We start from the raw sequence: 144,179 nt of genomic DNA on the forward strand, positions 1-144,179 counted from the left end.
AGAGAAACATACAAATCTGGGCAGTGGTAACACTTGAATAATTTATTATTACACAAAATGCAGATATGACAACTTAAAATATATAATCATTAAAAGACAATAGTAATTAGGATATAACCAATATGTTACAATAACTATAGTACATTAAATCTAAAATTGTGGTTGAGGTAGTAATAATGTAGACGACATAAATAAAATCACCATTCAAATATATAACATTATAGGTCTTCTTAATAGAATGTAACGTCAATATTGGATAGGAATGGTGATCTTATCTTCTATGGCATGTGATATTACCAATTTGATTATTTAATATCGATATGTTGGTAATGAACAATTAGAAAAAGCTTTCGCCGATTAAAGTTCCCAGTGAATATTCAAAATGGCGATCTTAACTAAAGTCACATGTATTGATCTCAGTTCGATTGTATGTATATTATAGAAAGTTCGGCATACATTCGCTGACTGAGATGCTGTGATTACACCTCCTAATGTGGAATAGTTCAATTGCCGTACGTCTTGCGCACACAGTGGCGTCCCACGTGGTTGCAAATTGTCAGCTGGAACGGCTCGGATGATTCTACGGTCCCTTGTATTCACGGTCTCCAGTTACCTTCCGGACTGTCTCCAACCGTGGAGAGTATTCAGGTGGAATCTCACGATTAACGGGACCGAATGTTTAAATCGGGACGTTCATTATATGCCAGGTGAAGATCGAACTTCTATAATCGAGGACTCTACATAAATGAGGGTCCAATTCCAAAGTGAATGGATAGATATTTGTCCATCAGCTGATGTGCGAGTCTTAAAACAACCAGACGCGTTTTGGGGTCTTTTCCTGGCCCCTTCCTCCATGGTGACCCGCTAAAGAAATCTATCCCTTTTTATACCCAGCGTTCTTTGAAATTCAGTGGAACATAAATTACGGATTGGATTCAAGTAGAATGTAAAATCAGGCATGGAATATTCGAAATTTAGGACATGTAGAAGAAAACATTAAAAATATATATAATTGTATAGCAGTCTGCACCAGTATTCTTATGATTATTTTAATTTCGACATATACTGTTGAATTTTATCATTAATCTGGCTCCTCAATATTCCGGGGAGCCAATTTAGACGGTTAAAGAGGAATTGCACTGATAATGACACCTTTGAACAAGAAGCAGAAGCTTTAAAATCATAGTTCATGGAGAAAAAATATCCTATAAAATGTGTTGAAGACTCCCTAAATAGGATAAAACAGTTGGATAGATCCTATTCTCTCCCTGAAATCACAAGTCCAGCAGCATCCTCTCCCTACACTTGTAACAGCAGAGTGACGTGCAGCGCTACGTGACTCAAGCTTATATAGGGCCTGGGTCACATGCTGCTCTGGCCAATCACAGCCATGCCATTAGTAGGCATGGGTGTGATGGCCTCTTGGGGCAAGTAGTATGACGCTTGTTGATTGGCTGCTGTGCAGCCTTTCAAAAAGCGCCAAGAAAGTGCCGAATACCGAGTCCGGGGTCCAAAAATCCTAAAGTTCGGTGCGAACCCGAACTTTACAGCTTGGGTTCGCTCAACCCTAGTCCTGAGTTTCATATATTCCATAGAAACTGAGCTAAAATCTGGAGCTGTCATTCACTCAAGTCCTCGCTCACTCACACATAAACTTAAGCTGTAAGGGCTCATGCACACGAACGTATGTTCTTTCCGTGTCCATTCTGTTTTTTTTTTGCGGACCGTATATGGTACCATTAATTTTAATGGGTCCACAAAAAAAACGGAAGGTACTCTCCGTGTGCATTCCATATGTCCGTATTTCCGTTCCGCCAAAAAAATAGAACATGTCTTATTATTGTCCGCATTCTGAACAAGGATAGTACTGTTCCATTAGGGGCCAGCTGTTCCGTTCCACAAAATACGGAGTTCACACGGACGTCATGCGTATTTTTGGTGGATCCGTTTTTTGCGGACCTCAAAATACATACGGTCGTGTGCATGAGGGCTAACACTCCAGGCACTCCAGGCACTATAACCTGATGGTAGTTCTCCAGTGAGAAATGTAAGTCCTCATTAGACTAAACAAAATTTTCTCTTCTAAATCAAGCCTTTATGGCCATTCTATGGAATTCGACATCAGGAGGAGAAGTCAAGAGTAGCAGGGAGAAGCGGTTAGGCATGATAGAATTCTAAAAGCTATGTTTCTGGGACATGATTAAGATATTAAAGTCATGTGATAAATGAAGAAAAATGTGCACTTTCTGAAAGATCCGCTTTGCCAGTATACTACTCATATCTTACTAATGATACAGAGAACGTGGGCCAGCAGAAGCCTTGCTTTGGTTTTGGCTTCTTTAATAAGGAACTGAGTTAGGTCCAGGATCCTCCTCCATCTCTTCTTGGATTTGGGGGTCAGATAAACCAAAAATGATTAATGTAGTATAGATGGATTTGTCTATATAAAAATTGCTAACTAATTCTAAATTATATATATATTGTACCATTTGTGAGTAGCGTATGGTATACCAGTTTCACCTTGGCCAGGGTGGTATACATTTTTTAAGCAATTTGTAGTTTTTAATTAAATATTACATTCTTTATTATACCACAAATTTATATTAAACTCAGTAAACAGCTTATTTTCTTGTAGTAGTCGCAATATGTGTTCATCACCATGCAAAGTCTTAAATAACAAGACAAAGTCCGAAATATAAAATAATTTGTAATTTATTGTCACATTTTTATATTACAATTCATTTCTCCCTGCAGCACCACGGTCTTCTCAATATAGAGCAAGCCCATTTCTCTTTTGTATTTGATAAAAACTGTTATTGACCTAAAACATCCACTTAGCTAATAGTCATTATTCTGACCACTCTCCTCCTAACAAAGGTTTGGAAGTACAGTATGCTCACATGAATGTATTTCATATATGTGACATACTTAGCCTATGGTGCAAGAAATGTGACTTTAGTGTGACCTTGGAGTCCTTCAAAAAGTCCACCATTGACTCTTGCCTTCCATTTGTGCCCTAGTTAATCTCATTGTGTTGTAATGAGACAAGTTATAATTGCTAGGAAGCCAGATCGTAATATAACTTTTTGCTGTTAAATAGAAATAATTTAGACAATGGCAGTGAAATCAGGGAATTACATCCCAAATAGACCTTTTAGTAAATTGAAGACTTCCAATTAATAGCACCCCTTTATTGATCTGAATTGTTATGCAATATACAGTAGCTGAGATGTGCCCAAAATACATAATCCATTATTTGACTGATATATTACATTTAAAGGGGTTGTTAACCCCTGGGGATCTTTTCTACATAGCATGGCTGGATCTGCAGTGGTAATCATAGTTACCTGATCCGCGCCTTTGGATTCCAGTGCCATCACTGCCCTGCCAGCTCTGGGGGTGCTGAGTCTCTCAGCATCTATATCTGGTTTGACGCATGCCATGTGATAGCTGCCATCAGTGACTGGCCGCAGCAGTGATACGTCACCCATGCGTTACTTGACCCACTGATATGATGCATGGGTGACATGTCACTGACAGTTTTTTCTCTAAGCCATGTGCTCTGGAAAGGAGAAGGTTAAAACAACATACTAACAAGGATTAACATTACCAATAACAGCTTTATCTGCTGCAGAGTTTGTAACTTTTAACTCATTCAATTCCAGAGAATACAGCTTACAGGGAACAGGGGTCACCATTACGGTCAGTCATTGGCTGCAGCAGTTACGTGACCTATGTCAAACCGGATGTTGACAGGGCCTGAACAGTTGGCGGACAGGGAAGATGGAAGCTGGAGATGGAACCCAGGAGTGGGGATCAGGAAAGTATGATCACCACCAAGGGTCCAGCCACACTGGGGAATCTGTAGAAAAAGGTTCTAAGGGGTGAACAAACCCTTTAAAACTGAAAAGATCTTGTCTGTCCAATGCCTGAGTTCCACCGATGTAAACAAAATTGTCGTATAGCTGACCCTATTAGTTACTATTATTAGCTATTGCTCATGCAGGTTCATTCTTCAAAAAAATATTCTTTTACAGTAGTTAAGGCGGTTGTAAACCACAAAATTGTGAAATAAAACCATTTATCTGTTATGCTTTGCTAAAGCTCAGCCCCCGATAATCCAATTAGGAGGAAAATCGGGGAGGGTCCCGAATGAATTATTCTCCCAGGATATATGCTGAAGTTTCTGGCAGTGGCTTTTTCCCCTCTCCCCATTGACAATACATAAATGTTCAGCCAAACATATGTGTATGGGGGAGTCAGGAGAGATACTGTGGGCCAAACAACAAGTGTATGGCTAGCTAAGCTTTACATGCTGCTGATTAACTATAGGGAATTCGACTGGTGTTTTTTTCTGAGATCACGTTGAACTCATTTGAGATCATGTTCAGTCTCACAGAGTGTCTGGACACAGAGGTGTTTATGTGGCTGATACATATGCCATATATTAGGAAACACTGACAATTGAAATGTCATTTCATTCATGATTATTTATTTTGGGGGCTTTTTTAGTTTACAACCCCTCTAAGTTCTGTAAAAGTACAACATAATATAACTATTGTGCTTTTTGCATTTTCAAACAATTTGATATAGTTGAAAGGTCCAATACAAAATCTGACGGACTCTATTATAAACCAGTAAGACTGTTTAAGTGATTGTACAAGTCCTTATTATATGCCCTTTAGATATACAGTCCTGATCAAAAGTTTAAGACTACTTGAAAAATGGCAAAAAATCATATTTTAAATTGTTGGATCTTAACAAGGTTCCAAGTAGAGCTTCAACATGCAACTTGAAGAAATGAGAGTGAGACAAAACATTTTTTGAGCATTCAATTAATTTAAAATAACGATTAAACTGAAACAGGCTGTTTTTCAGCTGATCTAAATTTTAGGACCACATGCCTTTAAAAGGCCAAATCTGTGCAAAGATGTGGATTCATTGTCATTTTCTATCAGGTAGTCACACGTGTGGCAAAGGCAAATAAACTCTCCCTTTTTGAATGTGGTCGGGTTGTTGAACTGCATAAGCAGGGTCTCTCACAGCGCGCCATCGCTGCTGAGGTGGGACGCAGTAAGACAGTCATTTGGAATTTCTTAAATGATCCTGAGGGTTATGGAACAAAAAAGTCAAGTGGAAGACCCAAAAAAAGTCATCAACACTGAGCCGGAGGATCCAATTGGCTGTCCGTCAAGGCACTGGACGATCCTCGACCCAAATTAAGGCCCTTACTGGTGCTGACTGCAGCCCCATAACCATCAGATGGCATCTGAGACTGAAGGGCTTCAAAAACAAAAAACGTCTTCAAAGACCTCGTCTCCTTGAACGCCACAGAACTGCTCGTTTGGACTTTGCAAGAGAGCACAAAACATGGGACATTCAAAGGTGGAAGAAAGTTTTATTCTCTGATGAGAATTTTTTTTACCTTGATGGTCCTGATGGTTTCCAACGTTACTGGCATGACAAGCCTATCCCACCTGAGGTGTTTTCTACGCGCAATAGTGGACGGGGTGCCATAACGGTCTGGGGTGCTTTTTCCTTCAGTGGAACAATGGAGCTTCAGGAAGTGCAGGTGCGTCAAACGGCCGCTGGCTATGTCCAGATGTTGCAGAGAGCATTCCTCATGACTGAGGGCCCTCGTCTGTGTGGTAACAAATGGGGTTTTTCAACAGGACAACACTACAGTACACAATGCCCGCAGGACAAGGGACTTCTTCCAGGAGAATAACATCACTCTTTTGGCCCATCCTGCGTGTTCCCCTGATCTAAATCCAATTGAGAACCTTTCGGGATGGATGGCAAGGGAAGTTTACAAAAATGGACAACAGTTCCAGACAGTAGATGGCCTTTGTGCGGCCGTCTTCACCATTTGGAGAAGCATGCCAATTTTTTTTTTTAAGTGATAAACAATAACGGCGGAGCTACTCATTACTGAGTTCATGTTTGGAAGTTGGATTTCTGTTTTGGGGGGGTTTAGTTTTTTTTTGGAGGTGTGGTCCTAAACTTTTGATCAGCTGAAAAACAGCCTGTTTCAGTTTATTCGTTGTTTTCATTAATGCTCAAAAAATGTTTTGTCTCACTCCCATTTCTTCTTGTTGCATGTTGAAGCTCTACTCTGAACCTTGTTAAGATCCAGCCATGTTAAATATGATTTTTTACCATTTTTCAAGTGGTCTTAAACTTATGATGCTTGTTTTCTAAAAATGGATATAACTTTTCTGTATCATAATATCTTATTAACTTTACATGCTTCTAGCATATCAGAAAATGTATGGAATAAATACACTCTATCATTTATTACATTTTCCCCTTATGTTAAAATAAGAAATTATGATGAAGATACAAGATATATTTTAAGAATCCAAGCCATTTCTTTTTACCACAATTTCTAGAATTCAGTACCCTATACAATTGAGTATACAGTATATATTATGTCATTAGCAGGGTACATTTCATTTTTTTTAAAGATTTTTTTAATTTTCTCTTAATAAAATTGTATCTAAGCATGGTAATAAAATACTAGTGACATTCTCAATAAGGGATTATATTGTTTGCATCAGCATGCTTACCAAAATGTATATTTAATATCTGGCCATGTCATTGACTAGGGACAGCATCATAGCCATAAAAATAAGCATGCGGTCATGGTCACCAGGTATATTTATGTTTCAATATAGGCATGTGCTCTTATATATGAGAAGAAAGAAATCTTTATAGAACAGGGATCATGTATTATATATTTTTTGGTGAATAACCATATTGAATTGCATTCATTTCCATTGTAAATATGAACATTTAAATATCTCTTTATAAAGACAATAATATTTAAAGACTACATATAATATATTTGTTATAATTATTAAGTGTGTTCTTTTCTGTCCAGCAGTTCACTTGGTATAACTGCCCTGAGAAGATGCTTAATATGTCTTACTTAACAGCCTGTGCTGCTTAAATTGCCCAGAAAACTAGTCAAATCTACCTGTAATTCAACTTTTAAAAAATGTTCACAAGATCTTGGTTGTGCTTCTTACAATACTGGGCTGTTATCATTCTTCCTTTTTAATTCCCCCCCCCCCCCCTCAAAATACTAAAACAACCACGTTCCAAAGCAAATGCAGTTTAAATAGTATGCTAGCTATCTATTTTGCGAAACAAGCACCTGTTGATATACTATATCTCTTCCTAGTAGTGCATTTAAAAAAAATCCAGAAATTAAAATAAAAAATAAAATATAGAAATTAAAAAGATGTGCTTTATACATTTCTATTCGGAATAATTTTACATTCCACATTTGAGATTTGTCAAGCTATGGCATGCCCATATTAATTGTGTTTAAATTACAATTCAGTCCTAGTTAAAACTCTTTTACATATTTTAACAGATAACTGGAAAAAAAACACAACTAAGCAACTGATATGGATTTATGACAATAGTTTTCTTACAGTAAGTAAAAAGGTTTATCACAGTTTTTATAGCTTGCAGGAGTTCATTTTTTTAAATAAATCTTTTTTCACATGTTCTTAACATTTGTAATACTGTTTCGTGTTTTAGGGTGCTATAGTTCTATGCTTTATAACAGTAAACACCATAGAGCTTGTGCTTCTTGTCTGGGTAACCTACAAAGCGGACAGCTGCCTCATTGGGACTGCATCGTCGTCTCGGTTTTGAGATTGGGTAACGGACGCTGGCATCCGCCAACCATCCTCCATCACAGCGATCATAACCCAGGAGTTTCCATGCTGCATACATCTGGCCTACTTTAGCAATCTGAGCTCCATCATTGATACAGGCCTGGACTGCTTCATCATATGTAAGCTTTGTTGGGTGTATTAGGTAGTAGAAGCGACCTATTGAAAAAAAGTGGAGATAAAAAATTACAAATGCAGCTGAATCCAACACATGTTAATGATATAAACATATTCAATACATTAGATGTATACAAGAAACCTTCCTTACTACTGCTTTTTACATAGATCAGTACTATATAACTTTTTTTCATATTTTTTTCCTTCAAACCTTAAAAGGGGTATTCCAGGATTTTTATAGTCATGGCCAATCAATATGCACCCTGCACCCCTGCTGTTTCTGAGTAACCTCAGTGCCGGAAGCCAGAACCTCACAGTTCAGTCCATTGTTCAGCGGACAACGCAACACTTCTACAGATCTCTTCAATAGGAACAATAGTACAGCTCCATCCACTATACAATGGACTTCTAGCACTGCCCAATAAGAAGCCTGTATGACTTTTTTTTTATAGCGTCTGAACACCTGTTTTTATTTAAATATTTCAGTACTGTGCACCGTCACATGTAAAATAGTGCATGCCTTCTTCACTGGAAAGTAAGTCTAAAACCATGAGCTGCATGTCCTTAGTGGATTCAGATTGCCAACCTAAACAATTTGAAAGTGTTATAATTATACATCAGCCAAGTGATTTGGCAAATTTAGTTTCTTCAAATATTGGTTATAGGCCTTGAATAAATAGTGAACTGGGGATAAAAAAAAAGCTCCTATTTTTGGAAAGATGGAACAGCCATAGATATATGTGTTTATTACTGTATGAAGGTATGTAATCCGTCTACCAGTACACCACTGAAATCTCAGCAGTGTATGGATTCCACCGTACAGGGGTTGCAATGAGTGTTGTACTAGCAGAAACATACATCACTGCTCCTGTCTATGCCCACTTCCCTCAGCTGAAACATGGCATAACATAGTGGTGCAGAAGATCCTGTATCAATGTGTAATGCAGAGTTTTTAGCAGAGCAAAGCAGACAAACACAGGAGCTCTGCATAGTATATTGCTGTTCCTGCCTGTGCCCGTTCTACTAAAAGCTCTGCATAGCACATTAGCGCAGGAGACCTGCCCCAATGTGCTATGCAAGGCTTCAGCTTATGGGAACGGGCATAGGTAGGAGCAGTGATGTGTGCTCCTGGCAGTACAGTGCTTACTGCAGCCTCTCTGCTTGTAGTACAGTGGAATCCATACACCCATACACAACTGATAAGTCTCCAGATTTATGCCTCCATGCAATCCTGTCTCCGAGCTCTACAGGCAGTTCTTTTCTCCTCATGGCTTGGTTTTTGCTTTCATATGGGTTGTCAGCTGTGAGACCTTATATAGTCAGGGGTGTGTCTTTCCAAATCATTTCCAATCAACTGCATTTACCAGAGGTGGTCTCCAATCAAGGTGTAGAAACATCTTAAAAGATGATCAAGAGAAATGAGAGGCCCCCAGAGCAAAATTTAAAGTGTCATAGCAAAGGGTCTGAACACTTATGTCCAAGTAAAATAATTTTTTTTAACTTTTTAATAAATTTGTTAAAATTTCTAAAATTCTGTTTTCACTTACTCATTATGGGGTATTGAGTGCAGATTGATGGGAGAAAATGTGAATATATTGAAAAGGGTCTGAAAACTTCCTGAATGCATTGTATCCTTTGGAGTCACAATCAACTTATGACAAAGTGGATAGCCGTAAACTGGGAGAAATCTGGCAAAAAGTGCTCAACTTACCAGTAGTGCCCCCACAGGGGTAATTAAGCATTATATTGTGTCTGGGTGATACGTTGTGATTGCAGGACAACCCCTTTAATAACTTATAGCATTGATATTTGCAGCACATTGATGCATATACAGGTCATTTCCAAAGTCCTTGACTATATAGGGTATGCTACAGATATGCAATGCTTGCCTAGTGTCATACGTCTATTACTCTGTGGAACTAATGTTCAACAGTACGTCACTGACACACATGTACTGTACAAAGCTGGCACCTCTCATGTGCAAAAGTTTTGCAGAGAACTGCCAAGATGATATCCCTTATCTTTTGCACTTCCTTAAGTTTTATGGGAAACATAGTACATTAATCTGTTTAAGTTATTTCATGGGAAGCAACAGGGGTTCGTAGTACTGTAAATGAATAACTATATAAATTAGGTATTACCTTTTTTTATTTGTCCTTTTAACCTATGAGAAATCCCCAGTGCTTTAAACCCTTTCATGACTATCGAGTGTTTTGGGCCTCCATGACCAGAGCAAAATTTTAACTTTTGAAATATTTAACAATTTTTGTGGGATACAAGGAGAACTCATATTATGTCAAATTGGAGTGGGTGTTCATTAATTTTGTAGGTTTTAGTCAGGGACAAATAAAAATAGAAAAATATTTTCTCATTTTTCATTCTCTGTTGTTCAACAAGCAATATTTACCCAAAAAATTGATTATCTAAGGCTACCTTCACATCAGTGTTTTTGCTGGATCCGTCATGGATCAGCAAAAATGCTTCCGTCATGATAATACAACCGTCTGCATGAATGGATCCGGTTGTATTATCTCTAAAATGGCCATGATGGATCCGTCTCTAAAACCACTGTATGTCAACGGGGGACGGATACGTTTTGTTTTTTTTTGTGTCAGAGAAAATGGATCCGTCACCGTTGACTTACATTGTGAGTCTTGACGGATTTATCTTGCTCCGCATCCCCGGACGCACTTAGAAACGCTGCTTGCAGCGCTTTTGTGTGCGTCATGGGAACGCAAAGAAACGGAATGGAATGCATTCTGGAGCACTTTAGTTCAGTTTTGTCCCCATTGACAATGAATGGGGACAAAACGGAAGCGTTTTCCCCCCGCTATTGAGACCCTATGACGAATCTACATAGCGGAAAGGGAAAGCGCAGGTGTGAAAGTAGCCTAATTCTACCCTGAATAGGGATGTCAAATATGTTTACATTGTGTAACTTATCACTATAGGGCAAAAAGCAAAAACTCTATTTTAGCTTTACATGGCTGTTTTTTTTTTACTTTTTATATATATATTTTTTTTTAACATTTTCCAAAAAATGTAAATGATTATATTTATTTATTTAACTACCATTAGTTACAGCAATAACTGTCCATCTGAAGCAGGAACGCCAATCCTCCATAGGAAGGAGAACCTTGAATACTTTGTATGGCAGATATGCAAACTATCTCTCTGAAAGCTACAGAATACAGTATTTTCATTATGCGCTCTAGAAGGGGTTAAGCATTGAGGGTCTATGCCCACATTGGAGATAAAGTATGCCAGTCACATGGATCTGCACACAGAGGTGCTCTAAAAGGAGAAGGGTATAGGAAACTGATACAGAACAGAGGATCACAGGGAAATTTATGGAAAAACCATTTCAATATGAAAATCAAGCATTCTACAAGTGTTATGATTTTTGTAACCAAGCTATGATTTTTGGACTTTTGCTTGTATGGTTTCCAGGCTCATGTATGACCTTATTAAAGTCACCATATCTCCTTCCGCCTTGTCACCAACTTGATAAAATACGGTAGATTGAATTGTTAACGTCCCCAAAGTGTCTGTAAGCTTCTCTTGTAAAGCAGAGTACACACATTTAATGGTAGCTAACTATACAGATATTTTATCTTTCATAATTATTTTCGAACCTTTTCCTAATCTCAGGGAACATAAGTCTGAAGAGGAATGTGAAGAAAATAGTCTCCATGGAAACCAACACTTAAATTCCCATTAGCATCTTCTGGTGCCAGAAATCTGTGTTCTCAGTCAAACACTCCCAGAAATAGAAGCATCTTATCAATTAATTGCGGTATCATATACTTTGTGATAGGCTATACGCTATTAAATGGAATGAATAATAGCAAATAGGTTCTTAGGAATCCACATTTCTATCTGATCATCAAAGAGATAAGGAACTACATGGAACGCTAATTGCCGGATCATTTAGCGAGGTTGTCGAAATTTTGTTTATTATTTTGCCATCGTGTGAAGCTGTTACATGATTGAAGCAGGATAATTGCAACAAAATATCAGAGGCCTAGTAAATGCAAACGAAACGGCAACATTTGAATCTGTTTGAAGTTAAAATAAAAATTTATACATGGCAAGGAAGGGGTTAAAGGAATAAAACAAGCTGCATTTACCAGATCAAAGCACTGCTGCTTCGATCTTCCCGATGTTGCAGTCGTAACATCAGCTTCTTGGCTGCAACGATGATGTGACTATGCTGCACATGGCCACTGTAGCTAATCACAGGCCTCACTGGTATATGGAATGAGACCGCTGAGGTCAGTGATTGGCTGCAGCGGTCACATGTGGCATACAGGCACATCGCTGCTGCCGCCAGCCCAGCAGGGAGGACAGGACTGGTGGTGATGGAAAGGAGGAAGTTTGAGTCAGCAAGTACAGATATAGCCAGCATTATTTTGACACCAGCTGCACCAGGAGGGTCTTTAACACAATTTGCTGAATTACTCTAATGTGTTTTTGTTGTCTTAATGCGTTAATCCAGTAAAAAGAACAGTGGCTACATCTGTATAATTTGTTTTGTTATTTTAATTACCTACCATACAGATTTTTATTTTATTTTTTTAACTTGGACACCCCCCATTAAAGGGTTTCTGTCATTAGAATTTTCACGACTAAACTGGCTGACTATGCTATTCTTGTGATTATCCGTGCCCCCGTTACTGCAGAATTCTTACTTTTAGAATATGCAAATTAGCCTCTAGGAGCAGGGGGGGGGGGGCGGCGTTGCTCCTGCTCCTAGAGGCTCCTTTCTCCCACCTCATTACACGCCCTCCAAGTCTTGATTGACAGGGCCAGGCAGCGTTCGCATCCTCCTGCCGCCCCTGTGCGCTTGGGAAATCTCGCGCCGTCTAGTATTTGGCGCAGTCACGTTGAGGGAAGGACGCTTGCTTGTAATGAGGTGGGAGAACGGAGCCTCTAGGAGCAGGAGCAATGTCTCCCCTGCTCCTAGAGGCTAATGTGCATATTATAAAAGTAAGAATTCTGCAGTAACGGGGCACGGATAATCACAAGAATAGCATAGTTAGGTGCAGCTGACATTAGGACATTGCTAATGTCAGCCAGTTTAATAGTGAAAATTCTAACAGAAACCCTTTAAAACATTAAAATATCTAATATAGTGAAGAATATGCATAACTGACCTCAAGCGGCAGTCTAGACATTAATTCTGGTGGTAGAAAGCCCAATTTAATACATTTGATTTTTATCCATGAACAGAGTCAGATTACAGGAAGACCAACTGGGTCTGTACTACACAGGGCCTGAATGTGCCTACACCAACCCCTGCTTAAAAATCATTCAAACAACATTATAAATCAAAACAGACTCATAATAAAATGCTGCATTCATTTCACTTAAATCACTAGCCACAGCTTGATGGTGAGAACTGGACTGGATCCATCACAACAGCACCAACAGCTACCCAGAAAGGCACCAACTGGGTCGTATTAGTTTGCTCTGATTGAGTGTAAAAGATCAGTGATAAAATATTGTAATGTATATGAGAAATAAGCTATAAGAACACCTAAAAAGAAAGATATCCCTCACAAAATGCTTTGCCCATAAACCTCCAGGTGATTAACATATTTCCATCATGGGGTAAAATATTATCAGAGGTAGGCCTCATGCACACAACCGTGCTGTTTTTTGCGGACCACAAACCGGGGGATCCGCAAAAAAACGGAAGCCGCCCGTGTGCCTTCCGCAATTTGCAGAACGGAACGGGCGGCCTATTGTAGACATGCCTATTCTTGTCCGCAAAACGGAAAAGAATAGGACATGCTATATTTTTTTGGCGGGGGCTCGGAACGGAGCAACGGATGCGGACAGCACACGGAGTGCTGTCCGCATCTTTTGCGGCACCATTGAAGTGAATGGGTCCGCACCCGAGCCGCAAAAACTGCGGCTCGGATGCAGACCCGAAAAACGGTCGTGTGCATGAGGCCGTAGGCATATTTTTTATTGTACCTTAGTGTAACTCTCAGTAAACAAGCCTTTTTTGTTACAATCATGTTTGCATATATGAAAAACAAAGAGTTATAAAGTAGGATTCCACCAAAAACTGGCCCAAAAAATTACCAAAAATTTCTAATGCTCGTGACCCTCATAATTTGGACATTGGAGTGAGACATATGTATACAACAGTGTTACTGCTGGATGATTCCAAAGTCAATCTTTTGCCTTTTTATGAGAATTAGTTGACACTATCACACTCTGAAGCCAAATAACCTGGAGAGATTAGGCAATAAAGGAAATCAGCTGAAAGAAATTCTAATTCTGCGTATAGGGATTGTAGATGGGATGTCGTTGCACAATCCAACACATAGCCCATTACATTTACTGGTCTCCACAGTCTAGGTAAAGTGGCTTCAAAGAGTTTATATAAATGGCTGGTTTTGATCAGTGAATCCAGTTGATGAGACCACAACTGATCAAAATATTTGACATAGTATCATGATGTGAGAAGTTTTGTTGAATAATAGTAACACTTTTAAAGCATTGTCCAGAATTGAACTATTATAGAATTTTTGTGTTTTCATGTTTTATTACCTTTGAAGTTTGATGTGAAACAAAAGACATCATATCGGCCTTTGTCTTTGTCCCTATATCCATAGTTTCGAACTCCAGGAACAGTGTGTTTGCCCCCACAGGGTTCTCTAGGATTGGTAATTGGGTATTGTACTGATCCATCAGTTAGCCACCCTGCATTGCACCAATCAAGTCCTGACCTCCATGCATCATATAGTTGATCAAAAGAGGCAATTATAGAATCCTGGTCTTGACAGGCTTTTTGCGCTTCATGGAAATTGAAACTGTACCGACCCAAACGTGGAAAATATGGATATAGAACACCTGAAATACAAACAAGAAAGTGTATTAGATGATATCAAAATTTAAAAGCAAGCCCATAATTACCAGCATATATGGGAAAGATGATATTTCCAGTGGATCATTTTTATGCTTCCAGGTTTTCCACTGGTTAGTCAATCTTATTTTATACTAAGAGATTATGTACACAGTAGAGTCCATTTCACAGAACCTGTATGGCAGTTCATGGATGCTATAGGCCTTAGTGTAGAGTCAGACATGTGCAATAACGCAGACGGGGGTGTCTGCAAATGTTTTATTATGTATTATGTTATGTTTAGGCTGTGTTTGCCAGCAGAAGAGGTATAGTTGGAAGGAACAGGGCAAACCATACTGTTCCTACTCTCTTGGTAGTATTGGGCTGGTTCTACTTCCTGCCAGGAGGGGGAGTTCGAGTTTAGATAGTGAGGAGATAGGAAGCACATGTTAGAGCTCTTACTCCAAGGGATTTGGAGACAGGGACTTGGAGTTCTCCTGTGAGACCGTTACTCCAAGGAGATTCCAGAATTCAGAAGTCAGGTTTCCCAAAAACTACAGCAGAAACAGAGTGACCAGCAAAACCACTGCTTTACCAACCCTGCTGCCTATGAGGGAAAACAGGTCAGATGCCCATCAACCTTAATAACGACCAGACCATACTATCTTCAAGCTTGTACTGTGTTACACAATGGACATCTATAATCCACAAGTGCCTGCAAGTGTAATTAACTTGCCACATAACCAGCTCCCATACCTCCTCATCTGGTTCCAGGAGCTGCACTTTATACCTAATACTGCTGGATGTGCCATAAGTTATCTTCTGCACTAAGTAAAGAAGACTTTTGTACTTTTACTTCTGGCCTGATTCCTTGAACCACCTTTCCACTTCACCGATCCCCAGGGAACAATGGACTGAAGCAGTACACTATGATACAACACCTCATCAGGGCCACTCCTACTCCCACCCTCTGCACTGGCACCTCAGGGGCTCACTGCAGATAGTCTGCATTCAGTAAAGCTGGGAAGACTCCATCAGATAACTCGAAATAGATCATTTCTCAAGGACATATGTCAATTCAGGTAACACTATCTTCTTCATGGCAGCAATCCTACCCATGAGTGGAGGGGGCTGAGTGTTCCACTTATTAAGCAAACATCTAATCTCTTCATTTCAGGCAAATGATGCATATATGACAAATTATAATATTTTGTTAAAGAGACCCCCAAGGTATCTTAAGGTAGATGTTTGCCAAAGATAAGTATAATTTACTTTGTAGAGATCTAATTGAGGTTGCTCGAGATTTTGCGGAAGGGCTTCCATCTTAGTTGTCTTAAATTTATAGCCTGAGAATATAGCCTGCAGCAGAACATGTAGGTTACAAAGGGAAATATACTGTGACAACATCAATGAAACATTGTCTACAAATGATGACAATTTATACTCCCTATCCATCACAGAACCCCATGGATATTATCACCAAGGTGGATGCCTGCTGCATACAACAAATAATAAAGGAGTGAAGGGGCATCCCTGCCAGGTGCCGTTCAGGTGAGGTTTGGAGGTGGCATTAGGTGATGGCAGTTTTCTGGTGTACAGAGTTTGTAAATTTCTACCTCCGATGGAGCATGCCACAAGTTTTTTGCTGTTGAATTTGTAATCTTAAATAAAATCTTAATTTGTCTGGTTAAATAATGGCAATTCAGAATGTCAGCATACCCATAAAATCACATCACGCACGGGACAGGAAATGCATTCGGATATAATATAACACAGAAACTGTTATATCTCTCAGATGAGTGCACTGAAATGTCACACACAACATGAAAGGTCATCATTTAGAAAGGAGGGCCAAAGCTTCAATATCACATAAAACCTCTGGCCATTTTTATGGTTTGAAAGGTCAGCAATTAATGTCCTCCAGTGACAGATTTACAGTACTGACACTTGTGGACTCAACCCCTTAAGAAAAAGAAGCTGTTATGTCAATATACTGTACACATCACTGACAGGTGTGGGTTGCCACACATTTTCCCAACAGTGGCCACTACAGGAGATATTTAGCATTGCATAGTGTCCACTCAAATCTGCCACAGGAATGAGTCTATTTTAGCAGCGCTCCACTCTGGATTATACTGTATATGAATATGCTGTATAAAAGTGGTTTTCCATGGACGGTGGGTTCGTGATGATACCATAGAAGCATGTCATATATTTGTCCCTAACTAGGGATCCCTACTGCACATTACAGTCTAGGGGTCTGTGAAAACCCCAGACACAACACGGATGCCATCCATGTTTGGTCTGTAATTTTCATGGATCATTGGTAGGAGAAATATTAGGCGTATTTCTAGGGCAGATTGTGGCACAAATATCCTTTGCCCTACAATCTGACTTTTCCCCACTCATGCCAGGTCTAAAAAAGTGGGTGTGGTGTGGGTGGGAAGGGGAGGAGCCTGCCCACCTCATTTACCATTTTCTACGTCTGTTTTAGGTGTAGAAAATGGTCTAACTGTAAGACTGCTCGGAAGCTGCCATACATTTAGAAGCGGCGGTGGATCCACCGAAGTTATGTAGAGGCTTACGCCTCTATATAACTCCAATGGATCCACCGCCAGCTATAGGGGTTATTAAGAATGACATCTAAAACACTGGTATTAATAATGACCCCCTGAGTGCCCTGCTCTTCACCCTCATAGGCCACTAGCTTCTGAGTTAAAGTGGGTTTAGATGTTACAATTATTGGGCAGATTACCTAGAATAACTGTTTTTGCGAATGCTCGTTCCCGACAATCTGCCAGTCTAAATACACCGCCAGTCACCCGATGAACCAGCAAAACACTCATTCATCGGGTGATCCTGTCATTTGTGCATTAGTGATCCTTGGTTCTCATACTGTGGATGAGATCACTGCATGTAAATGCAGCACTTCACCTCCACTGAGCGAGCAGCTGACTGTCGGGAAGGAACGCAGCTCATTGCAAGGTGTAAATGCATCTTTAGTGTACAAACAACAAAAGTTATCATACATTATCATTAGTGTTGATCACGAATATTCGAATTGCGAATTTATATCGCGAATATCGGCACTTAGAGAATTCGCGAATATTTTGAATATAGTGATATATATTCGCAATTTCGAATACTCGAGATTTTTTTTTAATCAGTACACATGATCCCTCCCTGCTTCTAGCTTGTGGGCCAATGAGAAGGCTGCAATATCTTTGACTTTAGGAGTAGTGTTGATTGCGAATTTTCGTAATGCAAATTTTTATTGCAAATTTTTGAATTGCCGATTTCCGCAATCAAGAAGATAATGACTGGAGATAACTAATTCTCAAATTTGCGAATATATGGCGAATATTCGCCCAAATATTCACAAAATATCACAAATTCTAATATTTCCCCTGCCGCTCATCACTAATTATCATCACTCCCTGTCCCCAGTGGTGCTCAGTATGTCTTTGCAATGTGGGAGGAAACTGGAGTAACCTGTCGAAACCCACACAAACCCGGGGAGAATATACAAACTCCATACAGATGTTGTCCTTGGTTATATTCAAACCTAGGACCCCAGTAGCTGAAATGCACCAGTGCTAACCACTGAGCCACCATGCTGACATCAATGCAATAACCTGTGGTGGGTGCAGGCATCTCAGGCAGGATGGAACAGGATTCATTTTAAATTATTTTTTACTTTATAGGAGGCATAAATAGGGACAATATAGAAGCATTTTTATTATTACTGAGTCACAATAGGGGGCTTTTCTAATACTGGGGGCCCTTAATAATAGTGGGCATTTAATAATGGGGACTCTATAAAGGGCTTTACTGGGGGCGCTATGGGTGTATTATTATTACTCGGAGCACAATAGAATAGAATTATTATTGCTGGAGGCACTATAATGGCCATTAGTAATGCTGGGGGCACTATAGGGCCACTTTCATTGTTTTTTTTTTTCAGGGCCACTTTAAGTTCCCAATCTGCCCCTGCATGAAATGATAAAGGTAACATATCTAGCTGTCACAGTGGGCATGTTTACATCCCTCTATGACACATACTCCCCCCATTACCCAGAGGGTTTTTACTTGGCATCTTTTGGACTCCAGTGTATTTGACTATGCACAAGATACGGAGAAACAAATCTATTTAACTGCCAATAGTCGTATTGCATTACCGTAAAACATAATTGCTTAACTATGCTCAGAGAATTGTTTGATAATGTCTAAGCAGGGAGATTAAGCAAGATAAGCATGATACATTTATGAACTGGAGACACGCTTAGCTGCTAGAACGACTGGCAATACAATGATAAACTGTGAACCAGCGAAATTAAAATGCTTTAATCAGAGCGAACATCAGCCTCGCTCTATCATTGCTATCATGGGAATGTTGCATTTTAAGAACTTTTAACCACGCATTAAATAAACCTTTTATCGATGTAACCAATGCTATTTATTTCATCATGGCCTATTGCAACTTTAAGATAATGGCCTTATCCCGTCCTCCTTATTATTTTCTAGTTAACTTATGATAAATTACTACATCCAACAATTAGTTTCAACAGCCCTTCTCTTTCAAGATAATTGACAAGTTGTGAAAGAGACTATTGAGTCATGTGATAAACTATCAGCAGTTTATAAAACGTAAGCACTAGTGTTGGGCGAGCATGCTCGGTCGAACACCAGTTGACTTGAGCATCGCTATGCTCGGCACATCGCGGTGTTCGGCCGAACACCGCGTGTGCTTGAGTGCGATGCTCGAGTCTCCTCCCCGCACATTTGTTGCCTGCTACGCAGCCGTGCAGTTAAGGACTGCCATTCACTGTAATGCCGTAGCCATGCTTGCTACTGCCATTACAGTGATTGGCTGGCCGGAACTCGTCACCAGGTGCTATATAGCACCTGATGACATGTGTTCGGCTCAGTCTTAGTCAGGGAGAGCTGTGCTGAAGAAGGGACAGATTGTGTAGGGAGTGAAGTAGTCATATTTTATTGAAAAAACTTATTAGAGACCCAAAAGTCCATTCAAAGACTATTGTTGTATCTGGCAGCAATATATATTTTTAGCGTCAAACCTGCGCTAAATAGCTTGCAATTGTTTGGCTGCTGCAGACAGCAACATTATCTGCGCTACATCTCCTGTGTAACGTGTGCGCAGCCTTAAAATATCTCTGACATCCAGTGTACTTTTTCTGTACACTGTTTCTGCTGCGGACAGTTACATTACCTGCGCTACATCTCCTGCATAACGTTTGCGTATCTGAAATATCAGTGACATTCAGTGTAATTCTTTTCACCGCTGGTGACAGCGACATTATCTGCGCTACATCTCCTGGGTAACGTGTGCGCAGCCTAAATATCAGTGACATTAATTCAGTGTAATTTTTTATTAGCCGCTGGTGACAGCGACATTACTTGCGCTATACCTCCTGTATAATGTTTGCGCATCCTAAAATTATCTGTGACATTCAGTGTTCTTTTTTCATAGACGCTGCGGACAGCGATATTATCTGTGCTGCATCTCCAGTTTAACATGTGCGCATCCTAAAAATATCTGTGACATTCTGTGTACTTTATTTGCGCATACACTTACCTATGCTACTATACGTGTGACATACTTGCAAGCATATATACCATTTAATATGCGCAAGGCGAGCAGTAAGGGACGGGGAAGTGGCCATGCTGCTAATGGTGCACCAGAGGCCGTGGCCCTGGGCGCGGTGAAACTGTGCCTGCTGCCAGGACACAAGAAACACTTATCCACGATACCTAGCTTCATGTTCCAGTTTGCAGTGCGGCGCAGGACACCACTCTCGAAGTCAGCCCAGTGCGACCAGGTGGTCGTTTGGATTTCAGCAGATAATGCTTCCAGTCGGTTAAGCACCACCCTGTCTTCCACAAAGTCCAGTCTCAGTAGCCAAGAGTCTGTTAAACAGAATCCATACCCACACCTTCCTCCCACCATGGAGAGTCTTGGCAAACAAGTGATCCCACACTCTGATATTCTGAGGAGCTTTTTTCATCGCCATTCCTTGATTTGGCCCTATTGACAAGCCTCCTTGAAGAGGGACATGAGGAGATATTGTGCCCTGATTCCCAAACTCTTGAGCATCCACAGTCACAAGAAGATGACGGTGGGGAACGGAAAGTAGTGTTTCACGAGGTGGATGATGTTGATGAGACACAGTTGTCAATAACTGAGGTTGTTGTTAGGTCAATAAGTCAGGAGGATAACCAGAGTGAGGAAGTGGAAGAGGAGGTGGTGGACAATGAAGTCACTGACCCAACCTGGGAAGGTGGCAAGCCGAGCGAGAACAGCAGTACAGAGGGGGAGGGATACGCAGCACCGCAACAGGCTGGAAGAGTGGGGTGGCAAAAGGGAGAAGACGGGCCACATGAAACAGGCCCTCAACTGTTCCCCGGAGCACCCTCTTGCGGTAATCTCCCTTGTCAAGGGGTAGGTGTGCCGCAGTCTGACGCTTTTTTAAGGAAAGTGCGAACGATAAAAGAATTGTCATTTGCAACCTGTGCTGTACCAAAATGAGCAGGGGCATCAACACTAGCAACCTCACCACCACCAGCATGATCCTCAACATGGCATCAAAGCACCCAAATAGGTGGGCCGAATGCCTGGGTCCACAATCACTGTCTGCGGGTCACACCACTGCCTCCTCTTCCCTTGTGTTACGTGCTGGCCAATCCCCTGTTCAAGACGTAGGCCCAGATGCATCCCGCCATGCACCTTGACCTTCGCAAGCACCATCAGCTAGCACATCCACTTCTGTGTCCCAGCGCAGCGTACAGATGTCTATACCCAGGCCTTTGAGCGAAAACACAAATACCCAGCCGCCCACCAACAGGCCATATCACTAAATGCGTACCTTTTCAAATTGCTGGCACTAGAAATATTTCCATTTAGGCTTGTGGACACTGAGGCTTTCCGCAGATTGATGGCGGTGGCCGTCCCGCTTTACTCTGTCCCCAGCCGCCAATATTTTTCACGGTGTGCAATCCAAGCCTTACGCCAGCATGTGTCCCGTAACATCACCCGTGCCCTGACCAACGCAGTTATTGGGAAGGTCCACTTAATGACTGACACATGGACAAGTGCTTTTGGTCAGGGACGCTACATTTCCCTGACGGCACACTGGGTGCACATTGTGGAGGCCGGAAGTGAGTTATACCCTGGGATGGCACAGGTGCTACCGACGCCAAGGATTGCGGGCCCTACTTCCATCAGGGTTTCCGCCGCCACCTACGTTAGGGGCTGCAACCCCCCTTGTCCTCCTCCGCCTCCTCCTCCACTTCCACCTCTGAATTATCATCTTGCAGAACCAGTCAGACATCAGTCAGTAGCTGGAAGCAGTGTAGCACTGCAGTGGGGAAGTGGCAACAGGCTGTGCTCAAACTGATCTGCTTAGGTGGCAAACAGCACACCGCCGCAGAGCTGTGGCAGGACCAGACTGAGCTGTGGCTCTCACCACTCAACCTACAACCAGGCATGGTTGTGTCTGATAATAGCCGTAACTTGGTGGCGGCTTTGGAGCTCGGCAAGCTCACACACATCCCATGCCTAGCCCACGTGTTCAACCTAGTGGTTCAGCGGTTTCTCAAAACCTACCCCAATTTGCCTAAGTTACTGGTGAAGGTGCGCCGCGTGTGTGCTAAATTTCCGCAAGTCATCAACAGCTTCCGTCGGTCTGGCAGCGCTGCAGCAGCGCTTGCAATTGCAAGCTCACCGACTGTTGTGTGACGTGAGCATGCGCTGGAACTCCACGTTCCATATGTTGGCCAGGCTTTGTGAGCAGCAGAGGGCAGTAGTGGAATACCAGCTGCAACATGGTCGTCGTCTTTCCAGTCAGCTTCTGCTGTTCACAAGCGACGAGTGGGCATTGATGTCTGACCTCTGTGAAGTTTTACGCAACTTTGAGGAATCAACACAGATGGTGAGCGGCGATAACGCTATTATAAGCATAACCATCCCACTTCTGTGTCTACTCAAACGCTTGCTGCTCACAAGTAAGGCAGACGCTTTGCATGTGGAAGAGGTGGAAATGGGGGAAGACAGTACACAGGGAGATAGCCAGACCACCTTCAGTTCATCTTCTCAGCACGAATTGGATGATGAGGAGGAGGAGGAGCAGGAGATGGTTGCCTCCGCTACAGAGGGCAGTACCCATGGAAGTTTTATTCTATCTGTACAGCAAGGATGGGCAGAAGAGGAGGAAGAGGATGAGGAGATTGAGAGTCATCGTCCTGATGAGGACAGTGAAGTTTTGTCTGTTGGGACTCTGACACACATGGCTGACTTTATGTTAGGCTGCCTTTCCTGTGACCCTCGTGTTGTACGCATTTTGGCCAACACTGATTACTGGTTGTTCACCCTTCTTGACCCCCTCTACAAAGAGAACTTCTCATCTCTCATTCCTGTGGTGGAGAGGATGAGCAAAATGGTGCAATACCAGAAGGTCCTTGTGGAAAAATTGCTCCAAAAAATTTCTGCTGAAAATGCAGAGTACGTAGTTCCTTGGCCAATCGAGGAGGGGAGATGAGGGGAAAACACAGCAGTTCCACCATAGGAAGGGCAACACTCTCCAAGGCCTGGGACAGTTTCATGACACCCCGCCAGCACCCTCAACCTGATGTGTGGCCTAGTGTCACAAGGAGGTAAAAATTCTGGAAGATGGTGAAGGAGTACATAGCAGACCGTGCCAGCGTTCTCAGTGATCCCTCTGTGCCTTACTACTATTGGGTGTTCAAACTGGACACGTGGCACGAATTGGCGCTCTACGCCTTACTGGTGCTGGCCTGTCCCGCCGCCAGCGTTTTGTCAGAGAGTGTATTTAGTGCTGCTGGGGGCATAATAACTGATAAGCACATCCGCCTGTCAACTGAAAATGCTGACATATTGACTCTTATAAAAATGAACAAGGCCTGGATTGCCCCTGACTTCTCTACTCAACCAGAGGAAAGCGGCTGAATATAAAGGCACTCTAAATGTGGCTTTTATGGTGTATTCAATACACTGTATTCCCATGCACCCCTTCCACCACTAAAAAGGGTATATGGTTCAGTCTCCCTTTTCTCTTCCTCCTCCTCCATCATATCAACATGCTTATTAGGCTGCCCTCACTCCTAATGTTTTAGAGGATCAGCTCAGCAGCAGGCCCTCACCCATAATGTTTTAGAGGGTCACCAGCAGGCTCTTTCCCATAATGTTTTTGAGGGTCACCAGCAGGTTGTCGCCCATAATGTTTTAGAGGGTCACAAGTAGGCCCTTGCTCCTAATTAAGCAATTTTGAGCGTGGCATGGTTGTTGGTGCCAGACGGGCCGGTCTGAGTATTTCACAATCTGCTCAGTTACTGGGATTTTCACGCACAACCATTTCTAGGGTTTACAAAGAATGGTGTGAAAAAGGAAAAACATCCAGAATGCGGCAGTCCTGTGGGCAAAAATGCCTTGTGGATGCTAGAGGTCAGAGGAGAATGGGCCGACTGATTCAAGCTGATAGGAGAGCAACGTTGACTGAAATAACCACTCGTTACAACCGAGGTATGCAGCAAAGCATTTGTGAAGCCACAACACGCACAACCTTGAGGCGGATGGGCTACAACAGCAGAAGACCCCACCGGGTACCACTCATCTCCACTACAAATAGGAAAAAGAGGCTATAATTTGCACGAGCTCACCAAAATTGGACTGTTGAAGACTGGAAAAATGTTGCCTGGTCTGATGAGTCTCGATTTCTGTTGAGACATTCAAATGGTAGAGTCCGAATTTGGCGTAAACAGAATGAGAACATGTATCCATCCTCTGATGGCTACTTCCAGCAGGATAATGCACCATGTCACAAAGCTCGAATCATTTCAAATTGGCTTCTTGAACATGACAATGAGTTCACTGTACTAAAATGGCCCCCACAGTCACCAGATCTCAACCCAATAGAGCATCTTTGGGATGTGGTGGAATGGGAACTTCGTGCCCTGGATGTGCATCCCTCAAATCTCCATCAACTGCAAGATGCTATCCTATCAATATGGGCCAACATTTGTAAAGAATGCTATCAGCACCTTGTTGAATCAATGCCACGTAGAATTAGGGCAGTTCTGAAGGCAAAAGGGGGTCCAACACCGTATTAGTATGGTGTTCCTAATAATTCTTTAGGTGAGTGTATAATAAAAAATGAATACACAATTAGAAAAAAAAAATTCATAAGCATCGCCATCTCCAAAAAGGCCCTATTAAAATATAATAGTTATCACATACAGTGAATGGCATAACAGAAAAAAATTCAAAATGGCCAGTTCAACATATTTTGAGACTCGCCAAAAAAATGAATAAGAAGTTTTTGAAAAGTCACACAATTCTAAATGGTATCATGCCCCCAAAAAAATTAACCCTGACACAGTTCCATACACATAACTACAAAAAAAGTTATAGGGGTCCGAATATGGCAATGAAAAGAAAAAAAAAAATTTTTCAAGGTTTTTATTTGCATTTCAGTATAAAAATGCAAGAGAAACTATAAAAATGCGTATCTGTAAAGAATAAATCAAGGCAACTGGATGTACTGTAGATTTCTTGAAAACGTTTCATTCGTTCTTCCAACGAGCTTTCTCAAGTCTGAGTGACTGTACAAGAATTCTCTGGGAATAAATATGTAACTGAATCAACATCTGGTAATTATACCCAGCATGGGGTCCGAGGTCATTATACCCAGCATGGGGTCAAAGGTGTTGATTCCATTATCCTAATTGGAGTCAGTAGGTGATAAAGACTTCCCAGAAAAAGGTGTCAAGACAGCATTGTATGTGGCAGACAATAGATGTCTAACCCCCCGCCTCTATTTAAGCTTGGCTTCTCCATTTTTACGTATATGGCCTCCTTCACACCTCGTTTGTACCAATCAACACCTTTGAATCAACACCTTTGACCCCATGCTGGGTATAATGACCTCTGACCCCATGCTGGGTATAATTACCAGATGTTAATTCAGTTACATATTTATTCCCAGAGAATTCTTGTACAGTCACTCAGAATTGAGAAAGCTCGTTGGAAGAACGAGTGAAACGTTTTCAAGAAATCTACAGTACGTCCAGTTGCCTTGATTTATTCTTTACAGATATATCATGACCTGGATAAATGAGAACCTTCACAGATATATACAAATGTGGTATCTCTGTAATCGTACTGACCCAAAGAATGAAAGTAACAGGTCAGTTTTACTGCATAGAGAACGCCATAAAAACATAACTCATAAAACTGGCTGAATTGTGTTTTTTTTCCCCCAATTCCACCTCATTTGTAATTTTTTTACTGCTTCCCACTACATCATATGCAATAGTAAATTGTGCCAAAAATAAAAAAAAAGTTATGGCTCTGGGAAGGCAAGGAGTGAAAAACAAGAACACAAAAACAGAAAATCGCAGGGTCCTCTAGAGGGCTAAACCCCTTGGCAACATTTAAGGTACATTTACAGTACTGTAGTTATAGCCTCTCCTTCACTAGTGGTCCTGGCCATTTACCCATTTGTATGCTGTGGTCCATAGCAACCAAGCGGTTAAAAAAGAGGGAGAGCTCTGTCACTCTATCACCACCCACATTTGCAATCTGGGGGTGTAAATGGGTCTCAGTGCCAGCTAGAGGCCAAATTAAGGGCCCCAGGTCTACCATCTTTGTACTCTTAGACTCTGCCAGAGACCTAACGTCTTTTCAGAAATACCACTGGCTTTATACCTTTGCAGCTATATTTTCCATGACTCCTGTGCTATCTTTTTCCTCCAGAAGTCAATGGGAGCAGCTCAGTAGTGAGTTCCCTACACTAGAATGTTGACGGAGCTGTGTAGCCCACTTCCAGAAATGGATTTACACCAAACAGCTGGTAGGGGAGGTGCGGGGAAGTCGCCCCTGCCAGTCAGCAAGTGATGGCCTATCTTGAAGATAGGTCATCACTTACTAAAGGCTGGGTCTCAATAGAATCTAAGTAACTGTAATCTTGATATGTTACTGTACATTATTTCCCAAATATTTAAGACAGTCCACATAATAAAACCCTCTTTTACCTTCATGATACAGCTCAAGCATTTTCTTGTACATTATCTTTAAACCTTTTGATTTATAAGGACAGATGAGTCATAGGTATTAGGTGACAGTTTTAATATGGACCCTGTAAAAACCACTTGTCACGTGTGAGCTAGCTGAACAAATAAATGTAACATGTAACTGATGCTTTCTCCAAGCTGGGTGGGCTGCTGATATTAAGTTGCACAAGATCATAACCTGGCCATGACTTATATTTTCAGAATGCCGTATATGATTATTTTAGACTTGCCATAGATTTAACGGAGATGTCCAGTCAGCTTTTAGAAAATAAAAAGTTATAGCACTTGCTAAGATGGAAATGGCGCTGTCTGATGGGGTGCACGTAAACAGTTGCAGCAGTAATGAAAGTCTCAGTCAGGTAATGTACGGCTGCATCCATAGCATCTCTTGCTTGTGCTTGTCCATATGCAGTGAGCTCACATGAGAGGTTAGAGCATGCAGGATGGGAGTGGTTGCAGTGACAAAAATGGGAGTAGTCGTACTCACTGTGGCAGTCCCCACCCTCGCACTCACCAGGCCATACAGTGATAGGAGGGGATACCCTTCTTCCCTCATGGGACACCATGGGCTTTTGGGGGGCTTCTTCTGGGGTGCCCTTGATGTTAGGTAGATGGGTGCAAGGCATAAGGGCAGAAAGAGGGGCCAATGAATAATGGAGGCAATGACCAAGCCCATTTAGTTTTAATAAATAAAGTTTCTCTTTACTAAGTAGATGATGGAGGTTGTAGTACATATGCAAGCAACAGACACAGTTTGATTTATATAACATAGCAGGATTCTCTCAAAGGTTGTATATAGCAAGTGGCAATGATGGTAGTAGTCCTCCCTGAGTCTCTCTGTAGATACACTATGCAATCCTTAGAAATGAGCTATCCTCATAAATGCATTATTCTTTCTGCAATGCACAGTCCATAGGGTGAAGAACGTAGATCGATTGGTCACATGAGGCAATCAACCTTTTGCACATGCAGTAAAGTCTATCAACATAAACATGCGTTCACCTGACTGTCTAAGTCCAGCACAACCTGTCCAGTTGCTTTTTTTTTGGGCCAGCTTTCAGTCTCAGGGATGAAGGTTTCCTGGAATAGGCCTACTTGTCAGTAGCTCACACATACAGTCGTGGCCAAAAGTTTTGAGAATGACACAAATATTAGTTTTCACAAAGTTTGCTGCTAAACTGTTTTTAGATCTTTGTTTCAGTTGTTTCTGTGATGTAGTGAAATATAATTACACGCACTTCATAAGTTTCAAAGGCTTTTATCGACAATTACATGACATTTATGCAAAGAGTCAGTATTTGCAATGTTGGCCCTTCTTTTTCAGGACCTCTGCAATTCGACTGGGCATGCTCTCAATCAACTTCTGGGCCAATTCCTGACTGATAGCAACCCATTCTTTCATAATCACTTCTTGGAGTTTGTCAGAATTAGTGGGTTTTTGTTTGTCCACCCGCCTCTTGAGGATTGACCACAAGTTCTCAATGGGATTAAGATCTGGGGAGTTTCCAGGCCATGGACCCAAAATGTCAATGTTTTGGTCGCCGAGCCACACTTAGTTATCACTTTTGCCTTATGGCACGGTGCTCCATCGTGCTGGAAAATGCATTGTTCTTCACCAAACTGTTGTTGGATTGTTGGAAGAAGTTGCTGTTGGAGGGTGTTTTGGTAACATTCTTTATTCATGGCTGTGTTTTTGGGCAAAATTGTGAGTGAGCCCACTCCCTTGGATGAGAAGCAACCTCACACATGAATGGTCTCAGGATGCTTTACTGTTGGCATGACACAGGACTGATGGTAGCGCTCACCTTTTCTTCTCCGGACAAGCCTTTTTCCAGATGCCCCAAACAATCGGAAAGAGGCTTCATCGGAGAATATGACTTTGCCCCAGTCCTCAGCAGTCCATTCACCATACTTTCTGCAGAAGATCAATCTGTCCCTGATTTTTTTTTTGGAGAGAAGTGGCTTCTTTGCTGCCCTTTTCGACACCAGGCCATCTTTCAAAAGTCTTCGCCTCACTGTGCGTGCAGATGCGCTCACACCTGCCTGCTGCCCTTCCTGAGCAAGCTCTGCACTGGTGGCACTCCGATCCCACAGCTGAATTCTCTTTAGGAGACGATCCTGGCGCTTGCTGGACTTTCTTGGACGCCCTGAAGCCTTCTTAACAAGAATTGAACCTCTTTCCTTGAAGTTCTTGATGATCCTATAAATTGTTGATTGAGGTGCAATCTTAGTAGCCACAATATCCTTGCCTGTGAAGCCATTTTTATCCAACGCAATGATGGCTGCATGCGTTTCTTTGCAGGTCACCATGGTTAACAATGGAAGAACACCAAGCATCACCCTCCTTTTAACATGTCAAGTCTGCCATTTTAACCCAATCAGCCTGACATAATGACCTCCAGCCTTGTGCTCGTCAACATTCTCACCTGAGTTAACAAGACGATTACTGAAATGATCTCAGCAGGTCCTTTAATGACAGCAATGAAATGCAGTTGAAAGTTTTTTTTGGGATTAAGTTAATTTTCATGGCAAAGAAATACTATGCAATTCATCTGATCACTCTTCATAACATTCTGGAGTATATGCAAATTGCTATTATAAAAACTTAAGCAGCAACTTTTCCAATTTCCAATATTTATGTAATTCTCAAAACTTTTGGCCACGACTGTACACATTCACTCTTGGCCTGCTCAGCAAAGACTCAACCAGAGGGGGAAGGGGCACACATGTGATGCAGATGAGGGTAGAACAGGACGGAGGGGGACAGGCAGAGAACAGATGGAATCATTGCAAAGCAGGCAGACTGTGTACTTGACAGCAACACAGACAAGACAGACAGACTGTATACTAAACTGAAATACAGACAGAACTGAAATTTAAGGTCAGGAAAACACATGATAGGTATAAGGCTAGAGCAGAGTTAAGCTAAGACTACAGAGGTCAAGGCATACACCATTAAAGGGTTTGCCCAGGATTTTGATATTGATGGCCACAATCCGCTGTTTCACTGTAGCTAAGGTGCCAGAACTACAAGGCAGGAGCAGTACTTCAGGAAACAGTGGGGTGTAGGGTGTCAGACCCCTGCTGATCTGATACATATACATACAGTACATGTACATTTCTTCCCATTTAATAAATTAGTACAGTAAAGTATTTAGGACTACACTGTACTAACAAAATTTATCAGGAAGCATGTCTAAGAAAAAATAATTTTCTAGGCTTCTGTAAAGGCCGTTGCTAGGTTCCAATAACTTTTCTGCTACTATTATGAAGCTATGCACATAATACAGTAGAACGTGATAATTAGCTGCAGAGAACAAGTAGCCGGTAGAGGTTTGCAAACACTTTTAGCAGTCAGCCTGACACAGCAGTCCTTTAGACTTTCACTCAACAAAATATTCAGGTGTAAATGCAAATTAGCTAAATGCATAGGGGGGAATTTATTAAGCTTGTATGCCAGTTGTTAGGTGTACAAAAATCAGAAATTTTTCAAAAGCAAGCAAACATTTTTGATTTTACTCTTATTATTGCCACAACTATCTCTTTTCTTTTTATAAAAGGGAGGGGCTTGCACAGCCTTACAAATTTAACATTAGGTACTGCTGGCATACATTTCAGTTTCTAGTTCATGAACCTTCAAAAATGCACCCAAATTTTTAAGAGGAGTGCGCCTCTTAATTGAGTGCATTTTACACCAATAGAATTTCCCTAATAATTTTTTTGATAAGGCCATAGGCACACATAATAGGTCCAATCCAATCTTGTGGATTTTGATCTTGGTTTGAAGATGGGAATGCAGTGGATTTGCCAGTGAATTCACTTTTTGCATTGCAAAGAATGAAATATGCAGCAAAAATCCACAACATATGTCGTGATTCTTGGGATTTGAGATGTCATGTTATATGCAGGTTTTAGCATGGGAAAATGTCTGCAGTGTGTCAATGAGCTTTTTAAAAAATTTCACCCACTTTACTGCTGCTGTAAATGCAGATAATGAGCACAAAAATCAGCTGCAGAAAATCAGTTACATTTACATTATATGTGATGATATTCTAATAAAGACTTTGTTAGATAAGATGATTATCTGGCCATTTCATTTTAGCATGCAGAGACCTGGAGATTACACTGTGTATAAACCATATCCATATTAGTTAGTACAATCACAAGCATTTGTAATGCACTGTTCTCACAGGGTCTCAAAGCACAGGGATAGTTGTGGCCGGGGCGACTCCCTGAGAAGTTAGTGGCAGCCAACACACTCAATGCCAAAATAGAATCAATTTTCTAGGAAGCCAATTTGCTTATCTGCATATTTTTGGAGTGTGGGGAGGAAACCCACACAAACACACGGAAAACATACAAACTCCATGTACTGCAAAGTACCAGCGCTAACCACTCAGCCACCATACACAGTTTAAGCCCTTGGCATCTTGTGTGTATGTATCGATTCATTGAACCCAGGGCCGGCGCCACCTGTAAGGCGACCTAGGCAGCCGCCTAGGGTGCAATTTAGCAGGGAGCGCCGGCCCCGTGCGGTTTAAAAAAAAAAGCATTGCCGCAAGTTGTTTTTTTTTTAAGTACAGCGGCGGGCCCTCCCCCGCACCGGGCAGCTGCCGCACTGCCCAGAGAGGGGGACTGACAGGAGGGAAGCGCCTCTAATGTAGCGTGGCCGAGCTCTGTTCGGTCCGCGGTACAGAAGCTTTTGTTTCCTGTACCCGGCTGGACTGACAGGAAGTGCTCACTTAGTGTGCACTTCCTTTCAGTCCGGCCGGGTACAGGAAACAAATGCTCATGTACCGCGGACCGAACAGAGCTCGGCCACGCTACACTAGAGGTGGGGGGAAAATGGAATGAGAGTGACAAGGGAGTGGGGGGGAATGAGAGTGACAAGGGAGGGGGAGGAAATGATGAGAGTGACAAGGGAGTGGGGGGGATGAGAGTGACAAGGGAGGTGGGGAGGAAATGATGAGAGTGACAAAAAAAGTGGGGGGGAATGAGAGTGACAAGGGAGGGGGGAGAAAATGATGAGAGTGTCAAGGGAGTGGGGGGGGGAAATGAGAGTGACAAGGGAGGGGGGAGGAAATGATGAGAGTGACAAGGGAGTGGGGGGGGAATGAGAGTGACAAGGGAGGGGGGGAGGAAATGATGAAAGTGACAAGGGAGTGGGGGAATGAGAGTGACAAGGGAGGGGGGAAATGAGAGTGACAAGGGAGGGGGGGGAGGAAATGATGAGAGCGACAAGGGAGTGGGGGGGATGAGAGTGACAAGGGAGTGGGGGGGAATGAGAGTGACAAGAGAGTGGGGGGGATGAGAGTGACGAGGGAAGGAGAGAAGAGAGTGACGAGGGAGGGGGGAGAAGAGAGTGACAAGGGAGGGAGGGGGGAGAAGAGAGTGACGAGGGAGGGGGGGAGAAGAGAGTGACGAGGGAGGGAGAGAAGAGAGTGACGAGGGAGGGGGGAGAAGAGAGTGACAAGGGAGGGAGGGGGGAGAAGAGAGTGACGAGGGAGGGGGGGAGAAGAGAGTGATGAGGGAGGGAGAAGAGAGTGACAAGGGAGGGAGGGGGGAGAAGAGAGTGACAAGGGAGGGGGGAGAAGAGAGTGACAAGGGAGGGGGAGAAGAGAGTGACAAGGGAGGGAGGGGGGAGAATAGAGTGACAAGGGAGGGAGGGGGGAGAAGAGAATGACAAGGGAGGGGGGAGAAGAGAGTGACAAGGGAGGGGGGAGAAGAGAGTGACAAGGGTGGGAGGGGGGAGAACAGAGTGACAAGGGAGGGGGGAGAGAGTGACTAGGGAGGGGGGAGAGAGTGACAAGGGAGGCGGAGAGAAGAGTGTGATAAGGGAGGGGGGAGAAGAGAGTGACAAGGGAGGAGGGGGAGAAGAGAGTGACAAGGGAGGGAGGGGGAGAAGAGAGTGACAAAGGAGGGGGGAATGAGAATGACAAGGGAGGAGGAAATGAGAGTGACAATGGGGGAAATGAGAGTGACAAGGGAGTGGGGGGGTGAGAGTGACAAGGGAGGGGAGGAATGAGAGTGACAAGGGAGGGGGGGAATGAGAGTAACAGGGGAGGGGGGGAAATGAGAGTGACAAGGGAGGGGGGGAGAGAAGAGAGTGACAAGGGAGGGGGAGAAGAGAGTGACAAGGGAGGGAGGGGGGGAGAAGAGAGTGACAAGGGAGGGAGGGGGGGAGAAGAGAGTGACGAGGGAGGGAGGGGGAGAAGAGAGTGATGAGGGAGGGGGGAGAAGAGAGTGACGAGGGAGGGAGAGAAGAGAGTGACAAGGAAGGGGGAGAAGAGAGTGACAAGGGAGGGAGGGGGGAGAAGAGAGTGACGAGGGAGGGGGGGGGAGAAGAGAGTGATGAGGGAGGGAGAAGAGAGTGACAAGGGAGGGAGGGGGGAGAAGAGAGTGACAAGGGAGGGGGGAGAAGAGAGTGACAAGGGAGGGGGAGAATAGAGTGACAAGGGAGGGAGGGGGGAGAAGAGAATGACAAGGGAGGGGGGAGAAGAGAGTGACAAGGGAGGGGGGAGAAGAGAGTGACAAGGGTGGGAGGGGGGAGAAGAGAGTGACAAGGGTGGGAGGGGGGAGAAGAGAGTGACAAGGGAGGGGGGAGAGAGTGACTAGGGAGGGGGGAGAGAGTGTGACAAGGGAGGGGGGAGAAGAGAGTGACAAGGGAGGAGGGGGAGAAGAGAGTGACAAGGGAGGGAGGGGGAGAAGAGAGTGACAAGGGAGGGAGGGGGAGAAGAGAGTGATGAGGGAGGGGGGAGAAGAGAGTGACGAGGGAGGGAGAGAAAAGAGTGACGAGGGAGGGGGGAGAAGAGAGTGACAAGTGAGGGAGGGGGGAGAAGAGAGTGACGAGGGAGGGAGAGAAGAGAGTGACGAGGGAGGGGGGAGAAGAGAGTGACAAGGGAGGGAGGGGGGAGAAGAGAGTGACGAGGGAGGGGGGAGAAGAGAGTGATGAGGGAGGGAGAAGAGAGTGACAAGGGAGGGAGGGGGGAGAAGAGAGTGACAAGGGAGGGGGGAGAAGAGAGTGACAAGGGAGGGGGAGAATAGAGTGACAAGGGAGGGAGGGGGGAGAAGAGAATGACAAGGGAGGGGGGAGAAGAGAGTGACAAGGGAGGGGGGAGAAGAGAGTGACAAGGGTGGGAGGGGGGAGAAGAGAGTGACAAGGGAGGGGGGAGAGAGTGACTAGGGAGGGGGGAGAGAGTGACAAGGGAGGCGGAGAGAAGAGTGTGACAAGGGAGGGGGGAGAAGAGAGTGACAAGGGAGGAGGGGGAGAAGAGAGTGACAAGGGAGGGAGGGGGAGAAGAGAGTGACAATGGAGGGGGGGAAGAGAGTGACAAGGGAGTCCCTAGAGCCAGACCAAGAGCCAGACTGCAGCCAGAGACCAGATCATCTTATTGTCCTGGTGGTAAGTAGACAATGCAATATGTTTATTATTTAATTGTTTAGTTATTAATACTACATTCAAAACTAATTTACCTCACATTAAAAGGACACTATAGTCACAGAACCACTACAGTTTAATGTAGTGGTACTGGTGTCTATAGCCTGTACCTGCAGAGAAAAGACCCTGTGCAATACTGGTGGTAAAGGAGCACTACAGTGCCAGGAAAACAAACTCATTTTCCTGGCACTATATAGTTGTTAGGAGTGGGGCACCCTCGTGCCCCCCCTCCCCCTTCAGCCACTTACCTTTCTCCAGCGCCGGCACTGGTAACTCTTCTCCCCGATCCTCCTCTCTGCTGCGAATGCGCATGCGCACGCATTCAAAACTATGTTCCGCGTCTTCCCACTGTAATTTTCACAGTGAGAATCGCGGAAGCACCTCTACCGGCTTTCAGGGAGACAGCTACAAGAAGCTTAATTAACCATAAGGGAAGCATAGCAGTTCTTTTAATTTAAATGCTGATGTCATGATATGGGCAGATCATCTGATAAAGGGGGGGGGGGGGGGCGGAAATTTTTATCTTGCCTAGGGCAGCAAAAATCCTTGCATCTTCCCTGATTGAACCTTTCCCTGTAGCAGTGCAAGGGTTAATTCCCTTTTTGTTCTCTGTTAGCTGTTTAACTAATGAGCTCGTCAGCCCTCCTATATATGCTAGACTGTTTGTTCCACTCCTTTTCTGGGCAATAGATTCCTTTTGGTTTCTTTTGCTTGCTAGGCCCTGCAAAAACTATAATCCCTTTATTTGTCAGTGTACTGCCTTCTGCTTGTTTTCAGGATCCAGACTTTCCACCACCTGACCTATGCCTGTTCACCTGACACTGTGCCACCTGCCCTGACCTTTGGACTGTTTCACAACAGATTTGCACATTCCTGACTAGGTATGTTGTCTGATCCCTCGATACTTGGCATTATTGTCTCTGACCCCAATGGGTCAGTAACCAACCACACCAGGACTATTCCAATAAGTAATGTCCTGGTGGCTCCACTGCTGTGAAGGCCAGATCCCTGTATAGGAATTTAAGGTTGAAAATCAGGGGATTGCCAGGATAATGCACTAGTCAAACCAGTTGGTTCCCACTCACTGCCTATAACAGAGGTCCAGCAGAACATTGTGGCTTCTCTTATATCCTTATAAAAGATTACTTCTAGACACAATGTGCTCAATCTACCTCATGCCTGGTCTACCTATGAAAAGTATTATAGGAATATTCTGGTTAATAAAGCCCAATTGCTATATAAACTATAAATGATATTAAAGGTGGACTTCATGGCTTAGGTTGATATTCTGGACTTCGGTATTTTAGGCTCACTTGAAAAATATATTTTGAGGGTCTTCTCATGAAATAAACCTATACCATCAATACAGATTAATACATTATTTGTTAAATAACCCAAAATGTGGTAACCCCAGGAGCAAGTGACTTGGGAACTGTCGTCATTGTGTCAGATAATAAATATCTCATGTGTCTCAGAAACATCAAGATGAGAAAATCTATTTGTTATAACTTCATATCATCAGTCTTGTTTATTAGATAAATAAATATACCTTGTAAGTCCAATGACACAACAGCAGTATCGTCCTCCAGTCCTTCAATGACTTCACATTTGTATTTGCCATAGTCTTCCAGTGTTATGTCAGTAATCACAAGTGAAGCATCATTTTCACTTGCTCCTTGTAGGTAAACCCTTCCCTGGTAGCTGCCATAACTCCTCTTGTGATGCCCCATTGAAACGAAGACATCCACTTCCTTGAGGTAATCTGAAGTCAGTTTTGTCCATTTGATACGGATTTTATGAGATGGTGATCCAGAGTTCACTGAGTCATGTAAAAACTTGCATGGCAATGTTGCATTACCACCTCGATGGGAAATTACTTTTGTTTGCTCTACCTCCACATAAAGACGAGGATCATCCTCTGAAACACAGTTAAAGAGGTTTAATTAGAAAAGTCATAAGAATTGAATTTCCTTTCTTTCCTTTTCACTAGAAACTGGAGTGAAAAAAATCACAAATTTTGGTGCACACACAATCTTTGCTCCAAAATTATTGCCTTAGCGGGGATTTTATGCCTCTCTCACCACTTTAGAAAAGTGCGTGGGAAAGAAGGTTAGCTAGGCAAAGAGTTGCAAGCCACAGTTATCAAATGCAACTTTTCAAAGTTACAGAATCTGTTGCTTCACAAGGAGGATGGTGTTAAAACTGGAATAAACTTTCTATGCAAAAGAGTTATTTTTAAAGATACAGCCATAAATACAACATAATCTCATAAAGGGAACCTATCCTGTTGAACATAGTGTTTGAGCTGTAGGCAGCATGTTATAGAGCAGGAGGAGCTGGGCAGATTGATGTATAGTTTTATGGGAAAAGATCCAGTATAACTTGTAACTAATTCATTTAAATTCTTGATCATTCTGGTCATGCACATAGAGGGAAGGCTGTCAATCCCTGACAGGACCGTCTCCTTGACTTCAAAGCCCAGAATGAGCAGTAATATAAATGAATGAAATACATGTTGTGCTGGATCTTTTCCTATAAAACTATATATCAATCTGCTCTGCTCCTCCTGCTCTATAACCTGCTGCTGGCATATTAAACTGCAATTTCCTGGTGACAGGTTGCCTTTAAGGATTAGGCCTAGTTTGAATGCAGATTTTTTTTGGGTCTCCACATTTTCAAAAATCATAACTTTTTTACTTTTCTGTCGATGTAGCAGTATAGTGAGCTGTATTTTCGAATGGCACATAAAAACAGAAGCTGCTACAGTAGCTCCACATACCGGTATTATACATTGCAATAATAAAGTCCAAGGAACACTACCTAATTATCACAACCTAGAAATTAACATGCTGGTACAAAAATAATTGGATAATTAAATAGTTTACACTTTCACAATAAAATCACTTTATTTTTATGTATTTGTATTGCTGCATTCCAAGAGTTATAACATTTTCATTTTTCGATGAACTTACCTTTATGCACACATGTTGCTCACAAAAAGTACATATTTCACTTACACCTCAGACTTATATTGATAAATATGCAAATCTATCTCTCTGTCAAGTGCAGAATCAGAATCCGGGCAGGACATGGCTAACCCTAGCTGAGACAACCCTCCACCACTGAGACAACCCTCACTGTTGTGCTAAGCCCTGCCAATATACCCCATAGCTAAAACAAAAAATAAAAACTCCAACTCACGCTCCTGTCCCTAACCCTCTTATTCTTGCACCCAAATGGAGCTGGTCCAGCAGTATGTCTGACCCTGTATTATGCTCATTGCAATATGTTATGACTGTGTGTTTTTTTCCTGAAATATACTGATAATGAGTCTGATTAAATTGATCTTGATTTTTATGAAGCATGAAAGTCTGAAAAAGCTTATTAATGATTTGTTAGCGAGAGTGGGGTTACATATGGGCTTTTACCTTTCTAAGGGAAAATCACAATGGAAATTGTATTATGTAGAATGTCAATTACTGTTTTCTTCCCAGTAACCTTCCCTATAACATTAAATACTTAATTATCCTTTAATCGATGACTTATACCATGGATGCTGAGCCGAAACATTAAACTAATAAGCAGAACAATCTATAAAGTTGGATTTAAAAAATAAAATGAAACTTAGAACGGAAAGAAAAGATTGTGCAGCCCTTCCAGATAAAGATCTCATTAGAGTGACCTTTTTTCAGGATTCTTAGAGGATACATTGTAAATGGTTAGCAACTATTGGCCTAAGAGGCAAAAAGCCAAGATTACAATAGCACCAGCTACAAAGCTACATATTTTCAATGATAGTAATGTATTGGAGATAATTATTAAACTACCTAAAATAAATACTTTCTTTATTGCCTACATCAACCAATCACAGCTCAGTTTTAATGCTTTACAGTGCTCTTGAAAAATAAAAGCTGTGCTATGATTGGTTGATATGGGTTATAGACAGTTTTTCTGGGTTATAGTCAGTTTTTCTTTTAGACTGTTTTCATAAATCTCCTCCAATTCAATTTATTATAGTTGATCATGCTCAGTGAGCCAAACATACATCAGTGATTTTTTTTTCCATTCTTTATTCTTTTCAGTCATGTTTGGTCAGTGTTTTGCATCAATAATTAGCAGAAAATAAATTGAGAAATGTACATGAAAGCTTATGCTTCTTTTAGGTTTTGGTCCAAATTCTGGTTTTGACTAGCAAATACTGATGCAAAGTACTGCCCAAAATATTGCTATGTAAAAGTGGCTTAAATGGGTATTCCCATCTTGGACTTTGAGGGCATATCACTAGGATATGCCATTAATGTCAGATTGTTGTCCCACATCTGGAACCTGCTCCTGTCTCCAGAACAGGACCCCTGAAGTGAACAAAGAGCAGCCATGCATGTGAAGCCATCCTCCATTCACTATTATAGGAGTCTGAAAAATAGATATATAGACTATTTCTGGCAGTCCATAGCGGTTAATGAAGAGGTGGCCACGCTTGTTCAGTATGCTCTTCATTCACTACTATGGACTTCTGAAAATAGCAGAGTGAACGAGCTTGTCTATTTTCGGAACTCCAATAGTGATGAATGGAGAGCAAACCACACAAGCGCTATGTGGTCTCCTTAACTTTGGGGGCCCTGTTCTTTAGATAGGAGCATGTCCCAGAGGTTGGACCCACACCTACCTGACCTTGATGGTATATCCTAGCAATATGCCATTAATGTCCCAGATGGACCAATCCCTTTAAGGCTTTGGCTATATTGTAATATGAGGTCTTGCACAAAAATTGCAAGCAGCAAACTGTTTTACTCGTGTTGTCATTACAATTGTCTTTCTTATACAATTTTAAATACAAATTTGTGTTGCTAGCTGAGCAGATTGATATACGGATGTAGCAAGGTTAACAGACAAACTCAACTCAAATTTCTTAACTCATCGCGTTATCTTGAAACAAAAGCCATTGAAAAGCAATTGAAGGTGTTTGCTTAAAGCATTTAGTTTAGATAACACGTCTCAGAAAGCATGTATGTTAACTCTACTACATCTGTACAGTGCATTTAGAAAGTCGTCAGACCTTCATCTTTTCATATTTTGTTATGTTAAGGCCTTATGCTAAAATAAAGAAAAAAAATCAAGTTTCCCCCATCAATCTGCACTCCATACCCCATAATGACAACATTAAAACAGAATTTTAGAAATGTTTGCAAATTTATTGAAAATGAAAAACTAGCAAGGACTCAAGTATTCAGACCCTTTAGTATGACACTTGAAACTTAGCTCTGGGGGCCTTCCTTTCCTTATGATAATTTTTGTGATGTTTTTACACCTTGATTGGAATCCACTTGTCGTAAATTTAGTTGATTGGACATGATTTGGAAAGACAGACACCTGCTTATATATAAGGTCTCACAGCTGAATGTCTGAGCAAAAATCAAGCCATGAGGAGGAAAGAACTGCATGTAAAGCCCAGAGACAGGATTGTGTGGAGGCACAGATCTGGAGAAGGGTATAAAGAAATGTCTGATGCACTGAAAGTTCCCAAGAGCACAGTGGCTTCCATAATTCTTAAATGGAAGAAATTTTGAGCAACCAGGACTCTTCCTAGAGCTAGCCACCCGACCAAACTAAATAATCAGGGGAGAAAGGCCTTGGTAAGAGAGTTGACCCCAAAACTCATGGTCATTCTGGCTGAGCTCCAAAGATCCTGTGTGCAGATAGGAGAAACTCCATAAGGTAAACCATCCCTGCAGCACACCATCAATCTTGGCTTTATGATAGAGTGGCCAGAAAGAAGCCTCTCTTCAGTTAAAGTTACATGAAAGTTTGCACACAAAAAAAAGCACCTAAAAGGTTCTCAGTCTGTGAGATCCAAGATTCTCTGGTGTGATGAATCCTCAACTCTAAGCATCATGTTTGCAGGAAACCAGACACTACTCATCACCTGCCGCATACCATCCCTACAATGAAGCATGGTGGGGGCAGCATCATGCTGTGGGGGTGTTTTTCAGTGGCTGGGACAGGGAGACTAGTCAGGGTTGAAGGAAAGATGAATGAAGTAAAGTACAGAGATATTCTTAATGAAAACCTGATCCAGAGTGCTCTGGACCTCAGAGTAGGTGGAAGGTTTACCTTCCAACAAGACAATGTTTCTTGTTTACTTTAATTAAAAGAAAAGGAAACCTTGATACCAGAATGCTAGCTGTAGTGCTTTAAACACACACATAGGGCTAGATTTATCAAACAGGCGTCTTCTATGAAATTTTCAATACCCCAGCAATGCTGAGAGGATGCATGACGAGGGGCACACCGCATCATAAATTGATGCAGTCCATGGACTAGACTGTTTTCAGTCAGCATGTTTGCAAGAAAGATGGCGTAAATTATATGCCGGGGCTGATGGCCCTGACCACGCCCTGCCCTTGCCATTCCCCCCTTTTCGGAAAATGGTGAGGGTGCATAAAAACGGCAATTGACAAAATTTAGTTACAATGGCATTTAAAAATCCCTGGACGCATAATAAATGAGTTTTTTTCATAGTTTAGAATGTCAAAGAACCCCCTCAAAGAACAGATGTCTATTTAAAAAAAAATACTTGTATTCTTCATGAAAAATAAAAAAAAATTGGGGCACCTTTTCTTAAAATTCTGTATTGTGCCATTCCTTTGTGACCAGTTAGGGGTGTGCTCCTTCACAGTCTGGCATTGTCCAATCAGTGTTAACAGTGCCAAACTTTGCAGGGACACACTGGGAAGGGGAATGGTAACATTCAGTGTCAATTTATTCACAAAGTATTCAGGAGGAATTAAAGAGGAACGACACAACACAGAATTGTAAGAAAGGATTATCTACAGTTGATATTGCTTCTATGGGGAACAATCATGTCAAAAGAGGTGCCAGGTCTCCTTTTTTAGTTGAGGGTTATGATCTTACAAAGAATGTAGCATATTTTACGTAAGCACAGCTCCACAAAGTTGGAAATATTTTACAACCTCCACGAATTTCATGCATAACACTGAATCGTTTTGAAACATTTACATTTGTCACTGTTTCTGTACTTTTGCAAATGTCTAAACATCTGTGTCCCCAATTGCTTTGTGCATAAAGCAGAAGTGGGAACAAGTGAGTGGAGTTGATTGAAGAATGATTAGGAGACCTTGGGAAGGTTATAGAGAATGAACACAGTCCTCATAGTGCAATGCTTTACTGGGGACATTGAGGACAAATGTGAAAACACAGACGGTGATAAGAATGCAAGGCAGCACGTAAACCAGCAAAGTAGTACAAGGAAATTTGTAAGTCATTGGCTGTATTCCAAATGAAGTCGATGCATTGTACTAGTATAATGTTGTTATAAATGCGTGCACTTTGTTAGAATCATTACATTTTTTCTCAAGTTCTAACATGTCTATTTATTTTAGCATCTAAGAATCGTAACTAGTTGTTATTAGCATTCACATTATAAAAGAAACTTTTTGCCAGAACAAGCTATTCTTTCCTTAATAAAAGTGGCTTAACTCCCATTTATATTCAGAGGTTATAAATACCATATGAATCATTTGGAATTCCCTCTAAAGAAATAGACAGTATTTGTTCAGAAAGAATCTCGGAAATATACAGTCTCATTAGAGTGTTTCAATGACCTTTCAATGGCTTTGCAAATTGGATTAATAGACAGCTGTAACTTGCTATATTGCCACTCCATTAACTGGGTGCCATAACACTGTACTCCAACATGTTTACTGCATTTAAGTCTAATGAGAGCAACTAACAATTATCCCATGTTATTGTGCTGTCCTTCTTTCTGTAAAACCTAACATGAATCTGTAGAATACAGTGGAAAGCCAATAAAGGCAAACAAAAAGGCTTCAAAAAACAAAAAAAATGATGCCCGCTCACAAGTGTGGCAGGCACCATATCCGCTGGCTGCCTGCTTTAGTGTGACTGGCAGTAATGCCAATTACGAACTTTTAATCCTTCAGATGCCTGAATGAAAAGTCAAAATGGTGGATTTAGCAATTTTTGGTCACTTCACCTCTCGCAAAAAATTAAATAAAAAAGGCATACATGCTCCAAAATGGTATCAATAAAAAGTAAAGATTGCCCGGCAGAAAATGAACCTTCACACAATTACATAAACGTAAATAAAAAAGTTATAGGGGTCAGAATGTCAGAAAGTTTTTTTTTCAGTATTAAAAAGTAAGAAAAACTATACATATGTGGTATCGCTGTAATCATACTGACCTTGAGAATGAAAGTAACAGATCAGTTTTACCATATAAGGAATGCCGTAAAAACAAAACCCATTGTATACAATATTAAATGGTGGAATTAAAAAGTGCAACTTGTCCCACAAAAAAACAAGCCCTCATACGTCTAGGTTAATGGAAAAATAAAAAAGTTATGGCCTTGGAAAGGCAGGGAATTAAAAAACAAAAAAGCAAAAATAAAAAAACCCAATGGGGCTGAAAAGGTTAATTGTGTCTTTACCTGTAAATTACAGAAAAAAACATTAGCAATTTTGCTACTGTTTAATACTTTGTGTACTAAACCCGTGACTATGTTTATACAGTATAGGCCTCATAATAAAATGTCTGGTAAACGGAAGAGTGGAAAATGAAAGATGCAAGCCTCATCATCTGAGAATCAGCATGTGGGTGGCTTTACTAGTGCAAACAGCAGTAGCAGCACCAGCCATTCAACCTCCTTGTGGGGTGCCTTCTTTTTTCCTAAGTCAGAATTTGGCATGCCATGTTCAGGCGGAGGCGGAGGAATGGACAGCTTTGTTGGTGGTAATGGCAGTAGAAGTGACACTTGTAGCCATGGTGGTGGTGGTGGTGATGATAGGGACAAGTGGTAGCCCTGGCGAGAATGGTACTTGAGGGCAAATAGCAGGGAAGGAGTGGGGCCACGGAGCCCCTGAAGACATATTACAGTTAGATTGCCTCAACGGCAATAAAGAGTAGAGGCAATGTAAGGCCAGAACCTCTGACAGAGCCAGATCTGCTTCTATTATGGTCAGCTCTTGAACTGGTGATGTTACTGATATTGTGAGCACAGACCTACACCAAGCTTGGCTGCTGCTAGCAATGTGTGAGCATCTCCCATCTGGCAGTTATTATCTAAAATGCCGGAAGACAAAAGCATTCCTATGTGCAAGATCTGAGGGATTAAATTGATCAGTGGTCATTCAAGAACAAATGTAGGCACCATTGCTCTATTGCAGCACATGAAGCGTCATCACCAGATCCTGTGGGAAATTAGAAGTGGCTGCCACTTAACAGAACATGAGTATCTGCAGCCACATGCAGTGCAGTGTCCTTGTCATTGTCATCATCAGTTGCTGCTTCTCCCATTCAGACTCCTCCTCCTATTCTGCTCCCTGATTAGCCATTGATAACGGATAATCTTGCAATCTCATAATGTGCAAGATTAACTCCCACCTGGCCAAGTTGCTGATGGTGCATTTGCTGCCGCACCACTTAGTGGATTCGGCTGCCTTTAGTCTGCTGATGGTGTACATTCAGCTGTACTGGAAGATACTTAGCCGCTATTATTTTGCCTCTCCAAAAAAGCCATCCCTGACTTGTACTGTCATATGGCAGGGAATGTGGGTTGCTCCTTGCAATTTTCACTGTGTGGCATAGTGGACACCTTGAGCAGCTGTTATCAGCAGAAACAGTACATGTTTGAGTCAATGTTTTGCATGGCAGCGGCAACGCAGCACCACAGCAAGAAGGCCAAGTCCTATTGACACCTCCATGTTTCTGTTGGTCTGGTTTCTACACCAGGCACTTATACACCTCCTCCATGTTCATCTCAATGACATCCTCCTGTCCTCAACAGAGCAGGGAAAAGCATTGCTTCCACTCACCCTCCCACCTATCATATGTGTAAAGTGAAGCATTGCAATGCCATGTTAGAGCTGATTGGCTTGGGTGAAAGTAGCAACACAGCTGATCAGTTGCTAAAGTGCATCAAGCAGCAAACATCCAGCTGGCTGTATTCCCAACAACTACAACTGGGCAAGGTTGTCAATGATAATGGAGGGAACATGGTGGCCACACTGCATTTGGGGAAATAAAACATGCTACGTAATAAATTTAGCAATGCAACCTTTTTTTTCCCTTTTTGTGCCTGCGCTAGTTTCTTGCACCTATACAAGCGCAGATAAAAGCTTCATACTAAGTTGACCAAATACTTTAATCTATGCTTGCAGGAAATTAGCACATGTGCAGTGTGTTTCAATCTAGGTTGCCAATGGACTTGTCTAGATACATGCCCCTCCATCTACTGCCATTTTATTGATGTGATCATCATCCGGTCTTGGAAGAAGGAATTGCTAAAAAGTGAGAAAATGGTGCAGTAAAAGGACAGCAAGGGCAGTTTTCAGCACATGGGACAGATTCACTGTATGCTGTAAAAAGATTTATTTTTTTCCAGAAAATGACAATATTCAGGCTGAGATGGAGCAGAATTTAATAAATTCCATATTTAGCTCTTGACATATTTCACATTGAACATATAATCCCGCCATCTTCCTGGCAGAATGCCAGGATAATTGTAAAATAATTAGCGGTGCTAATTATGATTCTCACCACCCAGTGCATTTACATTTGGGCCGATCTGACAACCGGCCTTTGGGCATCAGTATCTGAGATTGGACAGCGCTGGCATGGATATCTATGTCAACAGGGCCTTTAAAGCTGTGGGAACATCGAATAACACCCTAGCCATTCTGGCAGCAGACAACCGAATCCATTTTATATGACACATTAATGAGATCCCACATTTCACATCAGAAGACCTACAGCTGTCATTTACATATGTCACAGCATTTATGTATCCCTTCTGCAATTTTAAGTTTAACCTTTTCCTGTCACGATTGACCATGAGTCTATATTTTTTTTTTTTTTACATTTTTCCTATCCATGTTTATCTCAATAAATAAATGCAGACCGAATAAATTTGCCTTAGCCCGACAACGTGCAAGCTTTGAATTTTCATGGCATGTTGACTTATAACTACCGATGCCAAATCTGATAAGCTGACATGCACTGCAGATTTTGATCTTGCTGCAGATGCATAGTGGAGAAAAAAACACAGAAATATAAGTCCCATATGTATACGGATGATAGAACACTGAGTGCAATGTTAGTAGCATGCAGTCATATTATACAGTAGGATATTACTATATATCTCCCATCTTTAGACTGAAGGACACTGCAGTAACATTAAATGGCTGTGATCAGAGAGAGAGAGAAATACCATATTGCAGAACTGGAAACTCAGGGTCACTTGAAAATGAGCAGCAAACATTGCAGAGTCAGAATACAAATGCAAACTTAGCAAAAGTAAAAAGAGAGGTTGGATGAGGGTTAAGTCAATGCAGCATAATATGAGCCAGAGAGCCAGGAAGCAAGCAGCCACATATTGTATATCACATATAAGCCTGCAAACAAATCTACTCGTCTACTTTTAACGTAGACTTACCATGGACGTGAATGATCCTGTCATGGTGCAGCGTGGAGTTCCTGGCTTGATGATCAGCCCAACAGAAAGATATTAGCACCAGGAAAAGTACCTTCTTCATCTTCCGATACCAAATGGATCTTCCTCACTGAAAATGCATAAGATAAAAAGAAGCTTGTGAAAACTGCTGCTCCTGCTGCCTAACTTGTGACAGCATTACCATCAGTGGGGGAAATGCCTAACAACATTGCTTGTCCTCCTGTTCTGTCCTACAGAAGTTACTGCATCTGATATTGCATCAGGTAAATGTTGAAACAACCATCTAGAGGTCTTATAGCAGAGCATAATAACCAGGACATAGCTATGGAAGTAGAATGATAGGTTTGCATTTTTAGAAGTTAAGTAACAGATTGTAAATTGCTACTTAATCGTACATAGCAAAATAGATCTAGAAATTCTATATTTTATAGTTGCGCAGGTTGTTTTCATGTCCAATATAACCTGATATGTACCGACGTATGTGAAATCATTCATTTGGACAGCACCGTACGCTACCACTGCAGTTGTTTAGATTGATTCTTAAATCCCTGCTACCTAGAATGCTGACATGTGTATTTAAGGTCTATATGGGCAATCGCTGCAATCAATCTCTGCAGAGAGAACCTTAAGGGTACGGTCAGGTTTACTGATGCAGTTTTAGAAGCCAACATCATAAAAAGAAGCAAAAGTATGAAGGACAGATATGACTTCAACTCTTTTTTTTAATTCACTCCCTTTGACTTCCAAAAGTGCATCAGTAAACCTGTGACCGTACCCTCAAGGTTCTCTCTGCAGGGGCTGATTGCAGCGATTGCCCATAGACCGTAAAATACACGTGGCCCTATCCTAAGACTCTTAGAAATATATAGGGAAAAAAAGGTTAAAAATGACAAAACAAAATTAAGCAACAGAATGTATGACAAGGAGAATGATAAGAATAATATAAAACATTAATAGTGCTAAGGGTTAAAAAGCCCTATATAACAAGATATTTATGTGATGAGCAGAATAGGCAATATTCGTTTTAGCAATATTTTTGGCCTAATATTCGCGATAAATTCGCAAATTCTAGAATTCATGATCTCCAGTCATTATTTTCTTGATTGCGAAAATCGGCAATGTAATATGCGCATATTGCGTGCGCAATACAGGCGTGACTCACTTTTGCTAAATTTTTCAAGCTACTAGAAGCTTCCTGAGACTGGAGAAAATGCACAGTACAGTAATCCCTATCACACTACCTAACAACCTGCACTGGAACCTATCAGCTACACTATATCACTATCTAACCTACACTGACTATCTGCCACTAACTATCTGTATTATATACAGTATATGAGCTAACTAACTATCTAATGTAATTGGATAAGGAATAGGATCCAGATGAAAGCACAGAGCACAGCAATGACACTGCTCTCTCTCTCTCAGAACTGCAAAAAACAGCAGAAAATGGCTGCTGGCGAGTTTCTTATATACAGTAAGGGGTAGGCAACTTTCCTATTGGTTGCTAGGAATGTTGCTAAGCTCAAACAAAGATATTGCAGCCTTCTCATTGGCCCACAAGCAAGAAGCAGGAGGGTACTGATGAAAAAAAATTCTAGAATATTCACAATTATGAAGATATAGCACTACAGTCGTGGCCAAAAGTTTTGAGAATGACATAAATATTAGTTTTCACAAAGTTTGCTGCTAAACTGCTTTTAGATCTTTGTTTCAGTTGTTTCTGTGATGTAGTGAAATATAATTACACGCACTTCATACGTTTCAAAGGCTTTTATCGACAATTACATGACATTTATGCAAAGAGTCAGTATTTGCAGTGTTGGCCCTTCTTTTTCAGGACCTCTGCAATTTGACTGGGCATGCTCTCAATCAACTTCTGGGCCAATTCCTGACTAATAGCAACCCATTCTTTCATAATCACTTCTTGGAGTTTGTCAGAATTAGTGGGTTTTTGTTTGTCCACCAGCCTCTTGAGGATTGACCACAAGTTCTCAATGGGATTAAGATCTGGGGAGTTTCCAGGCCATGGACCCAAAATGTCAATGTTTTGGTCCCCGAGCCACTTAGTTATCAATTTTGCCTTATGGCACGGTGCTCCATCGTGCTGGAAAATGCATTATTCTTCACCAAACCGTTGTTGGATTGTTGGAAGAAGTTGCTGTTGGAGGGTGTTTTAGTACCATTCTTTATTAATGGCTGTGTTTTTGGGCAAAATTGTGAGTGAGCCCACTCCCTTGGATGAGAAGCAACCCCACACATGAATGGTCTCAGGATGCTTTACTGTTGGTATGACACAGGACTTATGGTAGCGCTCACCTTTTCTTCTCCGGACAAGCCTTTTTCCAGATGCCCCAAACAATCGGAAAGAGGCTTCATCGGAGAATATGACTTTGCCCGAGTCCTCAGCAGTCCATTCACCATACTTTCTGCAGAAGATCAATCTGTCCCTGATGTTTTTTTTGGTGAGAAGTGGCTTCTTTGCTGCCCTTCTTGACACCATGCCATCTTCCAAAAGTCTTCGCCTCGCTGTGCGTGCAGATGCACTCACACCTGCCTGCTGCCATTCCTGAGCAAGCTCTGCACTGGTGGCACTGTGATCCCGCAGCTGAATCCTCTTTAGGAGACGATCCTGCCACTTGCTGGACTTTCTTGGATGCCCTGAAGCCTTCTTAACAAGAATTGAACCTCTTTCCTTGAAGTTCTTGATGATCCTATAAATTGTTGATTGAGGTGCAATCTTAGTAGCCACAATATCCTTGCCTGTGAAGCCATTTTTATGCAACGCAATGATGGCTGCACGCGTTTCTTTACAGGTCACCATGGTTAACAATGGAAGAACAATGATTTCAAGCATCACCCTCCTTTTAACATGTCAAGTCTGCCATTTTAACCCAATCAGCCTGACATAATGATCTCCAGCCTTGTGCTCGTCAACATTCTCACCTGAGTTAACAAGACGATTACTGAAATGATCTCAGCAGGTCCTTTAATGACAGCAATGAAATGCAGTGGAAAGGTTTTTTGTGATTAAGTTAATTTTCATGGCAAAGAAGGACTATGCAATTCATCTGATCACTCTTCATAACATTCTGGAGTATATGCAAATTGCTATTATAAAAACTTAAGCAGCAACTTTTCCAATTTCCAATATTTATGTAATTCTCAAAACTTTTGGCCACGACTGTATATCCTACATCTTCACAAATTCTCGAAGTGCCGATATTCGCAATAAAAATTTGCGATTAGAATATTCACGCTCAACACTAGTGATGAAATTAAATGCTATGTAGATAACACACTATAATACACTGCATACATTAAACTCATAAACTAAATACAATTATAAATGATTTTCCTTTTTCACTTAAAGGGAACCTGTCATGTGGATATTTGATTATAATCTAACTAATTATATACAATCATTAACTACTAAAAAGTACCTTAGATATATTCACTTACTGGTGTGACAGATGATTACCTCATAATATACACACAAAGATGCTGCATGCCGCATGCTAATGAGCTGATTTGAGTCCAGCGTGATGTCATTGAGTCCAGCGTATATTTAATTCAGAGCTATAGCCACTCCCCTGCCCATCTGCTGCTGATTCATATGCAAAAAAACTGTCATTCAGCAGCAGGTGGGCGGGGAGAGTCAGGAGCTCATTAATATTCAGGACTCATCATTATCAGCTGGAGCTTTTCAATACAAGATGTTGGCAGATTGACTGGGTCAATTAAAGAAAGTGACCCAGCATTTTGCTAAGAGAATCAGTCACTTATTTATGTTGCCCTTAGTTAGGACACCATAAAACTGGTGACAGGTTCCCTTTAAAGCAAAGAATTGGCTTCCATATCCAGTAATCTAAATGTTCCCCTTATGAACACCTGAGAGGTATGAAATAGAGATGAGCAAATTTCTTGAAACTCGCTTCAGGTACAATTCATACGAATCAGTTGTCAGTATCAATTCAGGGACAAATAAATTTGACCCATATCAAAAGTGTGCGAATTGCCCTGAAAAGGTCTCTTAGGACTGTATCCAACTCCTTACAAGATCTTCAAGGATTGCAGCCACGGCATGCAGTTTTAGAAGCCAATATCAGGAGTGAATTCACAAAAGGGAAGTCGTGTGTGTCCTTGATGATTTCTTTGTTTTTATGATCCACTCCTGATTTTGGCTTCCAACACTACATATAGAAACCTGACCATGTGGCCATACCCTAACACCAAGACAGAGTTAGCAATGTCAAAGTGTCAGTGACTTAAATGTCTATGGGTAAACGGATGGTAGCCAGTGGTAACAATCTGCATTGCACTGAGTTTTTTTTTTTTTTTTTTATTAAAAATGGTCCAAAACTATCTTTTTTTGTGGCAGATGTCTTTAAGGCCTCATGCACACGACAGTTGTTTTATTCCGTGTCCGTTGTGCAGTTTTTCGTGATTTTCTGTGGACCCATTGACTTTCAATGGGTCCGTTGAAAACTCGGCTAATGCACCGTTTGCCATCCGCGTCCGTGATCCGTGGTTCCAGTCCGTCCAAAAAATATAACCTGTCCTATTATTTTCACGGAAAACGGTTCATGGACTTATTCAAGTCAATGGGACCACTAAAAAATGCGGAGGCACACAAGATTATCATCCGCGCATCTGCGTTCGTTTTTTTCCTATCATTTGCATGGCAAACTTGACTTAGACTTTTTTTACTTTCCTTTATGTCTGGTGGTCCTCCAAAAATAAAGGAAGACACACGGAAACAAAAACGGAAACGGATCACAGAACAACGGAACCCCATTTTGCGGAACGGAACACAACAACGGTCGTGTGCATGAGGCCTTACCCTGTCGTCTGAGCTGTAAAATGGCGGCCACTACTTTCAGGGATTCATTAGAAACTAAACGAATTTCAAAAGGTTCGGATTCTCCTCTACCCATCCTTCCTGTAGGTGATCAAGGAATCACAACCATAGTGAAGCACTGACTTCCTCCATACATTAAAAATGTTTTATTATACTCACAAGCAGAAACTTGATCAAAACGTATGTATAAAATCACGGAGGTGCACAATCACAGGTATCGCCTGACCCAGATTTTCGCTTACGCGCTTCTTCAGGAGTGAACAGCTGCACTCCAAATGACCAACCTTATAAACCCCACATAGTCCCACCCCTTATCCACACAATATAATCATACACAATTAGAAATGCAAATCAATAAAACTAAACAATTAAAAACAATTAATATCTGCAGAGAGCCCATGAGGAGCCCAACTTGGATATATAATGTGGGTCCTTTTAATGTGGAGAGGCATTAAGACCAACAAAACACACACAAACTGGCATCAGTCTCTAACCCTTTTGTTAACATCTCTCAGGGGTATCTTTCCTTTTGTTCATCTAATTCAGAGCAAGATAAATTCCCCATCTGTTAGAGCGTCATCATGACTCTCCAAGGTTGATGGCTCAGCGGAGCAGGACTCCTGATCTGTCACTCTGGCTGCTGGAAAAGTGGGACTCTCTGGCTCCAGAGTTGGTGATAACAGAGCAAGCAGGCAGATGTTGGCCCGGTATTCCATCCAGTATTGTTCGTGCTGTTAGGTTGGTTCCAGGGCAAAATGTAAGCAATCCAGGGTCTTGTGTTGATCCTGACCACTGGATTAATGGCCACCACTGTCTCAGGAGCCTCTGTAACTCCCATTGGGGGTTCAGACAATCAAGGAAGTAACTGAGAGAGTGGCATTGGAGTATACTCCACCTGGTCTACTTGGTAGAGGCTGTGGAGGTGTGATGGAAGGTAAGGCCTTTTCACCAAACGACAGCTGACCAGAATTTTGTCTTGCTTCTCATACTCGAGCAAGAATCCAAAACCCCTCTCCACTGAAAACCACTTCACCATTCCCACATAGTTCTCTAACACTGGGTAAGGCCAAAGACGTTACTTCTTCTGAAGCTGGTCTTAGCAAAAAAAGAAAAGAAAAGTGGGATGAGGTGCCTTAGCCCAAACCATGAGTATCTTGTTTCTTGCTTTGGAGCTTCTTGACAGCAAGCTAGCGTGAGTGTTAACACCTGCAAGGAGTCTTTAGAGCACAGTATTGTCGTAGCTTCCAAAATAAAGCATGCTGATAGCACAAAAAAAGTCTCTTTAGGACCCACACACCAATTAGACCACTTCCATAAGGCATGGAGGCTTACTCCTTTTTGTGATGCCAATTTTATATGCAGTGAGGCTATGAGGAACTGGAGCACAGGATGAGGAGTAGTGGTAGCGGTGGTGGCTATGGCTGTCGCAGTCAATCATGGCAGCTGTCCTCATACCCTTGCTCTCTTGGAAATGTGCAGTGAAAAGAAGGAGCACCCAGTCTTTCCTTGGAGCGCACACTGATTCTGAGGCTTCTGCCTAATAGTTGCTGGGGTACCCTTGATGTTAGGTGTCTGGATGGATGCAAGGCAGGGCGTGTAGAGTGCAATGGGAAGATTATTGTGTCAGTCAGAAAACCAAGCCAGAGGTAGAAGAATAAACATCTCTCTTTAGTAGCGCAAAATGGGATTTGTAGTGCATCCAAATAGAGCAAAACACAGTTCCAACTATTTACAGTGCAATTCTTTCCCAGAAAGTGATATATGGATTTAGGTTTAGCAGTAAGGCTACTTTCACACTAGCGGCAGGATGGATCCAACAGGCTGTTCACCCTGTCGGATCCGTCCTGCCGCTATTTCGCCGTGCCACCGGACTGCCGCTTGACTATAATGGGGACGGGGCGGAGCGAAAGGCCTCCGGACTAAAAGTACTGCATGTCCAACTTTTTAGTCCGGCGGCCTCTCACCGCGAACTGCCGTGCTGCGCCGGAGCTCCGCCCCCGTCTCCATTATAGTCAATGGGGACGGAGCGGCGGTCCGGTGGCACGGTGAAATAGCTGCAGGATGGATCCGACAGGATGAACAGCCTGTCGGATCCGTCCTGCCGCTAATGTGAGAGTACCCTAAGGACTGAATGGTCTGAATTACAGAACCTTACTGACTCCTATGCTTGACCATGCAGATTCCAAGTTCTACTTTTCTCTCCTTCTCTCTATGTCTTTTTTTCTGTGTGGATGTTGCAGAGATTTGTTGGTTCTGAGAAGGGGGAGCATAGGTCACTGCTTCCTTCCTCTCTGAACTTTCCCTATAAACTCCCTGGAGCTAGGAATGGAGCCAGCTGCCATGTAGCAACCTGCAAGAGCTGATCCAGGAGAACTATGTCATCCATGCATTGCAATACATGGCATAACAATACTAAGTATTACATCAAATAACATTACATTAAAGAACAAACCATTTGCAGATACCCCCTTCTCCGGGGTACTGCATATCTTTCCTCATAGGGTCCACCTCTAAAAAATGTATACTTTTTTTTCTATATTGAATAGCTTAGCTGACTATAAAGTAAAATAGGTACCCTGTAAAATATGTCAAAAGGACACTCTGTTGGCATATGCTGGGGCAATGGGGCCCTATGAATACATTCCACATATACCAAACTTCTCCAGCACATACATGGAACATAATGTTAAAGCATGATGTGAACAGAGTCTTGCATACAGATTTAGCCTATACTGCCCCTTTATGAAATGGTACAAGCTCTCATTCTGCTAGATTTGCACTGATGTGCAATTTTACAGCAAATTATCGTGGTTTTTAAATTTATTGTTAATGCCCATACAAGTAAAACTTCTGCATAATTGTGACCATTATGTGACATTAACAATTGGCTTTGTTTCCACCAGCATCATTGCCCCATCTCCACTGGCCAGTGGCCACTTTATGTGGCTGTATCCTAAGCCTGTACGCGAAAACAGAGAATCGGCACAGGTTTTGAGCAGATTTTTGCTTGTTTCTAGACCAAATCTGCACCAAAAATTACATGTGTTACTTGCGGATTTTGGTGCGTATTTGATGCAGTTTTGCTAGCCTGGCTATGAGCTGTGCTCTGCGATTGGCCAGCGCTGCAGCAAGGGACACGCCTCATACAAAAAATCAGTCCAGTGAGCGCAGACACCGGAGCCTATACCGGGCGAACGGAGCGGCGCCCAGACATACTAGTAAGTGCAGGGGGACCCCTGGACGCCGCTCTGCCCACTGATATAGATGGTTTTTAGTTTGTATACAAGTGAAAGGTCCTCTTTAAGCTTCAAGAGATTCTTAAGTTGACTAGTCTCTATACTAATAAAACCTATTAATGTGGAAGTAAATATAGATTGTAAACTGTTTAATAATATGGCAAACCTTCAGTGTCACGGGCAGTGGGTGTGGAACCACTATGTCAACCAACCAGTTTGAATTAGGGTTAATCCTAAGGGCGTTATCTTAACAATCTTGGTATTCACTCTTTAACCCCTTTATGGGATCTGGACTTTTCTGCAGGGGAGTCACCTCTTGATTTAGTCCCGGTGTGGTTGACTCAGCTAACTCACGGGACCAAAGACACCAATGCGAAGTACCAAAGAGTCAAGAGGTAGAGAGTCAGAATCGATAAACACGCAGTAGTCGTTACACGGGCAGACAAATAGAATAGCACACCTTAGCAGGAAACTAGTAAACTAGAGTACCTATTGCTCAGGCACCTTCCTATAGGGAAAGGTGCCTTAAGTACCCCAGGTTAGCCAGCCATTAACTGGTGATTATTGGGGTGTACATGCACTGGCTCTTTAAGGGCAGGGAACTATGCACACTCTGGGATAGCAGAAGAGGCCTGACCAACAAGCGCAGGCTGCAGCCTGCAACAGAGAGCGAGCTAGAGGATTCCAGCGGCCAGACCCACTACAGGTGGGCAGAGGAGGACAAGCAGGTCCGGGTTGCTGGGACAGCAGGAGCAGAAGCCGGGTTAGTGTTGCAGCACCCGTACCTGACCCATACACCAGGACAGTGACAGGCATGGAGCGGCACTGTAACACTCAGAAATATGTCTGCCTGAATACGTGACTTATTTATACCTCTTTTGATAGGGGACCATTTATACCACAGCTTAAATGGGGATTGTTCTTTGATCTGTCAATAGGCACCCTTAAACCAGCTTAGAAAGCACAGCTTAACTCCATCAGCACTGTAGGCCACCATTGATTTTAGACATTGACCGTTAAAGGAAAACTGTCGTATATATATATTTTTTGGAGTATTGGATTGTGGTGATTAATATCACCTTGGTGGCCCTATTTCAACTTTTCACTGTGTATTCAATTGCCCCTTAATTCCACATTTTTGTTCCCTGTACTGCCTACTTTTACCTGTGCTTAAAATAGGGTTGCTAGGCATGGTCCGTCTATCTGTTGAAGGACGGAGGACGCAGAAGCAGGCTGCGTGCAAGGTCACATTACTGACAGCCAGGGACTGTAAGTAAATGATTAAAGCCAGGTCCTCCCCAGCAGCTGATAACAGTGCCTGGGCTGTGTGCACTTCTCCCTGTCCCTGCACTTGGCAGACGCTCCCTCACTCAGCAGAGCTGGAGAATGCAGAGTGGAAGCAGCGCAGACCAGGGAAGGGAGATCTGCCATCTGCTCAGTGTATAAATGAAAGCAACATGTGGTAAGAGGACCCCTTTGTGCTGCAGGAGATTAACCCTTTAGGGGGGAGGGCTCTGGTTACTGACACTTTTGGGGGGCTATTGTTACTGGCTAGTGAGGGCAGGCAGGATTAGCCTCAGGGAGAGGGCAGTGGCGGCCATCTTAACTGAATAGTGAAATTGCAGTTTTATGCAGACTGGTTGCTAAGGGCTGAATCTTATTAAATATGGGGTAAGTCAGTCTAATAGTAACTGATTCTGGAATATCAGTTATCTGGAATTAGTAACTACATATATGAAAATTGAAATTAGAGTCTAAATGTGACAGTTATCCTTTAAGCTCTCTAGACCACAAGGAATATCAACAAACCCCAAGCCATCATGAATAGTAAAATTATTCCTCTAAAACAAGGTTTACAAAAAAGATGGTATTACATGGGAATTATGTTATGGTAGAATTATTTGGTAGCTATATTTTAGCACTATTATTTAGTATTATTTGGATACTATGTGGACTATATGTAGCACAGTATGGGAAAACTATTTTCTCACATGGCGCTGCTTTGGCTATGTAGCCATTTGTCTTAAAACTATCCAGATGGACAAACACTTGAGCTTAATGAATTGCATTATACATTGGGACACTGCGAGTGAGGACACATAAAAGTCACTCAATGACATATGAATCATCGGATACGGTTAATTTCTTTGTCAACGTGGAGTGAACTTCTTGGACACATTGCAGATGCCTTTATCACCATTAGCTGATATGTTAAGCAGAGTGGAAATCATAACGAGGAATGGAAATGAAAGTAAAGGTCGGGTTTCGTACCAATACATTTGTATATTGCTATAAATGTATATTGAAGAGAACATGAACCATAGTCAGGGTCAGTTTTAGATAAAGAATGGCACGGGGCAAGATTATAAGCTCGGCTCCAAATGTGAAAATATTGTAATTTGTGCCAACAATAAAATCATATGTAAAAGGCAGAGAGCTGCATTACTAATTTCTAGTGTCATTGTTAGGTTTTTAAAGAGGGTTTCCCATCCATTTACATTGATGACCCATCTTCAGGCTAGGCCCACAATGGCTAACCTCCGGCACTCCAGCTGTGGAAAAACTGCAACTCTGAACATGCACACTTGCTTGGCTGTTCTCAGAACTCCTCAGAAATGAATGGAGCATGCTGGGAGTTGTAGTTTCACCACAGCTGGAGTGCCGAAGGTTAGTCTTCACTGGGCTAGGCCAACAATATCTGATCGGCAGTGGTTTGACAATTAACATCCCCCCTGATCAGCTGCTAGCACTGGAAGTTGGGCTGAAACTGCAGCTCAGTCTATTGTCTGTAGTGGACAATGCTGGTTACTGCAGCTGTGCTCACATCGCAGTGAATGGCAACCAGTCCCATACACTACACACAATGGACAGAGCTGTACTTAGGTGCTGGATCCTCTGCAGAAGAGCTAATAGGCAGTGGTGCTGGTTGTTGGATTACCACCAATCAGATATTAATACCCTATCTTGAGCACAGGCCATCTATATAATAGCACCGGAAAATTTGTTAAAAGATCAGGAGCACACGTCTTAAGGCATATATCCCTCAGCGACACAAAAAAATATACATTCATTGATATTAAATAATATCCCTATTCTAGGAACAAATTTTACTACCCTCCAGTAGCTAAATATTAACTCCATACTGCTATTGAACAGAATGAACCAAAGACCAATATTACCAATGATACCAGGAGAGCTTCATGAAAAATATGGACTAGGTCCATGAATCCAGCAACTACTGCCAGATTGATGGATTATACTAGAGATGAGCAAATTTCTTGAATTACATTTTGCGCCCCATTGGCCAGAATCAGTTGTTGGATTCCTTTTGGGTCCAAATAAATTTTAAAGTGTCCCAGTTGCCCTGAAAATTAATGTATGACACATCTAGGACAGTATCCAATCCCTTTCAAGGTCTTTAACACCAAAACAGCATCAGTAATGTCAAGGTATGGTAGTGGGTGGTAACAAACAGCCTGTTTAATAACTCACTGTAGAGTAGGATTTTTCTTTAAATTAAAAAAAAATCCAAAAATGATCCCTTTTTGGTGGTATATACCTTCTTCCCTGTCTTCTGGCCTGCAGAATGGTGGACACCATTTTGAGCGATTCATTGTTCAAACAAATTCTAAAAGTTTTGAATTCACTAGAATCAAAATTGCCTAGGGAATTCTTAACAAATTTAACTAAACTTAACTAATTTAGAATCGTTTTGCTCATCGCTAGATTATACACTTATGGTGATATATGCACATTATTATGTTAGATCATAGTGTCGGAGACTAATGTTTCTATTGTGGATCCTTTTTTGATAAAGTGGAGAAGAAGGAGTGAGTTAATATGAGTCATAAATTATTTACTAAGAATGATTCATTTCACCTGTTCAGTTCCTAGATAACAAAAGTAGAAATTTTTATAGAGTCTGGGTTGTTATAACTGCTTTGGGATAGAAAGGGGGAAATATTATGAACAATACCCTCTTTCTGCCCCAAACACTACTAATGACCCACTGTGATGGACTGAACCGTCACTGGGGCTGCATGGACTATGGACCCAGAACTATGGAGCCCCCCCCCCCCCCCCCGCCTCATTATTCTGCAAAGGGAAAAATCCCTAGCTCTTGTAAGAGCTGTTCCTGCATCGCCCTCTGAAAGAAGAGAGGGTCACCCACTGGAACCTAGAAACCTTGTCGTAGGTCTAGGGTGGGTAGAAGACGACGAGATCCCAACCAAGCTACGGCGGTTCATGGGGTCGGCAGTGTTTACGGTGTAGAGCGGAGTGCTTGGAGCCCTAGGGAAACACTAGGAGCATCCATCAATGGAGGTATCCAGTCAGGGTGCTAGGAGATCCGTTACACCCATTTTGTTCCCTGATAGTAAAAATGCCCAGCTATGTACTACCTAATGGGTAATAGTGCCACCTCATAGCTAATAGTACCCCCTTTCTTGTGAAGTGTATGATAAAACTTATAATCACCTTGTCCAAATCCCATAGTGATTGAAGCAGATAAGGCTTTTTCTGGCCTTTGGAGGTAGCGGTCCAGCACAGGTGGGGGAAAAATGTGATGCCGGCATCATGTACAAACTACTTCTGTTCCCTAAGTCAAAGTCCTAAAGCAACCAATTAAAAGTGGACTCTCCCGATCGAGATCCCTGGACCAAAAGTTCCGTTTCTGAGATTCCTGGTAGCACATTTGGGGAAGGAGACCCTGAGTAATTGCCCAGTTGGTCCCCCCATCACCAGCCCAGACTACACTTTATACTGTGTAGCAGGAATACCCAAGTACTTTTTGTAAAGACCTGGGTATTTAGGAGTATGCAGATATATTTGAAAGTGGGAAATGCAGGGGCCCGGACAGCTGGCAACCACAGTCTGGATTATGACCACAGTCCACCAGATGAGTGCCCTGGCTGTATGGTAATAAAATAAAAACAACAAGCAGACATGTATAAAAAGCAGTTTCTTATATCAAAAGTATACAGTCTTGTGAAAAAATTAGGACACCCTTTGAAAGCATGTGGTTTTTTGTAACATTTTTAATAAATGGTTATTTCATCTCCGTTTCAACAATACAGAGAGATTAAAGTAATCCGACTAAACAAAGAAAACTGAAGAAAAGTCTTTTCAAGATCTTCTGTAAATGTCATTCTACAAAAATGCCTATTCTAACTGAGGAAAAAGATAGGACACCCTTGCCCCTAATAGCGAGTTTTACCTCCTTTGGCCGAAATAACTGCAGTGAGACGGTTCTTGTAGCCATCTACCAGTCTTCGACATCGGTCTGAGGAAATTTTACCCCACTCCTCAATGCAGAACTTTTTCAGCTGTGAGATGTTTGAGGGGTTTCTTGCACGTACAGCCCTTTTCAAGTCACCCCACAGCATCTCAATGGGATTCAAATCTGGACTTTGACTTGGCCATTCCAGGACTCTCCATTTCTTCTTTTTCAGCCAATCTTTGGTTGATTTACTAGTATGTTTTGGGTCATTGTCATGTTGCATGGTCCAGTTCCGCTTCAGCTTTAATTTTCTAACTGATGGTCTCACATGTTCTTCAAGCACCTTCTGATACACAGTAGAATTCATCGTGGATTCTATGATGGTGAGCTGACCAGGTCCTGCTGCAGCAAAGCAGCCCCAAACCATGACACTTCCACCTCCATGCTTCACAGTTGGTATGAGGTTCTTTTCTTGGAATGCTGTGTTTGGTTTACGCCAAACATGTCCTCTGCTGTTGTGTCCAAATAATTCAATTTTGGACTCATCTGTCCAAAGAACATTATTCCAGAAGTCCTGGTCTTTGTCAACTTTATCGCTGGCAAATGTCAGTCTGGCCTCGATGTTTCTCTTGGAAAGCAAAGGTTTCCTCCTTGCACACCTCCCATGCAAGTTAAACTTGTACAGTCTCTTTCTGATTGTAGAGGCATGTACTTCTACATCAACAGTAGCCAGAGCCTGCTGTAGTTCTCGAGATGACACTTTAGGGTTTTTGGATACCTCTTTTAGCATCTTGCGGTCTGCTCTTGGGGTGAACTTGCTGGGGCGACCAGTCCTGGGCATGTTGGCAGTTGTTTTGAAAGCCCTCCACTTGTAGACTATCTTCCGGACAGTGGAATGGCTGATTTCAAAATCTTTTGAGATCTTTTTAAATCCCTTTCCAGACTCATAGGCTGCTACAATCTTTTTTCTGAAGTCCTCTGACAGCTCTTTTGCTCTCACCATGGTGCTCACTCTCACTTCAACAGTCAGGAGCACACCAAACTAAATGTCTGAGGTTTAAATAGGGCAAGCCTCATTCAACATGCAGAGTAACGATCTACTAATTATGTGCACCTGGTGTGATATACCTGTGTGAGATCTGAGCCAATTTAAGAGGGAATACATGTGAGGGTGTCCTATCTTTTTCCTCAGTTAGAATAGGCGTTTTTGTAGAATGACATTTACAGAAGATCTTGAAAAGACTTTTCTTCAGTTTTCTTTGTTTAGTTGGATTACTTTAATCTCTCTGTATTGTTGAAACGGAGATGAAATAACCATTTATTAAAAATGTTACAAAAAACCACATGCTTTCAAAGGGTGTCCTAATTTTTTCACATGACTGTAGTTGAGCTTTATAATCATTCAAACATGATATTTTCACAGAATAATAATGCACAGAAAGTGCAGAAACCAAGAGGCCCCACATATGGGGATTTATAATAAAGAGCAAAAAAACTGAAGTAAAATAAACACTTCCAACAAGTAAATACACTATGGCTTTTGCATAATAAATAATGCAGTTTACTTATTTATTTATATAAAATTGCACTGGATTTGCAATTTCAGGAAAATTAGAGCAAATAAACAACATGACATAATTAAACCCTTAAAGTTTTTTATCAGTGGGTTACTTGATCAGTACATATTAATTTTGAATGAGAGCTTTATGATCTTCAAAAAGTCTACTTTGGATTTTTGCCAACACTTTATGTTTGGTTTAGACAAAGTCAACATCTAATGCGTACATTGATTTATCTTCATCAAACAAACATGTCATTAAAGAGAATATATCATCAGAAAATAGCCTTTTACAAAAATCAAAGTTTAACTTTTTTCTCCCCATTTTTTATTTTACATGTCCCTAACCTATTGTTGCAGAAATCTCAACAGGACCTGCAGAAATCAATGTGCTAGCTGTCAAAACAACCCCATTCAGATAAATAGAAGAGATTTTCAGTCACAGAAATTAGTTCAACAAATCTGCCATATTTTAATTAATCCTTATTATGCTGGTCTTTTTGTGATCCCCTGAGGAAGCTTAAGGTGAAACATATGTCGGGGTTGGAGCTGTACTGGCAGGTATTTCACTTTCTTATGTGTTTTCCTATAGGCCTATGCTTTGATATTGTATTGCTTAATCTTATTTAGATCTGTATTTAAGGATTATATTCTACCTTATACTAGTTATTAACTTTTCTATCATTATTCCAGACTTGGGATTGCACTAAGCATTTTATTCATAAAGTGAGGTGTTATACTATTATGCACCGAGTCTTATAGGGGCACAAAGTTCTTATTGCCAGATGCCCTGTGCATCTCCTTTTTTTGCTGTATATGTTTGCTGCTGCTATAGGATTGACTTTTATGACTATTTAATATGTATTAATAAAGATTTTTGGAACTAATAGTGATTGGGTTGGAACGTGTTTTTCAATTGGGGTGGTATATTTTGAACAACACACAGGTTTCCATCTTGTGGAGCCACTTAAAGGGGTTGTCCGGGATTGGGGACATTGTTGTAAGGGTACAACAAATGCATAATATTACATACATTCCTGTCCTACCTTTGCCATAATTTTCTGATGCCCTGTATTTATTTCATAAATTCTCAGCCGGAAGTTCAGATTTTCAAAGATTCAGTGATGTACCGGGCTCCTTACTGGTGTGCTAAGCCTCTTCTTCTGCTTAGCAAGGAGCCCGGTGATGTCACCAGCACACAGGAGCGTTCTGGAGCTAGCAAGGAGGCTGTCAGTAGGAGGGAAATGTCGGAGCTGAACCACACCCTTCAGTGACATCACCGGGCATAGAGAGCGTTAGTCTGGGAAGAAGGAGGCAGTATTTGGAGGAGGTAACTCGCCTCACTAAGGAACGCCCCCCTCTGCCGATGACTTCACCGGCCATAGAGGTGTGTTATTAGGAGTAGAAGGAGGTTCTATTCTATTTAGCATAGTGCACGCCCCCCATTGTCATTTGCAATGAGTGGGATATGCTACAGTATGGGTGCTAACCACGCCTCCCATGTCCCTACATGCCAGTCCGATCGCTTCCTGCCACTATTGTCTTTATGCAATGCTAGCAGAGAGCAGATACATGGAAGCAGGGAGGGATTCAGCTTGTAGGCTTAGAAAAAGGTTGTTTTAGGGGAGGAATACTGATGAGGAGTATGAGTGGCAGGAGGCGGAATACTGATTAGGAGGAGTGGTAAGACTTGTGAGGTCCAGCCGCAGAGTCACGCAGCCTTGTGGGACCCATAAGGTAGTGTGGCCAGAAATGACATATCGCAGGAGCTGCTATGTAAACAATACGGACAGCAGTATTAGGGACTCATAGGAGCAAAGGGGATGAAAGAAAAATACACAGAGCATCAGGATGACTTTACTGCGTAATGTCAAGGTGATTATTAACGTTTTTAAAAATTACTTTGATCCTGGTCAACCCCTTTATTGGTTGGAGCATTTCCTATTGGTAAAGTTGACATACCTTCATTCTCCTGGTCAGTAGGCTTCCAAAAATACCACATTGATATAGTTATACTTGCGTTTTAATATAAAAAAAAAAAAAGTTGAAAATTTGAAAAATTTTTCGTTGCATTGCCATATTCTGACACCCATGACATTTTTTTATTTTTACATCTATGGAGCTGTGTCAGGGCTCATTTTTTGGGAGACGTTCTGTCGTTTCCATAACATTTTGGAGTCTTTTTGATCACTTTTTACTCAATTACAGTGTCTGCTGTTCAAAACAGCAGGCATCCGGTGGCTATGGCGTCTGCTGCGCTCACCATATTTAAATACCTGACTTCCGCAGTAAATTTAGGGTGCATTTGTTGCTGCTTTTTTGTCACTTTTTTTGTCGAAAACATCAGCTACAAATGTTACATGGAAATCTATGGGAAACATTATATGCAGTACACACAAGTGTTTTTTCTAGTGACATTTTTTTTCACTCTTGAGGCCTGTAGCCTACCCAATATTTTCATGGTGACAGGTTCCCTTTAATATCCACCATGCTCTTACAGGATTTTTTTTTTAAAGTCACAAGATAAAAGAAACCCACCAAAAAAAACATATAAAAATGCGTTTGAATACACTTGAATTACATGATGTTTTTCAGAAGAGTTTTAAAGGCTGAAAAAAGGTATATGAAACCTAAGGGTGGTTTCGAACATAGCATTTTTAAGAAAAAGGATGCAGTCCTTGCTGAATTAGTATTTTAAGAATTTGTGAATGGACATTAAAAATGTATGAATAAAAAATGCTTGTAAAAAAAGACATAAAATTCATAGTAACTTCACAAGCCAGAAAATGCATTAAAAAACAAAGGAATCCTGAAGGAGCCCTTAAGGTAGTCATACCCAAGATATTTCGGACAGCCAAAAAGGCTTATTTAAGCTTCATTCACACACACTTTTTTGTGATTTTTTTTTTGAGCTTGAAAAAACACCCTGAAAAAAGCATATTTTTTTTTTTACCAGATTGGACCACTACCAATCATAAAGTGGTGGCATATCCTAGTAATATGCCATCACTTTATGAGATAAGAATACCTATTTAAGATGACAAACTCTTTCTACATTGAACTACATATATATAATATTTGAGTTTTTTTGCTTCTTTGCTGCCTCAGTTCCTGCATTTCTTACTGGAATTTGCAAACTTGCATTTTAGGAAAGGGAACATTTTATTGGAAATGAGCAGTGAGACAGAGAGAGAGATAGAGAAAGGGCAATCCTGGCCTGACAATCCGCACAGAAACAACTTCATTTGTAAGATAATGTGAACTCCAGATTTCATTTGGTTGTAAAAGTTCATTTTAACGCAATAAAAAGGTGAAGAAGGTGACTGCTTAGATGTTGCTGTTAAAGTTAATAACTTAGTTTGATGTTACAGATCTGGTAGTCATAGGTCACATCTCTGCATGTTTAATTCAAATCTGTATTCTGCAAAAGTAACACGGTAGATGCAGTCATCCGCTGATAATAGAAAATGCTCCAGAATTTGTCAGAAGTTGGATTTATGTTTGGAATCTTTTCAGATGTTCAGGCCTTGAATCTCTAAGTACACATTTGCTTGCTTTATGAGTGCACTCTATGAGCATAAACATATGTCAAGTTAATATGTTGCCCTATGTAAGGTCAACATATTATAGCTATATCCCAAAAAATGGGCCGTTTTGCTACTAGCAGCGCTGACTGAATACACCAGTCTCAAGGTTTAACTGTCATGAACAGAGTGCTCACTGCACATCCTCCTGCATCCTCAGCCGCTTGGGACATGATTGACAGGTTGCTGTGCATGCACAAGTATACAGCATCCTTCCAATCACCGTCCCAAGGGGCAAGGAGAGAAAAGAGCGTGCATTCCACTCATGAATACAGCTGGACTCAAACTGAAGACCACTGTATACTATCAGCTTTGCGATCAGCAAAATAGTACCTTTTATTATGTTTTAGTTACTAGTACTATGAACTTGTAACTATAAAATTCCCTTATATATGGTAGCATGCTGAGCTGACAGATCTGCTTTAAGGTTTCAGGATGAGGAACCAATTAAATCATGACACCAAGGGTTATGGCCACATGATCATATTTGTTCAAGTAGTTTTTGAAGCCAAAACCAGGAGTGAATTTACAAAAGAGGATACGTTTCATCTGTCTTATCTGTCTCCTTTTGTGATTCACTCCTGATTTTGGCTTTGAAAACTGCATGAAGAAACCTGATCACGTGGCCGTACCCTTAGAGGGCTGGCTTCTACTAGTAAGACAAACCCTCATTATGCTCAACTTGAATGTCTCATCTTCTCAGACTAACCATCCAGAATGCATATATGAAATACAAATGCACAAATATATCAGTGGATAGTACAAACTCTATGGGACATCATCAACTACATTCAGTGGACAGAGGTTTTATACACCATCCTAAACCGAGATTTTTATGGGTACTGAAATACTGGAGATGGGTTGTTGATGCAGAGATTTATTCTGACTGCCATATTTAGAATTGGAATGGATCATTTCCACCTGTGCAGAAATTGACAACCACATCATAGGGTTTTTATTCCTCTAGATCAGGAGTCAGCAACCTCCGGCACTCCAGGTGTTGTGAAACTACATCTCCCATCATGCACACTTGCTTGGCTGTTCTCTAAACTCCCACACAAGTGGAAGGAGCATGCTGGGAGTTGTAGTTTCACAACAGCTGGAGTGCCAAAGGTTGCTGATCCCTGCTCTAGATCAACACTTTGGGATATGAGGTTTAACATGATGGACTTTCCAACTATGAGTAACACAGGCAATCACCAAAAAGGTGAGAAGAAACCAAAGAGGAGCTGCAAAAGACCTACAGAAAACTCCACCCAAAAAAAACAGCTGTTCCTGTGTCCACTATTAGAAAAACACAAAACAAGAATTGTGTTCGTGGTAGGATACCACAGAGGAAGTTTGCCAGAGACCACCTGGATGTTCCACAATGCTTCTGGGAAAAGGTTCTATAGACAGATGAAACAAACACCAACTTCTACTCTGGATGACTCAGTTACCTGAATGAGAGCCATCTAATACCACATTTCTCCTGCAGCAATGCACAGCCACCTGCAGCAACCTTGGGGATTGCAATTAATCTCCTAGTGTTTCAGCTGTCTGACGTTCAGTTGATGGACCTTGGGTCCTACTGTAATTTAGAGAAACGGTTTCTTTAGGTGAAACTATAATTTTAAAGGAAATCTGCCATATCAATCTCCACAGAGCAGCTCCATAGTGAGCAGAGTGCTGAATCCACTCAATAAGGTTCAAAAGATTTCATAACCTTGAAAAGAAAGGGGCACCCAACAATATTGAAGACCTTTTTTCATATATATATAGCAAATAAAAAGCTTTATCCCCTGATCTGCTTTCATCTGAATATACAGGATTACTAATAGGCTAATGTGAGAACCATATATATAATGGATCTTATCATTATCACATATAACATTGCCGAATTCATGTTTTAAGTATGGAATGTGTGAGGTGCTAACCACTTCCCTGGTCTTCATCTGCCAATATACTAACTGCTTGGGACAGCAAATGTCTCCTTAACCACTACTGTATATCCTGAACAACATTTCTATAGCTATCTACCTTTTTCATCCTTTTTTTAAATTCAAATCAGAATTTTACTGCATATCTACTATTTTCTATCATTTTGATTCTAAATCAGTCAGGTTAGTCCAATCTCCCTTTTATAACTACTTACTTAACTTTTCATAAAGCACCTCTCTGCAAAAAATTTATGTGTTGATGTGCATGATTTATTGTGTTTATAGAAAGACATTAATTCACCCATAACCCCGTTTTGAAAAGAATCAAGATTTATTTCACCCTGGGTTCCAGTTCCATCTCTTATAACCGTACTTCTTGGATAGTGAAATACATCCAAGAAGCATTGAATAACTCAAAAGACCTCTGCCACTATAATACACTAGACGCCGGTCTTAATAAGACCCTGTGCTGGCGGTGGATCTTCAAAGTTGTATAGAGGCGCTGGCCTTTACATAACTTTGACGTATCCACCGCTGATTCTAAATGCTGTCTTACATTTAGACCATTTTCTACGCCTAAACCAGGCGTAGAAAAAGATGAATGAGATGAGACTTCCAGCTTGTCCCTTTCCCTGTCCATGACACGTCCTATTTTTTAGACCTGGCATGAGTGGGGAAGAAGTTGCAGATTCAGCTGCAACATGGCGTGTGACTAAATCTGCGCTAGATATACGACACAAAAGTGGAGTATATCTGTTCATAAATGACCCCCACTGTGTATAGGGTATCTTTCTTTACAAATACCGAATTATTTTAATTCCTTAAAGGGGTTTTCTAATATTTTAATACTGATGATGACCTATCCTCTGGATAGGTTATCAATATCTGTGGGGTCCGACACCCAGGACCCCTGCTGATCAGATGTCCAAGAAGGCAGTGGCACTCACTGCAGTGCCGCAGCCTTCTCTCAGCTTCCCCTAGGCCAAGTGACGACATGTTCATTGGTCACCTGACGTAGGTGCAGCTCAGCCTTATAGAAGTGAATGGAGCTGAACTGCGATACCAAGCACAGCCACTATACAATGTACGGCGCTGTGATTGGTGAGCAAGGAGAAGGCAGTGGCACTCACAGGAGCGCTGGTGACTTCTCAAACAGCTGATCGGCAGCCAGGTAAGTAATGATCTGATGCTACCCTCCTGACTTTTGAATTCAACTGTATTGCTATCCTGAGGCAACTCGGTATAGGTGGACAGGACATGGCAGCTGACGCTGGCAACCACAGAGGAGCAGTTACTGGGGAGGTATTTTGCGCTGTTTGGGCATTATCTTGGGATGTACTGCGGTATTCGGTTCTGCTGGTGCAGTGTACCATGCTGCACTGTGGTATTTGGCTCTACTGAGGTGTTATTATGTGTCACAATATGGTAATGCTGGCTCACCTTAGAAGTAGGAAGAAGGGGGAAGGAGACTTATTCTGTCCAGGGCCTGCCCTCCAATAGCACAGATTAGCAGCAACACCAAGGGGCCAATGTGGAAGCAAAATGTCAATTTTTCGTACTTTATGCAATAGTCCTTATGTGTCTCATTGAAATATAATGTTTGAAAGAATGATCCACAAAAATAGTTTCATTGAATAGTTAGACACGGATAAAAAGGAAAGATTCATAAAACATTTTGTTATAGGAAGGTATATTAACATTCTAAGACTGTGTGTTCCATCAAATTTTTGTCACCTTTGTCTCCAAATGTCACAAAGGAGAAATGTTCAACAGAACTGTAATTCTTCCCGGAAAAAGCATTCTGCTCTATAAAAGTGAAATGTTCATGGACTGGAGCATTATATGTGTCATTCAGAAAACAAATGAAAATTGAAAAGTGGTTCCGTCTTAAAATGCATGAATACTACTGTCAGGCAGAAAGACATTTATCTTAAAGGATAATTCCAATGTAATCACAGACAGGCTCCACATACATATGGGGTCAATTTAATAAATTCGTCCAGAAGCAAAATGATATAAAAAATACAGAAATTATATGCACTACTCATTGTAAAAGAAAAGGATTTTAGACAAAGCTGTATTGTGTAAGAGTAGTCAACACTAGTGATGAGCGGGAGGTGCCATATTCGATTTCGCGATATTTCGCGAATATTCGCATGAATATTCGTGTTATATTCGTCGAAATCGAATATTCGCAATTATTCCAATTATCGCGAAATTATTTTTTCGCATATTGCGAAAATTTATCTTGATAGTATAAGGCAACGTTCCTATGCTAATGACTATGGCTAGGCTAATATGTGTATTTTACGAAATTTCGTAATATTGCTCTAACTTCGTCTCTTAGAATATTACGAATATTCTAAAAGACGAAGTTAGAGCAATATTAAGAACATTTGCAAAAGTCGAAATTGCGATGCGAGTAATAGAACACGAAATAGTCGCATGAAGATTTAAACTTAGCACTGCTATATTCCATATTCTAGCCTAATATGGAATATAGCTGTGCTAAGTTGTAATATTCGTAATATTCTAAAAGACGAAGTTAGAGCAATATTACGAAATTTCGTAAAATACACATAGATTGTATTTAAGCTAATATACTGCTATAGTAATAATTTTTAATAGTGTACATATTTTACAAAACTTAGGTTCAGAAGAGGCAAAAAAAAATTACAGGAAAAAAAAGGGATTATAGCACTATATTAGCTAAATTACAATCTATATGTGTATTTTACGAAATTTCTTAATATTGCTCTAACTTCGTCTTTTAGAATATTCGTAATATTCTAAGAGACGAAGTTAGAGCAATATTACGAAATTTCTAAAAGACGAAGTTAGAGCAATATTAAGAACATTTGAAAAAGTCGAAATTGCGATGCGACTAATATAACACGAAATATTCGCATGAAGATTTCAACTTAGCACTGCTATACTCCATATTCTAGCCTAATATGGAATATAGCAGTGCTAACTTAGCACAGCTATATTCCATATTAGGCTAGAATATGGAGTATAGCAGTGCTAAGTTAAAATCTTCATGCGAATATTTTGTGTTATATTACTCGCATCGCAATTGCGACTATTGCGAAATTTCGTAAAATACACATATAGATTAGATTGTAATTTAGCTAATATGGAATATAGCAGTAAGTTGAAAACGCCACTGACTGGAGCAGCCAGGAAGCCAGGAATCCAAAGGACAGGTAAGAACAATTTTAGGGAAGTGGGAAAGAAAAAAATATAATAAAAAAAAAAAGAAAAAAAACGAATATTCGATTTCGCGAATATATAGAACGATATTCTAAATATTCGCGAAATCTCAAAATTGCGATATTCGAGAAAAAAATTTGCAATTCGAATATTCGCGCTCAACACTAGTCAACACTTTACAGACAATTTCCAGAAAATGTTTACTTTTTACTAATGTAATGTGTAAAGTTCAAAGAAACCCTAGTTCCTTATCTGGTCTGTACCAACCAAAAATCTATTCGTAGCATTATGGAAAGAGGTATCACCATAAAGAAGAAAATCATCTCACTATTCTATCTTCTAGCAGTGACTCCCATGAGTCAATGTTCTTAATTTTTAACACGACAAGACAAAATAGCAGATAGCTGTTTCGGGGTGCTGGCCCTTCATTAGTACAGAGTAGAATTCTGCCTGAGTGAGTGAGATGTATTAAATTTAGTTTGGGAGAAGTACTTGCTCTCCTTGTTGAGACCAGCTGTGTAAGGAGACTTAGTGGCAATGCTCCATGGGAAAATAATATGCAAAGAGGTATCTTCAAAAGAAAGGGAGCATCCTACTAGTGCCACCTTGTAGAAATTGCTCCCTATGAGTCAAGATTTGACATTTTAACAAGCCTAGGATCATGGCAAGGGACACAGCCAAGCCAATTCCCATCTGGAATCCTTTGCATTATGGTAAATTCTACCTATCCTCCAGGTAGAATTGTATCCTTCTTCATGTTTGTAAGTATATACTGTTCACTTCTAACTAAGTGTTGAATTGTTACCACTTGACTTCTGCCACACCCCATTGACCATAATATGACCCGGCGGGGATACTGTTAGTTTCTGGTATGTGTGCCATGATTTGACCAGGGAAAAAAAACGATGCATGCACTAGTAAATGGGCTCCAATAGTCAATGGACAGAATCCAGCTATACCAGACACGGTGATCTCCCAAAGGCTGTTTCTCTGCTAGAACAGCTTAGCTAACCTAAGCACTAGATAATGCTCTTCCTGTTTAGTGTATGTGCTGAACCAATACTTATACATCTGTCAAATTTCTCACTGCATAGTCTTACAATGTGCTTGACCACTCTGTACCCATCTCTTCTGTTGCATCTATTGTCACTCAAAGAAATTCCAAGGTGTGGCTTCCTAATTGTTTAAACTACAAATCCCTGTATGATCTGACTGCTACAGGCTATTTAAACTACTGCTTTCATAGGTTGACAGTTTAAGCTTTGACATGGTACAGCAAAATACAGCTGACATCCTGATTTTTGATCAGAGGTATCTCAGGTACTCAGATGCCACTCTCAGTAGCGACTACAATAAATCTTTCTATCATCTCACTAGTGTCCCCAATTTTTGGATGCATATGGCTTGCCAATAGAACTTAAGATAGATCCTGAGAACTACCATGCTTATGTGCCCAATAGGTTAGATCAATGCAGACAAATGAGAGGAACTTCAGTGCTGCTAACTTCCAGACAAGATCCCAATGTATGGATATGTACTTTACGCATTTCATTGCCAAATTGGTATGTTCATCGGATCAGTGGGGTGATCAGGGCTGTATCCTGCCAAACACTTGTGTAACCAGTTGGTTCTAGTTTTTCTTAGAATGAAGGGACATTTTAAATCTTTGTGGTCTGGTTTGCAGGACAAAGTCCCCACTAGTAGTATGTATAATTTTAAGGGGTAGTCAAAAATCATCAAATATCAAATAGATTATATTCTAGACAAGGTTTCTCAATGCAAAGGAACTCCTATACTGAGATGGGAACATCCACATGCAGCACTGGACACAGGATAACAAACTCTTCCTCTTAAGAATTCTACTAATTTTAATTTGGGGAAAGTTTTGTCAGAAAATACATAAAAATTAGATATGAAATTAGGTTGCTCTTTCCACAAATATAAATCTGTGGTTTAGTTTCTATTGCATGTGTTGTTCTAATGTCTAAAGCAAAAAGTCTTCTATAGACATAGTCGGGGCACCAGATCTCTGGGATAACATCAATTTAGAGACCATAAAGCTTTCACACGCCTTTTCTGTAAGATAATTAAGGACTCATTCTCAAGATTAGAGATGAGCGAATCGAATCAGATGAAGTGGAATTCGATCCGAATTTCAGGAAAAATTCGATTAGCAACGAATTTGAATTTCCTCACGCTTCGTGTTAACGAATTCCAATTTTTCCTAAAACAGCGACTACAATGGCGGCTACACGTGTGAGGACATGGGGCAAGGAACTCTGGGAAGGCAGGCTGACCCATAATGCCATGCATGCAGCCAATCAGCAGCCAGCCAGCCCTGTGACGTCACAGCCCTATAAATATGGCGGCCATCTTAGAGTCAGACATTTTCAAGCTTTCTGAGTGCAGGGACAGACGTGAGAAGGCGTTAGGAACAGTGCCATAAAAGCGGTTTACAAGTGCAGGGAAAGGATAGAGAGGAATCATTTCACAGCATCTTAGTGCAGGGAGAGACGTCAGAAGGTGCTAGGGACAGTGCTAGAAAAGTGATTTTCAAGTCCAGGGAAAGATAATTTGGGGATTGAAATAGCCATTATACAGCTCTGTAATTCCAGCAATTTGTTCTTGTGGTGCAAGTGCTATGTTGAAAAGCCTATATTGGCTTTATATCTTTTCAAACAAGAAAAATATATTCTCAGCTCAAGTCGGCGGTTATACGCACTTCAAAAATATACGCACTTCACTGGTGCAGTTATTTGTGGCAAAAGGGTTTAGTGGCCTATTTCAGTACAGAAAGAAAAATATATATGCACTTCATTGGTGCATTTATTTCTGCTAAAAGCGTTTACTGCCCTTTTTCAGTACAAAAAGAAAAATATATTCTCAGTTCACTTCTGCAATTATATGTCTTGAAAGTGTTTACTGGCCTATTTCCGTACAAAAAGAAAAATATATTCTCAGTTCACGTCAGCGGTTATATGTGTTTAAAGCGTACAGAAAGAAAAAAATGTATGCACTTCACTGGTGCACTTATTTGTGGCAAAAGTGTTTAGTGGCTTATTTCATTATTGAAAGAAAAAATTATACGCACTTCACTTATGCACTTATTTGTGGCAAAAGCATTTAGTGGCCTATTACAGTACAGAAAAATATATATATGCACTTCACTGGTGCACTTATTTGTGGCAAAAGTGTTCATTGGCCTATTTCATTACAGAAAGAAAAAAATATCTGCATTTTACTGGTGCAGTTATTTGTGGTAAAAGCGTTCAGTGGCCTATTTAATTACAGAAAGAAAAAAATATACAGAAAGAAAAAGTATATACGCACCTCACTGGTGCTGTTATTTGTGGCAAAAGGGTTTATTGCCCTATTTCATTATAAAACTAAAAAGATATATGCACTTCACTGGTGAAGTGGTAAAAGTGTTTAGTGGTCAATTTCATTATTGAAAGAAAAAAATATACGCACTTCACTGGTGCAGTTATTTGTGGCAAAAGGATTTAGTGGCCTATTTCAGTACAGAAAGAAAAATATATACGCACTTCACTGGTTTATTTATTTCTGCTAAAAGCGTTTACTGGCCTATTTCATTACAAACAGAAAAACATCTTCTCAGCGGTTATCTGTGTTGAAAGCGTACAAAAAGAAAAAAATATATGCACTTCACTTGTGCACTTATTTGTGGCAAAAGCGTTTAGTGGCCTATTACAGTACAGAAAAAAATATATATGCACTTCACTGGTGCACTTATTTGTGGCAAAAGTGCTCAGTGGCCTATTTCATTATAGAAAGAAAAACATATCCGCACTTCACTGGTGCACTTATTTGTGGCAAAAGTGTTCAGTGGCCTATTTCTTTATAGAAAGAAAAAAATATACGCACTTTACTGGTGCAGTTATTTGTGGCAAAAGGGTTTAGTGCCCTATTTCAGTACAGAAAGAAAAATATATACGCAGTTCACTGGTGCATTTATTTCTGCTGAAAGCGTTTACTGGCCTTTTTCAGTACAAAAAGACAAATATATACTCATTCAACTTCTGCTTTTATTATTATTTCAGTACAAAAACTAAATATATTCGGCGTTCATTTTTGCAGTTATATGTGGTAAAACCTTTAGTGACCTATTCCGGTCAAAAAGCTAAATATATTCAGCGTTCAGCACTGTAGTAACATTTGTGGTAAAATCTTTATTGAAGTATTTTGGTGGAAAAACTAATTTTATTAAGCGTCCAGAGCTGTGGTTATGTGCGCTAAAATCTTTATTGAAGTATTTTGGTCGAAAAACTAAATGCATACAGTGGTCAGCGCTGCGGTTATATGCGGTAAAATCTCCATGATGTCTCCTCGATAAAACTGCAGCTTGGGGGCCCCATGTGGCTTCTACACACTATCAAAATAATCCTCCAGTGGGGCGAATAGATGCCGGATGCCCGGGACGCTCCATGACCTTCCCAGGAGCTGCTGTCGGGAGCAGCGGTTCATTTCTGAGACGTCCGTATAGTGCGTGGGGTATCCGAAGACCTTCTCCATCTCCATGCTCCGTTATATGCTGTAAAATCTTTTGTGACTTATTTCGGTGGAAAAACTAATTTTATTTAGCATTTAGCGCTGCAGTTATATGTGGTAAAATCTTTTGTGACGTATTTCGGTTGAAAAACAAATCTTATTCAGCGTTCAGCGCTGTTGTAATATGCGGTAAAATCTTTTGTGATGTATTTCGGTGGTAAAACAAATTTTATTTAGCGTTCAGCGCTGCAGTTATATGCGATAAAATCTTTTGTGACGTATTTTGGTGGAAAAACTAATTGTAATCAGCGTTTAGCGCTGCAGTTATATGTGGTAAAATCTTTTGGGACGTATTTCGGTGGAAAAACAAATTGTAATCAGCCTTCAGCGCTGCACTTTTATGTGGTAAAATCTTTTGTGACGTATTTTGGTGGAAAAACAAATTTTATTCAGCGTTCAGCGCTGCAGTTATATGCAGTAAAATCTTTTGTGATTTATTTTGGTGGAAAAACAAATTGTATTCAATGTTCAGCGCTGCAGTTATATGCGATAAAATCTTTTGTGACTTATTTCGGTTGAAAAACTAATTTTATTCAGCAATCAGCACTGTAGTAATATGTGGTAAAATCTTTATTGAAGTATGTCGGTCGAAAAACAAAATTTATTCTGCGGTCAGCGCTGCAGTTATATGCAGTAAAATCTTTAGTGACGTATCTTGATGAATTTTGCAAATCTTCCGAGCTCAAAGCTATCTTTACGCTTTGTCTTCTCATTGTCTGTAGCTACTAGAGGCCTGTTTGTGCCAGGCAGGTTCCCCCAGAAGTATCTTGGTCGATCGACACTTCCTCATTGTGCCAGTCTGTGGCTTCCTCATGCTGCTGCCACCTCCACACTCTGTGATTGTGCCATTCTGTGGCTTCTTCATGCTGCTGCCACCTCCAGACTCTGTCATTGTGCCATTCTGTGGCTTCCACTTGCTGCTGCCACCTCCAGACTCTGTCATTGTGCCACTCTGTGGCCTACTCATGCTGCTGCCACCTCCAGACTCTGTTGTTGTGCCACTCTGTGGCCTACTCATGCTGCTGCCACCCCCAGACTCTGTCATTGTGCCGCTCTGTGGCCTACTCATGCTGCTGCCACCTCCAGACTCTGTCGTTGTGACACTCTGTGGCCTACTCATGCTGCTTCCACCTCCAGATTCTGTCACTGGGCCACTCTGTGGTCTCCTCATGCTGCTTCCACCTCACCACTATGTCATAGGTCCACTCTGTGGACTTTTCATGCTGTTCCCACCCTTCCCCACTTCATGACTGGTTCACTATTTTGGCTTTTGGCCTGACTGAAATCATCATTTATTTTACACTTCTTCTGATCTGTCAGAAGGAAGGAAAAATGAGACGCACAACGGATCCTGTCTGTGTGTAGCTGCCTTAAGGCCTGTATGGCCCCATCAGAATTAGCTTATGATTTGGTACCCAAAAGCAGGAGTGGGTACAAAACACAGAAGACATTCAAATATTCAGTTCACGTGTCATCTCTGTTTTAGAGCCACTCCTGTTTTTTTTGGCATTAGCAATGCTGATGGATTACTGACCAAATACTGACCGAGTGAAGGCAAATGCTCAACAGACAAGATCCATTTTTTGAGGGATAATTGTTGTGACGGATCAAAGGAAGGGCAAAATAATCAGTGACATCAACATAAACTTACTGCTGACACCCTCTCCACTCTGTCAGGGGGGGCTCCACTTTTATAAGCATTTAATAGAACAGGTTCTGTAGACATCTATGTGGAATTAGCTGACGAGGGTGTAAAAGGAGTGCGCTTCTTCTTGACGCTAACATCTAACTGTAAGGCTGAGTTGATACTTGAGTTATTTGGTCAGTTTTGACCCCGTGACTGCCCTAATAAGTGAAGTGTGCAGTGATTCTAAGAGCGACACCTGTCATGTGCTTATCATACTGACTCACAGTATTATTTCACTACCACAGCAGACTCCCTATGTGTGTTACTGCAAGGCACAGTGTTCTACACCGCTATAAAGGCTCTCTGCAGCCTGGAAATAGCTGTTTTTTTCCACGATTTGCCATGAAAAAAATTGGATCAAAGTACATTTTTGCAAAAAATTCTGTGACCTGTCCAAATCGAATTTTTTAAAAATTCGCTCATCTCTACTCAAGATCTTTCATATGTTGTTCTGTTATTTTTCAAATGTCCATTCATTACCCCACGTCTCTGTTCTTATTGTATATATATTGCTGTTTCTTCATATGTTTTTGTAGTACGCCTGATGAACAGACTGGTGATGTCTCGAAAGCTCGCTATGTAACATCATTACTTCAATTTTGTTAGCCATTAAAAGGTATCAAATAGATATAAAATGTAGATTGGTTGTGCACACCTCATATGGAAGTATATATTTGTATATACATACACACAGGGATTTCTTTGTGTATAGTATTCAGTATTTATTATACATATAAAACAATCTATTCAAATATTATGTATAATCACCAATATTCAAGATATTTTCAATATATAGTGATTACAGTGGAATATGAGTTTTAGTGTGATATATTTCCTAGAATAGTCAGGTAAATATTGTGCCAACAAAATAGATATATGTGAATAAGTGGGTGAATTGATGTATTACATTGATAGGTGCAAGAATATATGAACCTGCAAAGGAAAATGTTTAAAAAGCCATCCACAATAGGACCTTTTGGGTTTGGTATATAAAAAAAAATAAAAAAAAATTTTTTTTTTTACTACAAGTGCATAAATATAACCACGATGGGGTGAACACCACAATAGACAAACATGTTACGTTATAGTTCAGCAGGTCACCGATAATTCCGCTGCAGAAATAAAGAACAATTGGAAATTATATCTCTTCCAGCGATACTATGAACATAATAGTCGAAAAACCACAATAATATATAAAAATATGATATAAGACAATAAGAAAATATGAATATATGGTATAAAATATAAAACCACAATATGTTATATTTCATCCAGCAGTAGTCTCACTGCACTATATTGGACACTCGTATCTTATCCAGCAATGATCAAAAGTTGTATTCCATCCAGCACTTATAAAAGTTATGGTTCCTCCCAGGGTAGCGATATAAAAACCACACTATGGTATATAGATAATATCTGGTTCCTCCAGTTACAATGTCATATAAATGCAGGTTCCGTCATGTAGTTTTATGATTTCAGTCTGTCGGCCGACCTACTATCTATATTTGTTCACTGAAAATGGTTGAGTATTGTATCTGTTACTCACAGTTAGTTGTCTACGAATTTGGATCCTGGTATAAGCAACCTGATGGTGTCGTACCGTTTGTAGTAGCCCGCTGGTGTTGTTATTATCTGTGGCCGCGGCGTCCCACGTGCCTACAGAACTTGTAGTGCTTCCTCAGTGGTCATGTGCAGATGAATATAACATATTGTGGTTTTATATTTTATACCATATATTCATATTTTCTTATTGTCTTATATCATATTTTTATATATTATTGTGGTTTTTCGACTATTATGTCCATAGTATCGCTGGAAGAGTTATAATTTCCAATTGTTCTTTATAGTGTAGCGGAATTATCGGTGACCCGCTGAACTATAACGTAACGTGTTTTGTCTATTGTGGTGTTCACCCCATCGTGGTTATATTTATGCACTTGTAGTAAAAAAAATTATAATTTTTTATTTTTTCTTATATACCAAACCCAGAAGGTCCTATTGTGGATGGCTTTTTAAACATTTTCCTTTGCAGGTTCATATATTCTTGCACCTATGACTGTAATACATCAATTCACCCACTTATTCACATATATCTATTTTGTTGGCACAATATTTACCTGACTATTCTAGGAAATATATCACACTAAAACTCATATTCCACTGTAATCACTATATATTGAAAATATCTTGAATATTGGTGATTATACATCATTTTTGAATAGATTGTTTTATATGTATAATAAATACTGAATACTATACACAAAGAAATCCCTGTGTGTATGTATATACAAATATATACTTCCATATGAGGTGTGCACAACCAATCTACATTTTATATCTATTTCTTACTCTATAGACGGGGTGTGTCTATCAGTTGGAGCACCCGCCCCATATATAACAACGAGGTGAGCCGTCACAACCCAATATACTTTGTTTATTAAAAGGTATCAAACCTGCAATACTCTTATTTTGTTTCTCTTAATGAGAGCACTAAACTAGTTCTAATGCCTGTATTGTTATAGTATTTGTATCATTTATATAGTATATCTATAATGGTGGTTTAGGTATGTCCATATCTTTATGTGTTATCCAGTGTATGGAAATTAACCTCTCTATTCACTCTCAAAGTACATCTGAAACATTTCTATTGATTTATACATCTTTTGTCAAACTTTGGGCAGTCTTTCTTTATGACCTGACTGTGATTAACCTTTTTCCTTTTTATGCAATTAATTCCCTAATGGAAATCGTTCCTCTCATATGCTAACTGGTTTTTCTGCCTCTCAATTTTATCTCCACAGATATTTCAGGATTTTAGTGTTCAAGCTTTATTGTCACTTAGGGCAAAGTCTGATAATTTCATATTTTTATGTTTTAGAATCATTTTCACCTCCTCACTTATTTCTTTTAAATTGCTTTTAATCTTTTACTTTTCATCTGTTTTTAAGTGGATCTAAGTTTTTTTCTCACACTCATTAGCTTGCTATTGTTCATATTTCAATTCTTTTCAGTGAGTCATATAAATAAACCCTTAGCAGCGTCAAGGTGGTCTCAGTCAGGCAGGTAACAAGAGGGGCACACTACATGTGCAGGGTCTGCTCTCTTGAATGTAGAATCCCAACCGCATAGACAGGTTTAGAGTAGGTCCTGCCTGATTGAGACCACCTTGGCGCCGGTAGGCTGGCACAGATGTGTTTTGATCATAAATATATTGGCTAAGAATGTCAGATTTTGTCATATCAGAGTGAGGGCTTAGTCCATATATAATGTTTGTATCTATTGTGTTTATTATTTTCTGTGATTTTTCTTTCATAAATGCAGCCATGAACATCTGCATATTAATTTATTACATTGTGCAGGATGTTTTGTAACTTTTTCTGTGGTTTTCGATAAAACCCTAATTCTAAATATAATTAAGTACATTAAGCAATACTGCTGTTAAGCTTATGACTAGAGATGAGTGAATTGAGGTTGATAAAGTGGAATTCGATCAGAATTTCAGGAATTATTTGATTTGCACCAAATCAGAATTTTATAACGCTTCGTGGTAACGAATCACATTTTTTCCTAAAATGGCTGCTGCACATTATAGGACATGGAGCAAGGAACTCAGGGAACGAGGGATCACCCACAATGCCATGTATGCAGCCAATCAGCAGCCACCCAGCTCTGTGATGTCACATCCTTATAAATAGCCTCTGCCATCTTGGATTCAGCCATTTTCCAGTGTACTTAGTGCAGGGAGAGATGTTAGCAGGCGCTAGGGACAGTGCTAGGAAAGACTTAAAAACTTATATTTTGCTCAATAAAAGTTCAGGGAAAGAGCATTAGAAGTGTAGGGAAAGGATAGGGAGGAATTATTCCACAGTATTGAAGCAGAACAGGGTTCAATAGGGGTGTTTACAGCCTGGGTAATAGGAGCAATCCTATTACACCTTGCTGCACTTACTGCAGATCCAAATTGCCATTATACTGCTGCTCATTTCAGGTTTGCAATACCTCTGTAATTCCAGCAAACCGTTCTTGTTATTGGCCCTTGTGCAGTGCAGTTATATGTTCTAAAGCGTACTAGTGGGAAAAAAAGGGCTTATAAGCTGTTGTGTGGTGAAATGGGAAAATTATAGCCCTTGTTGGCATGTATTAGTGGCAAAAAAAAACTTTATTTTCCGTTCACGGCCACAGTTATATGTTCTATAGCTGTTTTTTGGCATGTAGTAGTGGGGGGAAAAAAAGGGTTTATCAGGGGTTGTGTGGTGAAGTGAAAAAATTAAGCCCTTTTTGGCGTGTATTAGTGGCAAAAAAAAACTTTATTTGCCGTTAACGGCTGCAGTTTTATGTTCTAAAGCATTTTTTTGGTGTGTATTAGTGGGGGAAAAGAAAAAGGGCTTATTAGCCATTGTGTGGTGAAGTGAGAAATTTAAAGCCCTTTATGGTGTGTATTAGTGGCAAAAAAAACAACTTTATTTGCTGTTTACGGCTGCAGTTATATGTTATATATGTTATTTGCCAGTTAGTGGTGAAGTTCAATTGTGCTACAGCCATTTACGGAGTGTATTGATAGGATAGATATCTACATCCTATTAGCCATACTGAGGTGAATTGTAATTGTTATATTTATTTATTTAGCCAATCTGCGGTGAATTTACATTGTCATACAGCCAACAATGACTGTATGACAATGTAAATTCACAATGTAAATTCACTGTGTTTATTATTAATAAAAAAAGGAACTTCTTATTAGCCATTCTGAGGAGAATTTACATTGTCATTCAGTGGTGAATTTTTTTTTGTGATAGAGCCTTTTTTGGGAAAAATTGTTAGATGAATGTAGACTTTCTTCTGTAGGGACTGAGTAATTGCGCCGATTAGCCATTCAGTGGTGAAATCTTTTGTGTGAAACAGCCTTTTTTGGGAAAATTGATGGGTGATTTTAGATTATCTTCCCTAGGGACTAACAATTTTTTGATTAGTCATTCAGTGTTGAAATTTTTTGTGATACAGCCTTTTTTGGGAAAATTGGTCAATGAATGTAGACTTTCTTCTGTAGGGACTGAGTAATTGCGTTGATTAGCAATTCAGCGGTGAATTTTTTTTATGATACAGCCTTTTTTGGGAAAATTGGTTGGTAGCTGTAACTACGGTCAAGAACAATATATGTCCTTTACGGACCACTGGGTAAATGTGGTTCCTGCCCAGCCACACTAGCAACTTGTCCAGGTTACGCCGCTTCCGCCTCCACGTTCTAACGCCGTTGGTCCTGCGAAAATATCCACCTCTGCCTCCTCATCCTCCACCGTGTCCTCAGCCTCCACTGTAGAGAGAATTAACAGTGCTCCTCCAGCATACCACATGGGCAGGGCATGGCGGTATGACGCTGTTCTACACCTCGTTTACCTGGGCGAACGGAGTCACACAGGGAAGGAACTGCTCAGTGTCGTTCATCAAAAAATCAAATCCTGGCTTTCTCTGCGACAACTCAAAATCGGAACCTTGGTGACCAACAACAGGAAGAACATGGTGTCGGTGCTGCATTGCGGAGGGCTGAGCCATGAGCCTTGCATGGTGCACGTGTTTAATCTGGTTGTAAAGCGTTTCCTAAAATTTTCCACCCATCTGCAAGACATCCTAAAAATGGCCAGGAAACTTTGCAGCATGCATTTCAGCCACATGTACACCGCCAAGCACACCCTCCTTGAGCTGCAGCGGCAGAACGGCATCCCCCAACATAGGCTCATATGCAACGTATCTACATGTTGGAATTCCACCCTCCATATGTTGGACCGACTATACAAACAGAGAAAGGCCATAAACGATTTCTTGATGATGCAAGCTGACAGAGGTAATCCCCTGTGTAACTTCGATGTTAGTCAGTGGCAGCTCATGCGTGACACCTGCCGTTTGCTCGTGCCCTTTGAGGAGGCCACATTATTTGTCAGTCGCCAGGACTACAGGATGAACAATGTCATTACAATGATTAATATCCTGGAAAAGATGCTGGTAAATCTGCTGATCAGAGGACTGGAGACGTGGCGCCTACATCTCACAGCCACATGAGCCCTGTGGGGGCTGAACTGGAGGAGGAGGACTTTGGAGTACAAGCAATGTGTAGCGAAATGGGTGGTTTTTCTACACAGTTGACCGGAGAGGAGGAGCAGGAGCAGCCAGAGGATCAAGAGGGAAATGAGGAAGACGAGGCAGATAACCCAAACACACCGTGGCAGTATGCAGTGGAGATGGAGGCAGGGAGTCCCTCGAAATCATGTGCGCAAATGGCTCGATGCATGCTCACTTGCTTGCGTAGTGACAGCCGAATTGTCACCATTCGCCAGAGGGATGACTACGGGCTCTCCACCATGTTAGACCCTCGCTACCGGTCCAAAATGGGGGCCTTTTTTACACTTGCTGAGAGGGAGGACAAACTGAACTACTATAGAGACATCCTATGTAGTCATCTGGCTGCTGCCTATCTGCTCCATTGTCCATCCTCTCGCAGGTCTGACCGGGGGCCCTCTGCGCTTATGTACCACTGCCATGGCTGCTGGGGTGGGGGTGGCAGAAGCAGTACCAGCTCTATCAGCAGCAGCCTGAGTCTAGAGTCGCTGATGAGCAGCTTTCATCACCCGCATACTGTAGTGAAGAAACTACTCACTAGCAGCTAGACATAGAGCAGAACCTGAACCAGCAGGTGGTGGCATACTTGGAGTGCACCCTGCCAGAAAGTTTGCCCTGTAAAAGCTGTCCTTCCCGGCCAGTAGTGTGGCATCAGAGCGGGTGTTTAGTGCGGTGGGGCCATAGTTACCCCAAGGAGAACTCGCCTGTCCACTCAAAATATGGAGAGACTGACCTTTGTTAAGATGAATCAGGCATGGATCAGCCAGGATTTCCACCCACCAATGCCTGATGCATCAGATTAGATCATCCATGCTGCCTCACCCAAACCTTGACAAAAGAGACCAGTTTCTTCTGGCTACCTGCCTCAGCTACTATTCTGATGCTGCCACCCAGCTGATGCCAAGTGCTCCTTCTTACACCCACCATGGTCAGCAGGTACTGTTATTGCCACCCACCTCCTCACTCTGTCACCGGGTCACTCTGTGGCTCCTTGTGCTGCTGCTGCCACCTCCACACTATGTCACCTTGCCACTCTGTGGTCTATTCATGCTGCTTCCCCCGCACACTATGTCACTTTGCCACTCTGTGGCCTCCTCATGCTGCTGCTGCCACCTCCACACTCTGTTATTTTGCCACTCTGTGGCCTCCTCATGCTGCTGCTACCTCAACACTATACTACCGAAATAGATGCCTCAACCGTTAAATGAATCCACATTCAAGTGATGCCCTAGCCTATGGCAATAAATACATATAAATAACCTACATAGAAAATGCCAGACCGCTGGTACTAAATTGTTCTTTATTACAAAATCACATTAAACAACATACATGATTAAAAGAATCAGTGCAGGAGATAAAAAGCAACATCACTGGAGGAGACATACAATGAACGGAGTCCCTATCCTTGAACAGTTATGTTCAGAAGACATTGTTATGCATACATGGAATCATACATAGTGAGGAAAAGGGACATTTACCCATACAGAGTCTCCTCCAGGATGGCGCCAACCCCAACGCGCGTTTCGGCGTACCTTCGTCTGGGTTGCCCCAGTTGCCCCGGTTGCCCCAGGCGAAGGTACGCCGAAACGCGCGTTGGGGTTGGCGCCATCCTGGAGGAGACTCTGTATGGGTAAACGGATCAGAGGAAGGGCAAAATAATCAGTGACGTCAACGTCCACTCTGTCAGGGGGCTCTACTTGTATAAGCATTAAATAGAACAGGTTCTGTAGACATCTATGTGGAATCAGCTGACGAAGGTGTACAAGGAGTGCGCTTCTTCTTGACGCTAACATCGACCTGTAAGGCTGAGTTCATACTTGAGTTATTTGGTCAGTTTTGCCCAAATAAGTGAAGTGTGCAGTGATTCTAAGTGCGACGCCTGTCATCTGTGTGTCATACTGACTCACAGTATTGTTTCACTACCACAACAGACTCCCTATGCATGTTACTGCAAGGCACAGTGTTCTACACCACTATACACGCTCTCTGCAGCCAGGAAATAGCTGTTTTTTAATGCGATTCACCGCAAATAAATTCGGATTGAATCAAATCGTTTAGAAAAATTCGGCGACCCGGCCGAATCAAATTTTTGGCCTATATTCTACAAGGGGCACTAAAATGTATATTTAGTTTTCATGCTAGGAGTAGTCCTTGATATTTACAGGTCCTGTCTCTTCAGTAGTACAGACTCTCCTGCAACCATAATCCCCAAGATTTTTTTTTCTTTAAAAAAAATAAATAAATTAGTAGCTTAAGGCATTACTCTCAGTTCATACACTACTATCTGTAGATGTGTTTTCCTTTACTTTCAACATACTGTATCTTGAAATGGGTGGTGTGGTAATGTGCACAGTGTGGGAAGGCATGTGTATCCCACCCAGATACCTCAGCTGGGTGAGATAACAAAAATCTGGAAATTGCAGTGGTCTTAGCAAAGTATAGATTGCTGAGACAGTTTTGGCTACATTTTCTTCTGTGCTGGATTTTACTAGGATTGGCGGGTAGGTTTGGTAGTGGGATCTGCCAGTTCACACCATTCTGGCACAGGTATTCCCTTTCACCTGAGGTGATCGCAGGTGAGGCCTGCTCTAATCAAGGAGGCATAAAACCAACCCTCTGTGTGTTAGTCAGTTAGACGTCTGCGGAGAGAGGGACGCACGGCCAGAGTCTTCTTTGGCGGACTTCTGGGCAACAATCCCACAAAGGTACTGATGATGTTGTAGTCACAGCCTGGAGCTTGCTGGACTGTTTGGGCTAAGAAAGCTGCATCTGATCACGTGTGTGAACTGTGTTCTTTAGAGGTGAATCAGGGAATGAATTATGTATTAGGTAGTGCCCAGACGGGCAGGAGTTATTTTGGTTGATGTATTGTGCTAAAATGCTAGAAAATAAAGCATCGTTTGGACTTCAATCCGGTTGTCTGTGAGAAATCTGTGATTGAGACCCCCTGAGAGAGAGCGATCCCTTACAGCATAAGAGATACTGTGTCAGGAGAAATATATGATATACTTATCTATGTGAGGAAACCCAGTGGTTGTGATGTGTATTGCAGCCTGTCAAGGGTTTTGCTAGCATGTTGCAATATTGTATTCAGTACGTATCAAGAGAAATTCCGTTTTTAAATGGGTTTTCTGGGCTCCAGATATTGATAACTGATCCTTGACATAGGTTATCAATATCATACTGGTGGGAGCATCTGACACTTGGCACCTCCACTGATCAGCTCTGGAAAGATTCCCAGACTATAGCAGCAATACTCGCAAGGATTTTCCTTTTGCAAATTTTTATCGCAAATTTTCTGATTGCCAATTTTCGCAATCAAGAAAATAATGACTGGAGATCACAAATTCTCGAATTCGCGAATATATATCGAATATTCACCCAAACATTTGTGAATTATCACAATTTTGAATATTGCCCCTGCCGCTCATCACTGATTATTATCACGTTTGCTACCACTCGTACTTTATCAATTGGTTTTGGGATTTAGCCTCACATGTTATTTTATATTACAGGGGCTTGTCCTGTGGTTTTTCGGTATGTTGCATATAATTTGCTGCTCTTTATGAATTTTGTGTATTTTAAGTGTTTTTAATTAATTGTTTTTTGTCTCTGATGGCATTAATACAATTATGGTATTTTAAATTATTTGGCGGGTGTGCTCCAGTTTTGCATGTTTGTTGTGTTTTGTATGAACATATTGCCTTGGATGTGGGTTTAGATACACTTTTGGTGCCCGCTATCTACTGTTTCTACCGCTCTGAACAGAGTAGGAAGCACATCTCTGTTGAAAGTATAGTGGCTGTGCTGGGTGTCAGACCTTCATCGATTTGATGTTAAAGGGATTTTGTCACCTCGTTTTCGGTTATAGAGATGCGGACATGCACGGCTAGATCGCCGCTAGCATGTGCACAATATACCGGTCCTATAGGGCTGTGTGCTTTTATTTTGTTTAAAAAATGATTTTAGAGATATGTGAATGAGTCTTGTAAGGTGCCAAGGGGCTGTACTAACCTTCCTGGTGAGGGGACGTGGCTGGGCACCAGGAAGGTTCAATCAGCCCCTTGGGCACCTTACAAGACTCGATTACTCATCTCTAAAATCATTTTTTTAACAAAATAAAAGGACACAGCCCTATAGGACCGGTATATTGCAGACATGCTAGCGGCGATCTAGCCGTGCATGTCCGCATCTCTATAACCTAAAACGAGGTGACAGAATCCCTTTAATGATATGTCCTGAGGATAGGTCATTAGTATATATGAGGGAAGTTATGAAAACTTTGATTCGGCTGCTTCGTCGAATTTCACAAAGAAATTTGCTTTGTGAATTGCTTCACCACAAAGCGCATTTCTTTGTAAGTAGAGGGCGGAATGACAGTGAACGGTGATTGCGTCGCCCCTATCACTAAACCCCTCAGATGCCGCATTAATCGCTGATCGCATCTGAGACAGTGGCGTACATACAGGGGTCGCAGTTGCGACCGGGCCCGGCCGCCTGTGGACCCCTGGCCCCTGCAGTAGTGCTACTCAGACTAAGGTGTGGGCCCGCGGCGGCGGCAGGTAACAGGGAGATGAACGCTTCCATTGTGGAAGCGTTCATCTCCATAGTGATCCTCAGGACAGCGATACAGATTGCTGTGCTGCGGCCGGGCAGGGGAGGGAGGCGTCTCCCTTCCCTGTTCCTCTGATAGGCTGTGCCGGCAGCCTTGTCTTGTGCCGGCAGCCTATCAGAGTGGTGCAGGCGGCGCAATGACGTCATCACGCAAGAGGCCTGCATCGCATCTCTGCTAAGGAGGTAAGTATAAGGGTTTATTTATTTTTTTAAATACCGGACTTTACTGGGACATGAGGAGGCACTTAATACTGGAAAATGGGGGGACGAGGGGGAAGGGGAAGGTTGGCACTTGATACTGGGAAATGGGGGGGGAAGGTTGGCACTTGATACTGGCACACGGGGCGGTTGGCACTTGATACTGGTACAATATTGGGGGCACTATTGGGGACCACGGGGCACAGTATTGGGGTAGTAGGATGTTTTGTCCAGAAGATGGTAGGATGATGGAAAAGTAGTAAACTAAGATTTTTTCAAGTTTTATGTTTTATTGCAGTTCAGCCCTATTTCCTTTACAAGTGTGCTGCCATTTCTGAAAGAAAGAATCCATGTATTTCTAAACCGGTACAACCTCTGTAATATATGTTAATGGTACTCCCAAAGTCCATAAATCTTTTGACAATTACAGTTAATGGAATAAACAGGGTCAATTCTCTTCTGTGTATAACAATAGATAATAATCTGTTTAGAATTTATGTATGTATAGTAATTTTATAGTAGACATCTACCATTCCTTCCTGACAGTCGGCTGCTCGCTTAGTGAAGGAGACTGCTGCATTTACATACCACGATCTCTCTCACTGTATGAGGACGAGGGATCACTATAGGTTTCTGAGCGGTATACACAGTTTAGACCACACGATCTGCTGCCCAGAAACTATGATTGGTGGTACCAGCAGGACTGCATGAAAAATCGAATCACCTGATGAATGAACCTTTCGCTCGTTTATCAGGTGACCGGTGGCACATTTACATGGGCTGAATGTTCGGAGCGACCGTTCGCAGGTCGATAGGATTGGGTCCCAGAAGTGGGACTGGCACCTAACTGAGATTTATTTATGATGATTTACATAGTTCATCTATTTAATCTTTACAATGTAATGTGACTTATAAAAGGATACTTATCCATGTAACTTCTATTATATGGGGTAGATAATAATAATAAATAATAAAGTGTTCTATCCAGGCTCGGACTGGCCTACAGGGAAGGTGGGGGATTCCTCGGTGGGCCCCCAGTCTCCTGCGCCTGGCACCCCGCCTATCCCTTGTTTGAACTTGATGGACGTTTGTCTTTTTGCAACCGTATTAACTATAAGATGGAAGAGTAATTATTTCTCCTTTCTCAGGAGAGATAATTATTGTAGCCACTTGGTGGCAGTATCGCACAGTGATGCAGCCTCCTACTGGTGTAAATTGTACAGGAGGCCCCACAGCTGCTGGCAGTGAAGGAGGAGAGAACATGTCTGGCCATCCTTCTGCCCTCCCGGCTGTCATAAAACTGTGGCTGCTGGAGAGAAGGACTTCTCTGCGGTGCTCGGCTGATTTCTCAGGTGTGTGACAGTAGTGAGCTGTAGGAGACTGTAAGGGGGAAATAGGGTATTTGTTTATAGTAGACTCAGATCTGTGTATGTGTGCTGCTCTCTGCAGAGTTCAGAGTGGCATTAGAGGGACTCTGCCCTAGGTCCCCCCAATGCCTCTGCTTTAGGTGAACCCCCATAAATGCCCCAGCTCCAGATGCCCCCTAATGCCCCCACTCTAAATGCACCCCAAATATTGTCTCTTCTCCAGTTGCCTTCCTAATACCCCTGCTCCAGGATCCCCACTATTACCCTGCCTCAGGTGACCCTAATGCCTCTGCTTTAGGTGCACCCCCATAAGTGCCCCAGCTCCAGATGCCCCCACTCTAAATGCACCACTAATATTGCCTCTTCTCCAGTTGCCCCTGCTCCAGGATCCCAACTATTACCCTGCCTCAGGTGACCCTAATGCCATATTTTGGGCTAGATTTTAAATTTTTATTTAATTTTATCTTTTACACCCAAAGAAAACCTTTAAGGATAGGGAATGTGAAAAGATGAAACAGCTATGACACGACAGGTGATAAGTGTCTGATTGGTGGGGGTCTGACTGCTGGGACCCCCATGATCAAGGGAACATGGTCTTAAGACTCTTGTGTACATAGATTGGCGGTACTGTAATTGAATGTCTCAGGACCCCTTTTTTCATGTTCAATGGGTGTTCCAGAAGTCAAACCCCAGCAATCTGATATTTATCACCTATCCTGTATATAGGCAATAGGTCATTATGGTAGGAGAACCCTTTTAAATATACTGTAGATTATGTGCAATCTGGGGAGGTTACGATTTGATAAATTTAATGCCAGACATTTATGCATAAAGGGGTTAAAGGGGTTTTCTCACTGCAGTAAATGGCATTTATCATGCAGTTAATACAAGGCACTTACTAATGTATTGTGATTGTCCATATTGCCTGCTTTCCAGCACATTATACACAGCACATATCCATGGTTATTACTACTGTGTAATCCAGCAGTGGTGGCCGTGCTTACACACTATAGGGAAAGGCTGGAAGTCTGCATAGGCCAACACCTTTACCTATAGTGTGCAAGTATGACCACCACTGCTGGGTGTAGAGTGGTCAAAACCATGGATATGAGCAGTGTATAATGTGATGGAAAAGAGACAATATGGACAATCACAATACATTAGAAAGTGCCTTGTATTAACTTTCTCTGCATGATAAAAGTCATTTGTTGAAGTGAGACGACCCCTTTAACTGTGCTACACTTAAGAGGTTTAGGCATACATGTATTGGTGTGTGCATTGTCTGTTTCCTATGTGTGATTGGTGTGTGCTATATATGATCTATGTATCAGAGGTGTATGTGCAGTATGTGACATATGCATCAGTGGCATGTGACCCATGTATAGGTGTCTTGTGTCCCACATCTGTCCAATGAGTGATTGGTGTGCGCTGCAGGTGTCTTGTTTCTGACTGACTCAAAGGGAACCTGTCATCAACTTCATGCTGACCTCACTCAGAGCAGCATAAAATAGTGACAGACGCTCTAATTTCAGCGGTGTGTCACCATGAGCTAAAAGTAAGTGGTTGCTGAGAACCAGCATCATAATCATTGGAGCCCAGCCTTGAAAAGAGTCAAATCTACTTGAGAAGAGTCATGGTTATCCATAATCTCCTGCTCTCCCGTCCATCTGCTGATGACTGGCAGTTCTCTCCTAGAGAGAAAGGGAGAAAACTAGGTAGAAGACAGTCAGTCATCAGCAGGTGGTGGGGAGAGCAGGAATTCATGTATAACCAGGACTCTTCTCAGGTGGTCGGGACTCTTTTCCAGGCCCAGGCTGCAATGATTGTGATGTTGGTTCTTGGCAACCACTTACTTTTAACTTATAAATGACAGACCGCTGAAATCAACTCACCTGTCTCTACTTTATTCTGCCGTTAGTATGGACAGCATAAAGTTGATGACAGGTTCCCTTTAAATGCAGGATATCCATATATGTGTAAGGTTAATTTCACACTTGCGCTAGCAGGGTCCAACAGGCTGTTCCAGTCCCATTCACTATAATGGGGGCAGGCCGGAGGTCCAGCCGCAGCACAGCAAACATGCCGAAAAGTGGCCGGACAAAAGCTACAGTGGACTTCCGGCGGCATGGTGGGCTAGCGTTAGCATGGATCCAGCAGGCTGTTCCCCCACTGGAACAACCTGCCGGAGCCTGTTACTGCAAGTGTGAAATTAGCCTAAATTCTGCCACATGTATGTTTGTGTATTTTATCACTGTAAGGGCTCATGAACACGACTGTTGGATGTTTTGCAGTCAGCAAATTGTGGATCCGCAAAACATGGATACCGGGTGTGTGCATTCCACATTTTGTGGAACAGAATGGCCGGCCCCTAATAGAACAGTCCTTTCCTTGTCTTCAGTGGCATACCTCTAATAGAGGAAGACCACACAGCTGCTATGGGGCCCGAAGGGGAGGGGGGACTAGCTGCGGAGGAAATTCCCCGCCCCATTATTACCATTAGTACAACAGCTCTGGTCTAAAGTACTTGCCAGGTTCTCTGGCTCCGCCTTCCAGCTCTCCTCAGCAGGCTGTGCTCTGGCCTCCCCCCTCCCCCCAGCAAAGCCCCGATCCTACATGAGGAGATGCCTCTAGCAGCAGCCTGCACATGTCCTCAGGGGCTGCACTGCTGAGGAGAGGTCAGTTTTTTAGAAGCTATAGCAGGATGTGCTGCTGCCATCAGAAGCCTCCCCAGTGCTCCCCTCCCCCACTCTGCTCCTCTTCTTTGTCCTGGCACACTGCAGAGTCCTCCTCTTCTGTTATGTAAATCATGTGCAGCAGTCGGCACAGAGTGCAGGCTGCTGCACTGCCTGCTGAGGAGAAGATGTCCTCCTTTCAATCCTGACTGTTTACCTGGAGACCTGCACAGAAGGTAAGTGTGTGCCAGTGTAATATGTGTGTGTACTTATGCCTGTGTAGTGTAATGTATTTTATACATACAGTATGTATGTGATATATGTGTGTGTAATTGTCTAATGTACCTGTATATATGTGAATGAGTAAATGTATATACAGTCAGGTCCATAAATATTGGGACATGGACACAATTCTAACATTTTTGGCTTTATACACCACCACAATGGATCTGAAATGAAACTAACAAGATGTGCTTTAACTGCAGACTGTCAGCTTTAATTTGAGGGTATTTACATCCAAATCAGGTGAACGGTGCAGAAATTACAACAGTTTGCATATGTGCCTCCCACTTGTTAAGGGGCCAAAAGTAATGGGACAGAATAATAATCATAAATCAAACTTTCACTTTTTAATGCTTGGTTGCAAATTCATTGCAGTCAATTACAGCCTGAAGTCTGGAATGCATAGACATCACCAGATGCTGGGTTTCATCCCTGGTGACGCTCTGCCAGGCCTCTACTGCAACTGTCTTCAGTTCCTGCTTGTTCTTGGGGCATTTTCCCTTCAGTTTTGACTTCAGCAAGTGAAATGCATGCTCAATCGGATTCAGGTCAGGTGATTGACTTGGCCATTGCATAACATTCCACTTCTTTCCCTTAGAAAACTCTTTGGTTAATTTTGCAGTATGCTTTGGGTCATTGTCCATCTGCACTGTGAAGCACCGTCCAATGAGTTCTGAAGCATTTGGTGGAATATGAGCAGATAATATTGCCCGAAACACTTCAGAATTCATCCTGCTGCTTTTGTCAGCAGTCACATCATCAATAAATACAAGAGAAGCAGTTCCATTGGCAGCCATACATGCCCACGCCATGACACTACCACCACCATGCTTCACTGATGAGGTGGTATGCTTAGTATCATGAGCAGCTCCTTTCCTTCTCCATACTCTTCTCTTCCCATCACTCTGGTACAAGTTGATCTTGGTCTCATCTGTCCATAGGATGATGTTCCAGAACTGTGAAGGCTTTTTTAGATCTCATTTGGCAAACTCTAATCTGGCCTTCCTGTTTTTGGGGCTCACCAATGGTTTACATCTTGTGGTGAACCCTCTGTATTCACTCTGTGAAGTCTCCTCTTGATTGTTGACTTTGACACACATACACCTACCTCCTGGAGAGTGTTCTTGATCTGGCCACCTGTTGTGAAGGGTGTTTTCTTCACCAGGGAAAGAATTCTTCGGTCATCCACCACAATTGTTTTCCGTGGTCTTCCGGGTCTTTTGGTGTTGCTGAGCTCACCGGTGCGTTCCTTCTTTTTAAGAATGTTCCAAACAGTTGTTTTGGCCACGCCTAAATTTTTGCTATCTCTCTGATGGGTTTGCTTGTTTTTTCAGCCTAATGATGGCTTGCTTCACTGATAGTGACAGCTCTTAGGATCTCATCTTGAGGGTTGACAGCAACAGATTCCAAATGCAAATAGCAGACTGGAAATGAACTCTGGACCTTTCATATGCTCATTGTAATTGGGATAATGAGGAATAACACACACCTGGCCATGGAACAGCTGAGAAGCCAATTGTCCCATTACTTTTGGTCCCTTAACAAGTGGGGGCACATTTGCAAACTGTTGTAATTCCTGCACTGTTCACCTGATTTGGATGTAAATACCCTCAAATTAAAGCTGATAGTCTGCAGGTAAAGCACATCTTGTTTGTTTCATTTCAAATCCATTGTGGTGGTGTATAGAGCAAAAAATCTTAGAATTGTGTCGATGTCCCAATATTTATGGACCTGGCTGTATGTGTGTGTACTATATGTACAGTATATATGATGTGTGTGTATATATATATATATATATATATATATATATACTGTATATACCTAATATATAAAGCTGAGTGTATGTGTGTGTATGTATGTATGTCCGCTAAAGGAATCACAAAATTTGGCACACAGGTACGTCAGGTGTCCGGGAAGGTTTTAGACCAGGTCTCAGCTCTCTAGGACGTACAGTTCCTGAGATATTCCCCAAAAAAATGCATTAGCCAATAGAAGCTTGGTCACATGACCCTTATCAGCCAATAGAAGCTCGCAGGCCATTAGCCTCCACATCAGTGGCGTAGCTACCAGGGAAGCAGTGGAAGCAGCTGCTTTGGGGCCCCAGTTATGAAGGGGCCCGGAGCAGTACTAGATACAGTAACAGCAGTAATAGGTCGGGAAGAACTGCCTGTCATGTGATTTGCTCCTCTCATAGCCCCTCCCCCCAGAGCATGCAGTCCTGCCATGTTGTTTTCAGTGCATCAGGCAGATCCAGCATCTTGAGTTCCACTGGTAGCCCTGCCCCTTAGACAAAGCCTGGCTAAGACTCTACCTAAGCATTGAGGCTGGGCTGGTCCATGGAGGGGAGAGGGTTTCTCTTTTGGGACCCGATAGCCATGCATACTGTTGAAGAGAGAATCAGAACTGGAGTTCCCTCTCACCAGCCAGAGAAGTGCAGGCTTTATTTAAAATCCACCAGCATTAGTCACTTGCTTAGCTGGTAGCAGCTAGCCAGCTTCTGCCCCCCTACAGAAAGATAGAACAATCCATCTTCCTGCTGGTGGTAAAAGAACACAGCTCAGGTTGGCAGTCGGGACTAACAGGAGGGGGCGGGGGGGGGGCTGCAGAGACTGCGCTGTCTGAGCCTGTCTATATCTTCAGAGACTGCAGAGAAATTGTAGGTGTAAATGTATGTATACAGTGTGAATATATGTGTGTGTATATACAGGTTGTGTGGGAATTTAACTATGTGTGATATATATATATATATATATACATATATAGTGTGTTAATATATGTGTAAATGTTTGTATATACAATAGTGTGGATATAAAATGTGTGTCTCTATATACAGTATATATGAGTGTGTTTTTTTAAATGTATGCTGCATAATGTATTCCAGTATAGTTTCTTTCTGTACAGTAAGGGGTTGTCCCAAGTATCCCCCGAGTTCCGACTGCTAGGAAGGTGAAGTCCTCAGGGTGAATGGAATAGCAGTAACCTGCACGCTGCCGATCCATTCATCTGTTTGGGAAGTGTACAGCGCTGACCTGCCACCTGCAATCCCATAGAGTTGAATGGAGCAGAGGGCGCTTGTGTGACCGCCGTTCCATTCACTCCAGGGACTCCAACACCTCATTCTTGTGATCTCATTCTGATTTCCAGTGGTCAGATCCCCACCAATCAGATACTTATCCTCTATCTTGTGGATAGGGGATGAGATCTTAGGCCTTGTTCACATTTCAATTTTTCATAGCATACATACTGTAGTACAGGAGGCTGGCCAAGGAAGGAGGTGGGCAGAGGCTGGGATGGCTTTCTGACAGCTGCATGCTGATCCACTCCTTCCTCTGCGATCCTTCTGTATTATATCATACAGAACAGGGCAGCCTCCCTTATCCACCCCACTGCTGCGCTGTGTATTAGTGCTTACTCTGGCACACTTACATATGCACACAAGTGGTGCCAGGATAGTCGGGTGCATGTATATGTAAGTGTGCCACAATTTGCATCTCTGCCATCTGTGTAGGTCCTGGGTCTCCACACTTGACCACGCAGGACACTTGACCACTGCAGCCAATAACTGTTTGCAGCAGTGATATGTCACCCATGAAGCTTGTAAGTGGGTCATGTCCCACACAGATGACGCGTCACCACTGCAGCCAGTTATTGACTGCAGCGGTCACGAGTCCATCATCAAAAAGGATGCTAACATTTACATTAAGTACATTAAAAAAAAAAGTGTAAAATAGCCACAGGAGTGGATTTTACACGGGGATGAGAAGGTTGCAAAGAAGTGTGTCTGTGGTGGTGGAGGGCCCCAATAAAAAATTTGCTGTTGGGTCCAATCAGTTCTAGCTACGCCCCTGCTCCACATCCACAGTTTTACTCCAGGTTTCCATAACAACCCAGCGATATTTCTTCACTGCTGTAGATAAGCTTTAAAGGAAATCTGTCACAAGGATAATTGCTATTGAAGTAAAGCCATGGCCTAATAGCACTTAGTACCTTATTTCCAGATGTGCCTTTGTTCCAGCGATATATGTTTTTATCCACTGAAAATCCAGTTTATTTGGTATGCAAATGAGCCAGTAAGGTGCCCAGTTGGGTGTCACTCTTGCAGGAAGGAGCTCAGACACGCCCACTGCCACAATGTCTCCACCCTCAAAAGACGAACTTATAACCCTGCCCCAGGTCCCGCTAAGCCACGCCCCTGATCCGGTTAGGTCATGCCCCCTCGCACTCCTCAGCCAACAGGGATTGAAAAAAATGAAGTTAAAAATCAACTTCTGTCAGCTGCAGAAGTGGGAGGGAGGATGACTTTCTTCCTGCAGCTCACACTCAGACAGCACAAATGGACATCCTGGTGTCCGTCCAGGCCCTGCACCAGGCGGAGGACGGGGAGTCTGAAAGCCGGACTGTCTAACCTAAAACTGGACCTCTGGCCACCCTAGGGGCAGGCTGCTGTGGAGATCACTGTTAAGGGGATGGTCCACTATGGAGGTCAGTGTTAAGGGGCAGATTGCTGTAAAGGCCACTGTTAAGGGGGGCGGGCCCCTGTGGAGGTCACTGTCAAGGGGTTGGTGTGCTGTGAAACTCACTGTTAAAGGGGAAGGCTGCAGTAAAGGTCAAAGTTAAGGAGGTGGGCTGCTGTGGAGGTCCAATTTTAAGGGACAATGCACTGTGGGGGGGGGGTCAGTGTTAAGGGGGCAGGGTGCTGTAGATGTCACTGTTATAGTGGATATTGTTGATATCTTTTAATGACACACACAAACATTAAATGACATAGATTAAATATACCCGAGCGAAGCCGGGTCCTTCAGCTAGTATGTATATATATATTGTAATACGGGAGGAGATCGCTCCAATAAACCAGGTGCATGAGCCAGCCCAGGGTTAAAGAAAACAGGTGTTTATTTTCCAAAAAAACTAAAATAGGTACAGCTTCCAGCAGCCAAGGTCAAAAACTCAACTTAAAGTCTGCTTAGTTCAGCATAGAACAGTCCGTTCAAAATAAAGGTATTTTTACCCAGGTTTTTTTTTTTTAGTCCGTGATAGTTTTCAGTCAGCTTTCCTGCCAAACTTTCCACGTGTCCTCAGATTCCAGCTCTGCTCACAGCCAAACCCACAGCAGTGTCCACCCCCCACACTCACTTCCTTTTCCTCTTGTCAGGAGAGTGAGTTAACCCTGTGGGTACCGGATCCCAGGTAGTGAGGAGTGGAGACCCCTTCTCGCCCGAATGTCACTTCAGGGTCTCTGAAATTCCGGATCCCAAATGTCCTCTCCAAGGGTGAGCCTCCTGACTATCAGCACTTTCTTAAAGTCACCACAACCCAAATAGTGGCGATATATATCTGTCACTGAGGACCCAACCTTGGCGTCCTCTACAATATATATATATATATATATATATATACATACACACATACACACAGATGTAGCAGAGTTACTGTAACACACACTTGATGAGTTTTCACATTTAGTTAATGCGTTATGAGTAGTGTTGAGCGAACTTGTGTTTAAAGTTCAGCGTATAAGGTTTGGGTTTTCTAAGAATCCCGTTATGGATTCTGGTACCACAGACCACAACGGAATTCTATGATGGCATCCGTATAGCATTCCATCATAATAGAAGTCTATGCTGACCATGCTATGCCATCATAGAATTCTATTATGGTCCGTGGTAGCAGAATCCATAACGGAATACAAGTTGAAAATACAAGTTCACTCAATACTAGTTATGACTGTTAAACGGGTTGTCACTCTGCCCCTCTGATATGTGCATCGGAGCATTTCATGCTCCAATGCCCTCCCTTGCCCTGCACTGAATTGCGCAGGGCAAGGGTTTTTTTGTGCATATCGTGTGACGTCACCGAATCTCCAGAAAAATTCAGCGCAGGGAAGGGAAATGCTCCAATGCTCATGTCACAGGGGCTGAGTGGAAGAAGAAGGGGATTTGTCCAGGGTTCAGCTCTGAACCTGGACAAAGTAAAGCCCTCTGATCTCTGCACTTTGATGCCGTATTAGTCTTCGTTCACATCTCTGGAGATCGGCATCTGGAAGAGCAGGGTCGGCAACCTTCGGCACTCTAGGTGTGGTGAAAGTGCAACTCCCAGCATACACACTTGCTTGACTGTTTTCAGAACTTCCATAGAAGTGAGTGGAGCATGCTGGGAGTTGTAGTTTCACAACAGCTGGAGTGCCGGAGGTTGCTGATCCTTGCTGATCCTTGTGGTAGAGAACATCCGGCCAGAGTTCACTAATCCACCACTGCTGGTTTCTGCCCTTCACGAGTAGAACAGTTTTTGTCCGGCCGAAACCCTGCTGGTAGTCTGCCATAGTCTATTGAAGGAAAGCTCAACCTGCAGCCCTCCAGCTGTTGAAAAACTACAACTTCCAGCATTCCCTAATAGCTTTAGGTTGTCCAAGTCTACTGGGAGTTGTAGTTTTGCAACAGCTTGAGGCTTCTGGTTGGGCATCCTTGGTAAACAGCAGGATCTAGCAATGCTGGATCCTGTCAACTCTGGCAGGATATTCTCTGTCGGATACAGTCACCTGAGATATGAATGAAGCCTTAGGCCAGGTTCACATCATTGTTCCGTTTTCCGTTCTTCTGATCCATCAGAAGAAGATATAAATAAACAAAACACAGACCCTATACTTTAAGCATCCGTTATGCTCAGTTACGCACATTTTGCATCCGCTTTAGCCATTACCGTCTGATATCATGTTTTTTTATGTAAAAAAGTTCTACACAAAGTATTTTTTTTCTTACTGTCTTAAATAACGTATCTCAGACGGAAATGGCTAAAATGGATGTAAAATGTGCATAAATGAGCATAACGGATGCTTAAAATACAGGATCTGTTTTATTGCTTTTTTTTTCTTCTTCTGACTGATCAGAAGAACGGAAAACTAACAGTAATTTGAACACGGGCTTGGACGGTAGTACTATGTAGTACATTATACCTACTAATGTCACCCCTTGTGTACATGCTGTTTCATAAGCACCCCCCAGGTTATCAAAAACAGTAGTAATGTGTAATGTAGCACCAATGTACCTACAGTTCATGGGTGAGGGAGGGGAGAAGCTGGGGTAGAAGGTTGGAGGGACCAGGGATGGGTAGTCAGCGGGGCTTGGAAAGGACCATGGGGGCCCAATTTAGATTCCTGCTATGGGGTCCAATGAATTCTATGTATGCCCCTGCTTGTCTGTAATGCCGACAATAATAGGACATGTTCTATAATTTTGCAGAGCGGACATGTGGACATACAGACACCGAATGCACATGAAATTATTTCCGTTTTTTGCGGCCCCATTGAACTGAATGGTTTCACATACAGGCCACAAAAAAAAAAATGGTACGGACACAGAAAAAAAATAAGTTTGTGCGGGAGTCCTAAGATGGGCCCACAGAATCAGTTACACTGGTGGGCCCTAAGTACCCCAGTCCGACACTGGTTCTATCCATAGGCTGAGCCATGGGGGGGCAGGGGAGGGAGGTTGTGGAAGATCAGCCTTCCAAGCCAAGTTCTGATGAAGCTATCCAATTGAGTTTGTGCATGCATTGTGCCCACGTTCCAGGGACCTGGCAATAGACTTTACTACGTGAAATTGCAAAGAATTGGACTTTCCAATTTTCCGCACCCCCCCATTTTTAGAACATACATTTTATTTATGTACTTTATTTTAGCCTTGTACAATATATGAAAGCCTCAAACATGTATAGTTTTGCTTTGATGTCCTAAAGAACCCTTAAGTATCTGTAGAGTAAAAGTTGGGGCTTATGTCACCTGTTGACTAGGAAGCAGTTGTTACCATATTCTACAAGTGGTGCCCATATTTGTGGTGGTAGTATCAGTGTTCTTGGGTCTTAGGTGTGTGAACTGTTTAGTGTAGGTGCTCACTTTACAGTCTTAGAGAAGGGCAAGTGTGGGACCGAGCTATAGAGTGGTGTTTCCACCTTATAGTCACACTTGTCAGAGTTGTGGCCAATAATTAGTGTCATACAACTGCGTTTGAAGGTGTGGTGCATGCAATGGGACACGCAATGTTCTTTTTGCTCATGGATTTCATTTGAATCTTTGGCAAAAAAATAAATAAAAATCTTTTGTATAATTCCATATGAAATTGGAATATGGATGAACCCATAGATTTCTATAGTTACCTTTTTTGTATTCAAACCAAATGGGTCCAAATGATGTTCATATAGTCAAAAACATTTGAGTCCATCTGTTTGGACACTTTGACTATTAAAAACCACCCTTCTCCAAATATTTGGAATATATTTTTAGATATTTCATCATTTATCTCAATACACATTTAATATTAATACATTATTTATTAGATGTTCTTGTTTCCTGGATACATTAGAAAGGTTAGATGTGTATTTTCTGATTGTGTTGCAATAACACACCGATCTTTCATATTTTCCATAAACAGTTTATGTTGACCTGAATTCTCATGTCCAACCTAAATATGTGAACAGACACATGTTTATTTGGAATTCTAGGCTTATTTCCATGTGATCAGACGGTACATTTTGCTCTGGTTCATATTTTCTTATATTGCCGTATTAGACTTAATTTGATCTCTGTAGGACCTCTGTACTGACTTTCAACTCTGGCTTATTGTAAAGAAACATGCTGTACATTAATGCAAGGAAAGGATTTGTGACATTTGTAACTGATTTGGAAAATCAAACCATCTTAATGTTACTTCCTTGCTGATTTCCATGACAATAATCACATTCCTGTTATGCTGTCAGTCTAATTCATGTAACTTTTAGGATTTTACATTCATGTCTACCTAAACACTAAACAGCATGGAGGCTAATATGTGTTTTGGAGTTAGAAGTAAAGAACACATTGCTTTTATTTCAATATGTAGTCAGTAAAGCTATTAGTTTGATTGCAGCAAATTGGTCTTCATTGTACAGGATGAACTCTTAGCAAGAATTTAGCTTTTCTGTAGGTGCAGAATGTCCCACGTCACGGGATTTAAAAAATTCTGCTACCACTTTTGGACAAATTGGAACCTTTTAGATTTGTGTTGAGTTCCCAATGAACGTACCTGTAATAGAAACTATCGGCTTAGTGAAGGCCCCATGAGGATGGCCTCCAGTAAAATGAGACTATGTGAGTCTCACGCATGTGCCGCTACTGTAAGTAGCAGCACATGCAGAACTGTATTACACAGCAAATCCGATTTGTTATGGAATGTGGCGCGATCAATGAATCTGTGTTTAAATTTGTACAGTTCTGCATGTGCCTCTACTTACATTAACAGTGCATGCACGTGACTCACATAGTTTTGCATTACTAGCGGCCATGTTCATGCGGCTTCAGGGGAGCCTATACATTCTATTACAGGTATGACCATTGGGAACTAAGAATATGTGGCACATGATTCTAAGAGATTTGGATTCATCCAAAAGTGGACGAATCCGAATCTACCAACACTAGTTATAATAAAATTAAATAATAAAAGTGGCATGCTTGTTTAACTATAAATGTTTTTGTTCCAGGCTACGAGTTCTGCTTTTTGCAGACATCATTAAAGGAAACACCTAGATTCCACCTTCAATGATGCCACCATAGGATGACAGTCCTCTGTAATTTTTAGTGTGTTTGTGACTGTTTCTGTGATCTAGGACCATAAGGAGGGATTCACATGGGATTATAATCACTTTGTGGATCTTTCCTTATTGATCGTGTGGTTTGGTGCAATTTTTTCCTGTCTAAAATGTCCTTGTCTTCCCCAAATAATGGCCAAGCTTGGTGCTCAGGAGGCAACAGCATCTGATGGGACTAATGCCTAGATGCATGTAAATTTTTCCAACTGGGAAGATTTCTCATATAACTAGCGACAGGTTGGTCAGTCAACTAATAAATCCATCTGACGAACCTGTTTTCTCATGAAAAGGGACATGAATGGGTTGTGAGCTGTCAATGTGCTAAATCACTGGTTCTTTTATTTCCTAACCTCCCTCCCTTTGGCTTTTTATTACCAGTTGACGATTGTTTTTTGCTTTACTCTCATGGCCTCTTTAACAAGGAAATAGCGGGAGAGTACAGAAAGGAAAACCAAAAGCCCATAGTAAAATAATGAGATTGATTTGTAGGCTGAAAAGGAGGCAGAATGTATAAGGCTAACCCCATGAGATATCAAGATATTGACAGGAGGTATCCTTTAAAGTAGCAATTCTCAGAATGTGGTATGTATATCCTAAGAGGTAAAAGCCACATGAGTGGAGGTATGGGGAAGGCTATGTCTGTTATCAGAACACCCCACTACCAGGGCTTACGTGTTACCTCTGGGTTCATACAAGTTGCAGTAATATTACATTATTATTGTAATGCAAACTCAGTATTGGGCATAGGAGAACATTTTTATGGTCACAAATCACGCATGACCTTGTTCCTATAGGGAAACAATTTCACAGCATTTTGGAGGAAACCAAACTAGGGGTAACAATTTTACTAATAACAGTACTTTTGACAATCATTACAATTTTTGCTATCATCCTACCAATAACATGCTATATAAAGATAAGCTGTATACTGTTAGTACTTGTGGATGAATATTTAAGGTCTAGGAAACAATATTTCATGAATACACAGCTATTAATTGATACAAATTGGCCTGTGTTCAAACCTAAAAACTTTCCTATCATATGCACATGGCAGAAGTCTGGCGTATATGGCAGATACACCTCATTATAATTAATGACAATGCATTTGGTGAATATTTAGACCTACCTATCATGATGGTTTTATACATATCAGGCTCATAGTTCGAGTCCACATATTTCTTATTATTTTTAGTGATTCTATGACTTGCTGTTATACAGTTATGAAATACATAAAAGAAGCAATGTTCATGTATAGGAATGCTGGGAATTCCCAAAAGATTTTCTGTCAGCATAAACCCAGTAGAGTAAAATTATTGTTTTCATCATTATTGACTAACTTTCCTGGAGAGTTTACTTTCATTTAAGAATATATACTCAACAGCCTTCAGCCTAATGAATGAGCTAATATTTTAAAGGGTTTTATTCCATGACAAATATTCTACAGTTTCAAATTGGATCAGAATACTTTTGTACAGAATTTGCATGTATGTAAAAATGTTGTGTAGTCACTGAGCTAAAAATGTTTCCGCATAGCACCATCTTATGTTTGTTCTTCTAACTTCTCTGTCCACCTCACAATGGTGGTTGCACATGCTCAGTTCATATCTACTGTTAGAAGCTGTGACAGATAAAGGGAGACAGCTTCAGCAGAAAGGACATGACCTCTAAGAAAGAACATACTCCCTGAGCTGCCAGTTTAAAATAAATCTAGCCCAGCAATTTTGAATAATGAATGGGGGACCTCTGGATCCATAATATGTATAGAGTTAGTTATAGTTTGTTTTACAAAGAGATTGTCATGTACTATATGATGTCCAATTCTTTTTACATGACTAACCTCTTTAAATATTCAGGTCTTTCTGTCCTATAGAATTATCCATGACTGGAAAAGGAGTTTGTGCACAAAACATATGGAATCAAGCAGTTGTTTCTATGATATACAAACAGACTATTTTCTCTACCAAAATTATCTTCTTAATAATGTTACAATCCCAACAGTTAAATAACACATGTACAGTGCCTTGCAAAAGTGTTTACTCCGCTTGGTGCTTTACCTATTTTTTGGTATTAGAACCTCAAATTAAAATGGATTTTAGACTTTCTGTAATACACATGGCAAAATACTCAAAATTATTTAAAAGGAATGGAAAACACATTTGTAATATAAGTACGGTAAATAAATTAAAAACTGAAAAGCACTGAGGGCATAGGTGATCAGTCCCTTTGCTATGAAACACCTAAGTAATTTCTGGCCCAGCCAACTAGCTTCCAAAGTTATATAATTAGTTAAATAAAGTTGCCTTGTGAACAAAGTGTCACATGATCTGCCACATGATGTATGTATAAAAGAACTTGCTCTAAAAGGCCCCTGAGTCTACAACACTACTAAGCAAGCCACATGAAGACCAAGGAGCTCTGTGAATGGCTCAGAGATAAAGTTGTGAAGAAGTATAGATCAGGGTTGTGTTATAAAAACTTTCCCAAACTTTGAAAATACCATGGAACACCATTAAATTCACTGTAATAAAATGAAAAGAATATGACATAGCTACAAACCTGATAAGAGAAGGCCGCCAATCAAAATTCACAGACCAAGTAAGGCATTAATAAAAGATTGAACAAAGATATCATCCATAAAAAGGGAGGATCTGCAAAGATCCCAAGCACGGGTGGAAGTACCTGTCCATAGGATCACTGTAAGCCATACACAATACAGAGGGAACAGAAGAAGGTTCTCTGGTCAATGAGTCTAATATGTAACGTTTTGGCTATCATAGGAAATACTATGTTTGATGGAAACCAAACACTTGACATCACCCCAAGAACACCATTCCTACAGTGAAGCATAGTTGTGGCAAAATCATGTGGTGGGGATGCTTTTCAAATTTAGGGAATGGAAAACTGGTCAGGATTGAGGGAAAGATGGATGACAGTACATATAGGGTACTTTGTGAGGAAAATCTGCTTCATAGATTTGAGACTTCAACAGGATCCTTCCAACAGGGCAATTGCCCTGCTAACGTTACAATAGCGTAGATTAAGGTAAAAACATTTAAATGTCTTGGAATAGTCTATTCAAAGCCCAGACCTTAATCTACAGTAACTGAGAATCTGTGGCAGGACTTGAACACTGTTGTACAGCAATGCCACTCATCTAAAGGTCTTGGATCAGTTTTGCCTGGAAGAATAGGCAGAAATTCCAATGTCTAGATGTGCTAAGGTTTGCATAGACTTGCATCTGTGATTGTCCTAAAAGGTGGATCCACAAAGTATTAACTTTCAGGGAGTGAATACATATGCACATTACATTTCTGTGTTTTTCCCTTAATTGTTGTTTGTATCAAATTAAAAAGGATTTAGCACCTTTAACATGGTAGGCATATTGTGTAAATCAAATGGTACAACCCAGCCAACAAAAAAAATCCATTTAATTCCAGGCCCTGTACAGTCTTTTCAGTCTGAAAGTTGTTTTATTCCGCATATAGCATACAAATATTTTTATAATAGAGTCATTTTATCAAGTTAAACCTATAAAATATTATGCTCATTGTTTCTCAATTACAAATATGCTTTGGAAAAAGACAAATAATTATCCTTCGACTTGTTACCTTTAATACTTTTTTCTCCAGGATATAGTTTACAGGAAATAGGAATTTATGTCTATATAGCCTGTCTTTACAGCAAATGATATATTTGTTTCCTAACAGTTGATGTAGACATACCAGCAACACTTTCCCTTTTTGACATATTCATTTAAATCGTGTTTGAAAACCCAGGTTATACTGTAGACTCAGCTCGCCTGCAGATTCAAAAGGCACAGTAGGACTTCATTTAAGCCTCTCTAGCTCTATAATGATGAAACACAAAGTATGAATTCTAAAAATGAAGTTTAATTTCCTAAAATGACATTCTGCCTAATTGTGATTTCCAGCAGAGATGATGTACTTGGATATATTGGTAGTTCCACCCGCCTTGTTGAATTTGCTAAATGCAAATTATTTTTCTATATAGAGAATAATTTAATAAGAAACCCAACATTCCCTTCTCTTTTTGTAGTGGTCTCAGATTATTGTGAAGGAATTAAGAAGTCTGTAGGATAACATACATTTTCTGATGGGGTTCATAGTGTAAGATAATGAGGGTTGAGCAAATTGAAGTATCCGAAATGGACTTCCATCCGAATTTCAGGGAAAATTCAATTTGCAGCTAACCCGAATTTCCTTGTGCTTCATAGTCACGGATCAATTTCCCCTGAACTGGCAAAAAAAATAAAAATCATACTCACCTCATCCATTCGAGCATGTAGAGGCCACCGCTTCCATTTGATTGAAGATCCCACGTGAAACCTCACATGCGATGTTCTAAGACACCATGTCACCATGGCGGCCAGCATGATGACATCATCACGCACCGCACAAGATTTTGAGCTGGATCTTAAATCAAGATGGCCATGGTGGCCTCTTCGCACTCACATGGATAAGGTATTTTTTTTTCAATGGTATAACCCCTGAAAGCACTAATTTTTTATTGCAGATGCGGTGATCAGCGATGAACGCGGCATCTGAGGGGTTCAATGATGGGGGGTGGCACAATCACTGTTTCCCGTCATTGTGCCTGCTACTCACAAAGAAATGCGCTTCGTGACGAGTTACTTCTTTGTGAAATTCAGCGAGTTGAATCAAATTTTTAACTAAAGAAAATGATGACCACAGTTACTACTGCCAAAGCACTGCTTTATAAAGCTACATTAAGAAACAGTTCTTTCATGGTGGCATGCAGGGCTATTGGATACTAAATGCAGAGTGAGCAGTTTTTCCTTGACTGAATAAATACTTGTAATGGTAAGGCAACTGTGTCAAATGGCACCTAAAAGGAATCTCATTTAAAATGATGCAATATGAAGTCCTTTCCCAGCCTGTACTGCATATGTTTATACAGCAAACTCTGGTTTAAATACTATAACCAGCTACCTTTACATAGAAATTTCACAGTATGATTTAATATGTAAGGACCTTAGTAATTTATTTCTTTGTTCGGAATGTCATGAAGAATAGAGTGCAAAAACCTAGATGGAATTTTTTTTATATAGACCTGGCAATAGCTTTGATTTGTTAACTGACTACTTCCATTTATCATCAGTAGCATTTATTATTACCTTTATTTATTTCTATACCACCATCAAATTGTGCAGCACTTTGCATAGTATGATATTGGGGAAACTCATTGTAACATTTACAGTAAATTGCAAAGTCCAAGCTTGTTGTCTGAAGGGAATGTAGCAATCTCTGCTCCAGAAGACAGGTAAAGTGGTAGGAGAGAGCATAGTTGTGACAAACTCACCTGTTCTAGCTTGTGGCATGGAGAAGAGAGGCAGAAGGCTTAGCTTTAGAGCCAATTAGTTAGCTCTATGCTCTACTTAAAGGGTTTCTAACGCCAGATTTTCACCTATTTATCTGTCTGACACTAGCGATCTGCTAGTGTCTGCTGTACCTAACCATGTTCATGTATTACCTTTGTATGGAGCGGTTAAGCTTAAAAACGTAGTTTTATTGATATGCAAATGAGCCTCTAGGTGCTATGGGGTTGTCTTTTCAGCACCTAGAGGCTCCGTCTACTCACTATTTCTGCCGCCCATCTCGTCCCTCCAGCCCACCCCTCTCGTCTAGATTGACAGCCTACTTCTCTTCATCTCGGCCGAATTCTCGCGCCTGCGCCGTGTGCTTCTGTATTCGGCGCAGGCACAGTGACTGTCGGACCGCTCCCTGCAGCACCTAGAGGCTCATTTGCATATCAATAAAACTACGTTTTTAAGCTTAACCGCTCCATACAAAGGTAATACATGAACATGGTTAGATACAGCTAAATCTGGTGGTAGAAACCCTTTAATTACTGATGAACTTGTGCTGAATGCCAGTTATTGAACTTTCAACCTGGTTCCAGTGAATGCTAGTTTTCTCTGTGCATTTTGTAAGTATTCTTGTGTTTTTGACACAGTTAATTTATCTGACTGCCCTTTGACTTCCCTCTTGTATTTCCTACTGTGCATTGACTAGGATTGTTCTCCTGACTACTCTCCTGCCTTTTCTTTTATGTGTTATTCGTCTCTTTTGGTTTTGATTCACCTTGTCTCTGATGTGGATTCTAATTACTGATTTGGCTTTGACATTTTTTTCTCCTCTGGTTCTGTTCACACCACCTGCTAGCAGTTACCTGGTCATCGCTACACAGGATTCAATACATCCTGCAGGAACTGTTCAGGGTTAACTAGTTAGGTCCCTGAGTGGGATTGCATCTATCAGGGAGGCTCTTTGGCTGTAGGCTTTTCCACTGCAGGGCTCCTCTAGTGAAGTCAGCTCTTGCTGAATCGGGTAGCTAGCATCAAGTCTGGCAGATGATGTTTATTTGCTGGGCAGGTCATAGTACTCTTTCAGTTTCACTACAGGGAGTTTGAGTTTCTTAAAACGGAGAATTCACTGTGTGGAGCTTTACTACATTATAAAAGTCCAAAGCTGAGATCAACATGGATTTTCCAACTGATCGGCAAGTATGCAACCTGACATTTTGAAAATGATTACATAATGGAATATGGGTGAAAATATTGGAATATGAAGGTTATGCAATCATCATCATTTTTCTCAAATATTGGAATTATTCACTCTACCAAAGACCTTAAACATATGGTGCACATAAAAATGCTCTCAGTGCTTTTAGACCTTGAGCTTGTCCAATAAAGTTTTAAAGGGGTTGTCTCACTTTAGCAAATGACATTTATCACGCAGACAAAGTTGATACAAGGCACTTGCTAATGTATTTTGATTATCCATTTTGCCTCTTTTAATGGCTTGATTCACTTTTCTATCACAGTATACACTGCTTGTTTCCAGGGGTTACAACCACCATGAAATCTAGCAGTGGTGGTCGTGCTTGCGCACTTTAGGAAACTGTACACTTTTTCCTATAGTGTGCAAGCACAGCAACCGTTACTGGATTGCAGAATGGCCATAACTCCTAGAAGCGAGCAATGTATAGGGTGATGGAAAAATGAATCAAGCCAGCATAGGAGGCAATATGGACAGTCACAATACATTAGTAAGTGCCTTGTCTACATGATAAATACCATTTGCTGAAGTGAGACAACCCCTTTAAGCATAGCATTAGCGTCAAATAAGTGGCTTCCTTGTGGTCACCCAACCTTATACTCTTAACATCTCAAGCATTTTTTTTTAAAATTATTGAAAAGTTTTCTAGTGCACTGAGCAAAAAGCCAATTAGTTCTATACTGTAAGTCTCTAGTGAAAATGTCTCAACATAACTAAGGCTCTAGTCAAAAGAAATGATGTTCTCTTGCAATCCAATTACTCCTTTGAAATGATTTTTCAATGTAATTGATTATGCTCCAAAATTCTCATTGTGTTGTAGTAATTAAATGTAATTCCAGAAAAGAAAATGATGTGAGCATATGCAATAGGGATAGTAGATGAGTTTACTATAGAGATTATTTCAGGTACTGTACACGCAATTAAATCCATTTTTTCTTTTTATTACCATATTATACATTACTTTGATTGTTTTCTTGTATCTTGTTAGAACAAACTGTTGGAACAATGAATTTCTAACGAAAGAAAAACCTCAAAATGTTTTTTTGGAAAGATTGGATTGAATAATAAGTTGTGCTTGTATTCAGAATACTAATTAACAGAAATGTTTCCCTCTTTTTCAGTACCCAGAGAGCTCATAATAGCCAGAACTACAGCTCTCCATTGCTGTACTGATCTCGATGTTAATGTTTGTCCTCTATGTCCTAATTCCCATTAGGGTGTATAGAATATTCATGTCCAATATATCGCTGTGTTCTCAGATGGTGTCCATCATAATGGTTGTAGAGAAGACTACATTGCTGTATTGGAGCCATCTAATAGTATTGTCATCATCAATCCAGTTTGTTTTCTCCATGATCAATTAACAATATAGTTTCTATGAGGATTTTAGACACCCTCAAGCATCTGTTTAATTAAGAAAAGGGGTCCTTCCACCTCCTCCAGGGTAAGTTGTGCTTGGGGTGTTTGGCAATCACATATCCCTACCCTCCCCAATAAAATTCATACTGCTATCAGGCCAAATGGAACATCCAAAAAGCCAGGAAATATCCTATGCACATAATAAGCTTAAAAAGGACCTGTCACCTCTCCTGACATTTCTGTTTTAGTGACTACTTGCATTTCACACGTATCAACAATTCATAGGGCTCTGTGTTGTGCTATTCCTTTATTATTCTTGCTAGAAGTTATGGATGAATTACTAGCAGTTTGCTGTTAAGGTCCAGATGGATGATACCAGTTGAGGTTGTGTTCCTGCACAGTCGCACACTATCCAATCGGTGATGTCAATGTCAGACTGTACAGGGACATACCCTCAACTGGTAACACCATCTGGACCTTCATTGTAAACTGCTAGTAATATATTAATAACTATGACCAGGATTAATAAAGTAATGGCACAACATCGAGTCATAAGAACAGAGGCTTCACCTAGGTCTTGACACCCTGATGATCAGCTTTTTATGGTCTATGCCTATCCTAAAGATAGGCCTTAACTTTGTAAAGGGTTGGACAACCCATTTAAAACTAAGACTACACTTGTTTCCTATTATTATCCAAAGGTGGGTGCTCAAGGGTGTTTAGCAGACTTGCCGTGGTTTCACACAAAGCAAAGAGTTTTTGTGGCAGTTTTTCATACAGTTATTTTAGAGCTAAAACCATGATCCGATTCAAAAGGCATTAGAAACATAAAATAAATATTTGTACTCAATCCTTTTGGATCCACTTCTGGTTTTGGCTCAAAAATTACAAAAGAACTGCAGTGGCAGTTTAAAAAAATAATAATTCTGTGCGTAACTACTGTACATTAAAAGTAATTTGAAACTGAATACAGTAAGTGCACAAAATCAAAATCCAGCAAACCTCGGCCACACACTGATACCATTCAATCTAGTGGCACAGCTTTCTATTTTATTAGCAATGCTTTTGAACTGTAAAATACGCTTGTGAGATTTGCACATTTGTTTAGAATCCAAAGATGAAAAGCGAATGATGAAATTTTAGGTTGCTTACAAGAAACACTGCCTTTGTCATGGTCAAATCGGGTTTTCACATGGACAAGGAACACAAGAATGATAGCAAGGTAATTGTTAACGATTCATGCAGCAATTTTTAGTTTTTTATTACTGGAAAAATACATACAGTATGACTTCTTTTTATATTATCTGTTCTAGGGTACAGTGTTTGTGCTGCTGTTTGTAGCCTTTGGCATTACAGCTGGTAGCAGGAGTAATCACCTCTACTCTGGATTATCCTGATGATATTGCTCCATTACCATATACAGCGTTATTCATTACAATCACATTACTGTTTTTCATTATAAAAGCTATATTATGTTTAATTTTAGATAGATTCAGTTTGAAGGGGAATTCTGGTTTTAGCACATATTTTTTATTCTTGGTCTATTTTAAAAAGTTACTCAGTTTTCCCATATACTTGCCATCTAATTTTCAAGATCTCTGCATGCGGTTAATTTATACCAGTCCAAGTTATTTTTATTCATCCATATCAGATTAGCGGGGGTCCGATACCCGGAACTCATCTCATGCTGTTCAGCTAGTTGAAGAGAAGACGAGCACTGTACCAGCGCAGCCGTCCCTTCATTGTTACCTGTTCATGTCACAACAGCAGCAGTGAGCAGGTGTGACTGCACCTAAGCCGTCCAATTCACTTCAATGGAACGAGCTGTCCCATTGAAGTGAAATGGACAGCTTCTTGTAATTACACCTGCTCACCGCATCGGGTAAACATAGAAGAGAGGGGTTGCACTGGCACGGCGTGCACCTTCTCCTCAACTAACTGACCGATGGGGTTCTTAGGCTACCTTCACACTAGCGTTAATGTTTTCCAGTATGGAGATCCGTCATACGGTCTCAATACCGGAAAAAAACGCTTCAGTTTTGTCCCCATTCATTGTCAATAGGGCCAAAACTGAACAGAACAGAATTCTCCAAAATGCATTCCGTTCCGTTCTCATACCAGAGAGCAAACTGCAGCATGCTGTGGTTTACTTTCCATCCTGGGATGCGGGGCAAGACGCATCTGTCATGACCCCCAATGCAAGTCAATGCGGACGGTTCAATTTTTTTCTGACACAATAGAAAACTGATCCGTTCCCCATTGACTTTCAATGGCGTTCATAACGGATCAGTCTTGGGTATGTACTGTATGTCAAAGATAATACAACAGGATCTGTTCATAATGGATGCAGATGGTTGTATTATCCGTAACGGAAGCGTTTTTGCTGAACCCTGCCGGATCCAGCGAAAAAACTATAGTGTGAAAGTAGCCTTACCCATATCTCTCTCCCTTGATGCCGCCTACTATTGTTTACTACTATGTAGCTGAACAGGAAAAGAAGTGGCTACATCCGTTTGGGATCTGAGCAGAAGAGCCCACAATGTGTGCGAGCGCAGCGGAGATGGTGGCATCAGGGGAGAAAAAGACAGGTAAGTAAAAAAGCGTCCTTTCACAGGTTAGTTACAACTATTAATTAGAAATAAAAGTAAAAGGTATCATTCCATTCAGCTGTGCAAACACTACAAAGGCACTTTGTCTAGTTTAATAGGGAATTTCTGGAAAATAAAAACAGAACACCTAGAAGGAGTTAAGATAAAAAGCCTATTTCACAACATGGCAATGCTGGAAGGTGTTACAAGTCCAATCACCAAAACTGTGGGATACATAACACTAGTTGGAGAATGCCCTGTCGAGCCATATAACTATTGTAGACACTTTGGTTAGATGATCAAAATAATTTTAAGAGACATTTTGAAAGTGTTCAAATACCTTGGTCTTGACTAGTGTTGAGCAAAGCGAAGCAGTTGAAGCGGAATTCGTCCGAAGTCTAGGAAAAGGTTGATTCGCAATTAATCTGAATTTCCTCGCACTTATTGGTAACTAATGAGTTTTTCCTAAAATGACAGCTACACGTGGTACAAAGTGAAAGTAAGAAGCAGCCAGCCAATCTGCAGATAGACATTCTCTGTGATGTCACAGCCTTAAAATTCCCTAATACTGAGTGGTCTCAGCCATTGTCCTGTGATCTGAGCATAGGGAGAGATGTGGCAAACACTGGTGCACTAGGGACAGTGCTGCTTCAAACGATTAATAGGAGAATATTGGAGTGGGAGAGTGCAGGGAGAGCTGAGGGAGAGCTGAGGGAGAGTGCAGGGAGAGTGCAGGGAGACTTATTCTGTGTCAGTTTTATTTATTTATTCCTACAATTACTTATTCCTACATCAGCCGTAAATGTAATTCAATACCAATAAGATGGAAGACTTTATTATTCTGGTGCCTGCGTGCCAACCAACATCATCCAGTCTGCACCGCTTAGGGGGGCCAGGGCTTAATGATGACTAGTGATGAGCGGCATAGGCAATATTCATTTTTGCAATATTTTGCAAATTTTTTGCATAATATTCTCAATAAATTCGCGAATTCTAGAATTCGTGATCTCCAGTCATTATTTTCGCGATTGTGCAAATCGGCACTAATGATGAGCATATTTTTTGCGCAATACATGCAACTTCACATTTTATCAGGTCTGAGTAGATATTACTGATTGGTGCACTAAGTATTGTTGTGACATCACAGCACTACAGCTGTAGCATGTATGTATGGACAGCAGAGAAACAGTAATTCCTATCACACTACCTAACACCCTGCACTGGAACTACAGTATATCACTATCTAACCTACACTAACTATATGCCACTAACTGTATTATATATATGAGCTAACTTAACCATCTAATGTAATTGGATAAGTAATAGGATCCAGATGAAAGCACAGAGCACAGCAATGACACTGCTCTCTCTCTCAGAACTGCAAAAAACAGCAGAAAATGACTGCTGGGGAGGTTCTTATATAGTAAGGGGTAGGCAACTTTCCTATTGGTTGCTAGGGATGTTGCTAAGCTCAGACAAAGACATTGCAGCCTTCTCATTGGCCCACAAGGAAGAAGGGAGGTTACTGATGAAAAAAAAATCTAGAATATTCGCAATTACGAATATATAGCACTATATTCTACATCTTCGCAAATTTTCAAAGTGCCGATATTCGCGATAAAAATTTGCGATTAGAATATTCGCGATCAACACTAATGATGACCATACTTACCTTTTGCTGGTTTTATTTCTTTCAAATCATCCTTCAAAGTCTCTATGTCCTAGAAAAGGGAGAGAGAAGGAGCTGGATGTTCCTGATGACATATTCTCATCGATATTAGATGATGTGGAAAAGGAGGAAAATCAGATGGCAGAGGCAGGGCTCCCACCTGTAGAGCAGGAGAGTGCTGGGGTTGGAGAAGTGGGTATGTCAGAGCTGATATACAGTATATGATAATATTCTATGTTTACTGTCAAATAACCTGCAGGAGATTGCAGGCAAAACAGCAATAACATGTATATTGTCCCCTCACCTAACCAGCCACACCCCATACCAGCAACAACCCCTGTTTAAAGGTGCTGTGCGGCCATTAACAATGAAGAAGAACTATACATCGCGGTCTTTATTATTAAATGAATGGCAGCTTTGGGCTGATTGGCTGCGCGGCTCTTCACCGCAGCATGGCCGCAGCCCGCCCACAGGCAGAGTTGCCATGGGTATGCTTGATTTATAGCAATTTGTGATCAATTAGTTTGTAACAAACTGAATTTCTTGGCTAACTTTGGCAAAGTTGGCGAATTGAATTTTTAAAAACTTAGCTCATCTCTAGTTTTGACATGACTGAAAAAAAACTTGCAAAGTGTCTGCAATACGAATGCTCTTCCATCCAACCTTTCTAGGTCAAGCTACACACCACGACTGTTGATATGTGACGCACATGCTCTGAATCCACAATGGAAGGGTTAGTAGATATGTGTCCAAAGCAATAGAAAATGATTCTCTCATGTAAAGAAAATTGACACATTTCCAATATATTTATAAATGTTGCCACTATTTGGAATTCCTTATTATTGCGGTTATCTTACTAGAAGAACGTACTGCTGCGACCTGTCATTGATAATTACAGACAGTATGTCACTTCTCATTATGGTTGTATATGCAGATGGTGGGCATGAAACTCTTTGCTGCTACTTTGAGGTCTAAAGTGTCAGCAGCTAGTTGTGTTATTTCAGATAGCAAAAACTGCAGTCACTTGAAGTTTCTGGGCTACAACATATGATTTGTGACAGGGCTCCTCACCAACCATGTACCATTTATGGAGATGAGTGGATACAACCCAAAAAATACAGGCTACTGTGCTTCTCCTGATTAACCGATAATCACATGAGCTGAATAATGCAATAAACACCAATCCTTTATTCATAACGTGTCAACACTGTACATGTTTTGGGTTAGCAACCCCTTCTTCAGACCAGAACAACACCTTGCACAGATCACTCTTCTACAGGGTGGGCCATTTATATGGATACACCTTAATAAAATGGGAATGGTTGGTGATATTAACTTCCTGTTTGTGGCACATTAGTATATGTGAGGGGGGAAACTTTTCAAGATAGGTGGTGACCATGGCGGCCATTTTGAAGTCGGCCATTTTGAATCCAATTTTTGTTTTTTCAATAGGAAGAGGGTCATGTGACACATCAAACTTATTGGGAATTTCACAAGAAAAACAATGGTGTGCTTGGTTTTAACGTAACTTTATTCTTTCATGAGTTATTTACAAGTTTCTGACCACTTAGAAAATGTGTTCAATGTGCTGCCCATTGTGTTGGATTGTCAATGCAACCCTCTTCTCCCACTCTTCACACACTGATAGCAACACCGCAGGAGAAATGCTAGCACAGGCTTCCAGTATCCGTAGTTTCAGGTGCTGCACATCTCGTATCTTCATAGCATAGACGATTGCCTTCAGATGATACGAGATGTGCAGCACCTGAAACTACTATTTATCAATCTGCTCAGTGCCCCAATCAACTCTATAATCAGGTCCTAATAAATCAGATGGCATGTTCAGTGGGACAGGTTCCCTTAAGTTGGTTTAGAATATATTTGCAACATTTTATTAAATACATAGGGGGTCATATTAACTGTAAAGTTAAAATGGCTTAGTTGCCCATAGCAACCAATCAGATCCCACCTTTCATTTTGGACAGCTCCTTTGGAAAATGAAAGGATAATTCTGATTGGTTGCTATGGGCAACTAAGCCAGTTCTACTTTACACCAGTTTGATAAATGGCCCCCATACTTCTTTGTTGGCCATCCTTTATATTATGACTAAACTGCCAAGTTTCCATGGCACAACTGTATGAAAGTGGTAGCTTCTCTATGACCTATATTAGTGATCTCAGGTTATGAGAAACTACTCTTCCTATTATGCTTGGAGTTGTAGCTTTTAAGGCAAGCTGGGGGTTGTAGTTTTACAGCAACTAGAGAGCCACTGGTCTAGATTATTTTGCATTAGGGCACTCCCTTAACTAGTTTTAATTTTTTTTCCCGATAAAAATACTCGTTTAACACAGTCAAGTTAAAACACTGTGTCCCATTCTATTTATTCAACCTTTTAGTAAAGTTACGTTTGTTATTCATGTACTATAAACAATGGATATTTTAGTCTGTGTGACTCACGTAAGTCACGCTTTATAGAAATGAGTAAAGCCTCAGGAATGTTACGGTTGGTATTTCTAAATTTTACAATTTTACGTGGACCAAGCCTCTATTTAAACATTACCTTATAAAAACGGCTTGTTCGTACTGAAATAGGATGGAGTTCACTTAAATCTATCACAGATGTGGTTTGTTTGAAGGCTAAACAGACAGCTTCATGGCAGCAACCACTAGGTGGCACACAGTAACCATATTTATTCCAGCCTACCCTCACAAACCTCCCATTCATATGGTAAATAAAGAGCTGCATTATTAATTTATGCCAAAGCATCCACTCTACACCTAATATTTGTTTAGCCAGCTGTTTCCTCCGATCCTTCTTTAACGCCACTGATTGAAGCCTTAAGTACATTTAGCCTTTTTTTCATCCCAAAAGAACATTATGTCGCCTGCAAATTATAAGCTACCTTTTCAAATGAGGTTGTACGTTACAGTAACGAACTGTGGTGCCGGAATGTCTAATCATTTCTGTGGGATAACAGAAGTTTACTGTAATCTGTACATGGCATTTCATTTTATGTTTAAGTAACCCTGACCCAATACATTTCCAGGCTGCCTGAAATTCTTTACCCATATTATAGATTATGCATGCATCATCACCTTTAATCAACAATATACACTTAATATTAGCTATGTGTCTTTTATAAATCTTGCCTAATGGAAACACATGTCAAACAATGGATTCGAGCGGAAGTCCTATGTGATTGAAAGTGTAATCAAGTAGGATTTACTGCAAATGAAAAGGATCTATCACTAATATGATTACAGGTAATGGGCTCAGCTCGCCATTTGTTATGCCCAAATCTATGAGCATGCAGAAGAATGGCTTGTTGGTCATCATAAGACTTCCATTTGGCCCACTGTAAATTATATCTTTATATACTGTATTTCTATAACGATGAATTACATGCTAACATTAACTTGGTGAAGAAGTTTAATATATACATGAGAAACTATCTGAGGGATAGCCTAGTATTCACTGCGGACATGCGTGAACTATGGCTAGTAGTGTATGGCAATGAGCTTCCCTAGTGCTTGAGTTCATAAGTACGAGGAGGCTTCCTTCTGGGCCTCCATCACAGATTCTGTCAAAACCAAAGAAGAGAACAGTCCTGCATGCAGAACTTTATTTTCACTTGAAAAGGCAGATTTCCGAATGGAAACTGAACCATTCTAGGACTTAGTTTGTTCTCCTATAACAGAGCAGAACAATTGTTCCAAAGACGCCGTACGGTAGGTTCACATCACCCTTTCGTTTCCGTTCTTCTAATCCACCAGAAGAACAGAAAAGAAAAAAAAGAAATGGATCCTGTATTTTAAGTATCCGTTATGCTCAGTTATGCACATTTTGCATCCGTTTTAGCCATTTTTGTCTGAGATCCATTATGTTAGACGGGGAAAGAAGGACTTTTTTCCCATCTTTTTTTTTTTAAAAATTGTATAACGGATGCTAGCCTAAAGAGAGCCTGATCTCTTTTTTGGGTGGGTCAGCTGTAGTCAACCTAGGAGGAGGTTGTTATTGCAAGGGAGCTGCTGGGTAAATATGGGTGGATGCCAGGGGTCCTTCAGAGCCAAGAACCATGCCTAATGTTTCTGTAGTCAATAGATGGGGTCTGCTAGCTTAACACTTAAAATCTGTCTTAACTGTGCATTCCCTTAGCTAAACGTTCTGCTTCCACCTGGAGCCAAGGAAAACTCCACCTTATAGTGATATTATTGGATATGTTACCAATGGGAGTATTCTGCATTAAAACAAAACAGTACGAGGAATTCAAATCCCCAGCAGCTTCCCTGTCAGCAGACTACAGGCTGTTTTTCCAATGTCCCATTCACAAACAACAGGCTGCTTCATAGTCTACCGTTGGATTAGCAGGGCAAGAAGGAGAAATTGTGGATTTTATGCAGGCCAGAAGTAACAATTCACAGCCTCAAATCATTTCGTGAAATTCAGTTTAATAACACAGCGGTGGACGTCTGCGTGCACAGCTTGTCATCGGGCACCTGCTGGATCTGTGTTAGGTTTTCATCAGGACTTGGTGGGTTTTACCTTAACTGACAGCTTTTCATTTCATTATGGAAAGCTTTACAGATGAGTCATGTGTCCCAGGTGACATTACTCAAGTGCAATTTTTTTCTATGTGATTTGTTGAGGGTCTGTGAAGTCAGGAATGTGGACTGCTGAGACCTGTCTACCTACATTACAGGACCCATAGGGGAGGTGGGCTGCTAAGTATATATTGTATATAGATGAATAAATAGTGGATAGATAGATGTAGATTGATTGATTGATAGATAGAAGAGGCAGCACTCCAAACTTTTTAAAAAGTTGATAAAAAATATATATAACAAACTCACTCCAGTACAAGGGTTACGTAGGGAAACTGGATTAACTTTGTAGACAAAAGTGTTAGGTTTGATGATACACCAAATTTAACACCATGGTAAAATTTGATAAATTTGGTGCAAAATGCTCCGAAGCAGACTACTGCAAAACAGACGTCAACTATTACCCTCATAGCTGTCAAGGAAAGTGATAAACTCTAGTGTACATCTCAGGGTCACAGACGGTAAGGAAAGTTCTATCCAATCATTTTAGAATTAGTGTTGAGCGAACTTCTGTTTTAAGTTCGGCGTATAAAGTTTGGCTTCCGGTTAGCGGAGAATCCCGATATGGATTCCGTTGTGGTCCGTGGTAGCGGAATCAATAATTGGCCATTCTTCACTAACCGGAAGCCGAACTTTAGACTCCGAACTTAAAACAGAAGTTCGCTCAACACTATTTAGAATCAAAAAGCTCATTGAACTTTCAAGCAATACTACATTCCCAGTGAACGTTAGGCCTCATTTATCAAGACTGTCTTTGTTGCCCATAGCAACCAACCAGAGCTCAGTTTTTATGTTATAAACTGCTCAGGAAAAATGAAAGCTGAGCAATGATTGGTTGCTATGGCTAGGAAAGTCTGACTGTTAGGCAGTTTTGATAAATGAGGCCTAAAGTGTTTTTGCTGCGATAGAAATGGTGCATTACGGTGTATTGTTCTACAACACATCTTATGCCCCATGAATAAGTGCTCTACGGCCCCCATTATCTTGAAATGTTTAGTGCCAAAGAGAATAAATGCTGGACTTTTACTTCAAGTTGGATGAATATTCTGATACACTCTGTGGTCCTTGATTGCATTTGTTTTCACAGTACTATTTTCTGGTGCCAAGATTACACTCAAAGGCCTGTTTGACTTGATGACATCATATTGGAACATGTACAGACACACTTTCCACTGAGAATTCCCATATGTACTGCCCGCACTGTGTATTATTCTAGTGACAGGAATGCCTATTTGCACTATCAAAACCGAATCGGAGACGTCTTGCATCCACAAACATAGAGCATCAAGCCCGAGCACAGCAAACAGGCGCGTGGCCAATCTATGAGCAATTATCTACTGAGGGAACACAATGCTTGGGGGTTGTACACTGCCTCGTGTTAGCCTCATACATATTTTATTCCATCATTTAACATTGCTTTTCACATTCCTTATATCAAGGGATATATTTTTATTATTCGATTTTTTTCCCCTCAAACTGACCTATTTTATTAAATATACTGAGCCTGCAGGTAGAAAGGTTATAAAGTAAAGTCATTTGAGATAAGAATTCCACAGAGAAAACCATAACTTCATCTAATGAATTTCTCCAGCGCAGAGTACAAGCAGCAGCATACCATTACAAGACGCTCTGCTCATCTCAGAAGCAAATGGAGCATGCTGGGAGTTGTAGTTTCACAACACCTGGAGTGCTAAAGGTTGCACTAGACATTAGACTTTCATGCAAACAGTCCAGTGTTCTTTGGCACCATATAGGTCCAACACATTTCTAAGCAGAGATGAATTCTGTATATTGATGTGTATACACTGAACTTGGCAAATCGAATATCAACAATCTAAAAATTGCCCATTTACAATGATGGTTATACCGGTAGATTCACAATTCAAACTGAATACTGAACTGTGAAGTTGGCAAATCCACTTGCTTCTTTCTAGTTACTATGTCATACAGAAAATATATAACATAACGTAAGAGAGTAACTTCCGAACTAGCAGAGCCGAGTTTGTGACATGTAGCAGGTACAGCAGGGTTTGCCATTGTCACAAATAATATCTCATTGGGCTATAGTGTTTTGCATAGGAATGCGAGAAAACCTACTATATTTCAGAAAATTATCAAGGGTCATAAGCAATACACACACACATATATATATATATAACATACGTTATGTATGTGTATAGGCATGTATGAAATATGTAAGGCATAGAAAAGCCATTTGTCTTTTCCCAACCCTTCAGGTTAGGTCTACACGATGGCATTTGTAGCGCGAAATTTTGTCGCACCAATGTCACGCGACAATTTATATAATGATAGTCTATGGTGTCGCACTGCAACATGCGACATGCTGCGACTGGGACGCGACAGTCGCAAAAAAATCCATTCATTCGCAGTCGCAGCATGTCGCAGTGCGACACTATAGACTATCATTATAAAAATTGTCGCGCGACATTGGTGCGACAAATGTTGCAGTGTAGTTGTGCCTTATCTGTCGTCATGTAGACCTAGCCTTACGCTATCACGTCTCAACTGGTTTTACAGAGGACTGCACTTATATATGCAGAGTTGCGTTCCCTAAATAGATGATTAAAATGCTAATTCGACCATCAATGTCTGCATCCATGTACTAACACCTGTTAAATATAATACCGCCATTTAGAAAACGTTGCTTTTTTTGATACATATCAGACCACGCGATCCTCCTAAGCTATTACAAACCTGTAAGTTTATTTACTAAAACAGACATAATGATTTTTCCATCATACAGCCCTTGTAAATGCAGCAGAGGTAAGTTGGGGTTCCGCAGAGCACCTGTGGTTTTGCAGAAATGTCATATAGTATTATAAGGACATATACCAGTTAAAGTGCCACAAAGAGTTAAATGATAACTTCACCTCTGCTACATGTGAACCTAGTATTGTACCCGTCACCTACGCAACAGGTAATACCTAAATGCTGAGAGAAAGTATTAATAGCCAGGATCCATGACCGGAGACATTCAATACTCCCACATATCCTGTACACCTGACATTACACCAGTGCTGCAGGTGAAGGGTTACTGATCCCCTGGAAGAATAGAGCCTGGCACCAGAAAGCCTTTTACTTAATACTTTTAAGAATTTTTTTTTTTTAAAAGTCAAAGTTTGTAAACTTCTCAAGTTTTGTGGAATTCGTTTCAGCACATATGACATGGAGGTGCTTACCTTGTAAACTTTGCTTCTGAGTCCTGACTGTTGCTTTGTGGCTCTGTGGATGGCAGAGGTCCTGATCCTGGGCACCAGAGCCAGCTTCTCCTCCAGCAGAAAGGGAAAGTAGTACGTCATAAGAAAGTACGCCTCCAGGATGGGTTAATTACAGCCCAGCATTCAGTGTGTGCTGCTCTCCCAGCCTTGGTGTATGGTGCTGAAGACAGCAGCAACAACAGTGTGGCTTCTGTATGCAACACACCCACCTACTCCACCACCTCCAGCCCAAATTTACAGAGCTCCTTTATGCACCTCTGTGTGATCCCACTCATATGGGACATGTCAGATCACCCAATTCAGCAAAGGAAAGCCTGAGAGGTTGTAACGGAGGAAATGTCCAAGGAATATAAGAAGTTCTTATTGTAGACTTGGTGCTTGTTTGCAGAAGAGTCAGTGCCAGTACTGTATACTGTACAGTATATATAGTGTTCTGAGGGTTAGGGTGACACAGTAGTGGGTGGGGTTGGGAATACATATACACCACTTGCCAAAATTAGAAGCAGATGGCTATGTGCAGGGGACTGAGGAGCATGAAAGAGCAAGGCAAGGACATGCAGAAGGCATGGTCTCACCAGCAATACCCTCAGAACAAGCTGGCATTATCCAGCCGCAGAACATATTGGGGCCATTGATGGCTGCTCTCAGGAAAAGCGTGTTCTTGGATAGGAAATAGCTTCATATTTCAATAACAGAGCAACTTTTGATGAAGTGGAGTCTGTGCACCTCACCTTCATCCAGAAGGAGGTGGAAAGTGAGGAGAAGTGGCAACGAATGGGAGCAGTTTTAAAAAAAGAAAATAGGAAAGGGCGGGCGGTGGTTGGAAAAATATGCCCTGAAAATATACTAAACTAGTGTGAAGAATTTGGAGAGGGGCTTTATATACATTTTATTACTTGAGAATTTTCTCCAAGGTTGAAACTTCAGATTCATATGGACCATCTGACGACTCATTGATGCAGAAATGGTTTCATTGAAATTGTCCTTCTATGGTACAATTGCATAAAACGCAATTTGTCATGTTTTTATTGGAATTATTCTGTTTAGCATGGGTTCTCACACAGTCGCTAGTCTCTAAATCCACAACAAAATGTGTAAAACCTCGGAGAGTGTAGCCGGGGTGCACTATTTAGGTTAGGCGAGAACTTTGCCTCAGGTGGTAACCTTTTCTGAATGTATAGGAAGGAAGAGGGAGTCTGCATTTTCAAAGATATACCTTCTATCTTTATTTTCTTATGTGTTCAGGCAGGGGATGTCATTTAATTAGTTTTTTAGAAACCCCCACTTTGTATATGCCATTATGTTTTTGTTCGATATTTGGCGTTATCCCCAGTTGTCAGTTATAGTATTTGTTGTCTAATAGAAGTCTTAAAAGTATCACATGTAGATTTGTGGGGGAGCAAAGGGGAATTTGGTGTTCATCACTTCCCTACATGCTTTGTATCTAAAAACATCATCTTGCAAAGTGATTTTGAAAATATAGGTATGGAATTTTTATACCTAATTTACAAATGCATTAATGCAGATGTGGTCTCACATGGCTATATGTATATATGTACATTTATAATATTCTATGTGTATGTTTTGCATAATTACAGATATGACCAGTGTGTACAGTATGCTAAACCTGATGGTTAACGTGTTAAGTAAAGAATGACAAGAATGGATTTCAATGGCTTTTGTCACGAGATAACCAAGATAACACCTTGCCATGTGTTATCAGAGTCAAGTTTAGCTCTGCTACATTTGTAGTAAAAAAAATTGAATATGCAATATTATTTTTGCATATGACTGGTGGAGCAAAGCATTCAAAGCGGAATTAGAGCTGAATTCAAATGTTCTCATGCTTCGTGGTAACAAATCAGGTTTTCCTAAAATGGCGGCTGCACATGTTACTGTACAAATTGAAAATAAGTGGAGAGGAGACAAGCCCGAGAACTCAAGATCACCCATAATGCCGTGCAGCCAGCCAATAGCAGATAGCTATCTCTTGTGATGTCACAGCTCTATAGAACCCTCATCCTACGCGATCTCCGCCATTGTCCTGTGAGCTGAGCATAGGGAGAGATGTGACAAGAGCTCATGCGCTAGGGACAGTGTTGCTGAAAATGATTAATAGAAGAATATTAGAGAGAGAGGGAGAGGGCAGGGAGATTTTTTTTCTGTGACAGTTCTATTTATTCCTACATTTACTTATTCCTACATCAGCTGTAAATGTAATTCAATATCAATAAGATGGAAGACTTTATTATTCTGGTGCCAGCGTGCCAACCAATAAAATCCAGTCTGCACCCTCAGGGGGGACAGGTCTTAATCATGACCATCCACATGTTTTGCTGGCTTTACTTCTTCCAAATCATCCTTCAAAGTCTTCATGTCCTAGAAAAGTCAGCAAGAGGCAGAGAGAGGAGGAGCTGGATGTTCCTCATCCTACGCGATCTCCGCCATTGTCCTGTGAGCTGAGCATAGGGAGAGATGTGACAAGAGCTCATGCGCTAGGGACAGTGTTGCTGAAAATGATTAATAGAAGAATATTAGAGAGAGAGGGAGAGGGCAGGGAGATTTTTTTTCTGTGACAGTTCTATTTATTCCTACATTTACTTATTCCTACATCAGCTGTAAATGTAATTCAATATCAATAAGATGGAAGACTTTATTATTCTGGTGCCAGCGTGCCAACCAATAAAATCCAGTCTGCACCCTCAGGGGGGACAGGTCTTAATCATGACCATCCACATGTTTTGCTGGCTTTACTTCTTCCAAATCATCCTTCAAAGTCTTCATGTCCTAGAAAAGTCAGCAAGAGGCAGAGAGAGGAGGAGCTGGATGTTCCTGATGACATAGTCTCATCGATATTAGATGATGTGTGCAGCACGGCCGCTCTGTGTGGCCTTACCCTAAGGCAGAGTGGCTTGGGTATTAATGTTGAGCGAGCATGCTTGGCCGAACACTAGTTCGGCTTGAGCATCGCTATGCTCGGCACATCGTGGAGTTCGGCCGAAAACCGCGTCTGCTCGAGCCCGATGCCCGAGTCAGTGTATTTAAGTCTAATTTAGTCTCTATTTCTATGTAGAAGATCGATGTACAGTGAGGGAATCCCTCAGAGTGAGTCCGAGGCTTAGGAGTCCCTGCTCTGACTCCATATATAGCTATGTCCATTTATGGAGTCAGTGCTTGGGGACACCCCAGTGTATTTAAATCTAATTTAGCCTGTATTTCAGAAAATTTTCTGCCAGGATTCAAACTCACGACCTTCTGCATTAAAGGCAAGGCACTTAACTAGACGAAGGTCCGTCGAAACGCGTGTCGGTGTTGGCGCCATCCCGGAGGAGGCACAGTATGGGTAAATTGTCACTTTATTTTAGAATTTTGCTGTTTGCACTTGCACTTGCATTTTAATTATTGATTACATTTGTCATGAATTGCTCTTTTTGTGCCCCCTTCCGGTTGATGTCGCCTTTTTCCCTGCACTAGTTTTATATTAACTTTTATGAATTGATACTTGTTAATAAAGCGTATTATTGATTTCATACGGTCTGATAGTTTTTCTTGGGAATATATATATGTGCTATTCTTTAAAGACGATTGCAGCTGCATTGCTGGAAATGTTAGACAATTACCCACACAGCAAATTCTAAATATGATGTTATTAAGAAAATTGCTACTGTTACTGTATGAAACTTCCAAAAAAGATGCCCTGTCTGGGTGCTAAAAGTTATATCTTTCTAGGCCTAATATAGGGCAGATTGTAGCCTGGCTCCTAAATGCAGGCTGTAACCTGAGGATAAAGAGGAAGGGATCTTAGATTTTTAAGGCAAGTGGGTCAGTATACAGTATATTGATCTCACCTACTGGGAGTGAATCTGAGGATCCAGTAATAACATTACATTTGGAAACAGCTACTTAAGCGATGTGCTAATATTCTCTTTAAAGTACACCAAGAGACACTCACTTACCTTCATATATTAGACAGTGCATGATGGCAAAACACAAGCTGTTTTATGACACGTGTATACCATATTCACTTTGCTTATATTGTTCTTAAAGCATTAGGCATCCTGAGAATGCTCTAGTGAGCTCCATAAAACTAGCAAAAGGTGATGGACTGAGTTGCCTAAGCATCAACTGTAGATGGCGCTATTGTTTCAGATAATCATATAAATGCAGTAAGGTTACAAGTCCCACCATACAGCAATTACTGTTTGGAAACTACACAGTTCGCCTTACTTCCCTAACGCACTTGGCATTACGTGATTTCATTTCCTAACAAAGGGGTCTTCTGATGAATATCTTTCTATTTTCCCTGAACTGAACCTTTGGTGTGTCTGCGGGACTGAAATGGAAAATGGGCCCCAAGTGCACATATTAAAAATAGCCACTTCATTTTGGAAAATATGCAGTTATAAACGATTATAGTTGGTATAGTTTAGTCATGCAGGAAAGCAGCAAAACTATATATATATATATATATATATATATATATATATATATATATATAATAGAGAAAGCAGGACTGCACTCCAAATTGTGATGAAAATCAAAGTGGTTTTATTCACCCAACTTTGATTTTCATCACAATTTGGAGTGCAGTCCTGCTTTCTCTATTATACTATTGGGGATTGCCGTTGCCCCTTCTTGGACATTGCACCCACTTCTCTGGTTGGTGCTCCCGCTGGACTTTCTTTTTATATATATATATATATATATATATATATATATACAGTACAGACCAAAAGTTTGGACACACCTTCTCATTCAAAGAGTTTTCTTTATTTTCATGACTATGAAGGCATCAAAACTATGAATTAACTAACACATGTGGAATTATATACATAACAAACAAGTGTGAAACAACTGAAAATATGTCATATTCTAGGTTCTTCAAAGTAGCCACCTTTTGCTTTGATTACTGCTTTGCACACTCTTGGCATTCTGTTGATGAGCTTCAAGAGGTAGTCCCCTGAAATGGTCTTCCGACATTCTTGAAGGAGTTCCCATAGATGCTTAGCACTTGTTGGCCCTTTTGCCTTCACTCTGCAGTCCAGCTCACCCCAAACCATCTCGATTGGGTTCAGGTCCGGTGACTGTGGAGGCCAGGTCATCTGGCGCAGCACCCCATCACTCTCCTTCATGGTCAAATAGCCCTTACTTTCAAAGTTTTCCCAATTTTTCGGCTGACTGACTGACCTTCATTTCTTAAAGTAATGATGGCCACTCGTTTTTCTTTACTTAGCTGCTTTTTTCTTGCCATAATACAATTTCTAACAGTCTATTCAGTAGGACTATCAGCTGTGTATCCACCTGACTTCTCCTCAACGCAACTGATGGTCCCAACCCCATTTATAAGGCAAGAAATCCCACTTATTAAACCTGACAGGGCACACCTGTGAAGTGAAAACCATTTCAGGGGACTACCTCTTGAAGCTCATCAAGAGAATGCCAAGAGTGTGCAAAGCAGTAATCAAAGCAAAAGGTGGCTACTTTGAAGAACCTAGAATATGACATATTTTCAGTTGTTTCACACTTGTTTGCTATGTATATAATTCCACATGTGTTAATTCATAGTTTTGATGCCTTCAGTGTGAATCTACATTAGTCATGAAAATAAAGAAAACTCTTTGAATGAGAAGGTGTGTCCAAACTTTTGGTCTGTACTGTGTATATATATATATATATATATATATATATATATATTAGATAGAGAGAGAGAAGTGTTAGAAGGGACAATGCCAGCAGTGTGCATACTGCACTCTGCAAACTTTTTACATTAGGCACACCTCTGACCATGCCCATTCCCTATCCATATACTCCCAATCCTGCACACAGTATTAGTCACCATTTGTGCCCCGACACAGTAAAGGTCTCCCCAGATAGTAATGATGCCCTGTTAGTCCCCCCAAAATAGTTTGATGACCCTTTAATTGCCCCCTCACACAGTATGAGCTCCCCACACAGTGTGATGCTACATTAAGTGCCTCTAACAAACTATTTTGCCCCCATAGCTGACCCCCCACACACCACACAGTGATGCTCGCCCAAACAAAATAGAGTCTCCTTAGTACATATTGAATAGTTCTTCGCCCTCTTGACTGGGTTGTCCAAGGCTAGATGTAGCAGGTGCAATGATGTTGTGTCTTACTGTGCTGAAACACCGGCAGCAGGGGAATGATGGAGCAGGGGGCTGACAGCTCCCTACCTCACCATTATATTCAGTAAGATTATGGGTTGAATCAAAAGTGTAATAGATGCCTGTGGTGAGAACAAGTCCTGACAGTTTACAAATCACTAGTCAGACCACACATGGAGTACTGTGGACAGTTCTGGGCTCCTGTGAACAAGGCAGACATAGCAGAGCTGGAGAGGGTTCAGAGGAGGGCACGTAAAGTATTAACTCGAATGGGTGGACTACAGTACCCAGAAATATCAAAATTAGGGTTATTCACTTTAGAAAAAAGACAACTAAGGGGAGATCTTATAATGGGAGAGCTTTAAATCCACATTGAGTAATTGCACAATTTTTTTTTATTCCTTTAGGTAACAAGTATAAATGGCTAAAATTAAACCCCCCATGGCTTACAGCTACTGTAAAAAGGGTAATAAAATACAAAAAAAGGCATTTAAAAAATACAAATCTGAGGGGTCAGCTGTAGCGTTTGAAGATTACAAATGGCATAATAAAATCTGAAAAAAGGAGATAAAATTTGCAAAAATACAAAACGAACAGCAGGTAGCAAAAGAGAGCAAAACAAATCCCAAAAAATTATTTAAATATATAAATGCTATAATGGTAAAGGGAGGGTAGTCACTGAAGATAAGGAAAAGGCAAAGTTACTAAATGTTTTTTTTTAGCTCTGTATATACCAATGAAGAGAAAAGAGCTGATATCTGTGGTGCTGGGGCTGTTAGTACATCCAGTGATAAACTCAATTGGCTAACTGTAGATATGGTCCAAGATAAGTTAAATAGGGTAAATGTGAACAAGGCTCCAGGTCCAGATGGATTACACCCAAGAGTGCTTAAAGAGCTCAGTTCAGTCATTGCTGTGCCCCTGTTTATAATTTTTAAAGATTCTCTAGGGACTGGTACAGTGCCAAGTGATTGGTACAAGGCAAATGTGGTGCCCTTTTTCAAAAAAGGATCTAGATTCTCCACAGGTAATGATAGACCAGTTAGTTTAACTTCTGTTGTGGGAAAACTATTTGAAGGACTCTTAAGGGACTATATACAGGAGTATATTATAAGTGATAACCAGCATGGGTTTACCAAGGACAGAAGTTGTCAGACTAACCTGATTTGTTTTTATGAGAAGGTGAATAGTAGCCTGGACAGAGGGGATGTATATATAGTGGATTGTGGATGTAGTGTCTCTGGATTTTGCAAAGGCTTTTAATACTGCCCCTCATAGATGTTTAATAAGTAAAGTAAGGTCTATTGGCTTGGAAAATATAGTTTGTAATTGGATTGAAAACTGGCTGAAGGACCGTGTCCAGAGAGTTGTGGTCAATGATTCCTATTCAGAATGGTCCCGGTTTATAAGTGGTGTACCCCAAGGTTCAGTGCTGGGCCCTTTATTATTTAATTTATTTATTAATGATATCGAGGACGGGATTAATAGCACCATTTCTATTTTTGCAGATGACACTAAGCTGTGTAGAACTGTACAGTCTATGGAAGATGTCCATAAGCTACAAGCTGACTTGAACACTCTGAGTGATTGGGCATCAACTTGGCAAATGAGGTTCAATGTGGAAAAATATAAACTTATGCATCTTGGTAGTAATAATCTCTGTGCTTCATATATCCTAGGGGATGTAACACTGGGAGAGTCACTTATAGAGAAGGATTTGGGTATCTTTGTAGATGGTAGATTAAATTACAGCATACAATGTCAATCAGCTGCTTCTAAATCCACCAGGATATTGTCATGCATTAAACAAGGCATGGACTCATGGGGCAGGGATGTAATACTACCACCTTACAAAGCGTTGGTGCGGCCTCATCTGGAATACGCAGTCCAGTTCTGGGCACCAGTCCATAGAAAGGACGCTCTGCAGCTGGAAAAAGTACAGAGGAGAGCGACTAAAATGATAAGGGGCATGGAGGGTCTTAGTTATGAAGAAAGATTAAAATAATTGAATTTATTTAGTCTTGAGAAGAGACGTCTAAGGGGGGACATGATTAACCTGTACAAGTATATAAATGGGCCATACAAAAAATATGGCGAAAAGCTGTTCCATGTAAAATGCCCTCAAAAGACAAGGGAGCACTGCCTCCGACTGAAGAAGAAAAAATTCAGTCTCCAATAGCGTCAAAGCTTCTTTACTGTAAGAACTGTGAATCTGTGGAATAGACTTCCTCAGGACGTGGTCACAGCAGGAACAGTGGACAGTTTTAAAAAGGGTTTAGATTCATTCTTAAAAGTAAACAACAATAATGCAGAAATCTGAGTCTCACTTCCTTCTGGGATTCGCATCCTCACTTACCCCTTGCTTGAACTTGAAGGACTTATGTCTTTTTTCAACCGTATCAACAATGTAACTATGTATAAATATATCAGGGGTCAGTACAGAGATCTATCCCATCATCTATTTATCCCCAGGACTGTGACTGTGACGAGGGGACATCCTCTGTGTCTGGAGGAAAGAAGGTTTGTACACAAACATAGAAAAGGATTCTTTACGGTAAAAGCAGTGAGACTATGGAACTCTCTGCCTGAGGAGGTGGTGATGGTGAGTACAATAAAGGAATTCAAGAGGGGCCTGGATGTATTTCTGGAGCGTAATAATATTACAGGCTATAGCTACTAGAGAGGGGTCGTTGATCCAGGGAGATATTCTGATTGTCTGATTGGAGTCAGGAAGAAATCTTTTCCCCCTAAAATCAGAAAAATTGTCTGATTACCTACACAGTGCTGTCCAACTGCTTAGAGGGGAATGCAAAACAGCCTCATTCAGTTACATGGAGCTGGGGTGTAGTTCCCTGCACATCATGTGGATGGGACCAACACTGTGTAGAGAACACATTAAAGAGGTTCTTGCCTCCTCTTCCTCAGGATCTTATGGGGTCCCAAAGATCAGACCCCCCCAGTAATGCAGGTTTCTGATTCTAAAAGAACCCCTCAGCACTGCTGACAACCCATATCGGATATCTGCAGTGATCCTGTCTATATTACACACATGGAAGTTTTATCTAATGTTCCCAACTTTTTGGCACAATGCAGTAGTACAACTAAATGTACTCTTTTTTTTATTCCTTTAATATTATGAATACAGATTTCTGAATCCACCTGTTATTGTCCAGTATGTTATTGCATGCACGTTTTCTAATAGACTTAGGTTTGTCGACTAGTTTCAGGTGTTTTGCATTTCTATATAGTCAATGGTGGATTATAATAGGGGCGTTTAGGTCAGCAGCTCGGGGCCCATCATTTCTGTGGGGCTCAGCACCATCCCAAGTGCCCACATGTTCACATGAATTCAGCAGCGCCAAGTGCTGCACTGTCCTATTAAGCTGTGGAGCTGCATCACTTCTATTGCTTGCCAGCACACGGCTGCTGAAGTCCCGGCCTATTCCCTCTTGCTGCCACTGCTGTGAACTAGCCGGAAGAGGAGAAAGTCAGAGGAGCAGCGTGGCAAGAAGTAGGGGGCAGTACCAGATCGCAAGTAACATGTGCCACATTATCTGAACCCAGAGATGTTCCCTGCAGTACTGTGTTATTTGTGGTGGTACATAGGACTGCAGAGAACATCTACTACATTATCTATACCCATAGTTTAATCACTGTGTTATTTGGTGTTTTACATAGGAAATTATACTACATTTTCTGTACTCCTAGAGTAATCACTGCTTGTTTCACATTTGCATTAACAGATACGACAGCAGGAACAGCCTGTCAAATAAGGTATTGCCATACGCTGCCGAAATGTCATCTGGCCCCATTAACTATAATGGGGTCTGGGGGAGATCCGTCCAAAACCAGAGAAATATGCCAAGAATCGGGCAGACAAATGTTTTTTGTCCACCCGATTCCCGGCATTCTATGCCAAAAGAGCCCAACTTAAGTCTGTCCCTGCAGTGCAAAATAACCTGGGGTGTTACATAAGACTTTAGGTGACATCTACTACACTATTTGTAGAGATAAGCAAATTTTTCAAAAATTTGATTCGGCGGTTTGACAATTTTTTGGGGAGAAATTTGGTTTGATCCAAATTTGTTTGCGCTGAATTTCGTTAAAAACGGCTATTTCCTGGCTGAAAAGAGCCTTTATAGTGGTGTAGAACACTGTGCCTTGCAGTAACATGCATAGGGAGTCTGCTGTGGTAGTGAAACAATACTGTGAGTCAGTATGACATGCAGATGACAGGTGTCGCTCTTAGAATCACTGCACACTTCACTTATTTGGGCAGTCACAGGGCCAAAACTGACCAAATAACTCAAGTATCAACTCAGCCTTACAGGTCGATGTTAGTGCCAAGAAGAGCACTCCTTTTACACCGTCACCAGCTGATTCCACATAGATGTCTAGTGTTGGGCGTGAATATTCAAATTGCGAATTTTAATTGCGAATATCGCCACTTCGAGAATTCGCAAAGATTTAGAATATAGTGCTATATATTCGTATTCGTGAATATTCTAGATTTTCTTTCATCAGAACCCATGATCCCTCCCTACATCTTGCTTGTGGGCCAATGAGAAGGCTGGAATGTCTTTGTCTGAGCTTATCAACATCCCTAGCAACCAATACGAAAGTTGCCTACCCCTTTGCTATGTAAGAACCTCCCCAGCAGCCATTTTCTGCAGTTTCTTGCAGTTCTGAGAGACACAGCAGTGTCATTGCTGTGCTCTGTGCTTTGCTGTGTCATTACATTAGATAGTTAGTTAGCTTATATATATATATAATACAATTAGTTAGTGGGAGATAGTTAGATAGTGATATAGTGTAGCTGACTGTCCATACATACATGCTACAGACATAGAGCTGTGATGTCACAAGTTCACAACAATACTCAGACCTGCTAAAATGTGAAGTTGCACGTATTTACAAAATATGCGCGTCATTAATTGGCGATTTGCGCAATCGCAAATATATTGGAGCACTCTATCTGCATATAAAGCTATTGTAATGTTCTGCCATGCCAACCATTTTCTCCAGTCTCTGGAAACTTCTAGCAGCTTGAAAAATGTAGTAAAAGTGACCCAAGCCTGTATTGCACGTGCAATACGCGCATATTACTGTACATTGCCGATTTTCGCAATCAAGAAAATAAGGGCGATTTCTCGAATTCGCAAATTTATGACGAATATTCACCCAAATATTCGTGAAATATCACTAATTGGAATATTGCCCTGCCGTTTAGCACTGTACAGTTGCAAGAAAAAGTATGTGAACCCTTTGGAATGATATGGATTTCTGCACAAATTGGTCATAAAATGTGATCTGATCTTTATCTAAGTCACAACAATAGACAATCACAGTCTGCTTAAACTAATAACACACAAATAATTAAATGTTACCATGTTTTTATTGAACACACCATGTAAACATTCACAGTACAGGTGGAAAAAGTATGTGAACCCTTGGATTTAATAACTGGTTGAACCTCCTTTGGCAGCAATAACTTCAACCAAACGTTTCCTGTAGTTGCAGATCAGACGTGCACAACGGTCAGGAGTAATTCTTGACCATTCCTCTTTACAGAACTGTTTCAGTTCAGCAAAATTCTTGGGATGTCTGGTTTGAATCGTTTTCTTGTGGTCATGCCACAGCATCTCAATCAGGTTGAGGTGAGGACTCTGACTGGGCCACTCCAGAAGGCGTATTTTGTTCTGTTTAAGCCATTCTGTTGCTGATTTACTTCTATGCTTTGGGTCGTTGTCCTGTTGCAACACCCATCTTCTGTTGTGCTTCAGCTGGTGGACAGATGGCCTTAAGTTCTCCTGCAAAATGTCTTGATAAACTTGGGAATTTATTTTTCCTTCGATGATAGCAATCTGTCCAGGCCTTGACGCAGCAAAGCAGCCCCAAAACATGATGCCCCCACCACCATACTTCACAGTTGGGATGAGGTTTTGATGTTGGTGTGCTGTGCCTCTTTTTCTCCACACATAATGTTGTGCGTTTCTTCCAAACAACTCAACTTTGGTTTCATCTGTCCACAGAATATTTTGCCAGTACTGCTGTGGAACATCCAGGTGCTCTTGTGCAAACTGTAAACGTGCAGCAATGTTTTTTTTGGACAGCAGTGGCTTCCTCTGTGGTATCCTCCCATGAAATCCATTCTTGTTTAGTGTTTTACGTATCGTAGATTCGCTAACAGGGATGTTAGCATATGCCAGAGACTTTTGTAAGTCTTTAGCTGACACTCTAGGATTCTTCTTCACCACATTGAGCAGTCTGTGCTGTGCTCTTGCAGTCATCTTTACAGGACGGCCACTCCTAGGGAGAGTAGCAGCAGTGCAGAACTTTCTCCATTTATAGGCAATTTGTCTTACCGTGGACTGATGAACAGCAAGGCTTTTGGAGATACTTTTATAACCCTTTCCAGCTTTATGCAAGTCAACAATTCTTAATCGTAGGTCTTCTGAGAGCTCTTTTGTGCAAGGCATCATTCACATCAGGCAATGCTTCTTGTGAAAAGCAAACCCAGAACTGGTGTGTGTTTTTTTATAGGGCAGGGCAGCTGTAACAAACACCTCCAATCTCCTCTCATTGATTGGACTCCAGTTGGCTGACACCTCACTCCAATTTGCTCTTGTAGATGTCATTAGTCTAGGGGTTCACATACTTTTTCTACCTGCACTGTGAATGTTTACATGGTGTGTTCAATAAAAACATAATAACATTTAATTATTTGTGTGTTATTAGTTTAAGCAGACTGTGATTGTCTATTGCTGTGACTTAGATGAAGATCAGATCACATTTTATGACTAATTTGTGCAGAAATCCATACCATTCCAAAGGGTTTGCATACTTTTTCTTGCAGAACCTGTTCTATTAAACAATTATAGTAGAGCCCTCCGACAGAGTGGAGAGGGTGTCAGCAGTAAGTTTGTATTGACGTCACTGATTATTTTGCCCTTCCTTTGATCCGGCAGAACAATAACCCACAAAAAATGGATCCTGTCTGTGGAGCAAACAAGGTGCAGAACAGCGTGACACCGACGTGCCCTGCACATGTGGTATGCTGGGGGGCCCCTGTGAATTGTCCCTGCAGAGGATGCTGAGGACACAATGGAGGATAAGAAAGCAGGAGCGAACTTTGTCGCAGGACCAACGGCGTGGCAACGTTGACGGCGTGGCAACGTTGAGGCAGAAGCGACGTCAACTGGCCAAGTTGCTGGTGTGGGTGTGAATGAACCAGACTCACCAGTGGGCTGTAAAGGACATGTATTGTCCCTGACCCTAGATACAGTTTCACACGTCGGAGCTGCTGTGGACTTTGGCAGACACCGACAGGCTCAAGGAATGGCCCAACTTCTGTTCTGCATGTGTGTGTAGGGCTGGTACTACCTTTTTGGCAAAGAAATGACGGCTTGGGACTCTAGTCTCCACCTCAGCTTGGCAGAAGACAACAGTTCTCTGAAAGGAGCAGAGTCCACCACCTGGAAAGGGAGGGACTGCAGCACCAGCAACTTGGACAGGAGCATTTTCAGCTTCTGCGCAGTTGGATAAGTGCACGCATACTGTTGTCTCTTGGCAATCGCTTCGGTGATCGATTGCTGACGGAATGAGTGATGAGGAGTAGGAGGAAGAGGAAGGACAGACAGCTCCCTTTGGCTGAGGTGGTGGAGCCTTGACTACCTGAAATTGGCTGCGTGCCACTGGGTGATGTAGCGGTTGCTGCGGCAGGCTGGACCACCATATCAGAGCCACGCTTCTCCCAGGCCACTTTATGGTGATGCTGCATATGTTGACACAGGGCCATGGTGTAGGGTGACCACCATGTGTGCAGAAATACTGAAAAATGCACAGGCAGATATGTTTTTGCCAGTCTCAAGTATAAGTTTGACGAAATGCACTTGTGAAAGTAAGTGTACCTGAATGGCAGTTAGAAAATGTGGTCACCCTACCGTGGTGCCAACATTGGCATCCTGGCCACGCTTCACCTTTTGCCCACAGATTCTACATATGGCCATGTTCACTTCCTCCGGCTGCTTAACAAAAAAACTGCCACACCGCAGAGTAGGTGATTTGAGTCCCAACACTACTCACTGTCTCACTGCTACCGCTGCTGTCTCTGTGAAACCGTGCACCGCTACTTCCCGGGCAGGTAGGCTCCTGCGAAGCGGGTGGTCTACCCTGGGCACTTTGGTTACCGACCTCCCACTGCTGCCACCCTGTTTACTCCCGGCCATGCTAGCAACTTGCTGGCTCCGCCGCTTCCTCACGGGCAAAGTGCCACCCTCTTCTCCCGATGATGAACCCCCTTCGTCAGAGGGGGTGAAGACGTGATGACGTAGATTTGCTATGTCGCTCCTCCCTCCAACCATTCTATCCCGCCGCACTATGTAAGACACAAGCCTGAACCATGGGATGCCCCCACCTCTGGGCCTTTTGTGTTCTGCTGGTCCGGACTCTTGGCAGATCCCCTGCATTTGTCCGCCTTGTCTGGCGCTGTCTGCTTGCTGCTTTGCTCGCAGACAGGGCAGTCACCCTCCTTTCTTATGTTTTGGGATCCGCTGTTTTCTGCCACCCCCGTCCTTGGATCTTTGGTGTCAGATGAGACCTGGTTATATGTTTGAAGTTTGAAGTATCGAATATATGTTGCTTCGTGTCCTCCTCTGCCTCCATGTTTGACCCCTTCTCCCCTATGCCCTGTGTGATCTCCCTGCTTCATCTATTAATTTATAAGGAATATGGGACAGAACAGAAAATTTCTCAGCTTTTTAAAGTTTTGCTTACATAGTTACATAGTTAATACGGTTGAAAACAGACATACGCCCATCAAGTTCAACCAAGGGATAGGTGGGGATGCGAATCCCAAAAGGAATTAGAACATGATTTAATAATACACGATTTCTTCTTGTTGAAGAATGTGGACTAAGAGTTACAAGGACAGGCCTCTTGTAGCTACAGACAATGAGAAGACAAAGCTTCAAGATTGATTGGAGCCCGGAAGAGTCACGAAGTTCATCAAGATTCAAACCATAACTACCAGCCCCTAGTCTCTTCATCAGGGAAAACATCACGAGTTCCCAGTCATCATAGATGGGAAAGAGGACATCCTGTGGTGCACGGAGATAGAGAGGGTCTTCGGATTTATTAGAAATAAACCGCTGCTCCCGACAGAAGCTCCTGGGAAGGTCATGGAGCGTCCCGGTCATCCGGTATCTATTCGCCCCGCTGAAGGATTATTTTGAAAGTGTGTAGAAACCACACGGGGCCCCAATGCAGCAGATTTATCATGGAGACACTGGATTTTATAATATTACATTATATAAAAAAATATATAATTAAGCCCCTTCATCACCCGGCTCCCAAGTGCTCCATCATCATCATCGAGTACTGTCTGCATGTCACTGATGTCCTCCTCAACCGTGACTGGGTCAGGAGCCTGACCACTCGCAACACCAGCTCCCACGCCACTCTCCTCATTACTACTTGCCCGCCTAGTGTAGGAAGTGGCGAATGTCTTCTCCACATCTTGGCTGGCTAGTAGCTGTCTTCTAGTAGCTCGTCCCCACTGTATACAATACTTCTTTGGCTGTAGAAACAGAAAAGGACAGATGCAGGTTGAGGACAGGTGAGGGCACAGGGCTTGCTCCCGGGCCATGCCAACTAAGGGTTGTGTCTGACAAACCCACTGACTCTTGCCTGGGGGTATTTGATGTCACTTGTGACAAAGTCAAAGATCGAGTCAAGCACTCAAGAACTGATGGGTTGCTGGTCAAGACACGACCGCTAGCTGACACTAGGAGTGCAGGCCTCTTGAAGTGACCCCTGCTGCCTAGGCCCCTTAGTCTGCTACGACCTCTGCCTGTGCCAGAAACATTTACGCCTCTGCCACTTCCCTGTGCAGGGCCTGGCACTTCTCTATCTGACATACTGTTAGATCAAATAAAAAAAATAAAAAGGAAATTAAAACACCCCAAAAAAGTCTGTAATTTTCTCACTTTACCACAAAACGGCTAATAAGCCCCCCCCCCCCCCCACTAATACACGCCACAAAAGGCTTTACCTTTGCCGCTGAGCGGCAAATATAGTTTTCCTTTTTCCGCTAATACCCGCAGCAAAAGGCTTTAGAATATGTAACTGCACCGCTGAGCAGCGAAGATATTTTTCTTTGTCCACAAATACACGCAAAAAAGGGCTTTAGAACAGATAACTGCACTGATGAGCGGCAAAAACATTTTTGATTTTTCCACTAATACAGGTCACAAAAGGCTTTAGAACATTTAACTGCACCGCTGAGCGGCAAATATATTTTTTCTTTTTCCACTAATACATGCAAAAAAAGGGCTTTAGAACAGATAACTGCACCACTGAGCAGCAAAGATATCTTTTCTTTTTACACTCTTACACACGCAAAAAAGGGCTTTAGAACAGATAACTGCACTGCTGAGCAGCAAAGATATTTTTTCTTTTTCCACTAATACAGGCCACAAAAGGCTTTAGAACAGATTACTGCACCGCTGATCGGCAAATATATATTTTCTTTTTCCACTAATATACGCAAAAAAGGGCTTTAGAACAGATAACTGTCGAGCACCCGAGTATAATGGAAGTCAATGGAGAACCCGAGCATTAAACCAGGCACCCCCTGCTCTGAAGAGGGGAGGGTGCCTGGTTCATAGAAAAAGGTCAGAAATTGATGGAAACACCACCGAAATAGTTCGGGAACAGCATGGGGAGGAAGTCTGGATGCATCTTGGACTCCCAGGTCTCTGCTGAGAATGATGTTGTCCGAGTAGAACACCACTTTTACAGACTGACAATAATACGAACAAAAAAAAAAGAAAAAATCTTAGAGGAAATTTTGGAGGAAAAATTGTTAGAAAACATTCTTTCCTGTATATTCACTTGTATATAAAGTGCAAGTGCTGCCAAAAATTACAAAGAAGAGGCACTCCGATACAACCTGTATATCAGATAATGGAGGGTGTCATTCACATTGTGGTACAATTGTTCATGTAGTGGGACTCCTACAGTCATAAAGCCTATGCACTATGTGAAAAGGCAAGGAACTGGCACTCCAATACACCATTTGTTACCCATAAAGAAGGGCATCATACACAGCCTTAAAAAATTATGATTGATGGCCTGCTGGTGACCCTAATAAAACCTGCTGATCTGACCATCTAAAACATTATGGGTGAGGGCCTGCTGCCGCTTTAGTGACTCTAGATAACCTGGGGCCGATCACCTATCAACTTTCGATGTTATTGTCAGTGCAAACCATGGTGACTACGGGTAACTGGGAATCAGGGTTCGATTCCAGAGAGGGAGCCTGAGAAACGACTACGGCTACCACATCCAAGCAAGGCATCATGTGCGTAAATTAACTATTAGGTATAATTAGGTGAGGGCCTGCAGGTGAGCTGACACTCTAAAAATTATATGCGAGGGCCTTCAGGTGAGCTGACCCTGTTAAAGATTGTAGGTGAAAGCCTGCTGGTCAGCTGACCCTGTAAAAAATTATATCCGAGGGCCTGCTGGTGAGCTGACCCTGTTAAACATTATATGCAAGGGCATGCTTGTGAGCTGACTCTCTAAAGAATTATATGCGAGGGCCTTCAGGTGAGCTGACCCTGTAAAAGATTAAAGGCGAAGGCTGGCTGGTGAGCTGACCCTGTAAAAATTATATGCGAGGGCCTTCAGATGAGCTGACCCTGTAAAAGATTGTAGGTGAAAGCCTGCTGGTCAGCTGACCCTGTAAAAAATTATATCCGAGGGCCTGCTGGTGAGCTGACCCTGTTAAACATTATATGCAAGGGCATGCTTGTGAGCTGACTCTCTAAAGAATTATATGCGAGGGCCTTCAGGTGAGCTGACCCTGTAAAAGATTAAAGGCGAAGGCCTGCTGGTGAGCTGACCCTGTAAAAATTATATGCGAGGGCCTTCAGGTGAGCTGACCCTGTAAAAGGTTAAAGGCGAAGGCCTGCTGGTGAGCTGACCCTGTAAAAATTATATGCGAGGACCTGCTGGTGAGCTGACCCTGTAAAACATTATATGCGAGGGCCTGCTGGTTAGCTGACCCTCTAAAAAATTATATGCGAGGGCCTGCTGGTGAGCTGACCCTGTAAAACATTGTAGGTGGGGACCTGCTGGTGAGCGGACCCTCTAAAAAATTATATGCAAGGGCCTTCAGGTGAGCTGACCCTGTAAAAGATTATAGGCGAAGGCCTGCTGGTGAACTGACCCTGCAAAAATTATATGCGAGGGCCTGCTGGTGAGCTGACCCTGTAAAACATTATATGCGAGGGCCTGCTGGTTATCTGACCCTCTAAAAAATTATATGCGAGGGCCTGCTGGTGAGCTGACCCTGTAAAACATTGTAGGTGAGGGCCTGCTGGTTAGCTGACCCTGTTAAACATTGTAGGTGGGGGCCTGCTGGTGAGCTGACCCTCTAAAAAATTATATGCGAGGGCCTGCTCATGAGCTGACCCTGTAAAAGATTGTAGGCAAAGTCCTGCAGGTGAGCTGATCCTATAAAAATTATATGCGAGGGCCTGCTGGTGAGCTGACCCTGTAAAACATTATATGCGAGGGCCTGCTGGTTAGCTGACCCTCTAAACAATTATATGCGAGGGCCTGCTGGTGAGCTGACCCTGTAAAACATTATATGTGAGGGCCTGCTGGTGAGCTAACCCTCTAAAAAATTATATGCAAGGGCCTGCTGGTGAGCTGACCCTGTAAAACATTATATACAAGGGCCTCCAGCTGAGCTGAACCAGTCTCAATCTCCTCATCCTCTTCCTCCTCTTCTGCCAACCCACGCTGAACAGATAGAATTAAACTTCCATGGGTACTACCCTATGTAGCAGAGGCAACTGTCTCCTGCTCTTCCACCTCTTCATCGTCCAAATTCGCGCTCAGAAGACGAACTGAGGGTGGTCTGGCTCTCACCCAGTGTAATGTCTTCCCCCATTTACACCTCTTTCACATGCAAAGCGCGTCCTTAATTGTGAGCAGGGAGCGTTTGAGTAGACACAGAAGTGGAATGGTTACGCTGATAATAGCATTATCGACGCTCACCATCTATGTTGATTCCTCAAAGTTTCTTAAAACCTCACAGAGGTCAGACATCCATGCCCACTCCTCGCTGAGAATAGCGGAAGCTGACTGGAAAGGCAGTGTCCCACTAGGAAAATGTGGGCACTACACAAGGGTCAATTGGGCCACGTTGTTCTCCACCTCCTGTGGGAAAGTGTCAGTGTATTTCACAGTACATTTTAATGCATTTTAATATGTATTTTATGTGTATTTTCCCTGTGATATGTGCAGCAGGCCTATTATGGTGTAGTTTAGCATCCTAGACACTAGAGGGAGCTAGGGAGTATATATACTTAGACCCAGACAGGGAGGAGGTGGTCTGTGGAGTCAGGAGTCTGTGTAGAGACAGAAGGGAGTGTGCACCTTAGCCAGAGAGAAGCTAAGGGCCACATCCTGACATGCAGCTAGATAGCCCAGGCTTCTAGTGTAATCCAGGAGGCTAGTGAGTGCAGACTAGCCAGCCTGTGGATAATGAGCCAGAGTTAGCTCAGAAGATTCACCCCAAGAGAAGAGTTTTCCTCCTGGGAGAAACCTGCAGTTCCCTAACCAGAGCAAAGCAGAGCCAGTGTTCCAGCTAGTCAAGTAAGCTGAAGGGCAGAAGGATTATTAAACTAAAGCAAGGGATATATACCTGAGGAGGATTGCTACCAAGGATAAAAGCCAGCATTAGGGCATACAGACAGCCAGGATATCTGAGGAATAGTGCAGCCTGGTCTGGGAGTGATGATTTTACCCTCTGAGTATCTTGCAAAGAACATTACCTGCCATTTATGTAAAGCCTGCTATTGATTACTGCTGCAAACTGGAACTGAATTAATATTGTATAAAGTTGAACTGTTTCCAGTAAAGAAAGTTTGGTTCACCACAACAACGTGTTCCTCACTTATTACTCCTACCACTACGAACCGGTGTGCCACCGTTACAGGCACTGGCATCACGAACCTTAAAGGGACCTTGCGCATTAAACATCTGCAACATCCAGGGCACCTCACCCACCATCAGGCCTGGTCCCTATATACAGAGAGTGCCCCAGAGGTCGCCTGTGCCAGCCTCTTCATCACTGCTGTACGCTTGCCCAGGGTCTCCCTACAAACTGTGAGTAACCCTCGTATGCCTATTAACCGTGACCTCACATCGCAATACCCTGCAGGGCTGCGTACTGCAATTGTAGGTGAGGGCCTGCTTGTGAGCTGACCCTGTAAATCATTATATGTGAGGGTCTGCTGGTGAGCTAACCCTCTAAAAAATTATATGCGAGGGTCTGCTGGTGAGCTGACCTTGTAAAACATTATATACAAGGGCCTCCAGCTGAGCTGAACTAGTCTCAATTTCCTCATCCTCTTCCTCCTCTTCTGCCCACCCATGCTGAACAGTTAGAATTAAACTTCCATGGGTACTACCCTATGTAGCACAGGCAACCGTCTCCTGCTCTTTCACCTCTTCATCGTCCAATTCGCGCTCAGAAGACGAACTGAGGGTGGTCTGGCTCTCACCCAGTGTAATGTCTTCCCCCATTTATACCACTTTCACATGCAAAGCGCGTCCTTAATTGTGAGCAGCGAGCGTTGAGTAGACACAGAAGTGGAATAGTTACGCTGATAAATAGCGTTATCAACGCTCACCATCTATGTTGATTCCTCAAAGTTTCTTAAAACCTCACAGAGGTCAGACATCCATGCCCACTCCTCGCTGAGAATAGCGGAAGCTGACTGGAAAGGCGACGACCATGTTAAAGCTGGTATTCTACTATTGCCCTCTGCTGCTTACAAAGTCTGGCCAACATGTGGAACGTTGAGTTCCAGCACGTGCTCACGTCGCACGACAGCTGGTGAGCTGTCAATTTCAAGCGCTGCTGCAGCATTGACAGACCGGCTGAAGCTGTCGATGACTTGCGGAAATGTGCACATACGCGGCTCATCTTCACCAGTAGCTCAGGCAAATTGGGGTAAGTTTTGAGAAACCGCTGAACCACTAAGTTTAAGACATGGGCTAGGCATGGGATGTATCTGAGCTTGCCAAGCTCCAAAGCCGCCACCAAGTTACGGCCATTATCAGACACAACCATGCCTGGTTCTAGGTTGAGTGGCGGGAGTCTGGTCTCTTATCCCCTGCCACAGCTCTGCGGCAGTGTGCTGTTTGTTCCCTAAGCATATCAGCTTCAGCACGGCCTGTTGTCACTTCCCCACTGCAGTGCTACACTGCTTCTAGCTACCGAATGATGACTGACTATTGCTGCATGCGGATAATTTGGAGGTGGAAGTGGAGGAGGAGGCGAAGGAGGAGAAGTGGGGGTCGGAGCCACTATCTTAGGTGCTGGCGGAAACCTTGATAGACGTAGGGCCCGCAATCCTTGGCATCGGTAGCACCCGGCCTCCACAACATTTACCCAGTGTGCCATCAGGGATATGTAGCGTCCCTGACCAAATGCACTTGTCCATGTGTCCGTGGTTAAGTGGATCTTCCCACTAAATGCATTGGTCAGGGCATGTGTGATGTTACAGGTCACATCTTGGTATAAGGCAGGCAAGGCACACCTTGAAAAAAAGTAGCGGCTGGGGACTGTGTAACGCGGGACAGCCGCCGACATCAGGCTACAGAAGGCCTCCATGTCCACAAGCCTAAATGGCAACATTTCAAGGGCCAGTTATTTGGAAAGCTGCACATTTAGTGCTATGGCCTGTGGGTGGGTGACTGGGTATTTGCGCTTGTGTTCAAATGCCTGAAGTAAGGACATTTGTATGCTGTGCTGGGACGCGGAAGTGGATGTGGTCGCGGATGGTGCTTGCGAATGTCCAGGTGCAGGGCGGGAGGCATCCGGGCCTCTGCCTTCGACAGGGGATTGGCCAGCATGTAACACAGGGGAAGAAGTGGCAGTGGTGTGAACCGCAGACACAGATTGTGAACCCAGGCGTTCGGTCCACCTATTACGGTGCTTTGATGCCATTTGGCGGATCATGCTGGTGGTGGTGAGGTTGCTAGTGTTCACACCCCTGCTCATTTTTGTATGGCACAGGTTGAAAATTACAATTCTTTTGGCGTCCGCAATTTCCTCAAAAAAGCGCCAGACTTTGGAACACCTACCCCTTGGTAAGGGAGATTTACGACAGGGTGTGCTCCGGGGAATAGTTGCGGGCCTGTTTGCCACCCCACTGCCTCTTCCAGCCTGTTGTGGTGCAGAAGATCCCTCCTCCTCTGTACTGCTGTCCTCGCTCGGCTTTCCACCTTCCCAGGTTGGGTCAGTGACTTTATCGTCCACCACCTCCTCTTCCATTTCCTCACTCTGCTCATCCTCCTGACTTGATCTAACCACTACCTCACACAACTGTGTCTCATCCTCTTCATCAACCTCTTGAGACAGTAATTGCCGTTGAGTTATTGGCAACTGTGACTCATCATCATCCACCTCATTAAACAGTAATTGCCGTTCCCCACCGTCATCTTCTTGTGATTGTGGATGCTCAAGAGTTTGGGAATCAGGGCACAAGATCTGTCCCTCTTCAAGCGTGCTTGGCGAGAGGGCCAAATCAAGGAAAGGCGCTGAAAAGAGCTCCTCGGAATATCTGAGTGTGGGATCACTTGTTTGCCCAGACTCTCCATGGTGGGAGAAAGGAGAATCAGGGTGAGGATTGGGATGAGCAGACTCTTGGCTACTGAGACTGGATTTGGTGGAAGACAGGGGGGAGCTTAAGCAACTGGAAGCATCATCTGCTGCAATTCAACCAACCACCTGGTCGCACTGGGCTGACTTCAAGTGTGGTGTCCTGCGCTGCCTTGCAAACTGGGACATGAAGCTAGGTATCATGGATGATTATTTTTCTTGTGCTCTGGCAGCAGGCACAGTTTCACAGTTTCTACGAGCACCATCAGCATCCCGGCCATTGCCCTGTCCCTTACTGCTCACCTTCTTCATATTAAATGTTATATAGGATTGAAAATCTGTCACACGTATAGTAGCGTAGGATTTGGAAGTGTATGTTAAAACAAACTTAAAAAGGTATTTGGGATGTGGAAACGTCACACAGGAGATATCCCACAGATAATGTCAATGCTGTCACCAGCGGCTAATGAAAAATTACAGGAAATGTCACAGATATTTGGGATGAGGAAATGTTATACAGGAGAGGTACCACCGGTAATGTCACTGTACGCAGCGTCTACTCAAAAAAGTACACTGTATGTCACAGATACATTTTTGAAGTGCACACGTTATACTGCAGATGTGGCCTTGGTAATGTCACTGTCAGAAGCGGACACCGTCTATTGACAAAGTACACTGTATGTCACAGATACATTTTTTTACTGAACACTGCATGTCACAGATATTTTTTAGAAGCGCACACTTTAAACTGCAGATGTGGCGCTGGTAATGTCACTGTCCGCAGCAGATACCGTCTACGGAAAAAGTACACTGTATGTCACAGATAAATTTTAGAAGCGCACACGTTACACTGCAGATGTGGTGCTGGTCATGTCACTGTCCGCAGCAGATACCGTCTAGGGAAAAAGTA

General features: G+C 41.7%; 1 protein-coding gene across 1 annotated transcript; it reads right to left on the minus strand.

Annotated features, from left to right (window-relative positions):
• Positions 1 to 7,056: 7,056 nt before the first annotated feature.
• HAPLN1 (hyaluronan and proteoglycan link protein 1) lies at positions 7,057 to 120,542 on the minus strand. The gene is made up of 5 exons (XM_040421514.1): positions 120,420 to 120,542; positions 45,680 to 45,806; positions 35,757 to 36,125; positions 14,370 to 14,672; positions 7,057 to 7,847 (listed from the first exon to the last, which is right to left on the minus strand). Exons 2-5 carry the CDS (start codon positions 45,777 to 45,779, stop codon positions 7,564 to 7,566), a joined length of 1,056 nt encoding a protein of 351 aa, XP_040277448.1. The 5' UTR covers positions 45,780 to 45,806; positions 120,420 to 120,542; the 3' UTR covers positions 7,057 to 7,563.
• Positions 120,543 to 144,179: the final 23,637 nt, after the last annotated feature.

Source organism: Bufo bufo, chromosome 2 (assembly GCF_905171765.1).
Source record: "Bufo bufo chromosome 2, aBufBuf1.1, whole genome shotgun sequence".
Taxonomy (NCBI): Eukaryota; Metazoa; Chordata; class Amphibia; order Anura; family Bufonidae; genus Bufo; species Bufo bufo.

What these genes read in the sequence shown, in the direction of transcription:
- HAPLN1 (XM_040421514.1), bottom strand. Translation starts at nt 45,779, where the DNA reads ATGAAGAAGGTACTTTTCCTGGTGCTAATATCTTTCTGTTGGGCTGAT. An exon ending in TGTGTCATTGGACTTACAAG is followed by an intron (nt 14,673 to 35,756) that starts GTATATTTATTT and finishes TTTGTATTTCAG; the next exon opens with GTGTTCTATATCCATATTTT. An exon ending in TTTCACATCAAACTTCAAAG is followed by an intron (nt 7,848 to 14,369) that starts GTAATAAAACAT and finishes TTTTTTCAATAG; the next exon opens with GTCGCTTCTACTACCTAATA.